This window comes from Penicillium cinerascens (assembly GCF_028974065.1).
Source record: "Penicillium cinerascens strain IBT 15544 chromosome Unknown contig_9_segment0_segment0, whole genome shotgun sequence".
Taxonomy (NCBI): domain Eukaryota; kingdom Fungi; phylum Ascomycota; class Eurotiomycetes; order Eurotiales; family Aspergillaceae; genus Penicillium; species Penicillium cinerascens.
Window position 1 is genome coordinate 1 of NW_026695296.1, and position 140,277 is coordinate 140,277.

The window sequence follows — 140,277 nt, forward strand, 5'->3', positions numbered from 1 at the left end:
AACCCTAACCCTAACCTAAACCCTAAACCCTAAACCCTAACCTAATAACCTAATAACCTAATAACCTAATAACCTACTAACCTACTAACCTACTAACCTACTAACCTACTAACCTACTAACCTACTAACCTACTAACCTACTAACCTACTAACCTACTAATACTACCCTACTACCCTACTACTCTACTTACTACCCACTACTCTACTCCTCTACTTACTACTTACTACTCTACTCCTCTACTCTACTACTTTATTCTACTACTTTATTCTACTATCCTACCCTACTATCCTACCCTACTATCCTACTCTATACTACCCTACTTTATTATCTATAGCGGTTTAGCGGTTTACCCTACTATCTTACTACCCTACCTTACCTTCCTTAGCTACTAAGCTTATATATAATTAAATACTACTAGCAGCCACTATGCCTTCTATTATTCTATCTACCTATGTCTCTCTTATAGACCCCTTTACGCTATACCTATAGTAGAAATAATATATATATCCTACTAGTATTGAGAAGATATCACTTTATCAATTCCTCTTATATATTAGTACGATATATCATTCGGATCTATATTTATAACTACTAAGCGTAATCGATTTCAACGCTTAATAACTTCGTGGATACTAGCCTAATCAGGATACTACTAATATTAATCTAACCGCCAAGACTCCCTCTATTAAACGAGCCTACCTAGGATTAGTCATCTAGTAAAAACTTTCAAACTCCCTTTCCCTACTAATTATCCTAGTATAAGGCTTGCTTACGTAATATAAATCCTCTAGCCTAGTAGCGAGAGGGCTATAGTATCTAGAACTTCTTCCCTTATTCTAATAGCTTACCTCGTTCGCGAGATATTAAAGGATTACTATTAGCCCTGATACTAGCCTTAAGGACTTTCTAGGGTCTAGAAGTTAGCCTAATAGCTAAGCCTAGTACTTACATAAGGGATGTCTAGCTTAAATAGGGATAGGCTACCCGCGCGAAAAGGTCTTGGCATCCCCCATCAAAAATAATTCACGAAAACCAGACCCCCTTAGCCCTCACTATTCTAGGTCGAAATCTAAAAATGTAAATAAGCCAAAAGATTGGAAAGGCTTTAATATTAAAAGATTTAAAAGACCCGATCGAAAAATACTAAGATTTGACCTACTTAGGGGGGGGGGTACCGTGTTGACTCGGTACCCCCCCCCTTGCCAAGACTTTTTAACTATGGGTACCCCCCCCTACCGGGCGATTCTATGTTTAGGAAAAGACCTGAAACCCTAATTTGACAGGCGGCAGAAACGAGGGAAGGCGGTGTCATTAAATACCAAATCGGGAAGGGCGGTGTCTTTAAATACCACATTGGGCGGGCGGTGGCTTTGGCCGGCCACCATTCTGCCCACCGCTATACCATGAAGACACCCAACTTCAACGGTCGGTATCTGAACCAAACGAAGGTCAATTGCAATAATTAATATATCGTCGTGTAGCCTGCATTTTGCTCTATTAGATGAAGGTAATTTTGCCTGCTATTAGCCACGGATAGGGCTGATCCGTTCTCCGACATTTGCCTTCTAGACACTTTTTCCCAATTAGGAAAGTTGTGTGCCTTAATACCCTCTCTTGAAAATTGTTACTGTAAGATTGGCATGTCTGTAATTTAGCTGCCCAATTCATCATCCTACATACATCACTATTGTCGGGATTGGTAGTATATGAAAATAAGAGAGATAAATAAATGCCTAAGGGTCCCTATGCGGCAGGGCAGTCCTTAGGACAAATATTTGTAGAGAGAAATACTACCTCCCGTAGAGGTCGGCTACTACTGCGGCGTAGTAGCTTACCCCAGGAAGATGGATGAAGATAAAGATAAAGGGTCTCTTTAGTCTGCCTTTATGAGAGAAAGGTAGTAAGAGAATAATTGAGATGAAAGCTCTTTTTTTATTTAGTTTGGTTTCTAGGCTATATTTATAGACAAATATTCAGTTCATCTGGCTAATTACCTAAGGTAATATTCGCCCGAGGTAATCTTGCCGTAAACGTGCTATTGCCCGAGGTAGGTAAACGTGCTGTTACCCGAGGTAGGTAAACGTACTGTTACCCGCGGCTATAGACAGGATAGGCCTAATAACCTCGGTCCGGTAGGCAAATGGAAAGAGAAAGCATAGTAAAGGCTGAAGTGAGAGCAAAGTGAGAGATAAATGAGAGATAACTGCAAGATCAGATAAAGGCGGTGAGAAATGGCAGAACGGGAATTTCAGCGGGAACTTCTATGTTGAATTGGAAGCTCTAGAAATCTGCAGTTATAAATGCAGACACCTAAAATCCTGACAACTATAAAATTTAACAAGCCTCACGTGGAGGATCAGATACCAGATCCCTGTCAATAGGGCACCAAGCCCTGGTCGATCAGATAAAGGAATTAAAAGGATCGCACACACGCTGTACCTGCTTTTCTTCAAGAATCAATTCTTGTGCCCATCCGGTATATTCCTCCTTTTACCTGATCAATAGAACTTCTAACGTTACTGGTAGATCCCGTTGTACCCGACTCTCTACACTTTCTGCACCCAAATCCAACCAGTCTCTATTGTCTATCTCTAAATGGATAGTTCATATCTACTTCTTCCCCCAGCGGCCCGGAGCTTCTTCAGCACTCGCGATAGTGCCATGTGGGACCTCAACGAGTACGCCCGCCACCAGGGCTACGCTATCACTATTAAGCGATCCAACGGCAAAGCCACGTACCTACACTGCGACCGGTCCGGCGATCCTGATGATCGTTGCTCAGGCGGTGAAAATGCCCGCCCAGCCGCCTCCTCGCGCTGTAACTGTCCTTTTTTAGCTGTTCTCCGAGTCCGGGAACATGGGCAACGCCTGGAATTCACCGTACAGCACGGCAATCATAATCACCTCGGCTCGCACCCAATTCTTCACCCGACGCATCGACAGTATGATATCGCACGGGTACGCCCACGCATTATTGGGTATTTCTCCCTTGGTATGACAGCTCTAGCAATCATCAATCTCCTGCGACAAGAAGCCCTCCGAGCTCGAATCCAGGCCCCTTGTATCACCCCTAGCGACCTCCGGAATCTCCATCAGTATACCAAACGCCTATTCCTCGGCCCAAAAACCTCCATTCAAGCGGTCCTGACAAATCTGAAGGATGATTGGGAGATATACTGGGAAATGGAGTTGGGTAGTGACATTATCAGCCAGGCGTACTTTGCATCCAAAGAAGGACTACGGCTTCTTCGCCGATACCCTTTTATGTTGTGGATTGATGCCACGTACAAGACGAACAGATATCATATGCCGTTGGTCAATATTGTCGGTATGGCAGCCACTAAAAAGACCTTCTTCGTTGCTTGTGTTTTCGTGAGCAACGAGCGCCAGGAATCCTACGATTGGGTACTCGATACCCTACGGGATATACTGGATTTACAGCAGATTCAAGTACCGGAGACGTTTTTCTGTGATAACTGTACTGCTTTGCTCACTGCCATTGATCAGGCCCTTCCTGGCACGAAGGGCCTGCTCTGTTATTGGCATATTATGAAGAACATCGAGGCCAAGGTCTGCCCAATTCTTCAGCGGCAAGTGCTGTTGTCACACCCAGATCGGGACATTCGCCAAGTACGAGAGGATACTATGGAGAAATGGAAGTCAGCTAAGTCACTCTTGAACACTGTTATCTTTGCTCTAACAGTGCCGGAGATGGAGCGAGCTTTGGAAAGCATTTGTTAAGACGTATCGGGGTGAGGTCTTCAAACCAGCAATCAAATATATACAGAAGACGTGGATGCGGGACGATATTCATCGTCGCTTTCTGCGCTGTTATACCAACGAAAGCAGGCACTTTGATCAGATCGCCTCATCGCGCGTGGAGGGAGCTCATTCCGCGATCAAGCGTGATCTCCGAGTATCAACCGGTGACATTCTCAAAACAATGCAGTCTATCGGAAGAACAGCGCATCATGCATTCTGTGAGGCACAGTATTCTCTCCAACGAGAGCAGTGTTTCCTACATCGCAACCTTCGGCAGCCGCTGTTCAAGGACGTCCTCGGGCATGTGGCGGCATTCGCACTGCAAACTGTCAAGCGGAGCTTGGAAAAATATCTTCAGGACAGACGTATCCCAGCGGAGTGCAGGAAGTATCTATCTCATAGTGTCGGGATCCCGTGTATCCATGAAATCAAACCACTACTTGATCATAATGAAGCTCTCCAGCGAGACCATTTTCACCCGCAATGGTGGCTCCGTACCACCGACGTTGATGATTATGCACCTTGCCTTCCTGTGCAGGAGCCTCGGGCGGCAAAACCAGCTGGACGCCCGAAAGGAGCAACCAACTTTGTGAAATGGGAAGCTTTGACGAAGCCGCCCACGCAGAGGAACCCCGATCGCTCGACTCGCCGCAACCCATCGAATTTTGAAGAACTCTTGGCACCATCAAACGCACCTCGAGGGCGGACAGGAGGGTTGAAAAGAGGCCGGGCAACCGGTGGAAAAGCAACTAGAAAAGCAGGGCGGGGACGACGTGGAAAGCTTGAAAATGAGCCTGTATCTTACTTCAGCAAGATCTAGTCGGAATATGAAGGAGGGTTTTCTTAGATTTGGCTGCAGAAATAGAAGAATCGGGGCGTAGAAGATGCAGAAAGACGGATGGAGGTGGGGGTTGGTTTGTGGGGACCTGGGGGTGCTTTGACTAGGGCTCGCATAAGTAGGCCCGGGGGGTACCTCACCCGGCGTTCGGGGGTCTTAACGGGGCAGCTAAATTACAGACATGCCAATCTTACAGTAACAATTTTCAAGAGAGGGTATTGAGGCACACAACTTTCCTAATTGGGAAAAAGTGGGCTGGGGGGTGTGCGAGAACATGGCAGGGGTGTGCGGTTAACATCTGCCTATATATTTATAAAATGAATTCGGCTGGAATGGTGCGAGGAATGTTTTTCTTGCGCAGATCGTAAGGGGCCTCCGTAATAGCTGATGCCGCGCGTTTCCGAGGCGTTTTGGCATCAGCGAATTGGAGCCCCTATTTAGCGACTATAAAATGCATCAAATAGTTGGATCCAGCCAAGACTGTGGGATGAGATGTGAAAACGCTATTGGAGTGAAATCTAAATCGAAATTGGAGAAGTGAATACCAGTGCCTTAAGTCAGTGCCCCACTGCTCCCGACGGTCGCAGCTGGTGCACCAGCCCACAACAATAACCAGTCCACAACAATAACCAGTCCACAACAATAACCAGTCCACAACAATAACCAGTCCACAACAATAACCAGTCCACAACAATAACCAGTCCACAACAATAACCAGTCCACAACAATAACCAGTCCACAACAATAACCAGTCCACAACAATAACCAGTCCACAACAATAACCAGTCCACAACAATAATTACTCAGATAGATACATCTTCATTTGTAGTAATCCACTCCATGCAACCGCTTATCTATTTCTCTGCGTTCCTCCTCGGATACTTGAGGCCTTGGAGATCCAATTTGACTCGTTGACCGAACCGGCGGAGGGTGTTCCAGGCCTAAAATAGGCTGAGACTGGCTAACCTCTCTCTGTCGACGAGCCGCTGCTCGTCTTTCTTCCCTAGTTTTTCTCTCTTTAATGCTAGATTTAGCGTCACAAGGTCCATGTGGGCCAAGACTCTTGCTAAGCTGCCGTTTGTTAGGCTTAGGACGCGCGGTGCCACTAAGTCTAGTACTGACAGTGTGTCGGTTTAGGCCGTTCTCGGTAGCTTGCTGCCAATAGCCTCGGTACATAAGATGAACACCTTCCAAGAAACTACTCTCTAGGAGAGTAATACTGCCCTTGGCCTCCTTCTTAGCTAATTTATTAATAAATCGGCTAACAGAGCGTTCACCCTTTGGAAGTGTAGCTGGGATTGGGCTGCCATTTGCCTTAGCTTTGGTGTGTTTGTCGAAGTGATTCTGAAGCGAATCCAGTGCTATTTCTCCATTGATATAGCCCGATTGAGAGATGTTGACTCGGTAATCATCTGGTGCGCCGTCACGATACCGGCTCTCCATAAAGACCACTCCCGGGAAGATGACGTAGGCTGGAAGGCCTTCTCCAGTTGCTGAGGCACATTCCACCACAGTTACAGTCTCGCCTTTATCTTTAGAGCCAAATCTCTCATCTTGAACATATTGAGAGGGCCCTCTTGTGGACGTGGCCACACCGAGCTGGAAACAAGTCTCATCCATATTGTAGATGTTCTCGGTAAGTATATGGCATGAATCGTGGGTAGTAAGATATGGTGCCAGCCTATCAAACCAGATTGATGGTAAACATATATCTTCGGATTCAATTCTACGCTTGCTGAAAGGGCGTTTGGTGGTAATCTTGGTGGTGCTAGCTGGTAGTCAGCGTTTTTCGAAGTCGTAAATCCACATCTTATTAACAGGGCACGTCTAGTAACCATACGGTTCGCTGCTGCTTCAATATCTCGATGTGTCGGGCGCCAACCGTAGCGATCCAAGAGCTGCTATCAGCGTACTATGACCTGCTCCTGGATTGGACCTAGGCGTTGTTGGTAGGTCTTGGGGGAGTGTTTAGAGGCGCGCCCGTAAACGCTGGTACGGAAAGTCGAAATCTCGGGCGATTTGGCCTAAGTTAGGCCGTTTTCCCATCGACTTGGCCTTCTCGACAGCCTTGAGTATACGTTCCCCGGTAGAATCAATGTTCGAAGGCATATTGGAGTGTGTGATGGAATTGCTTCAATATTTGATAGTAATTATTGTTGTGGACTGGTTATTATTGTAGGCTGGTGCACCAGCTCCGGCCGTAGGGAGCAGTGGGGCACTGACGAAGGCAATAGTAATGAACAAAGGGAAACAGTTCAAGGATAGAGCCACTGTGGAGGCTCTAACGGTACTAAGATTGTCTCCAAAAGGCCTTGGTGGTGGCGGAGGTACCAGTCAGATTTTGCGTCATAGGACAAGGCACTTTCATTGCAAATTGCTGTGGGCAGGTAATCCTTCATTTTATTAAAGGTTGAGAATAGCGCTCGATGCTATACGTGGGTTCCGCATGATGAGTCTTATACAATAAGGCTCTTCCACGTAAAGGTCAGACGAAACGAGACAAAAGAAGATTCTGAGAGTATGGGAAACGACGCAATCCAATTATAGACCACATGATTATTAGGTTTAGTTAGGAGATTGCAGAGGCTACACTTAAGATTTTCAAGCATGTGGCCCTGCCTTGCTCGCGAATCTTATGCAACTCCCGGCATTCCGCGCTTGACACCAGGTTCTCCAAAACCCGGAACAACAAGCGGCCGTCTCTTCTCAACAGGCGTACGGAATATAGGAAAGAACTTCACGATGGCGCTCTTACCAAAAGCCTCCTCAACAAGATAGACGGTGACACGCCACCAAGCAAGAATCGAGCTGATGATCCAAAAATAAGCAGCAGCTTTCATACCGGTGCCTACACCTGAGCCGTAAGCGAAGAGGCAGCAGGCGATAGTGGATCCTATCGCTAGGAATGTCAACACTGAACAGAGGATGAGGTCTCGGGCACTGGCTGCAACGGCCTAGATCATGTTAGATAAATGGAACCAATCCTGATACAGGAATGTCTCACCCCAGACCACGTAAAAAAGGATAGAACGATCATCCAAGACGCCAGCTCGGGAAAATGGACATTGATAGGATGTGGTGGAATGACACCGGTGGCCTGAGTGAGTCAGTACCTATGAGCATTGACGATTAAGGAGAGTCCTCATGTCCCAGGTGGGACTTACTGTCAACAAATACAGTAGGCCGATACTCATCCAGAAGCTTCCCCACAGGACATGAATAACTGTGACCAATGTATCTCTGGCTGCATAACCGAAGAGGCCGGCAATGAACTGGCCCAGCCCACCCCAGAAAGCCACGAATGGAAAGAATATGGTGGGTGATTGTTCATCACCCCACCATCGGGCAATATATGTGGAGGTAATCCAGGTCGAGCCCGCAAACCCTGCTAGACCCAACGCTGCAGGAGCCGCGATTGGCTTTAGGAAAATTGTGACATTTGGGTCACGCTCAAGTACACGGTCAAACTTCTCGCGATTATCGGCTTCCAGAGACATGTCGAAGATAAAGAATAGAGATATTGGGTGCTCATTCAAATATTTTGACGACAGTCGGGACGCTGTTGCATTATATACATTCAGGCTTTAAGTTGTTACGTCAGAGCTTCCCCAGTTCTTACTTGATTTTTCATATTTTGTATCTCCGTGGAGAAAGGCGAAATATTAGCAAAATCAAGTCAAATTTTTTTAAACAAGTCCAAGTTAGTACGAAAATTCAGTCACTTAGACGTCATAGAGTGAAAATGACGCGCGAAATACCCGCTTCTTCCGGTGCCGACATTGAGAGCACAAGGCTTCGGAAAATTGAAAAAGTCAATAATTGCGCGTGAAGCTCAAGATCGTGCATTGACGTTTTAGAATTATTACGCGATGCGACCCTCGTTTTTGACGTCGTGAGCTATACACCTTTAGGATTGCAGCGGCTGCATGTGAGTCATCCGCCGCCAAGGACGTGACTTCGACTTCCGTGGGAATTTCATTGCTGTCTGCTACGGGGATTAGTCCTGGCACTCACCCGCAGTTGACCCTCCGGACCCTCCATGTTGGTTGGAAAGTGATGCTTCGGTGTTCATACTATATTGAGGGGGGTTTATTGTGTGTTGTGTTGGATACAAAGTAGGCTGGTAGACAGGTATATCTAGGCCTCGCCAAAACCCGCCCAAAACTCAAACCCGCCCACGAAAACCCAACCCACGGGTTGTGTTGGTGTAATAAGTGATGCTTCAGTGTCCATATTGAGGGAGGTTGATTGTGTGTTGTATTGTCTGAGATACAAGTAAGCTGAGAGATTGGTATACATGTATGCACGTGATCCCGGCCTCATCATTATCTCAGCAACCGGGATAACGTATTCGGAAAGCGAGCTGCGCACCCCAAAACACCATAGTAAACACGATATTTTATAACCTTGTATCTCAACAACAAACGATTGTTATTACTTCATCTTTCTAATACTATCGTTTTACCGCATATGGAAAGTATTATATTCTAATTTTGAGTTAGTACAATGAATCTCTTATCATGTTACCGTAAAATACACTGTAATTTAGCTATTTGGGCTGCAAATATATATTTCTGATTACTTTTCCTTCTAAATCTCCCCTAGATTCTATAAACGGGTTAGATATGCTATAGCGAACATACCACTATAAGAAAACTTTATGTCAATCTATTATTGTTGAGATATAAAGCTATAAAATATCGCATTTACTATGATGTTTTGGGGTGCGCAGCTCGCTTACATGCGCAGCTCGCTTTCCGAATACGTTAATTCACAACCGAGCTGACCGCTTATCCACTTATTCGCGTCTCGCGTCCAGACGCGTCTTTCTGTCTTTAACCACCCACCATGCCACCTCGCTCTCGATTGAGCCGAAATTCATTCAAACAAAGGATCGTATCTTATTAGCTATAAAAGCTATAAACGACAGAGAAGTCAGCGGTGTTGCTGAAGCTACACGACGATTTAATGTCACCTGGTACACCCTACGCGACCGCGTCGACAACCACCGATTTCGCTTTGAAAAACGCGCCAATGGTCATACATTAATCGAAAGCGAAGAGCAGTCTTGGAATTGGAAAGTAAGAACCACAGCAGAGATAAAGACTCTTCCCGCATACTCGGATTTTGCGGTCGCCGTTTATTCTTAGGTGAGACATCTCCTTTGGAATATCTGTGCGCTGCAAGTGGCCGGTTTACGCATGCGTTCCGTATCGAGGGTAGGCAAGACGAGGTAGCTAACAGAGATGGGGAGACTAAGCCGAGAGGTAAGCTCACCTCCTAGTAGTTTCCGGAACCTTGAAGTAATTAGTAGGACCCGGGTCCACTCGAGGCGCCGGTTTTCCAACATGATTCAAAGGGGACCGAGTGGAAGGCTAGGCGATCGCTGATTTCGTCCTTCGCTTACGCGCCGCTTCTGGAGGGATCAGGTGCTTTTCTTTCGTACGTGTAATTTTTGTAATTTTTCGTTTCATACTGTATCTCTCTGTATCGTGGTATCGTGGTATCGAGGTTGTGTAAAGAGGAAAATGTCACTGTCCGCTCCTCATTCGTCCCACTGGTCAAGCTTTCCGCGAAAATTGAGCTTAGCAGACTTCGGATCCACACGGGCGCGTTGCCGATCTCAGCACAGACCACGCACTAGTTTGCCTCACAATCAATACTGGACGCCATTACGATCTCCGTACCGCTCCGGTTTGAGCGTTCCAGGCAGACATATTCCGGATATGGACAGCAGTCGTAAGCCTATGATCCCTTCTTAGGTTCCGCTCCCCCGGTGACATCGAGGGCTCATGATTATTAAGCCCTTCGTAGGAACCCCGGAGTGTACGCTGGAGTAGACTAGAGATGCTTCCTCGGGCTAAGCCTCAGGTCGGTTTGTTGGCCTTCCCCTTGATCCAAAAAATAAATCATCATGTCCTCTCGACGATGGACGTCAAGCGCTCAGGAGCTTTTAACGCCTGGAACAGGGCCTGAGAGGAAGCCGCCTGGTTTTGTTCCCACTAAAAATTGCAACCCCTGCCCATTTCTGAAACGAGCACTATATAGTCGCACAGCACAGCGCTTTTGCTGGGCTTTGTTGATTGTCTTGTAAGGATTGTTTCTTCTCTTCCTCTTTTCAGGCCGAACCCAACTGATCCATTCCGTTGAACCAGTGCCATCTTCAAGCTTCTTTCCTTGGCCCAGAAAGGCGACAAGCTTTACTTTCGCGAGCATGCTGCGTCTTACTTTCAAAGCCTTGATATCCTCGAAAATGAATATTCGGTAGTCTCACATTGGACGACACACGATATAATTCCTGTCACCTGTTATTCGCACAACGCACATGGACGCCATGTCTCATTACAATCCGCAATCTCTTCCGGCTGCATGAGCATTGAAATGAAGCTTTTCCCTTCCGGAAATGATCTATTGATTGGACCAATTCCCGATATGCTGTCACGAGAGCTAAACCTCCGGAACCTCTACATTGATCCTTTGCTGAGGATGCTTCGGGAGGTTAACACGAGCCTGGAAACTCCACATTCCGATGCAAACAGAAATGAGGATGAGATTCTAGGCTTGTTTACTAATGACCCTACGCAAACCCTTGTGCTGCTGATAGACTTTGATGCCGACCCGGACCGTGTGTGGTCTCAACTTCTTCCATACCTTGAGCCTCTTCGAGAGGCCGGCTTTCTATCCTATTTCAATGGGTCGGCGGTTGTACATGGTCCACTCACAATTGTTACCACCGGTAACGTGCCACTCTATCGCGTCTTGGAGAGAAGCACCTTCAGGGACGTGTTCTACGATGCTCCGCTCATGGAAATCTTGCCTGTATCCTCGCAAAACCCACCTCAAAACTCCGAATACAACTCTCGAAATAGCTACTATGCATCTGCCCATTTCCGCACAGCAGTTGGGAGTGTGGATTTCAATGGATTTTCAGAGAGCCAGCTCTCCAACGTTCGTCAGCAGGTGCAACTGGCCCACGCGCACGGCCTTAAAGTCCGATATTGGGGTACGCCAACTTGGCCCCACGAGTTGCGAAACTATGTGCGGCGTATACTCATCCGTGAAGGTGTGGATATCATCACCGTTGATGAAGCAAGTCAACCGCACCAAACGACTTTAGAATCAAGGAATGACTAGCTGGACGCTCTCTTGAACGCATACACGGCAAGAGCAAGCTTAGCACAAATTATGCAGGAGGTTTTTGATACCCAATAATAGTGAAGGTCACCTGAAAATCCACTACTGGCTGTTAAGCTGGCATTCGGCGTGTGCCGATCCAGCCAGCCTTTCATGATTTCGCGCCAACGACGCTGTCCCTCCAGGTCTTAAGTGTACTTTTCTACAAGATATAGCGTGAACAAACCAACAGTATGACGAGCAGTGCAAAATATTTCAACGCGAACTGGTTTCACAACTTTCAAGTTTGTAGAGGAAGCGCAGGGCTTTGAAAGGAAGATCACTTGGCTTATAAATGTCTCATCAAAAGGCAGGCGGGTAATTAGATGAATCTACTTATTCTAAGACTAAGACTGGACCGAAAGCTTCTCTTGATCGGATTGTCACTGGGAAAAGCCAAAAATGGAGAAAGAAGACCTGGCAGAGGAGCTCTAGCTGTGGAATCAATAATTTGAAGGTGCAACTCAGTCAAATTCGTGAGTTATTGTTGCTTATTAAAGAAATAACCCATTAATTTCTTACGGAGGCCTTCATAGGGCGAAACTAGTTCTAAGCTCCATAATACCGCTTGCTAAGAAGTTTGGGCCTGTACCTAATGAATCATCCTCACCATAAATCCTACAAACCGGGATTTTAATAGTCGCTAACAGACCTACCCGGGTATAACGGAGTTAAGCCCTGCAGAAAAGCGCAGAAAATCCTCAATACAGTGAACAGTTTTTCTTCATTGTAACAATTGGGCGGTTGGAACGATGGCACATAGGCAGGGCCTCTAGTCAAAATAATAGGTTCAAAAAAGTTGGCGTAGCCGTCTTATAGCGCCCCACTGTTACGCCAACCATACAATGAAGTAGAGGAAGTGCGTAGGAGGTGCCTATGTATCACCGGAATCGCCTGTTGATACATCACATCGCTTATCAGCTTGCACACGCACAGAGGCATCCCCTTTATAAGGGGAGGCTGGATCCTCTTAGGAGGACCAGCGATTAGTCTGATTTCTGAATATCACCATACTCATGTCAGGCACATCTCACATTCTTCACTCGTATCCTTATCGTATCAGGACACCCTCAGGGGATTGTCCTAACCCACTCCTCTTCTCTTCGGATTTTCGTGCGCCGGGCCCCAACGTAACTTTGGTTCCAAACGTAACTTGTAATACTATTCCATCGATCAAAAAAATGTAACCTACTGTATGTTGGGCCTCTGGACTTTCTGTTCGAGAAGTGATCAATGTTTACAAAGTGTCGATCTCAGGAGTTATAAAGATTATATTTGGCCGGCAAAATGACGCAGGAGTCATAAGACAGCGGTGGTGTTCGTGCTTCAGTCAACCCCTGTCTTCTTTATCTGCAGATCGGCTTAGGCGTATCTAGGTACGGAGTAAATAACGCATTCGGTACATCCAACAAATGCATGCTCTATGGCTTCGAAATCTTGATCTGCAAATAAGTGAGATCAGGTTGAATAGGTATGTACGAGATCATTGCAAGACAAACCTTCGAAGCAAAATACTCGGTTACCAATTATCGGAATAACTCCGGATCATGCATGGATGGAATAACACATTCCATGGATTACTTCCAAGGACTTCAAGGTCATTAAACCTTGCGACTCGCGGACGAGCCTCACAATATCTACAGCTGCGCACTGGAATAAAGACAAGCCCTAGGCTTAAACGAGGCAGATGAATGCAACCGTCACGGTGAGGATACAGCGCATACAGTCAGCTCTCGCTTATTGTACGCCCTCCCATCCAAGCGAAATCAGGTACAATAAGTGAATTGTACAATAGTGAGAGATGACGTAATATTTGGATAGCTAGTTAAGTTAACTAACCCAAAGCCCTCTTGCCTATTTAGGTTTCCATCCCATGTCATTCAAAGTCACCTGACGCTTCTCATCAATCAGAATCCTGCTAAACTCGCTGATCAAACCCTCAATCTGTCGAATATGGTGCTGAGTGCCCTTTTCTTTGTTCCCAACCCATAGTAGAATATCCTGCAGATACCGTAATACGTCAGAATTGGACGGAAGCTCTGGAGGGGGCAGATATGTATAGTATATTATCCCACACCCGCCCGCTCCCCACAGCCCCGCCCGAAAGCAACACCCGACGACCTGTGATCACCAACAAAATCGGCACGAAAATCAATTTTCCCAACGACCATATCCCAGAACAATCTATATTTTGCGAGCTGGCCATTTTCGCCAATATCCATTTTTCATGCTATCGGCGGTAGGCAATCTTAAGCAATTCCAGGTTTTCATTTGCAGCTCTCTAGTCGCATTGGCGAGCTTGTTTAAGCCTATATCCAATCCCTGGTAACCTGCTCCTCAAGAGTAGACTGCTGCAGACAACGCTCACGCTGCTTAACGCCATGGCTAGACTGGCCCAGACTGGGTCGAGTCTGATATGCCCTCCACTGGTTTTCACGGGATATAAAACTCCAGCAGCCACAGGTAAGGCGATGAGATTATAAACCAACGCCCATGCGAAGTTGAACTTGATCCTCTTAAAGACAATGCGACTGAGATCGATCAGTGTCAGCAATGAGTTTAGTCGAGACGAAACAAGAATGAAATCGGCGGAGGAGATGGCAATGTCGGAACCAGAACCGATCGCAACCCCCACATCTGCCATTGCCAAGGCAGGGGAGTCATTTATCCCATCGCCTACCATTGCGATCGTCGCCCTCCTATCTATATATTCATTTGCTCTTCCAAAAGCATTCCGAGAGACTTTCTTTAACGTCCTTTGGAGGTACTGAAATTTCTCGGCTTTCTGCCCGGGTAGCACATTCGCAATTATGTTTTCCCCGGGGATCCCAACCATCGTACCAACAGCAGTGGCAGTTGTCGGGTTATCTCCAGATATCATCCAGACCTCTATTCCCCTCTTTTTCAGTGCCTGGATAGTAGCAAATGCTTCTTGTCGGAGAGGATCAGAAACTGCAAGGGTCATCATCAAGTCCCACGATGTAGAGACAGGAAGGGGTGGCCCGGTTCCATCACCTGAGGCAATTTTAATGGCTACCAACGAGATCGATTTCCCTTGAGCTTTCCACATGTCAAGGGTTTCCGTGGTGGAGTTTGGGATATGGACATTGTGATCAGCCATGAGAGCCTCATTCCCTACTGTACTAGTCTCTTCAGAAGTGTCACCCAGTTCACACTTTTTGTCCGTGCACCCCATAGTAAAGACTTCGGTGGGCTGCAGCGACCTGTCCCGCCATTACAGCCCATATCTACTCCACCGTGCTTCCCGCTAAATGGACTCTCGCTAACTCATGTAGATTTTCATCATCATTAATTGAGCCTGCCTCCGGTATCCCTGGAAATTGAAGAGAATATCCCCAGCTCTACCTGTAATTCTTCGGATATACATATTATTAGCACTGGCGCCTAGGGTTCCGAAAGGAATAAAGGAATGCGAATATACGACATATTCATATTCGCGCGAATAAACGCATTATTCATATTCGCATTCATATTATTCATATTGTGAGATTTCTCCGCATTAATACTTTGTCCGGTACAGCGGTTATCGTATTACCGAAATGCGCTTAGTGGCCGACTTCACAATGCCAACTTCAACAGCAACGCTGGACTATGAATTTCCGTTGCGAACATATGCTGGAAGGTAAAACCTGCTTATGTAGGGTTGACCAGCTTGATGTACCGTAGTGGATCTTTTTGAGACATGATACTCATTCACATAGGGTTGTCCATGTTGAGAATTAGGGGGTAGATAATCAGACGAAAAGAAGATAGACAGGTAATTGATGGTAAATTCTGATTGTCTTTTCTACTCGTTCTCAGGGGGATATTTATATCCTACCCCTGAGAACTGTTTTCTAAGAGAAATGCATACAAAAATGTTCTCCTACACCGCTGCCCGGTGTCCATGGGGAAACCCCCTGAAAAGAAGCAAAGAAGGCGATATAGATGAGGAACCTGCATATACAGGCGCCCATTTCCAATAACCTCATGGGCCTAGCTGACCAATCAGCAGCCATCGGGGCAGAGAGATGCCGACCGATATTGGCGCCTTAGGATGAGGGCTCCAATTTCCAACAGTCCATAGAAACTTGACATCGCCCACGAAGATCCGTGAAGATTATATATATCTGTCAACCCAATTGCGAGTCATCTTAGGCAATTAATTGATTAGATCTTCTCAACTCCCTGATTCCACTCCAAAACATTTCAAGCTTGGTGCACAAAGTAGCCTTGGGAAATGGCACGTAAAAACGCGTTTGCCTCACGACCCAGAGCCTCCAATGATCCTGGCTGCATTTGTTTACGTTCAGGATCGTCAATATCGCGTTGCAGAAAACAGAAAAGAGATCTATCAACTTTTCCCTTCAAGAAAGGCATATAAAGCGCGAACATGACTGGGCCTGTCAACCATCATCCTTTCCTCAGGTCTCCTATCAATTTCTAACCCCAGCCTAGGTAGCTCTAGGTATATTATGCATCACCGTCGATCCCTTTTTAATATACTAATACCAGGAAACAGTAGCATAGCGTCTACACCTAATCCGTCCATACGGAGGACGCGTGGTCTTCCACGTCGAGACTATAATGGCCTGGTTTCGTCACCTTCAGAGCAGTCTGAGGAATCTATCTGTGAAATAGGGCGCCCTTCCTCTCCTGAGCCCTCCCCATCTAGGAACATCGAAGACACGCCTCAGACGAAGCAGTCTTATTCTTTGCCTAGCTCTTCACCCTACCCGCTTGACCTTGCGTTTTCGGAAAGCAGAAGCAATACGAGTAGTCCGCACCCATATAAAAGGCGAACAACCAAGTCGTATTCTAGTTGGACCCTTGAGCACTTTTGGACCATAGATCTAGAAAGCACTTAGTGTCGGCAGGGTGGCCCACTAAAAAAAGACCGACTGCTGATTTGCAAATATTGCAGTTGGTCCTCCAGAGATTCGGCGCGCTATAGTTCCACTTCGAATTTGTTGGTGTATCTCTAGACTAAGCATCGTATCAAGTCTGGAGCCGACTTTATCTTCTTACCCACGGCCGCAGGAAGCCTCGACCGTTTCTTGGAGTCGCCGAGAAAGAAGGCTAGCGTTGAAGAAATGCTAGTCCGATGGGTCATTTAGACTAGACAGCCTTTTATAGTGGTGGAGCATCCGGCTTTCAAGGCACTCATTGAAGTAACGGGGGCCACTTTACCTATCAAGACTACCGATACTCTCTTCAACCGAATCAAGGAGGAGTTCCATTTAAGTAGGACTTCCTTGAAAGAGGAGCTTGCGAGGAGCAGCTGGACACTCGCTTTGTCCCTTGACGTTTGGACGTCGGAAAATCAGATTGCGATAATGGGCATCATTGGTCATTGGATCACCCCCGAGTTTGAAAAGCGAGATGAACTTCTCGAATTCACCGAGATTAATGGACCGCATTCTAGAGAGAATCTAGCGGAGGTTGTGTTGAAGATGCTCGCCGAACTGGACATCGCGCTAAAGCTCCTAACCATCACAGGGGACAATGCGGGCAATAACGGGACGCTCTGCGATAGCCTATATGACCAGCCCCTCAAGAAGTATGATAATGACGATGACCGCTTTCGCATTAGGCCTCTAATGCGTTTCCGCGGACGATAGAGCTTCATTCCTTACCTTGCCTATATCCTCAACCTGATTTGCAAAGATGTGTTAGCTTCTTTAAGAGCTAGTTCAGCTCGAGAAGCAAAGGTGATACTGGACGACATGGCCATTTATACTAGCCTAGCATTTAACTCCCTCTATAGCACGAAAGGAGCAATCATAAAAGTACGACTTCTAACGCTGTGGATCGCCCGTAGCCCACAGCGCCGCAAAGATTGGAAAGAAGTATCACCTAAAAAACAAGTCAGTTATGATGTTGACACCCGATGGAACTCGACGTATATCATGATTCAAGATGCGCTTCGGTTACAAACTGAGCTGGGGCAGTTTGTGCGGATACATCTAGAAGTTCAGGCCCTCCAGCTCACCGATGACGAATGGTCGATACTTCAGTAAGTAGCCAAGATCCTGAAGCCGTTCTGGGACCACACAAACTCCGTTTCAAAGGTATGCCCAACAATTGTGGAAAGTCTCCCGATTTACTAGAGTTTGGACGATTTGTTAAGTGACGTTCGAAATGCGGAGGGAGATTTTGAAGACGTGAACATTTGAATTTCGCGATGCGTTGGAAAGAGGCATTCGGAAGATGAACAAGTTTGCTAGAAAAATAGACGACAACCTTCTTTACTATGTGGCTTCCGTGTTGGATCCGCGCATCAAATCATCTTTGATTGTGTCTCAAATGAGCGAGCAAGATTCGGGGCTTATCGTCTCGCAAGTGCGGGAATTTCTAAAGAAAGAATACCCTCTAGAGCCATTCATGTCGTGTGAAGTTGACCATCCACGTCCAGCAGGGATGTCGGAAACAATGTGGAGAACTCTGCGCAAAGTCCAGCCATGCAAAGAGGCCTCTTTGTCGGATATTGATAAGTACTTGGATTCCCCGCCGGTCAACTGGTCTCACCACATGATCGGCGATGCGGACGCAGAATGGGTCCTAAAGTGGTGGAAGGCTAACGCGTTTAATTTTCCACTCATGGCAAAAGCCGCTCGCGATTACCTACCCATCCCTTCGGCAGAGGTCGGGATTGAACGCGAGTTCAGCAATGCTCGAGATGTCTTGGGCCTCCGAAGGCACCGTCTGAACGCGGAGACTATGCGATGGCTGATGCTATTAAGAGGAAAGTCTCAGACATGTATTTCCAGTGGTGCATGCATGTAATTTTCAGTGCTTCGAAATTAAAGACAGGCACATAATTCGCTGTGGAACAAAGTGTCTGAGCCTGAATGGTGTATTCGGATGTAATGAAACGAATGGTAATGTATGGTATCTTATTATATGAATAAATATGAATTAATCATATATTCATGAATATTGGAATATGAATAAAGGGTTTATTCATATTCATATTATTCAATTCATATTATTCATATTCTCAAATATTCATGAATATTCATGAATAATCATATTCCTTTCGGATCCCTAGTCTCATCCCCCAAACCCACATCGCCTCTTTTCTCTAACGGTCGGCGACATCAACTGATAGCTCAGGACTGCCTCTACATACTTTATCGCGCTATATCGCGAGGAAGCGACCAGTAGGTTCTACGAGGACGGTCTTACAATCCCAACGATGGTCCTACATGTCATCGAAGGCATCGAAAGCTCTTTGACCTCCCACCTAGCAACCCTTGCTGTCTAGAAATGACTCTGGAACGATTGTCGAGGTTTTAAGACCTCCACAGGATTTTGACGGGTATGTGTTCATGGTCTATGGCGGACCAGTGGACTTCCAAACAGCGAACAGTCACAATGTCGGCCACCGAAGCTGAATTCCTCAAGCAATGCCATCCACCTGCTCGGAATGAAAGACATAGGTGGCCTTATATGCCAACAAGAAGCATAAAGCTTTGAAGGTCTCCAGTGGATGTTGCTCAACCAGCAACGCTGAGGGCGTATGTCGTGGACCGGCACCGCTTTATTGTAAATTTGTTAATCTAACGGTACCATTGGTGCTACAATCTTGCAGTACTCATTGTACCAGCATTTTGCCACTTTGGAACGGTAAATTTCGACGATGACTGCGGCAAGATTACCCGTCCGACCTGCTGACTTGAGGTTTTGCAAGACGAACTTAGCTCCTTGCCGCTGTCTCGAAACTACTTGAGAGCCAAGGAAAGCCCAGAATCCCGAAGCGTCCACCGAGAAAATAAACACTTGACTCGTTTCACGGAGGCGTGTGCCCAGGCAGACATCTGCGTCGCACAACTTGCTATATTCGTATGCCTATTTCATGAATTTGATTTACGACAACATTGTTTCTGGCGCTTTGTTTTCCTGCTCGAAACAAATCGACTCGGTCGGGTGTGTGGCGTGGTAGCCATCTTCAGTAGCCACTTCAACGGATAAAGAGATGTTTCAAGCGTCACTACTGGACGACAAGTGAAAGCGAGAAAACAAGTCAAGGATGCCAACCAGTTAAATAGTCTCAATTGGTGAAAAATGTATTGGCAGATTCTATAGTTGCACCTCAGTCACGATTTTTTGGCGCCGCTAACCATGGTCAAAGGCCACAGCAGAATATTGCGGCGTTGAAAAGAGGATCCTTTGGAATCAAAATTGAATGCACACGGAAGCCTTTTTCAGCCAGCAGCTTTTCGCCCGAGTTTGCATACGCTTAGGAAGTCGTTTTATGAAGAGATACACCCAGTACAGTGACACAGCAAAAATCACGTTAGTTGGGTGGGCGACTCGCTTACGTGCGTCACTCGCTTTCCGATTACGTTATGACATTATACAGTGGTGTAACGTAAGTATTTGACCTCGAGTACTTCGGCCTAGGACCCACTTTTCTAATACTGCCAGGCAGAAACCTCTAAAATTCAATTCAGTCTAATAGCTAGTATGCCACCCCTCATACTTAATAACATTAGCTACCCTGTGAGGCATAGTTTCTGATAGATGCTTGAATAATTCAATATCTAGGCCTTCCCAGGCTTCCTGTGCAGCTTTTAGCAATAGATCTAACGTAGATTCGTTGTTCGGTAGGCGCATTAGCTCAGGATAACGCTTAAGAATTTCGGCTTTTAGCAGCGCCCAGAGGTTCTCGATCGGGTTTAAATCAGGTGAATAAGGAGGCCATTCCATAATCTCGCAGTTAAGCTCATTAAGAGCTTCCCGTACAATATATGCAGTATGAACGGGCGCGTTATCTTGCTGAAAAATAGCATTATTATCAATACTATTAAGTAGCGTAGGTAAGATACGCCGATAGAGCTCTTCAATCGTACGTGAAGAAACACCACCTCTTCTAGACGTAGGATCTCCGAATAATGGAATTAGGCCTAATCGACGCGGTAAGCCAGAGAAAGTAGCCCAAAACATCTGCTTAATTTGCTTCCCTCGCGCTAGAACTATCTAAACCTAAGAGCCTTCTTTTGAATGCTAAAAAAGCTAGTCTTTTAGACGTATAAACGTCCATTCTTACCGCTAGCCTATTCCACGTTCAACTGTATATTCGTCTAACCAGTAGACGCGGGCCCAGTCTTCAGGAGTGAAGTGTTAGTATTCGAGTGCCCATTAAAGCCGTTTCGTAGCATATTTAGGCGTAAGTGCCGGACGCTATATTTTCCTCCATTTTCGAAGACCTATTTCGTGGGTTAGACGCTAAATTGACTAGCGATGGACCTTAAAATCGACCTCTCTAAGTAGATCTTTAATCAATATCGATGGCTTTTCTTGTATAGTGTCGTAGATATAGTCACGATCCTCTTCAGTAAGCTTCCTTGGAGCGCCTAAGCGTGGAAGGCTTTCTTGTTTTTGACGCTTTGCCTCTTGGGTAAGGGTATATTGAATTGTTGAGCGTGGAATATCGGGAAAGCGCATCTTCTTAATGGTTGTTGCACCCCAGCCATTTGTAGCGTGTAATTCGCAGATCTTGGCCCTAGTAAGGCAGTCAAGCTCTGGGCCTCTCTTCCCACGTATAGGAGGCATAATAAGGTAAGAAAGACTGCTATAACGCGTTAACTGTAGCGTATATGTTAGCAAGCGCGTTGAAACGCGAGGTGTGGTGTACTAATAAAGTAGGCGGTATAATAAAGCGGTCAGGCTAAAAGTGGATCCTAAAGTACTCGAGGTCAAATACTTATGTTACACCACTGTATTGTTCTTAGTAATCTCATACGTCATGTTTGAAACAGGCTGCATGAGGCGCAACCGTCGCGCTTTCTGTCTATCTACTTTACGCTGGAATAGACAGCCAAAAAGTCTAAACTGTAAACTGATATATAATGGTATCTTGGCTTTTTGGGAGTTTCAAGCAGCCGTTCTCGCCTTGACTTGGGTTAAAGGCGGGCTATGACGAGGTCTAGTGAAGAGTAAGGTCATGTTCAAGACCGAGGTCAAATTACGTTACACTCGCAAATTTTTACGCTTCCACACCCTTCTAAAAAGACCTATCTTCCGACTTGATCGCTAGCTTCCGTTTGCTCTCACTGTTAGACTTGGCGCTGATAGCTTGCAAGAGCGCCTTCAAAACCACCAGGATGGAGCCGTTGCAAGTAGCAGACGTCTCCCACGTATTGGAAGACGATTATGAACTCAAGAAGCAGTTTGCAGAAATGGTACGAATCCTCCAGGTTCTCGGTTTGGCGTTCAATTGACTTCCTAGACTTCAATAAGGGACTGCGAAATCAAAGGCTGGTTTACGAGCAAACCAGTAGCTATCTTAGGGATGCCACGCCCAGCACCAAGGGTTATTGGACCAGACAAAGACATGACCGCAGTCGTCATTCATCGTAACAAAGGCACCGGCCTTGTGAAGCTTGTTCAACAGGGGGAAGAGATCGGGGTCTTTCACACTAGCTCAAGTGGGGAAGATAAAGGGGAAATGGTCGTCCTAGAGCCTGGAAGTTTTTGTGTTCTTGTGGCCGACACCAATGCAAAGTACATAAGAAAGAGCAGTGCGGGACCTTCTAAGACGGTGATAATGGGGGACCGAAAGATCATCCATATCCGGCCGGAAAATGTGGTGCTCATTGATACTAAGGGGGCGTCATCTTCGAGCCCGAGGTGGTAGACAAATTTTGATTCATGATGTTGAGGGATTTGTCCAATTTGGGAAAGAGTCCTCTTCGTATACCACAACCGATACAGAGCTTCCAGAAATCCGTGTTACCGACGGCACTTTTCGATTGTGTTGTGATACGAGGCTGGTGCAGATCAGGAACAAAGCCGGACCATCGGAAATAATTCCCGAGATATCTATACGAAGCACCAAGTCTATTTTCAATCAACTTGGGTCTTCTCGTTGTATATATAGACTCACGAATTCCCTCTGAAATAAACAGAAGTCTTCCTTTGAATAGCAACAGTATTGAACGGCGACCAGTCGTGCCTACACAGATACCACCAGGAAAACAGGCCCAACGTCTCACACGCCCAATTCTTCGCTTTTCTTAAGGTGACGAAACATTTTGGGTTGCCCGTCCAGCCCGTCGAGGGTTTGATTTATTGACAGACAGCAATGCATTCCAGCATTTCCTGTGATGCCGCAAAGGCAAGCGGATTTTGAGACCGTGACTGTCAAAATCAAGCTGGTGACCCACCAGGGATTAGACAGGCTGGAAATTAACTGAGAGTATTCTGGGGCTCTGGGCATCCTGGACATTCTCCCAGAAACATTGTGATTTCCTCTTGGGAACAAGATATTGATCAGAATGAGTCCTAAAGCCGTCTCCCAGGACCCGCCCGTCTACGTCTGATTGACTGAAGTCTTTTCCGAATATACAATAAGTACTGTAACAGATTAAATTGTTCGCGAGAAACAGAGCAGTGGAAGACAGCGACAGAAATCAAAGACCGTTTACCGTGATAATGGCTTCTAGACCTGAGATTTAGCCGGATGACGTGCTAAGCTCTTTCTAAATTCATTACTCTCCCTCAATTCATCACTCTCCCTCAATTCATCACTCTCCCTCAATTCATCACTCTCCCTCAATTCATCACTCTCCCTCAATTCATCACTCTCCCTCAATTCATCACTCTCCCTCAATTCATCACTCTCCCTCAATTCATCACTCTCCCTCAATTCACCGCTCTTCCTCAATTCACCGCTCTTCCAACCCCGTTTGATACCTGTAGTTCTTTGATTGATGTTATCACAGAACCTAACTCATAAGCATAGGTAGCACTGATAACCTGCCTAGTGGCAAAATAGAAGCATTCCTGATTACACACGATGACATCCAGAAATAATACGTCACTCTGATGCGTTGGGGTAAATGCAGGTGATAACTTATGTTGAGTTTAGAGACATCTGATAACATGCAGACCTCATCCGTTTCAATACTAGCGATATTAGGCTGAACCTACATCTTAAACAACATGGATCGCGACAATGTCTCCGACAAGAATGGTGAACCCATTCACGAAGGAGATTACGTTTACACCAGAATTCGCGGCGGAACACATGAAGGCAAGGTGTGTTGAGAGCGCCATACAATGGCGCACCCGCTCTGGAGCAGTCAATCCTAGAATGTATGCTTAGTTGATTGTTTGCTTGAATCTAGGTCGAAGAAATCGTCACAGATGGAGAGCGGGCTGAAGAAACATCCGTGAAGCACCCTCCCAAGGTAAGCATGGCGAATAATGTAGTATGAAAAGCTATGAGCAAATAATAATAGAGGTCTTTAGGTCTTGCTGCACAACAAGGATGGGAAAACAAGGGCGCACAACCCAGGCACCCTGGAAATATGCAATGAGGATGCATGAACGCACTATAATGAGCCAATATTGTGAAGCGGGCCTAGAAGGCCAGTTACTGCTCAAAATGGCAATAAGATGATCTTCATATTCGTGCATGTACAGCTGCTGTTGATGAAAGATAACCCTCCATCAACATTTCCGCATTGCTTCTCTTCGCATTTGGGACCATTTGGCCTTTACTTGATAAAGATGCAGATAATCTCCCGTGAAAATCTTTTTCTTCTAGTCGACATCAGCAACCCTTTGATTGAGACTCGTGAACATCTAACGAAGCGTGAGAAGATATGGCTCGCCGTGATAATTTAGATATCCATTTCTGCGCACTCTAATCATGATTAGATCTATCTCTGGGATTGTACCCTAGTACTCAAGGACGCCACACCATCTCACTCAGACAGTAGATACCAACGCCGCTGCTAGCCGAAGCATACCTTCTCAGATCGATATCGCAGTGTGTTGTGTCTGCGAATCCCAGCTTGCTGAAGAATCCATATGCTGGAGCTTGGGCACAGGCAACAAGTGGGATATTTTCAGCATGGGCAAGACGAAGCCCAGCTGAACTAGCTTGGAACCGATCCCTTTCCGCTGGTAGGACGGTTTCACATATATGTAGACAACTTCTGCGCGGCATATTAGCAAATCTGAAAACAATAAGGTACAACTAACTAAACTGATCGGTTGCCTCCGTCTATTTGGCGATTTGGGTGATCGCTTTCATCACCTCTCTAAGGAGACCACTATTGAAGCCATCTAGAATGGCTTGCTGGGAATCTTCGTTATCACTGTCGATTAGACTCTCTTTGGCTGGTTGTTGCCGCGAAAGGACAAAGTAGCCAATTATTTCGTTAGAGTGGAGACCGATTGCCTTAAAACATTCTATCGAAAGTTCTGAGTACAGTATCCGTGCTAGACAGCGTTACTGTATATCTCTTTCTGGAGCGCCTCATTTGGACAGCTTTCAAAGACGAGAGGGTTGACGCTCAAAGATAGCTTAGCGGCATAGATGGAATTGGCCAAAAAGGGGATGTTAGTTTCCAAAACAGGGACGGTAGAGTATTCTGGACTGGCCATTTGTTTCGCAAGAGAAGATTCAGGGGAGGAATTTGTGCTTTCAAGCGCCGAAGATTGGTATTCGGCGTTCAATAAAACAAGACTTAAGTTTGCATGCAGAGATAGGCATCTGTATGTCTCCTTTTTGGCGACGCGCACACCTTAGGCCATTGGGTATACAACAAACCGTAGAAGAATTATAGGTAGCAAAACTCGTAAATCGTTGGCAAAAGGCAGCAGAATAATCTTTTGCGATAGTGGGGCTTAAGATGTCAGCGCATGGAGCTGCAAGTGGTAAGCCACACGGGAGACCATATTTCCTATGTTTCGTATTTAATCCTGGATTACTCATGGACTCGAGCGTTGTCACCGCCGCCAAGTATCGTCCGTATGGGCTGCGAAGCATCTCTCAACAGCTTTCCGCTGGATTTTCCTTTTTTCCTAACCAATTATTAATCCAACTCATATCGTTAGATGCCGCTTGGCCTCATTGGCTCTAAATGCATACCATGCCGTACGGGAATGGTTGGTTTTGACTTACATATAACGAAAGACGGGGCAAGCTTGCTTTTAGTGGCGCGGTAGACCAGCATCTAAACGGAGGCTGTCAATATACGACCATTTTTGTCTCACTCTTTTCCGACAAAAGACATGCTAAAGATCGGTTACTTGAAAGGTACCCGCGCTTCCGAAGCAGAAATGGTACCCTTATTGATATGACAGCACTATAAGACTAGGTGCTACGTTTTTGGTACTATAGACCTTGTCAACGCTTTCTCTTTGATCTCGGACGTGGGCGCGCCTAGCATTACTAGGGAATACCTTGTCATCTATTGTATTTCCCTTTTTTCTTATCGCTATTACAAGGAGTGAGGATATCCGTAATACCCAACTAGGTAAGAGTAGACATTGACATGCCCGTGGGTATACCCGTACGGGTAGGCCCAAACCCGCCCGTGGGCGGGCGACGGGTAGGACCCTCAAACCCGTGGGCGGGTAGGGGTAGGCAGGCCCGCCCATGGGTATACCCACGGGCCGCGAAGAAACCCGTGATACAGAGAGGCATAAGTAATGCATCTTATGTAGTAACTTTTAGTATTCAAATTGTAAAATTACAGACCAAAAGGTAACTAAATGAGAGAGAGAAGTGAGGGTTAAATAAAAGAATAACACCTATATTAATCTATAGAATTTCAAAGCCCTCAAGCCCCCGAGGACGTCTTTTCACCCGCCTAGAGGCCCGAATCTGGCTTTCTAGTATTATAGGCAAAGAGACTAAATCATCATCACTCTCATCAGACAAAACACTCTTTCGTCTCTTACCAGCCCGGATAGAAGATAGCCTAGAAACATCCAGCTTATCTAGCTCATCCACCTTATCCACCTTATCCTCAGTATCACTAATTAGCTCAAAACCTTCTATTTGCTTAGAAGGTTCCTCTGTTTCGCCGTCCTCGTGGATAGATAGAGATTAGATATAAGCTAGCTGCTTATCTTCTATCTCAAACCTAGTTATATAGGTAAACATTATTAGATCTTGGATAGTTAAAGTATTTAGACGACCCCTCCGATAATGATAGATATCACAGGCTAAATTAAATAGCCTTTCTACACCAGCACTAATAGCAGGGATAGAGAAGATATCCTATACTATACGTGTAAGGGTAGGAAACTTATGCGTATGATCTTTCCAGAATAGACGAGGGCTAATTAGGACCAAACCTAAGTGAAACCAAAAAAATTAGACGAGAGGTAAAACAAAAGGTAAAACGAGAGGTGAAACGAGAGGTAAGCTTACCCCCTAAGAGAAATTAGGTCAATTCATCTTGGTCCTAGGTGGACGGAGGTTTTCGCCTAAGCATTTGATTAAACTTAGTTTAGACGGAAGCCTAGGGTTTTAAGATTAAATCGGTCTCTATTTGATATGCTTTTATACGGTCGTGAAAGCTTTTTAAATATAAAGAAGAATAGTCTTTATCCTGCCAATCTAGGCTAGAAAAGAACTATAATTTATACTTAGAGGCGAGGATTATACTATACGCATAGATATCACTAAGTTCTGGATTATCTGTTTTTGCATAGTACTCTTAAAGCTTATTTTTAGCTAATTCAAGAGCTTTAAGTATCTATCGTTTCCACCTAGCCTAGAAGTAAAGGAAAAGTAAGTAAGTGAGACTTAAATAAATCCCCTTTCCGCTAATCTTAACTCTGATTTTTAGCTCTTTAACCCTTATTATATACGTTAAAGTGCTAAAAGCAAGAGTCAAGATTATCGGAAAAGGGAGAGAATAGAGGAGACGAACCTTTTTCCGCCTCAACTACCGGATTGAAGCTTCAAGGTGCTCAAAAAGCAAATTGTAAACACCAAAGACACTATGGATAGTAATATCTTTGGTTTTGGCCATAATCAAAGTAAAATCGAAGAAAGGCTTAGTAAGATAAAGAAGGTAATCAATCTAACGCCATTCCTCTAGATTAATCATTAAATAATCAACCTAGAAGGCCCTGTAGTACTGATCAAGATTAGGTTGAAGCCATTTAGCCCGTTAAAGCATTAGATAGGTCGAATTCCAACGCGTATAGACGTCTTGGATTAGGACTAATATAGGCTACTTAGCCTAAGACTTTAGGAATTTATCCCGTCTCTATAGGCTTACATTAATATTAGACATTGACACTCCCATGGGTATTCCCATTTGGGGCAGTCCCGTCCCGCCCATGGGTGGGATATGGGACCGACCCTTAGTCCCATGGGTGGGACGGCCTTTTCCCTACCCACCTATGGGACTCCCATACTCCCATGAGTACCCATAATATAAGGAGGTATAATTAATGCATATTATGTAGGAATCTTTGGTATTTAGGTGGTAAAATTACAGTCGAAAGGTAATAAAATAAGAAAAATAAAGTGAGGTTTGAATGAGAGAATAGTATCTATATTATTCTATAGAATTTCAAAGCCCTTAGGCCCCCGAGGACGTCTTTTTACCCGACTAGAGGCCCGAATCTGGCTTTCTGGAATTATAGGTAAAGAGACTAAATCATCATCACTCTTATTAGATAAAACACTCTTTCTTCTCTTACTAGCCCGAACAGAAGATAGCCTAGAAATATCTATCCTATCTAGCTCATCTAGCTTATCTAGCTCATCCACCCTATCCGCCTTAGTATCACTAATTAGCTCAAAACCTTCTATTTGCTGAGAAGGTTTATCTGTTTCACCGTCCTCGTGGATAGATAGAGATCGGATAAAAGCTAGCTACTAATCTTCCATCTCGAACCTAGTCGTATATATAAACATCATTAGGTCTTGGATAGTTGAAGAATTTAGACGACCCCTCCGATAATGATAGATATCCTAGGCTAAATTAAATAACCTTTCTACACTAGCACTAGTAGTAGGGATAGAGAAAATATCCTATACTATATATGCTAGTGTAGGGAACTGATGCGTATGATCTTTCTAGAATAGACGAGGGCTAATTGGGACTAAACCTAAGTAAAACTAAAGAAATTAGACGAGAGGTAAAATAAGAGGTAAGACTAGAAGTGAGAGAAAAGTAAGAGGAAAGTGAGAGGAAAGTGAGAGGAAAGTGAGAGGAAAAAGTAAGCTTACCTCCTTGGAGATATTAGGTTAATTTATCCTGATCCTTAGTGGATTTAGGCTTAGAAGTAAGTAATTGATCAAGCTTAGAAGCTTGGATAGAAGCCTAAGGTTTTGGGATTGAATCACTCTCTATTTGATATACTTTTATTCGCTCTTGAAAGCTCGCTCGATATAAAGAAGTATAGTCTTTATCTATCTAGTTGGGGCCAGAAAAGAACTGCAACTTATGCTAAGGGGCGAGGATTGTGCTATACGTATAGATATCACTAAGTTCTAGATTATCTATTTTTGCATAGTACTCTCGAAGCTTATTTTTAGCTGATTTAAGAGCTTTAAGTATCTACCGTTTCCACCTAGCCTAGAAGTGAAGGAAAAGTAAGTAAGTGAGACTTAAATAAATCCCTTTTTCGCTAATTATGACTCTGATTTTTCGCACTTTAACCCTTGTTATATAGGTTGAAGTGCGAAAAATCAGAGTTATAATTAGCGGAAAAGGGAGAGAATATAGGAGACTAACCTTTTTCCGCCTTAACTACCGAATCGAAGCTTTAAGGTGGTCAAAAAGCTTATTATAGATACTAAAAACACTGTAGATAGTAATATCCTTGGTCTTAGATAGGGTAGTGGTAAATTAGAAGAAAGGCTTAGTTAAATAAAGAAGATAATCAATCTAACGCTATTCCTCTAAATTAATTATTAACTATTTAACCCAGTAGGTGATATAGTACTGATTTAAATTAGATTGAAGCCTTTTAGCCCAGTAAAGCATTAGATATGTCGAATTCCAACGCGTATAGACGTCCTGGATTGGGACTAATGTAGGCTAATTAGTCTAAAGCTTTAGGAAGTTATCCCGTCTCTGTGGGCTTGCATTAATATAGATAGCAAGACTGCGAGCCTTACGAAGGGTATTCGTAATATCTAGCTTTCTAGACCTTTGCTAAGCCCGAGTAGCAGCCCGACTATACTCTTCTGTCTAAACCATTTCCACTATATTATTCTAGGGGTTTGCCTTTATCTAACCAAGAAGCTATTTTAGACTAAGCTAAATCATATACGCAAGGCAAGGAATGCGGATCAAAGGTAGACTAGGATGACTAGCTTAGATACTTATGATCATCGTCTAGTTATTTGACGAATTATCCGTAGTAATAGCTATAATCCGGTCTAGAATCTAATACTTTTGAAGGGTATTAGTTAGGACTAACCTAAGATTCGTCCTAGTGTATATTCCTTCTAGGGGTTCAAATCCTAGAAGCATCTCTCGGTAATCCTAATTCTAGTCTAGGAAATAACTAGTAATAGCTATAAATGCTTACTGAAAGGGTGATGTCCAACAATCTAGACTAATTGAGAGCTTTGAATAGGGTGGAAGCATCTAAAGGGTGTCTTTCTGTCGGTCTTCGACTATATTTCGTAGTCGGCGCTATATCGTGCGACTAATAGGAAAGGTTGGGATTGAAGGGGCTAACTAAGTTAGGCGTAGAAGCTTCTAGAAGTGCTCGCTCTCGATGATTTAGAAGGGTAGGCGTAGGCTAGTGATAGTGGTTAAAAGCTGTTGCTGCTAGAGCTCTTTAGACCAAGGTTGGGATAGATTGGAGTTGACTGCCTAGTAAGAGAATAATAGGTTAGTTTTCTCTTATTTTGCTCTCACTTTTCTCTTACTTTTTAGTAAACATACCACTTTCTGTATTAAGTGCTTAATACTTGTTTGCTTGCTTTTTATCTAACAGGCACCATTTTTTAGATGTCGTCGCATCCTAGATGTCCTATCTTTTACTAGATACTTTATTATTATACCACACCTTTTGCAAGCAACCATTAGTTTTCCTATATTAATATATACAACTTAGTCAAAATGCGTCTATATATTAGATTGATGGCCCTTTCTATCCCAATGGATATATTTTGCTTCGGGTTTTATCCTATATAGAGTGGTAAGCCACTATTCAATAAATTCAGTCTTAGTCATTTCCGTCTAAAGTGCCCACTGTTTCGTCCGGTCTCTAACACGTTGAATAGAGGGTGGTAGTAGTGGTGGTGGTGTAAGCTTAGTTGTTTAGCTTTTAGTTAGTTCGTTTGGTTCAAAAGAGAAAGAATCAGATAGAAGGATAGGATCAATACTATCGCTATATATAGATTGGCTTATAGGGTCCGAGAGGTGTGCCATACTAGCGAAAGTGAAGAGAAACTAAGACCAAGGTAAAGAGAAAAAGCTTAGATAGAAGGTAAGGTATATTAAGGGCTTTAAGCACGTAGCCTAATATTATTAGTTCTTTATAAGCCAATCAGTACTGGGTGGGTCTACCTAGCCTATCCTATTGGCCTAACTCTCTATATTTATGTGGGTAGTCCTATGGGAGTCCTATAGTCCCATAGAATTCAGTAAGAGCTATGCCCCCTAGAAATTTCTTAACTTTTGCTCTTAACTCTGACCTTTTTCTCTCAACCACACACCCTACACTAGTAATTAGGTGTTTGCAAGATAAATATATATAAAAGAAGCTATAGTAATTAAATTAACTAGTAAAATAAGCCATAATAACCTAGTATTATAATATAATAAAATCAAAGGAAATAATAGCAGAGTGGTTGGTTGTATATAATAAATATATATCTTAGAGGACAAACCATAATTTCTACCACCGCTTTTTTACCTTTACTTCGATAGGCCTAAAACATTAATGCGACCGATGAAACGGACCCTTTTATATATATAAACAACTTTATTTCTTATAATTACCTAGTAGGTAGGTTAAAAAGTAGTGATATTACTTGTTCCAACCGAAACAGACGTAAATAACAAAGATTAGTCAGTGATCTTATGCACAAAATTCAGGCGAATTCAGGCGAATTCAGGCATAATCAGGTGTCTATGGGTACCCATGGGACCCATGGGTATTCCCATGGGTGGGTATTCCCTTAGCATACCCAAATGGGTATTCCCATGGGTGGGACTTGGGACGGACCTTAGTCCCATGGGAGTCCCATGTCAATGTCTAATAACTAGCGACTAGCCGTTTTACCTATATTGGATATTTATATATAGTTGCGAGTTTGGAAATGGTATAAAGTCTTATAAGCACTTAAAGTACAAAAGTCAAATGTAGATCTTAGCTTCCTCGAAACGGTCGTTTGAGTACTAGTCTCTAGCACCACGAAGAGGTGTCTAACTTTTCGCTAGAGGGAGCTAACGTTACAAAGCCACGCGGGGGCACTACAACACCCAGGTTTCTTACGCCCGAGTAGGGGAGATCTAACGTTACAAGGCCACGCGGAGGCACTACAACACCTAGGTTTCTTATATCCGAGCAGGGGAGATCTAACGTTACAAGGCCACGCGGGGGCACTACAACACCCAGGTTTCTCACGCCCAAGCAGGGGAGATCTAACGTTACAAGGCCACGCGGAGGCACTATAACACCCAGGTTTCTTATATCCGAGTAGGGGAGATCTAACGTTACAAGGCCACGCGGGGGCACTACAACACCTAGGTTTCTTATGTCCGAGCAGGGGAGATCTAACGTTACAAGGCCACGCGGGGGCACTATAACACCCGGGTTTCTTATATCCGAGCAGGGGAGATCTAACGTTACAAGGCCACGCGGAGGCACTATAACACCCGGGTTTCTCATATCCGAGTAGGGGAGATCTAACGTTACAAGGCCACGCGGGGGCACTACAACACCTAGGTTTCTTATGTCCGAGCAGGGGAGATCTAACGTTACAAGGCCACGCGGGGGCACTATAACACCCGGGTTTCTTATATCCGAGCAGGGGAGATCTAACGTTACAAGGCCACGCGGAGGCACTATAACACCCGGGTTTCTCATGTCCGAGCAGGGGAGGACAGAAAGTGTTCTGAATCCTAGCCTATAAACCACCGCGAAAGGCTGGGCTTTTATAGGAAAAACTAGGGCGGCCGAGAGAGACCATTTACACGGACCCCAACTTCATATTTCCCATTCCAATTCGCCCTATGCTCACTATTCCCTTCAATTCGACCTCGTACAAGTCGGCTTCATGACAATAGAAGGCAGCCGGAATGAGCAGTTCACGTCGACAAGAATTCAGTTGAAGCCAATAGGAACCTGCGGCCCGAAGCCATGAATTCCCTACTGGTTCTCGATAGCAATAGCTGCCCACGAGCAAAACACCAAGAAAGTGTATGCTTGTTGCATACAGTCATTCTCGAAATCGCCTTGACCAACATACACTGAGAAACTCTTTCCTGGCCCCACCGTCAAGGCATTAGTGCAGATTATCTATTGAGCAGACCGCATTAAATTGAGGGATACCGTAAGACACTCTCTGTATTTTAACGTCGCCATGTAATATTACATAATAGGTACAAGATTTCCGTAGAATTGCTTGGAACCTTTAGCGAATCCCAGGAGGTCAAGTGAGGAGGGAATCTAGTACTGTAACTTCTTGATCCACTGCGTCACTTCGATTCACCTTATCCTGGTTGGCGCGTGCTGGTCATCACTTGTGATGCTGTCTCTTTTAGCTTAGAGGAACTCACAATTAATGAAGCCATCAGCAAACGAACCCTTCGACCAGTTTTCGGTTGTTTGCAGACGGACAACACCCTCTACGTCTGTTAATGGTGCAAACCTCACCAATACTCGCCCTGCCCAAGTCTGTCACTACTGTAGGCCAAGAATCATGAGGGCCAATTCTCTCGTTAACTACGACAGTCACGACGTTGAATAAAGCATAACGATGGCAATATGCACCAAACCCTGGCAATTTCCGTCGTTCCTACGCCTCCCTGTCCAACATAGACTGCACAAACGTCGACCCAACAGCCGTTATCGATTACGCCTTCCCACAACAAACTGCCTCACAAAGAATAGTCTTCCATTGTTCCAGCTCAGTGATTGGCAAGAAAGTCGGACATATGACGAAGACACATCGGCTTGTATCCACTCCTTGATGAGGGGAAGGTGACCCTTCACAACAGGTGGTGAAAGACAGAACGAGATCTGGTTCTAGTTTGACGATACAGTCGATTTCGAAAACAGTTTCCCCCTGGGGACACACACTGTTGCTCGGCCCATACCCGGAACAGGTCTAAACCTAAAATAGCTAAGGTGTAGTTAATAATAATCTATCAGTGGATGATAGTTTACTACCTAACCTAATAAGGGTTAAGCGCGTGTCGGATACGGGCCGAGAAACAGACAGTGTGTGTCCAGAGGGGAAACTGTTTTCGAAATCGACCCCAGAGCTCCTCGCATTCGGGCGGCCCGACAGCGCAGTACAGTGCTCTTGAATTAGCTGGACCTTCCCTAAATAAAGTAGCCAATATTGCAAATCATATGAAGTAATTAAAACAACATGCCCGCTTTAGTGCGACTTTCCAAACTGCAAACTGCTGAGAAATACACTCCAAAAGAGAGAAAGCATGGAAACCATTATGGAAATTGGGATCGATGGGTTTTGCAAATCCGTACCATGCCCCTGAAGTATAATCCATGCCACGAAAAAGGCTAGCAAAGGTAAAACACAGACAAAATTGTAAAAGATAATCCAACGTAGACTGATGATTTCGCGAGCATAGATTCCCCAGAAGTCTTCTCGCTTGTCGCCCGCTTCTTCAAATTCGGTCCTTTTCTTTGGAAGGAACTTCAAAATGTCATCCGAGTGAGCCCCCAACCTTTTACACTTGTGGTGCAAGTGAAGTAATGGACGTGGGTTGTGACAAGCATAGAAACGTTTCGTGAATTCATGCTCGGAGACTGGGGGGATGTTTTCCATCGGCCTTGGCTGATACTCGTAATCAGCGTTGGCATCGTCAGGGAATGCATCTCTTTTTTTGGGCGCGAACTCGTGGTCATCGAACTTCTCAAACTGTGATTTGTATTGTCAACCAAAATCATTGGAGTAGTATACAGGGGCATTCACCTTGTAAAAGTCACAATGTGAGAACCTCCAAACACTGAACCGGGCCCGCAGTACACCTCTCAGGCGAAAATACTCTTCTTTCAGTGTGTTGAAAAAGTCATGTGAATTCATATTACTCACGCAGATCTGTGCGAGTCCGTAATCTTCACCCTGTTTCGCGAGGAAGAGGACACGGTGTTTGTTCACTTCAAAGGTATTGGCTTTGAGTCCAGAGTGTTGATAATGAAGTGAAGGATCAGGGGATGAGTCGTCTGGTTGCTGGCTTCCATGATGCGGATGTGAAGGCTGCGTGGGAATCTGACTATTGTTCGGGGCGCTGCGAGAGGTTGAGCTGGAGGTATTGTATGTCCCTGGAGGAGGCCGAGTATTTTGGTTTGCCGTGGTGTCTATGGGAAGACTTTTGATTATGGACTGGAGGCGTTTGACAAAGGCGTTTGGTACTTCTGCCCATCGCTCTTCACCACATACCTGTATCACCAATCAGGGCCTGGATATAGTGTAGGGCTGGAAGTAAATGAATACTCACACATCTCCACCGTAACCTTGTCTCTGATCCTCCTAGTGGTCTCAGACAATGAGGCAATGGCCACCAATCCCAACACTCTCCGGTCCAGCGCTCAAGCATATGTTGGTAGTGGCTGATGAACTTAACAAATGGAGAACTATCGTGATCACAATCAAATCGAATCTCGTGGGGATCCACGTGCTGCAAATCTGTGACAAGGTTCCGCAGCTTATACCGAGCAACATCGTCATGGTTCTTACTTTCTGGAAAGGACCACCTTGTCACCAGATCTCGAAGCCGAGAGTACAGCGAGGGCTGAACAAATTCTTCAAGACGACAAAGAAGAATTCGGTAGGCGGCGCTTTCCAAAACGAAGTGCTTCATCTGATCCAAATGTTGCAAAGATCCCTCATAGGGCTCATCTTCGCCAGCTTCCTCGGCCACAGAGCCTTGGTCACTTTCCTCATCGAGATCGAATGCTTCCATTCCTTCGTGTGATTCCTTCACATCAGAAAGGACGTCAAACTCTTCTGACCTGGAAGCATGGAGACCACTATGTAGTTTTTCAAGATAATCTTCCACTTTTCTTTCATGGAATGGACGTTTTTTAATTGATGCGAGACTATGTTTGATGTTCGGCTTTTCGGCGATGGGCGACATGGCAAAGAGCTTGCGTGTGATCAGGTCTGAATAGGAGCTTACAAAGCTCCTGAGTTCTCGATGCAGTTCGCTGTGAATCTCTGCTTTAAGATTATTCGCAAAGTCTTTGAGCAATCTCCGAAAGTTGTTTCGCATCCTTTCAAACCCAATTTGCTGTTTTGATATGCCAACTGAAATGAACGAGGGGAGAATGGAATTTTCAAGTAGCAGAGTTGCAAACTCCTGGATGAGCAACGAATTTATTTCCCCTCTGCCAGATTCCAACGACCTGGTGCTGGGAAGGGAAATAGGCGCAGAAAAGACTGAGTCATTCTCAAGGGATACATCGGAATCCCCCAAATCCTCAAAATCTCTGAAGCCGGGTGGATATAGCTTATTGTGCAAGACCAGTGCTCGCTGGTACATCTCTTCTGCCTCTTGCAGCTTCCCCTGGTCCTTGTAGAGACTTCCAAGGATGTTGATTGTCATGAGAGTGGACGTATAATCTGGACCGAGGGCCTTCTCGTACCCTGCCAGCGCTCGCCGATACATCTGCTCCGCCACTTGCAGATTCCCCTGGTCCTTGTAGAGAAGACCAAGGTTGTTGACTGTTATGAGAGTGGACGTATGATCTGGACCGAGGGCCTTCTCGTACCCTGCCAGTGCTCGCCGATACATCTCCTCCGCCTCCTTTGGCTTCCCCTGATCTTTGTAGAGAAGACCAAGGTTGTTGACTGTCATAAGAGTGGACGTATGATCTGGACCGAGGGCCTTCTCGTACCCTGCCAGTGCTCGCCGATACATCTGCTCTGCCTCCTTCAGCTTCCCCTGATCTTGGTAGAGAAGACCAAGGTTGTTGACTGTTATGAGAGTGGACGTATGATCTGGACCGAGGGCCTTCTCGTACCCTGCCAGTGCTCGCCGATACATCTCCTCCGCCTCCTTTGGCTTCCCCTGATCTTTGTAGAGAAGACCAAGGTTGTTGACTGTCATAAGAGTGGACGTATGATCTGGACCGAGGGCCTTCTCGTACCCTGCCAGTGCTCGCCGATACATCTCCTCCGCCTCCTTTGGCTTCCCCTGATCTTGGTAGAGAAGACCAAGGTTGTTGACGGTGTCGAGAGTGGACGTATGATCTGGACCGAGAGCCTTCTCACTGCCTGCCAGTGCTCGCCGGTACATCTCCTCCGCCTCCTTTGGCTTCCCCTGATCAGAGTAAAGATTCCCCAAACCATCGAATGCTCTCCATACCGCAGTATCAATGTTGTCATCCGGCCAATCCCTATAACGTACATAATTCGCGTGCGGAATAAGCCGTTGCTGAAGCCTAGAATAATTTCTGTCACTTGAACTCGGGACAGTGTATCCAACAGATATCAGTGCCAGTTGGTCGAGCTGGATTAAATCCGCACTTCTGTCTGTATTGGCAAGGTGGATGCACCAGTCTTGTACCACTGGGTGCATAGCGTATCCTCCGTCTTGTTCCTTAGTCTCAAGAAGAGAGAACCCGATGAGAGTCCGGACAACGGATTTGAACGCCAGACCGCTTGATATAGTCTTTTCAAGCCAAACAGGAACACTTGAGCTGTGGTGGCTGCTTTTTATCAATTCATACCAGATATCTCGATTGTCGAAGTGAGCAAGAAAAAGCAGCAAGTCCGCTGCCTGTGGGTCCCGCTTCCTGATCTCACGATATGAGATCATCCACGTTTGTAGCATGTTACGTTGATACTGGCGCTCAGGATTTGATTGTAGCTGTAGGTCGAACCAAGATTCTTGGTAGTACTGCAAGAACTCAGTGGTGCTAGCTCCAGTTTCGCGCATGAAGGCCCCAGCGATTACTATTGCCAATGGAAGACCATCTAGTCGACTAGCAAGAGCCAGGGTATCTACTTGCGTTAGTATCATGAATAAGATCTACGTATTTAGGGGTGAAGTACCTGGATTGCTCTCAGACCTACTGATGGTATTCTTTGCTGATACACGGCTACTTTGCAAGAGTAGTTTAATTGCATCATCAGATTCGAGTCTGTTGACTGGAAAAGATTTCCCTAGTTCAGTCAACCTTTGGAGCCGAGAGGTAATGAGAATGGAACCATGATCGGCCGCGGGGAAGAATTCTCCAATATCATATGCATCACCAGCAGCACTATTGACGAAAGAGTATTGTTCGATGTTGTCAAAAATGATTAGCCAGCGTGAGTTTCCCTCTATTGCGAGCCATCGTAGCACATGCCTAGCTCGTTGCTCCACTTCCTCGTCATTGATTGCCTCATTCTGAGACTGTCTTGGTAATCGGGGTAAGATAGAACTCAAAGATTGCAAGAGCGTGCCTCGATCGTTGCCACTCAGCCAAAAGATGGCAGTGAAATCGTGCTTGTGGTCTCGTGCGAAGCGAATCGCTAGCTGCGTCTTTCCTATCCCTCCAAGACCATGAAGGATCGCAACTTTTCGTGACTGGGAATTTGTGGGCTGCAAATACTGCCATAGATTGTCTAGTTCGTCTTGCCGTCCAAAGAAATTTTCAATCACTGGCACAGCGGTAAGGTCGAATGGCACAGCAAAGCGTTGAACTATATATAAAGACCATTTAGCGATGAATTCGAGGAATTAGCAACAGCATGACCAGCTCACGGTCTTCGTACCTGACTGCCATCGAATGGTATATTCCTGTACATTTTAGTATGGAACAGGCTGGCCGGCAGTAATGCACATACCTGTATAACAGTGGCAAAATCTGGTCCGGTCTTGTCTGAAAACATCAGTTTAATGTTTTTATTCGCCATGCAAAGTCCTCGAGATACACACTCTCTTTGAGACTCATCTTCTGAATGCAGTCCCGCACCCGGAACTTCTGTGCGGTATGCATGAGGTAGCCCTCCGTCGCCGCCTCCATCGCTCCCTTCTTCTTGTATTCCTCAAGCCCAATCTCTTGTAGCCCCTGCTCGACATTAAACCGGAAGTACCGCTTCTCGCCGAAATGCCTTGCCCATCTCGCGATGAATTTCCTCTCCGTGTTCTCCGTCTCGGTTGCAATCTGCACCACGGTCTGCCCAAGGGACTTCAGCATACGGTCGTCGAACGGCTTCTTGCCTGGATTCCCTGTTCCAATCGAGATGAAGCACTTGACCAGCGGCTTTAGGTCTCCTGTCTCAGAGCACCATATATTCGACGCCTCGCCCTCCACTTCGTCCACTGGATTGTTCGCGCCTAGTCCGCCATCGGCAAACGAGCGGTCTCCGATGCTGACGGGTTCGAAGAAGGTTGTGGTGGCAGATGTTGCGAGGGCAGCTTGGCATATCGTCGCGTAGATATTTGGCTCGTGACGGAGGCTATAGCTTCGGAGGCGGACAATGTCCTTGGTGTGGCGGTCGGCGGTGCAAACGAAGCTGGCTGTGTTAGACATATCAACCCGATAAGAAATGCACTTACGTTCTGCATCCACGTTCGGTGCCGTCATTAAACAGGTCCTGCTTGGATGCACCGCTATTCTCGACCACCTTTGCGATAGCTCCCTCTAGCTTCGCTGAGTCGAACCGGGCTGTGATATCACCCTTAAAGTTGACAGGGATTGACCTCAGCCTCTCGCCGAACACTGCGGTTGCAAGATCGCTGTATGCGCCAATGCATTCATCGACATCCATCTCGAGCCGGCCGAGCATGATCGCCATAAGGCTTGCTGGCAGTTAGCGCGTCGCATCAAAGATGACAAGTCCACTCACCCACCAGTGCTCGTGCCCCCGATAAGGTCGAACACTTCGCACGGCTTCACCTGAGGGAGCTTGTTCTGCCCCCGCACATGGTTTAGCCGGTCCATGATGCTCTTCAGTATGTAGAGTGATGAGAGGCCTCGCACGCCGCCGCCATCCAGGGACAGCAGGCATAGGCCAGCAGAGTCGACTGGGTTCGGCTCGCCGCCGTGCTTGATCGTGCTTTCTTGCTCCATGATGGTTGCAGCATTCGACGTTGCTCTTACACTCAACTTTGTTTCTTTCATTCGCAAAGCAATACTGCATTGAACAGTCGCAGCGTTCAGAACACAGGCCACCCTGAGTGGACTCAGCTTCGCTCCAGCGATCTACGCTTTTGCCAACACTAAAAATAGTACCTCAGCTCAGGAGATCCCGCTACTCACTATTGGCTGCGTCAACAGTGGGCCCTGGTCATTTCAGGCTGCAATGAGGGGCAATTAGGCATTAATCACATGACAAAGAATGTTACGGAACCGTGCTGAGATGTCATTGGGTCTATGGTCGGCCCGCGATGATCTCCCGATCTCGTTCCAAGAATCCACGTAGCAACAGTAGATGATGATTCGCCTACGTTGCAACAAGCAAGATGGCACCGAACTTAAAGCCGCCACTACTCGAGCTCATCCACCATATGATCCAGAGTAACTCGCTAACGACATCTCAGATGGCCATTGCTGCGGGCTGTAGCAAACAATCGATACTCCATATTCGCTCGAACTTGCAAGTATTCGGCAACGTTAGAGCCCCGCGGAATGGCGTTGGACGACCACGGAGTATCACGCCGCCTATGCTGGAGGCTCTTTGTGAACATTTGATGGAAAAACCGACTTTATACCAAGATGAGATGGCCCTCTTTCTCTGGGACGAATTTGGAAAGCGTGTCACGATTCAAAGCATCAGCAGAGCGCTGGCTTCAGTGGGTTGGTCTAAGAAAGCAGCTCGACAAATTGCGAATGAACGAAACGCAGATTTACGGAACTTCTACCTCCACAACCTATCTACCTTTCGGTCATTCCATCTGGTCTTCGTGGATGAGTTAGGTTGTGATAAACGGGCTGGGTTTCGACGAACAGGCTGGTCCCCTCTCGGTGTAACACCGGTCCAGATCTCCAAGTTTCACCGAGATAAACGCTATCAGATACTACCTGCGTATGCTTAGGATGGAATTGTCCTACGACGGGTATTTCAAGGCTCTACCGATGCCGATGTTTTCGAGAATTTCATCGAGCAACTTCTTCAACACTGCAATCGATGGCCATCGCCAAAGTCTGTTCTCGTAATGGATAACGCTTCTTTTCATCGAACGGTGAAAATTGAGCAGATGTGCTTAGATGCCGGTGTCGAACTTATATATCTCCCGCCTTATTCTCCGGATTTGAACCCTATCGAGGAGTTCTTCTCCGAGCTAAAGCAGTTCATTAAGCGAAAATGGAATGAGTATAAAGCGAACCCAGCACAAGGTTTCGATGCCTTTCTTGAGTGGTGTGTGGACGTGATTGGGTCCAGGGCATCGAGTGCGGAGGGTCATTTTCGAAATGCAGGTCTAATGATCGAAGAAATCTGATTCGCTCGTCTAGTTGCGTGGATGTGTCTCAAATTGTAAAGATGCTTGAAACAGATTAATGCAGTATAACAAAAACCTCGCTTTAAAAGATCCCTCTCTCAGTCTCAACCATTATATTTTCAGCCCAGAACCTAATGTCCTTGACAAAACGCCGGGCAATACCCCATTTAACACCTCGCGCTGTGAAGTAATTCGGGTCTTTGTCCTCATCAATCTGCGCTAGGTCTAGTCCATCATCGAGGGCTACCTCGCATGCCGTTCTGACCTCGGCTTTCAATACCTCGTCACTTAGGCGTGACTGTTGCCACGTATTGTATTCTCTCACAGCAACGTCAAGAAGGCCTGAAATATAAAGGGTAGGAACGTCGGTTGAAGAAGCTGTGGCATTCTCTGGAAATGGGGGTGTTGATGACCCGGCTGCTTGTGGGGCTTGTGTTGGAAGCACATTTGTGATAGTAATGGGAGGGTAGCTTGTCTCGCTGGTAGACCGATTATTAGACCGCGGTCTATCAAGCCGTTGTCGCTCTGCTCTATAGATTTGCTCGCGAATCCTACCAGGCACATCTTTATGTGACTGTAAAATCCCACCGCTCTGCACGTATTTAACCAAACTCTCCAGCTGGTCGCGATAGAGCTTGTAGTGCTTCTTTCCATAGGGATCCTGCCAGCAGTGCGGACCTAGTTCACAGGACCCAGGACAACGCATTAAAGCATATACCTCTTTCTAGGCAGGCGGCTCTCCGGAAGCTGCTTCCTTAGCATAGATCTGTCGATCTCGCTCCTGAAGCATCCGCTGGATAGCAGACGAAGTGCCTCGTTTATCAGTCGTCCTGCCACTTCCGTTTGAGCTCGAAGAGTTCTCCATGTAATTGAATGAGATGACTAGTCTCAGTTGGTTGCTAGCAAGAAAGAGGTCTCCCCAGTCCGAAAGCTGTTTTTCTATAGAGGTCCAATCAATGTCTATTCCATCAAACCTTAGAGTGAGGCCCTTCTGCCGAGTGGCGGATACGACAACAGACGTGTTATCCGATTCAAGTTTTTGGTGTGGATATTTTCGTATAAGTAGCTCCTTTAGCTTTGGTTGCAAAAAGAGTCTCCAGTGAAATCGAGGGGCTAGAACCAGATCTTGTTCTGTATCTTTCGCCACTGTCCTGTTATTGAGAGTGACTTTCCACTCGATCAAGTAGTGGATACAAGCCAGTGGATCCTCGTCATATGTTCGACCTTCCTCCTAATCACCGAACTGGAGTAACGGAAGACTATTCTTTTGCGAAGCAGTTTGTTGTTGAGAGGCGTAATCGATCGCGGGCATAGGATCTACGTTGGCGCAGCTTTTATCGGAAGGGGAGGCGGGTGACCAACAGAAGTTGCTAGGTGTTGGTGCATATTGTGATGTATTGTCCCAAGGGTCAAGCGCCATGCTTTGTTGAACGTCGTAATCATCATGGCTAACGAGTGAACTAGGCCTCATTTTCCTGGGCTTGCTGTAACGATAGACTAGGGGTGAGTGATTATTAGTTAAGGCTTACGGCATCACCGGCCGTTGAGGTAGTGTTCGCCTGCAAACAATCGACAACTGGCCGGAACGGTCGTTTGCCGATGGTATCGCTCGTGAGGTTCTCTAAGCCAAAGAGACTCCCTCATAGGTGATTACAGGCACACGCTGCACAGGAGGAAGAAGAAAGGAGCATTCCCCCTGGAGATCAAGTTACTTGGCGCCAGGTGACGTCTCCCCACATGATTTGCACTGATCCACCATAGGTTTCCATGGAATTCCATGAGCTTCTTTTCGTACGCATAGTGTAATCTTCCGTCATGTGGTAATGTAACATACGCAGTGCATTTTACTACGCCCTCAATTTCATGTGAGCCGCTCAATAAATGATCTGCGCTAAGGCCTTGGCGGTGGGGCTAAGAAAGAGTTTCTCAGTGAATGTTGGTCAAGGCGATTTCGAGAATCACTGTAGCTGCGGAGAGGGACATTAATGAACAAATTGACTCTTTCGCAAACTCGGTGTAACTATCGCGTCGTCTAGATGAATCCAAACTATGTGTTCTTGCGTTTTTGGGGAGCAACTCCAATTGCTCATATTGAATTGCCTATATTGAATTTGTTTAGATCCAATTACTCAAATCCAATTGCTTAGATCTAATTGCTCAGATCCAATTGCTCAGATCCAATTGCTTAGATCTAATTGCTTAGATCTAATTGCTTAGATCCAATTGCTTAAATCCAATTGCTCAAATCTAATTACTTAAATCCAATTGCTCCGATTCAACTGATTCGTTTCAGAGCTTGCAGATTCTATTATCCGCCTAATATTGATTTTTTTGAAGTGTTAGAGTGTGTTTATTTAGCCAGAAACTGCGCCTTGGCGTGGAAAAGACGGACTTGCCCTTGGAACGACTTGTCAGTGGGTAGGCCGGACCTATAAGTATATAGAAGATGTATTTTCCACTATGGAGTCGACCTAGATCCTACTAGTTGTCTAAGCTACGATCTACTTAGGGAAGTGCGGATTCTCTGGCCCCCTAAGAACTAAGCAGTCTTGTTCGTTTAGAAAAATGATATATATCTTTACCTCTAGTATATAGTATAGACTGTGTAAATTCAGCGGACTTAGGCCCCTACTTAGAGTATGAGCCTCTAGGCTAGAACTCGGTCGATTCCAATGGTCATAAAAAGCTAACGGCTAATTAGTACCGTCTATTTGACCTAGTATAGCTTGACTGTTCGAGGAAGGCTTAGTGGGTAAGTCCGAAAATTTCTAGGATTAGGTAGGATCATCAATATCTATTTAATTTAGTCCCTAAATTCATGCCCTCACGGACTAGACCCCACTATTGCGCGGATTAATAGACTGGTCGCTTCTTTTCACTATAAAGATTAGTTTAGTCCCTAGATTTTCTATGCCCGAAAGCATTTTCGAATAGTAGCTTCCTTAATATCGTTTACTAGCTGCTACATCTTACTTGAACTTAATTGTATCTTTTTATGCCCAAAAGATATACCGAGGGACGCCACGCTCTCTCGAACCTAGGCTAGAGCCCCTCCCCTCTAAGCGGCCCTAAGAATATAGGCTAGAGTATCTATTGCCTAAGTAGGTTAGCCTTATCCCACGAGCGCTAGTAATTCACTTCGTCCCTCTAACTAGGGCATTTGGTGGCAACCACTAATATGCTATTGTCACGATATAGAGATTATCTAAGAGCCTCGCTAATCTTTAGATCTATTATTAGTAGGCACTACTGAAGGGTATCCTAGAAAATAAAGCGTAGGAAAGCGCTAGAGACGATCCCAATTATGCTAATTGCAGAGTTATCTTTAAGAGGGCCAATAGAGATCGCGCGTAACTAGTCGCGTAGCTTAATAGGTAACGTTAGGTAGCCGCTGAGACTATATGGTAGTTTGGCGTCGAGAGAACTAGGCTCAATGGATAATCACGAAAGCTCAATTTAGACCTATAGGTAGCTAAGGAAGAGGTCCGCTAGCTAAAATAGGAGAATCTAGATCTATAGAAGCGCTTTAACGAGTTAACACTAGACTAGGCGATCTATATGCGACGGGACGAATACGAAAATACTTTAGATAAGTTAAGTAAGCTCTCTTCATCCGTGACAAGGGTAATTAGATCGAAAAAGGGTAAGTCTATAAGCGAGGTCGAGAATATTTATATAACTAAAGATATGCCCCCTTCTAATGTTCTATAGAGCCCTTAGGTATAGCCCGAGTAGTTTAATATACTCGACAATAACGTCGTTGCGGATGATATAGCATCGATACTGTCTATATCCGAAGCTCTAGCGCTACTAGACTTTAATACGTACGAAGAAATATCCTAAGGGGTGATATCGTCGAAGCTAGATAGTATTTTGCGAGATCTATATTAATCTAATCTTCTTTTCTTTTATATTATACGCTTAGCGGCTATCGGTCTAGTATCGGCAATAGTATGTCTCTTAATATAACTAACGACTACTACTAGATAGAATTAGAGTATATCCCCTCCGACTAGTGAATTGAGATTACCTTGAGCCTTGGCTTCTAGCGAAGACGCTCGGGGAAAAAAAAACTTAATTTCCGTAGATAGATCACCGTTGTGTAAACTTCCTAGTCTAGATTGGCTAGCTTAGTCGTTAAAGCTGCCTACATCGGAATGAACATAGCGTTAATGACTTATATATCTTAGAACTGGGGTAAAGAAATGATCTCTATGGATGATCGTCGATTGACGGAATAAGCTAGTTATAAAAGCTATTAATGATAGAGTTTGACTAGTTATGTCTCTACTACCGTATGCCCCACTTCGTGCAGCGTGTAGCGTCCTATATATGATTCACCCCTCCTATATATTAGCCATAATCTTAAATAGACTGCACGCTTATTTACGTTTATACTAAGGCCAAGAAACTACGCTTAGGAGATAACGACGAGATAATTGTCCCTAGGGATGTGATATAGTATACTATAGCTCTAACGGGGGCTAGGGAGACCTAGATTTATGTAGGTTAGCCGAGATTCGAGCCGGCCCGACGAGAGGAACGGATCGATACGCTATAGGATAAAGAAAAATAAGTTATATCTGTTTCGAGAACGGCGTAGGGGCAGGACGATTAGATTTCGTTAGGCGGTGTTTTTCTATGGCTATAATCTTATGCGTAATGGTGTCTTGGCCATAATATAAACTATAGATTGATCGTCTGAAAGGGGACAAAGCCTTCAATCCAGTGGATCGCAAGGTCAGTCTATGCCTAATGCGGTAGGAGTCTCTTGCGCACGGTGCTCGTCTAGGACGACTAAGCCAAACCGTCCGAGGCGGATAGTGAGACATTTGAGAGGATCACCCTATCGTGATCTTTGCCCACCTAAAAACACCAGTACCAAATAAACGAGAAGAGCTATAGATCGAGGCTAGTAGGTCAAAGCCTTGCGGTAGAGGGTGGTCTCCTAATATTGATTATAGTCTATTATTATTGGCGCTCTATATAGGTAATAAGGCCTAAGCTCTAGGCGATGACGGAATGGTTATCGAAAGGATCGTCGAAGCTTGGCGGGTGTTCGAGACTTTCCCTAGGCGGGGCTATAGGGCTAGCATAATTAGGTTACTTAATGGATCTTCGTATAAGTCCAAACTATAGAGCTTACGGGAATAACGGCTGCTTATAGAAAATAGTAGCGATCCGCCCGATCGACGTTAGTGGGTCGCTTATATATAGGACACCGTTAGTGATCTATTAGCTTGGGGATTAGCGGCGCTAATTTGAGATTCCTATATATAACGAACCTTCTTAAAGGCAATTTGGTCGAACTTAGGCCAAAGCAGCGATCGGTGATACGTATATAGAGCAATAGTGGCGCGTAAGTCTTTCCCATCGTAAACCTAAGTTATCCACTTCCCGCGGTCACCTTCCCCCGAATTGGAAACAGGAATTTACCGTCCTAAAAGGCCAATTACCTATATATCTCTCGGCATTAAGCAGGATAGGTAGTCGCTTAAATAGGCTTAGAGATAAACGGGGGACGCTGTAAGCTCTAAGGATACCTTGTCATTACTATGCTTATAGTGCCTCCTTGCCGGGGAATATAAGTATAGCGACGCTCTAGTTATCCTTATTTGACTGCTATAATTCCAAGGAAATGCGTAGTCGAGGATTGGGATATAGTGAAGCTATACTTTATCTAGCGTGACTAGATATATGCGCGAAATGGCTAGATCTAAATTAAGAAGACGGCTTTTAGGTGGACCCTTATCTTGGATATAGGCGCTAGATATCCGCCCGAGCTCAGACAAGAGCGAGGGCTACTCCGGATAATTTGCTACGGACCTAGGGGATATAGCCCACTCTAGATCTCCATCATAAAACGAGCTCGCGTAAGGAGATGCTTAGAGAGAGATATAGACCTCGGCAAGGACCGCAAGGGACCGGACCAGACCGCGGACCGGACCGCACTATGCAGGGCCCGGTCCTAACTTTTCAAGGACCGGCACGGTCCCAACTTTTTAAGGACCGCACCAATGCGGTCCGGTGCGGTCCTGCGGTCCTGTAAACAGGACAAACATAGAAAACCCCGTGATATGCATATTTTATGTAGAATCTGTAGGTATTTTTCAGTATTTTACTTTCATTCTTTATAAGGAATAGTCATAGCTGATGCCTACTGAAAAAATTGAAGAGGATTTTTGCAGAAATCACTTGTGTAGATGATTTATGATTTATGTAATAAACAAGATTTTAACCTCTAATGACCCTTTGTCTCTACTAATTATATACAAAATCCTCATCATATCTCAATCTCTTTGGAATCCGCCCTGATGAACGCCTCTGGATATCAAAATCAGGTAAAGGGATCTCATCATCATCTGGCTCAGTAAGCTGATCATCAACAGCCCTTCTTTTCCCTAGCGCGCGTAAACTAGGTCGCTCAATAGATACTTCAACGGAAGCGTCTATTATAGGATCTTCCTCATCATCGCTGATAGGATCATACTCCTTAGTCTCTTGCTCAGCATCATCCTGCTCCTTCTTTGTATGCCTCTCTTGGGTGGAGAGAAACTCATCCACTAGCGCAAGCTGCTCCGACTGGATATCAAATCTTGTTGTACACATAAACATCATTAGATCTTGAATAGTCTGTGGTCTTAACGATCCCCGGCGATAGTGGCATATATCGCGAGCAGAGTTGAAAAGCCTCTCTACCCCAGAGCCACTAGCTGGAGTTGTAAGGATATCTCGGGCAAGGCTTGCGAGGATAGGATACTCTGCCTCATGAGCCTTCCAGAATACTAGTGGTGTTGATTGGACAGTACCTAGAAAAGTATTAGATTAATAAAAGTAATCATATAGGAGGGAGAGATATTAAACTTACTACTTCCAAGATACCTTGTGAGTTCATCTGAAGTGGTCGGTCTTGACTGGAGAGATGTAGTAGGTCTCAGAAGGATATCAATGTCAGAAATATCGTTGCTCATTGACTGGATAGTTGATATTGACTGTGCCTCTATATGACGCTGCTGGTAAGGCTGGACATAAGTCTCAAGGGACTGCTTATACCGCGGTGCCCAGTGTGTCTCCCATTCTAGTGTTAAGAAGAATTCAAGCTTATTGCGGGGACCTAAGATAGTTCCAATTGCATAGAGATCATTTGGAATATCATCAGTCCTGCCGTAATATTCCGTAAGCTTATCGCGCCCATGCTCTAGCGCCAGCTTCATTACCTTCTTCCACCCGACTTTCTTTCGTGCTAGCTGCGCCTTTGCCTTGTCAACGTGGGTAAATAAGGCATTGTAGATCCCAAACACATTATGGATAGTCACATCAGTTGTAGCTGATAAAGATGAAGTGAATTTAAAGAAGGGATAGGTAATTGACAGTAGATAGTCAACCTGTCGCCATTCATCTTTATCCATCTTCATATCCGTCAGATTGAACTGTGCACAAAATCCATTAAATGTAGTCTGTAGCCGACGTGCGCGCCGAAGCATAAGAAATGTGGAATTCCAGCGTGTTCGGACATCTTGGATTGGCATAAGTTTCGGTTCTTTTGTCTGCAGTCCGATAAAGCTCTCGCGGCGCTGGGGGCTTTTATTGATATAGACTGCAATCTTCCGAACCTAGAGGAGAATGAATAGTTAGTATTAGATAGAAAGATAATAGTGGAAAGAGGGAGGTAATATACTTTATTCAGGGTTTGCACAATCTGTCTGTTCTCTTGCCGGGCGCTATATCTCTGATCGGCCCATTCCATCTCTTCCCTATCATTCAATGGGTTCGCATCCATCTGACCAAGGAGCTCCTTGAGACTGAGCTGTATAACATGTGCAATACATGGTATACGAATAATCGGTATATGACTAGGCAGCTCAAGAGACGAAACTGCCTCTTCGAGAGTAGTCAGTAATGTATCGTTATTCGATGCATTATCAGTAGTGATCGTAAGCACGCGGTTGGTAATTTGGTGCTTCTCAAGTAACTCAAGTAGTACACTACTTAGATAAGCGCCTGTATGGGAGCCACGTAGAGGTTCAAAGCCGAGTAAGATCTCACGGTAGTTCCACTCAAGGTCAATAAAGTAGCCTGTGACTGCCATAAAAGCCTGGCGAAAAGGGGAGGTCCAGCAATCTAATGCTATAGAAAGCTTGGCGCCCTCTGGGAATGTTTGCAGTAGAGAATCCTGACGTTCCCTGACTGTCTCCTGAAGATGCCGACGGATAGTCCTAGCACCAGGAATTTCAGGGATAGTTGGGGCAGACGAAGCTATTTCGATAAGGGCGCGAAATTCAGGGTGCTCAACGAGCTGAAATGGTAGGCGTAAAGCAACAATAAAGGTAGTTAACCTATCCATCCAAGCTCCTGGTGAAAAGACCTTTTTGCGAGACGGAAGGTTTGCCTAGAAATAATCATCTTAGTTAGTATAAAATGAGCTATATAGATAATATTCATACCCCATTCGAGATCATCTTTCTGATATCATGTGTTTTAGTCTTTCGCTTTTGACAGGTAGCGGCCTGTAAGAAATGCCTATTCATAGTAGACGTTCCCCGGTGCCGGTCGGCAGGATGAGCAAGGATATGATCACACTGCTTACACATCACCTTAGGGGATCCATCAGAGATCGTAGCAACCTGGTGGAAGTGCTCCCAAGAGCCTGCCTGTCGTTTACCCTCAAAGATATTTCGTTTTGTTGCACTTCCGTACTCAGTTTTTAACCACCAGGCGACAAAATCTTCGTTAAACATCTCTGTCCAAAGGATATACTTCTTCCCGCCACATGGCCCAACACGCTCAAGGGTTTCTGGAATCAGGATAGGTACTACTGGCCGTGTGAAAGTCACACTTGGAGTAGAGGTTGGTGTTTCGTGTCCGTCTAGGTTAAACGGCCCATCAGATGTAAGGAAGGAGAGTGCATCCACAGGGTTATCTTCAAAGATGGATGAGGGATAGTTATCGGAGAATTGGGATGCGTGGCTCTGTGACATATTGATAAATAATATGAAAGAGAAGGTAGGTAGTAGGGCTTGAGAGTTATAGGAAAGACATACAATTCTCTTTTTATCTAGACAAAGAAATAATAGGGGGTACCAATACTGAAGAAAGTGATAGGTAAATAATTTGAGATAGAACGAACTAAATTATAGACCGTGATTGGCTGATAAAACCTACCCCGCTATGATCCCTGCGGTCTAAGACCGCAGGGACCGCCAGGAGACCGCAAAGACCGCATAAGGACCGCATAAGGACCGCAAAGACCGTCAGAACTTATTAGAACCCACAAGCAACCCAATCCGCACTGACTAGTTTCTTTTCTGACAGCCGTCAGAAATCTAGTAGGAGTATCAACAGTTTCTAGGCCGTAGCTTCTAACGGCCGTCAGAAAAACTAGTAGGGATATCACCAGTTTCTATGCCGTAGATAGCCTTAATTCTGACGGCCGTCAGAAATATAGTGGGGATAGTAGTAGACACGACACTTGTAAACGTATGTGTCCTCCTACCATAAAATATATATCTTCGCATTCTCACAAGTATATTCTAAAATACTTACCACAACGATCCGAAATTCAAACTTCATTAGTAATTAACTTAATACGAAGCTTCAAGAAAATAAATACGAGGTGATTTCACCTATTTTGTTAATTGGTAGACCTGATTTATTATTAGTATTCGCGTATATACCAAAACAGTGTTTAATAACAGTAAAAAACGCAGCTGAATAATCGGTTTATACGGCCAGAAAAGGAAGGTCTTGGCATAATTATGAATTTGCGGGGGACCGCACGGGGGACCGCAAAGGACCGCGGGGGACCGTGGTGCGGTCCTGACTACTTTGAAAAAAGACCAAAGACCGCATGGTCCGGTCCCGGTCCTAACTTTTAGGACCGGACCCGGTCCTTGCCGAGGTCTAGAGAGATACCTTATATACTACGACGCTATCTAAGAATATACGAAATATAGGCCTATCTAGAGAGGGAGATCGAGTCTGGCTAGAGTAAGAGCGGCCTTCTTGATTAGTGTATCAATTAAATATTAAAATACATTTTATGTCTCTTGGCTGGCAAGCCCCTACCCCCAAGGTGATAACGAGACGTTCGTTGAAGGATCGTCGAGGCCACTAATATGTTAGAGGTATGCCTCCCACGGACGGGGCCAATTAGACGGTATGATTAGCTATAATATACTTAAATACTAATATAGTGGGCCTACAAGGATAGAGCTCGCCCCTGCTAAGACTGACTACACTATTCCTAAAGGCGTGGGTATGATCTAGCTATATATAATACAAAAATAGTAGCTAAGAAATCATTTTATTAAAGTAGAGGGTCTGGATCTCCCTCTTCTCTACGTCGAGTCTCTCCTTGATTTATTTAACTCCTGACCTTATCCTTTTTGGCCTACTGCGGCTAACGCTTAGGCCTACCTAGTTTAGCTTTATATAGATCGTTGATCTTTGCCTCTAATATAGCCACGGTTTTTTAGAGGGCAGAGATCTCATTATATTACTAGGCCACTATCTCTATCCCTTACTACGTATTTTGGTTCTAGTCGTGTTATCGTAGGAACTGTTGCTCTAGACCACTGTCCTATCGAGTTAGTATAACTAATTCAAATTAAGTTGTAGCGATTTATAAAAATCAAACTAGCTAAGGCTATACTCACTCTATATAGTTATATAGGCTAGAAGAAGTGTTAGCTAGGGCTAGGCTGGGGCTATTTAGAGGGTCAACTAGAGATATACTAGGTGCAAAGGTTAAGGATATTGTTTCTAGGAGGCTTGAAAGCTCTATCCTAAGCCAATCCGTCGCCGTAGTGGGCTCCCGAGGCGCAATATCTATTCTATACTAGCTTATGGCTGGCACCGTCTAGCGGTGGCTGATTCTCGTATATATAAGATTGTTCCTCCTCGTAATCATAATCTGGATTCTCCGAAACAGCACGAGATTCGGGAACACTCTAAAGGTCGGAGGCTCGGGATAATCTAGTGTCACGCCTTGTAAACCATTGATTCTCGTAACCCAAGTGCTAGTTAAGAGTATCGTTCGATATAGTCACTCAAATCGTTTAGCAGATCACGTCATAAGCTAGGAACTAGGCAAGGGTTTAGTACGTAGAGGAACCGAGATAGAATATATACCCTAAGAAATTGGGGGCCATACCAGGACCCACTGAACACTCGGAGTGCTATTAGTCTAGCCCTTTTTGCACGCCCTCTGGTTTTCCGAGCGGCCTACGCCGAACAATAAACGTAGGGCATAGGGGTCTTGGGTCTTCGATTTATATGCCTGTAAGCCGTGACCTTAGTTGGAACGTAGAGATACCGCGCAATAGTAAGCCTAATTATATCGCTGTTAGTGTCGAGCACCTTTGAGACCGCGAGGGGATATAGGTGACTACTGTAGGAGTATGATTAATACCCCTCTCTAATCTACGGGAGATATATATACGCTTGATTATCTGCTATTGCTAATTAGGAATGAGACGGGGGCCGGTGTGGATATATAATTTGAGCTAAAATCACGGGCATCTTTTCCACAATCGCGTAAAACAGCGTCTTGAACCACCTAGCGACCTAACGTGGGCATTTTCTGGTGTTCCTTAGCTAATTAACTAATCCGCTAATAATAGAAAAGAGGCAGCAAATCTATTTAATTGCTCGTTGTTACAATAATACTATTTACTACCATTGTAGCTAGACTATATAACATAATACTATACGAAATCCCCACTTAACTACCTTAATTAACTAGGAGCGGGCTATTAGTGGGTAACTGTCGTGGGCCTATAACACTCCCGAGATGCCCTACTTTAATCTAGTTCGTAGGCATCGGCTAATATATTGATGGAAGGCAATTTTTGCGTGGATTAAATTCACGATTTGCCCACTTCTTCTAAAAACATCTTTACGCACTAGGTGCAGTTGAATCTCCCACCGATCTATCTTAAGGGTCTATTGTGCACTCCGATTGATTACTGCTTAGGCGAATATAATGTCCCAAGGTCGGTTGAAGAATGCGGCGTGTGCTAACTAGCCATATATGCATTAGGTAAGAAAGCCTGTAAACCATCAACGGAACAAACATAAGGTCTAGGCTGCGGCACAATCGAGGATAATCAATTATCATATCCGCAAGTCGCAGATAACGATATAGATTTAGGCAAACGCTAGTTATTTAACTAATCCGAACCCATCCTGCCTGATAAACCTGGCTTATATTTAGACTGCGCCATAACCCGCAATGCGGGTCGAGACCTTCAACCCGTACCCGAACCCAACCCAGCGGGTTATAAATTCAGATTTAAAGACTCGCAAATAACCCATCTTGACCCGAATTTACATAAAATCTTGGTCTTGGCGTACATAATTCGGCTGATTCATCTAATTTAAATACTGTTATTTACATACAGTCAACTTCCGCTTTCTGCACACCCTACCATCCCACCAGATTGGGTTGCACACACCGGATGTGTGCACATTATGATCGGATGACATAATCTAATCAGGACGGTTTATATACATTATTTCCTCTTTGGGAGGAAGCCCATCTTATCCAACGTTTTCTGTTTCTCCTATCCACCTATAACCTTGTAAAGTCACCAATTAGGCTCTCCATATGTCGAATATTCTCGTCCGTAGCACCGTCTTTATGCTGAACACATTCTATAACCTCATGCATATAACTAATAAGGCTGCCTTTGCATCAGATAACAGCTCGGGTGGTGGCTATATATATAATCTTCATCCTGGTCATCATTGGCACTAGTGAGACCGTCGTCAGATAAATCAGCGATTATATCGGACAAATCAGGGTCGCTGACGTCGATGTTTCCATCTGACGGGTCCAATGGCTGGTAAACCGAGGTCGCGTTTGCAGGGAAAAAGACTACCTTGATGTTGGACGGCGGCGGCGCTTCATCAACAGCGAGGAGGTGGGCGGAAAAATTATCCAGCAATAGCAGGACTCGTCTTTGCTTGCCAATATACCTATAAAACGAGCGTAGCCATTCTCCTATAATTCCACGGCGCATCTATGCCTTGTTATTCTAGCGCTAGATACATCCGATCGAACGGAGATTTACACCCCGTAGGGCGCGAGGCGTCTTTACAGTCCCAATTAACTAAAGAGGCATCGGGTCTGAACCAGTGGTATTAGTTGCCACAGCAATAGTAATCCTGGTTTTATCTCTTTTTTGACTAGTATAACCATCCATCGATAGACCACCGTTTAGCACTAAACGCTAGAAAAGCCCTTTTTCGTCTATATTATAGATATCATCGGGCTGATATTGGTCGTAGATCGCCTTGAGAGGTTTTATCTCCCCGTGTATTAAGGCTAGGACCGATGTAGCTTCGCCGTGAAAGGTATAATATCGGATCGAATGGCGTTTTTTAAACTGGGTGAGCCAACCATCAGAGAAAAGGGGGACTAGAAGCTCAGCATATACGGGTATTTTCTTCCAGTATTCGACAGCTTTCATCCGAATAAGTGGCCCTAATATCGGAAACCCAGCATTTATATGTCGTCGCTACCATTTAAAGAGGGCCTAGTCCAATTTAGGCCACTACGCAGTCGATTTCCGGGTTTTAATCCCTACTTCACCAGTATCAAGATAGTCGTATTGAGATAAAAGGACCCTCGAGACGGTAGTCCAATTAATAGGGCGGCCGAATTTAGATAGAAACCACTCGGCACATACTTTCTGAGAGGGCTTAGGGCGCGTTTCGGATGCAAAGATACGTAGAGCTTTCTTATGCGCGTCAGAAATGCCCTTGTTCGCTCTCTTTTCGGAGGGCATCCTGGCCGAGAGGGTCACAGATAACGGGGTGGAAGGGATGGAATTCTGCATTATGATTAATCGGGGATTTATATGACTAAGGTAGATAGGTGCAAAAAAATTCCTGCACACTCAGCTCAGGGTGTGCAGGAAATGGGCAGATTATATGGAGAAATACGTAAAAAGTGAGTCCACCCACCAAATTATGGCGAAGAATGCGGATTTGTGACCGCGCCGGGCGTGAAAAACGTTGGATGTTGCACCTTTGCCTTTAAACGAGTACTGGATCTATACCGGCTATCTAGTTAGTAACCAGTTAATAACTAGTTTAAAGGCGACCCCTACCGATTTAAGTGTGTCTTTCGCCTGGTGGGGCTTAATATTTTCGAGGTTCACCACGTATGCGTACCCAGCGTTATGCGTTTGTGGATACTCAGGTAGCAAGGCCACATGCTCAATAAATGCTGCTGATATAGCATGTGTTGATCGATCTGTTAAGGGCATTGGAAGAGGGTCAGGGTGCTAGAGAAATAGTTAGAAACTAGTTGGTGAAGAGTTGTATGTTGTCAATGCAGATATATATTTACGTCGTTTGGGTCTGGAATCGATGCGTGACGATCTTGGAGATCACCCTGCTCCCCGAATTCAAAGGCGTCGTCGGTCGGTTCAGGTGTAGGGTCAAAACGTATAAGATCATGGATCATCCGATGCTCATAGTCCTTCCAGATAGGTTGATTACTATTCGCCATAGTGATAGTAGTGATAGTGAGGAATAGAAAACAAGCCAAAACAAATACAGTATGTAGGTAAAATACCTTGTTACCATGGCATACAATGATTAGTAAGTAGGAATGCGAGATGGGTGCAGTGAGCTCAGAAAAGAAAAGTGGGGCTAGGTGTAGCGAGCTTTCGGCCTAGGTGTAGTGACCTGTAATCTGTTCGTTTGCCAAAAAAGCCACGTGACCCTTGCAGCGACCTAAGTGCCCACTTGCGATCACCTGGTTCCTCTTCGGACGTTTCCGAAATGGGAAGATGCCTGAGGCCGGATGCCCACAAAAGGCCCAACTCGCATTCTCGTAGTTTTCCTTCTTCTTCTTCTCTCCTTAGACTTGATTCCTTCGTTGGTAGCACCGAATGCGGACGGTTGTCCTCATCTCGATTGGCACGTTACAAAAAGAGTCGAAGTGATTACGTATCTAATAGTGAGCGACTCCATCGTATCGGACCATTGTCCTTGAAAGGAATGCCGCTCTCAAAATGCTCCTGATCTTGGCATGCTTGATTCTCCTTGAAATGCTAGAATCCTCCTAGAAATGCAAGAAGTCAACACGCAGATCTTGGAGGGTCTTGAGAATCTGGCGTGTAGCGACTAAACTCTCACCCTACGTCGCAAGGCATCCGTTGAGAGGCAAAGATCGGAACATCACGCAGATTTGAAGAGGCCTTTCTTCACCTTCCGCCAGTATTTCACGCGCCTAATGCGTCTCATCACGACTGCGTCCTCGAATTCACAGTCTGCACCGCAATCAAGTAGAAGGTTGATGACCTCACCTCTCACATTATTACTAGCGGCCACAAACAGGGGTGAGTGATTCTGCATATCTTCCTGGCTGACACTAGCTCCAGCTTTTATGAGCCGCCCCACGAATTCGGCGCTCACTTTGTCTGATGCGACGGCGAGATGTAAAGGTGTTCGGCCCTTGAAGTCGACGGTATCTGGCCTGGATCCACTCTCTAAGAGCAAAGTCGCCATCTTCCCGAGTCTAAACGTTATTGCATAGCTGAGTGGGGTATGTCCCCCTAGGTTCTTGTGCTCTGTAGAGACTCCCCGCTTCATCAAGTTCCCAACATGCCAACGAATCAAGTCCAAGGCGTACGGCTCCGTCTTATGACAGGCTGCAGCGCGAACCATCTCATGCAATAGAGTGCGTCCGACAACATTGGGGAGATCCGGGTCAGCTCCTTGGTCGAGAAAAAACTTGACCATCTTTGACCCTAATAAGTAATACCCCTGGCACATCTCCGAGGCGGCTAAATGAAGGACAGAACTCTCGTGCTTCTCAGTGCGTATCTTCATATCTGCACCATACTGGAGCAGGATCGTCACCCACTCAATATAGCCGTTCATTGTGGCGAGATGAAGCGCGGTGTAGCCATTGTGAAGTATGTTTGGGTTCGCCCCTTCGTCAAGGAGTGCTCGAAGTCGATCTGTGCTTGGTCTGGGTAATTTGTTGATTTCTATCAGGTATTCAGCGTGTTCTTTTACTGCCTTTTCTGCAGCAGCTTCAGCGACACTTTTCAAAGCTCCCACATAGACTCTGGGAATTCCAGCACTGGCTTCGAGTGTCTCGGTCAGAGATTGGGTATTCCCGATCAAATTCCATAGCTCAAATGAAAAATAATCCTGTATCTATATTGTCAACACTGTCTTTGTCGGTTGACCATACAATATACAAACATACCATTTCCAGCCCAGGTGGAGAAGGGAGAGATGTAGGACCCATCTCATATTTGGTTGAACTGTTCTTGTTGGAAAGCGGTTGGAATGCGGACATGCCTACGAGGTCGTCTGGGTCTAGTGCTGAGGGTGGATCTGGTTTGGCGTTGGCATCCATGATCCAATTGGCAAGCAACTGCTTTGAGGCCCTGGGACGAGCTTCTGGTGATGGCAATAAAAGCCTTTGAATGAAAGCCCGACCACTAAAGCAGACACACTTTTCATACAAAGGTTGTTCAGGGAAAGCGGCTTCACCTTTAGCATAGGCTTGAAGCGACAAAAACGTAGAGAAAGGTGTACGCTTGGTCAAGGTGTAGTATAGCAAACATCCAAGTGACCAGATGTCAACTGCGCTTGTATAGCTTGAACTTTCTCTCGAGTCGTCCAGAAGTCCAAAAACCTCTGGTGCCATATACCCGTCCGTTCCAATCCTTGTCCGCAGTTCAGTTTCGTCTTCTTGCGTAAGCTTGCTGATTCCAAAATCTGCCAGTTTGACCCAGATCGGGGTCTTCTCCACAACGAGTACATTCTTATCACCCTCTTAGTAATGCCAATTGTCAATATAGGGAGGGAATTACCTGTGGTTTAACATCACGGTGAGTAATTCCAAGTTCATGTAATATAGACAGAGCCTCCAGCAACTGTTCGCAGATAGACCAGGTTACTGCTTCTGGTAGTGGATTAGGATAGCACACGGATATATCGTCCAAGCGACAGTATTCCATTACAAAGTAAACGTGGTCACTTAGGGTGGCCGTGAACCATCCTAGGAAGTCGACGAAGTGCTTTTTTTGTACACTGTAGCAGAGATTGATATATGGTTATTATAGCTACAACCCGGAAAGTCATGGAGGTCTCGGAAACAAACGTACCTTGCTGCTTTTGATAGCCTCCCCAGCACAACCAATTCAGAACGGTAGTTGGCGATCGTCTTGTCTCGCCAAGCGACTCGCTTAACTGCTCGTAGTTCCCCCTGATGCGACTCTTCCACATAGACTCGCTCAGTAAGATCGCGTTTGCGAGTCCAAATAATCACCTGTCTTTCCTGCTTCAAGTACTGGCCTGTAGGCGGTTTCAACACCACCTCCCTACTACGGTCATTAGACAGAAGAGTAATGTCGAGTTTGAGCAACTCTGCAAGTTCCTGATCCCACATGGTTGCACGATCCGTTCAATTGGAGACTCAGAGACGTGATGTGGGACTTTCAAAATGAGGCCCTGAGAGCCTGCGAGGCTGTCAAGCCCCCTCTGAAGTGGATCACCTGACTTGGGGTGGGGGCCACGTGCCTATCTGTAAATCTCGGAAACACAGAGGAGTGGATCATACGGATGCACCAATGGGATCAATGACAGATGTACAATACCAGGCTTGTAGGATACTAATATCTTCTCTCTCTCCGCTGGCTTCTGCTTCACCCAATATAGACCATCTGATAGGCGTTTAATAAAGTTATATACCCACATTTCGCTCACGGGATCTGGTGGTTCTTCGTCCGGTTCGGTAGCTCTCCGAAGCATCGCGTTCGCACTCGCTTCCACCATACTAGCTGTAGGCGGAACGTGTAGAGAATCAAGGGTATTAATCCACTGAACTAACGCCGCTTCCTGCGATTCATCCAGGCGTTTGGAGAGGGTAGGGCGACTTGATCGAGATTGGCGGCCGTTCAAACGCGCCCGCAGCCGTTGTGCGGGGACGTCGAATTCACGCGCCAACGGGGCGATTTTTGTGTTTTTTTCGCACTCTGGCGGTCTGGCAAGCCGCTTTAATACGCTGCTCAATAGCTGAATACGAACATTTCATGGTGGAGGTTGATATATTGAAGGGGAATAGTACTAAATAGATTGTTGGGCTTTGAAAACTCGTTGAGCTTTGGGGGACCAACACCCGAAGCGGTGTGGGTACGCCACGGGACTATTTGAGCTAAAGACCTTGACGCAGCCTGCCCCACTGTATGCGATTTTTTCCTGTTTCTGGCTTGAAGTGGATGGTTCTGCTCGCCTTGTTCTGGCGGCTTTCGGGGTCCGCCGTTCTGTGGCTGAGAAAGGCTCGGGGATTGTCAGACGGTGATTTACGGTGTAATAGTTCCCTCGATTTAAGCGAAGTAACGAACTACCAAGTTGCTCTACTTGGTCAAACCCGACGTTTCCAGGCAAATCCGAGCTGGATGGCGAATCTGTAATGCTACCCGGACAAGCATCCACAGTCTTGCGCTGGGACCACCGGTATACACGGGCCGGTACCCGCCAAGTCTTCTGTTACTAGTGCGTCATCCAAGCACATGATGGGGGTACCAATACTAAGTTCGGGCGATCTCAGCTAGGGGGGAAGGTGGGTCTAAATACCATACCCCTTCCCGGAATACAAGTAACACTTCCTGAAAGAGAGTCCTTCCTATTCTAGAAAGTCTCCAAGGAGTTGCTCCACAGTCCGCCTTCCGGTCTATAACTAACTAGTTTGGAACCTATACAAAACTGGTTTCAACCACAATTCACCGCTGGAAGCTCCCTGGATTAAGCAGAGTACCCGGGAAGCGGCACTATAATTACGCTACCTGAAAAGCAACCATCCTGCGATTGACGCTAAGGTTTTCTTATCTGAAGAGATTCATGTCCACTCTCTTGAAGCCCAAAATACCCTGTAATTAACGCCTCCGACCAACAATATGGACCTGAGATTGCCGAAGAACGGATTCAGAGAAGGATTCGATCTAAAGTACCCCGATGGCCGCGTGGCGCAACAACATGACGTGAGTCTCGCGTATGATGAAATGAAGAAATCGTTCACTTACAGGCCATGGTTTAGTTGATCTCTTATAACCAAAGCACGAATTTTGATTTTCTATACTCGCGCTATGCAGAGATCTATTATGATCAGAATTGCAATCCTGAGGTGGACATTTCGCCCTCAATTGCCGGTGGCGGCGGAGCCATCTTCACGTCGGATGTGGTAGGCCGATTCATGGAAATGGCGCCAAATGCTCGGACAGACCCGCTGTTCAATCCCAGTGAGTAACTGGCCCGGTATGATTATCTTGACTGCGACTCATTGTCAACCTTGGTAGCAGGCCTGTCCCAGACTACTCCGTCCCTAGCGAGCATGCAGCCGAACACTGGATGGATACACACCGACCAGACTAGGCCAGGTGGGTTAATACCTTGCGTGTGGCCTCCCAAGCGACGAGATCTAAAGCGAACGCGGATTTCCCATCCTCGGCCAAAGCCTACAACACGACCTCCGTCCCCACCGCAGAGAACGCGTCTTCGGGTCGGTAATAGTGTACTTTTGCGACGATATTATGAAAAGGCTTTTGAAAATCTACAGCAACTAAATTGCCGGGTCATTGCTAAGTCATACGTCAAACTGGTCGAGCCGCGAAAGCAGGTACAATACCCTTACAACGGGCGCAAAACAATCTCCGGCATACCACAACGCATCAATCCCGAACTCACCAAGCCCAGATGGTGGCCTGCTGGTGTGATACACAGAGAACCGGATCATCTACCGAAGCGCGGTAAGTCATTGATGCGAAGCGTTTGGTTCCAATAATAATCAAAGGGGGATAAAGACCGACTTGAACTCCTTATCCATATACTGTGTGAGCTCAAAGACACCCACGGAGTCACAGCAGACAAGCTCCGGAGAGCTGGTCAAAACGTGCGCTGCCAGATCATGCCGGCAGACCGTCTACAAATCCTAGATGAGATTTATTACGTGCGACAGATGGAAGAGCGATTTATGGACGGAAAGATTGGTAGGTGATACTGCGTGATTGCAGGAGGACATGACGCTGATTGGAAACAGAACCTAATACCCTGCTCGTGGTGACGCAAACTCACCCCCCTGGGGCTATCTACCAAGAGCACGGGCCGTCCGTTCGGGAACATGCTGGCCCCAATTTAGCGTCAGATACCGAGTGTGAAGGGCGTTTCCCAGGTGGAGATCGTAGCCCGTCGTCCAATTACAGTGGCCCGCCGACGATACAATGTCACCAAACATTACCGCCGTCGTCCGCTTTAGACCATTCGATGATGACAGGTTCGAAGGCGGATTCTTTCAGCATACCTCCGCCCGCAATATCTCAGGAGACCCTAAGCACCTCGAAAGACATGCACAAAGACCCGAACTATAGATCGGACTATTGCTCTCAGCCATTTGCTCCAGAGCATCCCTGGTATTGGCCAGCTGTGGCTCCTTTATCGCAACATCCAACAAATTCAGGATACGGCTTCTGATTCTTGGGGTAGCAATTTGGTCTATGTCATATGGAACACTGGAATGGTAACGAGCAATGAAACAACATGGAAAACGATAGAGACGTTGTCCAACTTTAAAGGATTTACCATTCGCGTACGCTCTTTATCTCGGTCGGGATCAACGATATCGATGAGCATATTGACGGATGACGCCTGTTGAGGTAATAGGAGATCACCATCAAGCGCAGTTTCTCCTCTCATACGTATTCTGTCTTATTTTGTCCCGCTTGTAGCACTTCTGGCGTCTCCTGGTGCTAATATGTCAAGCTGGGCCAGCCCCAATAGAGGATCAGAGTATTGTCTCCACGTTGTGCCAGTATCTCATGATTTATCGACCATTGCCCACAGAATGGCACGTGCTCCCCGGCGACGCGCAAAAGTAAAAGCAACGCTATGGATACTATGCTCTTGCTAGAATCGGTCTATGAGGAACGCTCGTTGTAACAAAACAAGCAGGAGCCAGTGGTTGGAACGGGACCTATCGGGCCGCTCTTCGACCAGACATAAACCGTTCTTCCACTGCGGCTGCTGCAAGATTACGGTGGCTCAGAGGCATGGTGAACGCTATTGATGGCACTTCTTCACGAGAACAAGGGTCAAAAGAGCACAACAAGCACCGAGAGAAATCTACTATGGGTGAGGACCAATAGGAATGGACGCGACGGCTGCGCCCCCAAGCCCCGTCGACAATGTGCCCTGGCAGACCGAATTGGAAGGTAGAAAAGCGGGGCTTTGCCGCGTGCGCATACACTGTCTATGAAGGAGGTTCATAGTTGTAGTTTTCCGATGTAGATCAACTACATTTTCATACGCAGGTCGAAAAGATATCCAAAGAAAACATCCTTCTGCGTTCTAGGGGAAGATCAGCCAACCAGAAACGAACACGAGTCACCATAGACTGCGAGAATGGCTAACTGCATATACAGTGGCACCGCAAAAGTCTCCGACCCCCCCCTGAAGACCGCCCATGAATTTGCCTACCCTTATACTAGTATTTAGTATACCAGCCATTTGACTTGATGATAGCCTCCACACGATGGGACATTGTCTCTGATAGGTGCTCTAGAATAGAGAGATCAAGCTCTTGCCATGCCCGCTGCGCTGTAGCCATCATAAGCTCTAAAGTAGCGTCGTTATTGCGCATATGCAATAGCTCTGGCTGAAGCTGATATATCTTTTGCTTAAGCAGCATCCAGAGGTTCTCAATAGGGTTAAGGTCAGGCGAGATAGGTGGCCAGTCCAAAACCTCATATCCTAGCTCAGTAAGATAGTCACGAACGAGATGTGTAGGGATCCGAAAGGAATATGATTATTCATGAATATTCATGAATGTTTGAGAATATGAATAATATGAATTGAATAATATGAATATGAATAAGCCCTTTATTCATATTCGCATTATTCATGAATATATGATTAATTCATATTCTATTCATATAATAAGATACCATACATTACCATTCGTTTCATTACATCCGAATACACCATTCAGGCTCAGACACTTTGTTCCACAGCGAATTACAGTGACGCAGCAAAAGTTTCGACACCCCCCCCTACACCTACATCCTACACCGCCCCCTCACCGCCTACCTAGAAACACGCTAGTAGTAGCTCAATAATCTCGCGTTTTTGCGCGTTAAACCCTCTACACCTCCTGAATCTCCTTTTTTTGGTATCTACGATGGCACCGCGGTCTGAATTTACACCTGCGTTACGTGAGCGTATATGTGAGCTCTCACAGGCTGCTAGATGGGGCTATAAACGCATTCATAAGCGCTATCCTTGGGTAGACTTCGCCAAAGCCCACGATTGGGCCCAGAGTCCGGGCCCACGGCCCAACCCGCGTGGGCTTTGGGCTCAACCCTCCGGGCCCGAGCCCAACCCATAGCCCACTGCGGGCCCCTAATGGGCCCCCTCGAAAGCCCAACTTTTCATAAAATCAAGGTCTTGGCGGTCATAAAGCTGCTGATTCACCTAAATAAAATACTGTACCTTACGCCTGTTTTAGTCACTACTATAACTTCTTCAATATTTAATGTATTAACACCCTGAAATTAAGAGAAATTTACTGGTATTCTAATATAATAGATTCAGTAATAGTTTAATTACTAGATATAAGAGTAAAAGAATCATAGCCTTACGCTGTTAGTAGGATATTTAAGGAAAGGTGGGGGGTGGTTGCAGGAATATATATTTAACACAACGTGGTTTAAATATATCTTTATGGATGATCTCAAGAAATCTTTATTACTTTACTTTCTAACGTACGCTTAATAAGTTCTGGAAGCTTTGGCACTAGTATTCTGACGACTGTTAGAAAATAGAGTGCAATTCGATATAGTGTCGAATCGTATAAGGTATACTATAGTTTCTGCTTCGATCCTTTGCGGTTCGGGTTCTGCGCGGTTCGATATTAAGATTAATTAGGCTCTAGATAGGCTTTTGCGGGCTTTTATGGGCTTCTGTGGGCTTTTATGGGCTTCTGCGGGCTTTCTGTGGGCTTTTATGGGCTTTTGTGGGTTTTTTGTGGGCTTTTGTGGGCTTTCTATAGGCTTTTGCTGGCTTTTTAGGCTTAACCCTCTAAAATAAGCAAGCATTAACTAATTATATAGTATTAACTAGGCTTAGCGGGCCTAGTTTCTAATATATTAATATCCTTGATTAATTATTGTTTTGTAGGTCTATAGACGACTGGCGTCCTAAAGATTTTAAGTATGTTCTACTTACACTGTCCTTACTTTCCCCTTACCGTTTTTTTGCCTTATAGCTATATCTTAGAGTCAGAATTCTGAGGTTTTCTCTTTATCTATCTATAAGAGTGATATTAATAATATTACTTACCTTATTCCTAAGAACGCGTAGTTATTTACACCTAATCCTTTAAGTAGTTAGTAGATATTTGATTCCTTTGATACTAAGTTTCTTCGACTACCTCCTCTTCCTCCTACGATACCTCCCTCTCTCACCCTTATTAGTCCTAGTCGAAAGAAAGGCTTTACTCTCTATAACATAGAAATATATTCTAAGTGGGTGAACTAGTAGCTCGAGACTAGCTATAGGAAGTCAAGCAAGATATAATAGGACTTAGTCCACCTCTTAGATATCTAGAAGCAATTTCATTAAGTAGCTAATACCTAAAATAGTGCACTAAAGGTTATATATAAACGCTATAGTTAGATTCTTAAGTATCCCTATTCTTTTAAGCTAGGGGGAATAGCTCGGCATAGAACCTCTATAATGCTAAGGTATATTAAAAGCGCTAGCTATCTAAGATCTTCTAATAATAGCGTATAGAAATCTAGCCTAATAAAGTTTATATAATTAAAGGTAAGTGATTATCTCCTGATTTTGATTTTATCTTACTCTCCCCTAGGGTTTAATAATAGCGAATAAGAAAAGCTTTATCTAAGAGGCTTAGGAAGAAAAGCTTCTTATCTTTCTTACTATTGCTCGTCTTCTATTTTAGCTTATTAAATATCCTAAGTTCTTTAGCCTTATTTAACTCGCCTAATCCGCTCTATTAATGCTAGATATTCCCTCCGTAAAGACTATTCGTCGTTAGCTATAAAGCTTTATTTAGCTAAGATAGCAGGATATCCTCCGAAAGCTTCCTGATAATATAAAGCTTTTAATTGCACTTAACTACTAGACCTCCCTATTCTCTTAGGTATTTATAGCTATAAGTGGCTACTTTATTACTAAGGATTGGCAGTGTTGTGAGGTCCTTCTTAGGTTTGAACTAATTTATGGAAAGCACTTTAGTGCTAACCTAAGCGTAGTTCTCTTAGGTATTCTATAGAAGCATTAAATCTAGAACTAAGTACTTATAGTGACTACTAATAATACTTTAAATAATAATACTTTAATAGCTAAATTATAGAAGTCACTCCTAGAGGATACTACGCTAATTAGGGTTCTATGTCTTGCTTATGTTATTTAATTAAGTTTAAATGATTTACTTAGATATATAAAAGCGATTCCGATTAATAATACCACTAATACTTAGTGGATAGAGCAGCGATCTTAGTTTGCCTAGGCAAATATAAAGAAAGGAGATATTGCTACTACTCTAAGTAAGGTAAGATGCTTTCACCTAACTTTCCCTTCACTATAATATAGTACTAATATTTTAAATAGGTTCGCAACCTTGCTATATTTATTAATGTAAGCCCTTAGCGCTAGAAGACCTTCTTCACACTCTAGCTAGATGCTATAAAGCTTATTCTAATCTAGGATATAAAAACCCACTAGAACTCTATATACCTAATGCTTCGACGTGTAAGAAGACTTTAGTTAATCTTTATACCCTTCTGTAATGAATGGGATCGAAGTGATCTTTAACTAAATAATAAAGAGTGGCGCTAGGTTAACTATCTTCTTTGGATTACGTAACCTTTCTACGAGTTTACTATTAAGCTCTTAAAGACTAAGGATGTGACTTCCTATTATATCTTTAGGATATATAACCTCCTCTTTAAGCATCTTAAGTAGTCGATCTCTTAGCTAGCAAGAAAAAAGGCGCGATAGAAGAAAACTATACTTTAAGCGCTATATACTAGTTAGGTAAAGCTAGACTACTATTACTCTATAATAGATACTATCTATAGTGATCTTTATACAGTATATACTATTCTAGCGCTAGAAAATAAGTTTAAATTCTTCTAAACTAAGGACTAGGACGATGAGTGGCGTATAAGATATAGAAAAAGCTTCAAGGACTTCCTAGCACCCTACTAAGAATATATTACTGGGTAATAGTCCTTACCTATCTCTTAGGGTTCTCTTAGAAAAGGCTTACGCCTCGGACTCTTGCTTAATAAGCGTAAGCCTTAGTTAACTAAACTAAAGGATAAAGTTATAGGATATCTTGATATTAGTATATTACTTACCTTATTTTATCTATAGGAGTACTAATATATTCTAGAGCCTATAGACTCCTTACCTCTTAACTTTTGGAAAGCTCACTAGCAAAAATACCTAGCAATTGCTACCCTTATAAGAGATATGCTTTTAGTCCCTACGACTAGTGCTAGGGTTGAACGGCTATTTAATACTGCCCGAGATATCTGTTACTATCGCCGAGGTAGATTATATATAGTAACTATCTAAGAGCTAATGATATTTCTCTATATATTAAAGTTTAATATAGATAAGGAGTAGGCATTATTTCTAGCTAACTCATTCTCTTAAGATGATATTAAAGTAGCAAAAGAGGAAAAGGAAGAGATGCCAGATCAATTTGAACTTAATCCAATCAGTGATAGTGAGGAGCGCGCCTAGGAAGAGAGAGAGGGAGACACTAGTGACTCTTCTAAAGATGTAGTTCTCGCTCTACTAGTCCCTAAGGAGGGAAGCACTTAAATACGTTAGTTAGTTCGATCGCGGAAGCGTCCTCGGCAGGAGGACGATTAATAGTTATATCATTAATAATTGACACTATAGCGAAATCAAGCCTATTTTCTAACGGCCGTCAAAAAAAGCTAGTGTTAGAGCTCTTAGTCCCTAACCCCTTTTCCAAGTAAATTCTAACGGCCGTTAGAATTCTAGTGCTATAGCTTTAAGAATTTATTGAACGTATAAGCAAATGATTTTGCACTAATTAGATTAGTCCCTTTAGAACTAGTAAGCTTCTAAATATATACCTTTAAACTAAGGCTTCTATTAAAGAAAATTAAGAGTAAAGTAAAGGAAATACTCAAAAAAACAGGCGAAAACTGCATAAATTATGCAGTCACGAGTCTCTGCGTTATTTACATTGTTTAGGGCCCATTGGGGGCCCGCAATGGGCCCGCGGGCCCATAGGCAAAGCCCACGGCCCATCGTGGGCTCAAAAACTGGGCCCAAAGCCCAACCCATTTGCGGGTTGGGTTGGGTTGGGGTCGGGTTGGCGTGGGCTTTGGCGAAGTCTATCCTTGGGTTTCTCTTTCTGGTATACGATATACTATTAAAAAGGACCGAGAACGACTTAATGGTGTATCTAAATCGCGCTCTAGACGCCTACGAAAGCTTGATGATACTGATCGGGAGCGTCTGCTAAACGCTATTGAGGAAAATCCTAAGATTACTCGCGTTGATTTACTTGCGAATGTCTCGAACAAGGTTTGCTATTTTCCCCTAGGTTTTTAATATTTACTAACCTAAATTTCTGGGTTAAATATAACTCGATTCGACGCCTATTAAACGCTAAGAATATAAGAAAGTGGCGCTGTAGCTGGCGACCCTATTTAACTAAGCAAAACGCTCTAAAGCGGCTTCGATGGGCGCATCGCTATCGACATTTTATTCCTGAAGATTGGGCTTGTGTCTATTGGTCTGACGAATGTACAGTTAAGCGCGGTATTAGCGTCCGTCGTGAGTGGACATTTACTCGCCCTCGAGATCAACCTAAGGAGAAATAATGCTAAGGTCTTCCTATAAAGGGAAAGCAAGTTAAACAGATGTTCTGGGGTGCTTTTTCTGGCGGCATATGACGTACTGGCCTTATCCCACTATTCGGAAACCCTGAGTAGACTGCGCCAAAGCCCATACATGGGCCCAGAGGTCGGGCCCAAGGCCCAACCCGCATGGGCCGTGGGCCCTGAACTAAAAGCCCAACCCAACCCACGGCCCACGATGGGCCGAAGGTTTCAGCCCATTTAGGCCCATTTAGGCCCATTTTTGCATAAAATCTAGGTCTTAATGTACATTAATACGCTTATAAATAATGCATTTGTATTCTCTAATACACTGTATTCTAGCTTTTTTTATATATACTTTATAGATTTATATTAATATATAGTATATTTATATATAAGATCTATAGATATAGTTTAGTATTATATAAAATATAAATATATTTAGTATCCTAGTGTCGGGATTGGTAGTATATGAAAATAAGAGAGATAAATAAATGCCTAAGGGTCCCTATGCGGCAGGGCAGTCCTTAGGACAAATATTTGTAGAGAGAAATACTACCTCCCGTAGAGGTCGGCTACTACTGCGGCGTAGTAGCTTACCCCAGGAAGATGGATGTAGATAAAGATAAAGGGTCTCTTTAGTCTCCCTTTATGAGAGAAAGGTAGTAAGAGAATAATTGAGATGAAAGCTCTTGTTTTATTTAGTCTGGTTTCTAGGCTATATTTATAGACAGAAATATTCAGTTCATCTGGCTAATTACCTAAGGTAATATTCGCCCGAGGTAATCTTGCCGTAAACGTGCTATTGCCCGAGGTAGGTAAACGTGCTGTTACCCGAGGTAGGTAAACGTACTGTTACCCGCGGCTATAGACAGGATAGGCCTAATAACCTCGGTCCGGTAGGCAAATGGAAAGAGAAAGCATAGTAAAGGCTGAAGTGAGAGCAAAGTGAGAGATAAATGAGAGATAACTGCAAGATCAGATAAAGGCGGTGAGAAATGGCAGAACGGGAATTTCAGCGGGAACTTCCATGTTGAATTGGAAGCTCTAGAAATCTGCAGTTATAAATGCAGACACCTAAAATCCTGACACCTAGGGTAATATATATATATATATATATCCTACGATGGACCTATATTTTCTAAAGAATAATGTATTTTATTTAATATTACTAAATCTAATAAATTCCTTTCTTTTATTAGTATTATAAATATATATATCTATTTAAAATACAATTATCTAACTAGATACAAAAATTACCTTAATAAATAGGCTATTTACATATCTAAAACATAGTATTATAAATCACGTGATATATAGGGTATTAATCTTAAAAATTGTAAATACCTTAGAAATTTAGTTATATAATAGTTCCTATAAAGGAAAATTACATTTCTTAGTTAGAATAGCTTAGTGGTTATCCTTAGAGTTGAATTTTTAGTGGCATAAGTTCGATTCTCTTAGCGATCCTTTTTTTTAGTAGTAAAATTACCACCCTAAAACATCACTTTTTTTGCATAAGCTATGTTTGTAATGTTTGTAGCCCACTTAGGCCCATTGGGCCCCCAATGGGCTCTCTATCCCAGCCCATAGCCCATCAATGGGCCCAAGAACCAGGCCCAAGGCCCAACCCATAGGGGGTTGGGTTGGGCCCGGCCCATGGGCCCAGTGGGCTTTGGCGCAGTCTAACCCTGAGGCACCTCGCGGAGGCGTTGATCGCTTTGTTATTCGAGATTTATATCTCCGAATGCTCCCTACATTAATAAATCATGAGGGTGGTATCTTTCAACACGATAATGCGCCTATATACACTGTATATATCGTCCGCGATGCTTTACGCGAACTAGGGATTGAGGTAATGGAGTGGCCGCCTCACTCGCCTGATTTAAACCCTATTGAGAACCTATGGGCACTGCTAAAGGCTAAAATCTATGAGCTAAGGCCTGATCTTATTGATATGCGTAATAACGACGAATCCTACGCTATTTTAGTGGAAACCGCGCAGATAGCATGGGGAGAACTAGAGCTACGGCATTTAACGCATCTATCTGAGACGATGCCGCACCGGGTGGAAGCTATTATTGAGAGCCAGGGCTGGTATACGCCTTACTAGGTAGATTGGGTAGAAATTTACGGAGTTTTAGGCCGGCAGAATATTACGTAATAATAGGGGTGTGGGGCGGGGGTGTCGAAACTTTTGCTGCGTCACTGTATAATCTTGGTAACGTAATTCACGGCCGAGCGGCCCGCCACCCCAAAACACCATAGTAAATATCATGTTTTACAATCCGATATTTCTAACACCAAAGGATTTCTAGGGGGTTATAAGGTATTCTGGTATCAAATATGTCATACCAAGCATATTTATCATTCCGAGAACTATTTAAAGGCGTTACACTACAGAGATTTGTATACATATCACCCGCGCGGCGTGTATTCTTGGTAATACATGTAAATAATCATCTACGCTATATCTGAATGAAGTTATACTATTCCTTAAGCTAAGAAACACTATCCTACAAAACATCAAGCAGGGTCAACTTCTCATTGTTGATATACAGTGACCTAAAAAACCGCATTTACTATGGTATTTTGGTGTGGCGGGCCGCTGGTGTTGGCGGCTCGGCTGTGAATTACTTAGTTAGTTGGGTGGGCGACTCGCTTACGTGCGTCACTCGCTTTCCGATTACGTTATGACATTAACGTAACCGGTAACGTAATTCCCAGCCGAGTGACGCACCCAACCGAGTGACGCACCCCCAAACACCATAATAAGAGCGATATTTCAGCTCCTTATATCTCAGCAACGAAAAATCGTTTCTCTTTGATACTTGGCAAACTATCATTCTTAGGTATAAAAATCAGAATATATCAACTTGAAGGTAATTCAAAGGTTATTTTCTTGCGTTACTATAAAATACACCGTATTTTTGATGTTCAGGACATAAATATATATATCTAGATCGTTATAGCGTGAATTATATCACGGTCCTAAAAATACGCAAGATATATTATAAAGAACATAGAAATATAAGATGACTTTATAATACTCTATCGTTGCTAAGATATGATGTTGTAATTTATCGCATTTACTATGGTTTGATTGATTGATTGATTTGTTCCTTAGGCTTTTCACGACCTTGGGTCGTATGCAGCCCCCTAGCTAGTGTGCCCTGCGCCGTTGGATATGTACATTAAATCGATTTATCACCTTACGTCTTTGCCTACCTGGCATCTTTCACTAGTACCCTTCGTACGCCAGCCTTTTAGTCTCAACCGCAAACGCGACAACTGCTTTAACGACCTTGATGTCGGGTTTCTACGTTCTTCCGTTCTGCTTATCCGTACCGTCCACACTCTCTGGTTTACCACCTAGTATGTATGATAGGCTACTGTATTTGGAGCCAGCCGCGTTAATGAGGGCGCGACGTTGTTCGTTCCATTGCACGCACTGGAGCAGGAAGTGCTGTACTGTTTCGCGTTCGACACCACACGCGTATATGTCGCTTTCGCTCTGACTAATCCGATGAAGATACCCATTAAGCCTAGTATATCTTGTGCGAAGCTGAGCTAGAACGGATGCCTTCTCCCGGTCGAAGCAATCATAAATTATCTTTGTATGGGGACCTAGGAGGGCTGAATCCAGCTGGTGGGTGTATTGGCTAGCTACTGACTGTTGGAAAACGCATTGTCGGTGTTCTACTATGCTTAAACGCGCCTACCGTAGCGCTGACGCTCGGGGCCGGATCTTCGCCTATGGTGGAGGATCAATTTTATTGGTCTCCGTTGTGGCGTCGCGTGCAAGGCTGTGTGCTCTTTCCGCGCCTTCTCTAGGATCCTCCATTGCTAGTCGTAAGTTAATCTTAGAGCCTATTTCAGATAGCTGAGTAATTGCGTCGGTGACTTGGGTGATAAGGGTCTGGCCACCTTGGAGATGTGGCTTCGCAAGCGATTGCAAAACCGTACGGTTGCTTAGAACAATTATCGTATGTATTTTCCACGGCGACATCTGGATATGGGGAAGCATTCTCTAGATATATAGGCTTGCCTCCAGTACTGCCCCAAGCTAGGCGTAGTGGGCATTAAGCACGTCGTCGCTGCCAACAGTCTAGGTCGATGTAGCAATGTCGACTTGATTAACGCGGACGACTAGGCCCGTTCCGACTAATCTATTGCGGACGCTTACACTGGTGAATAGCTAAAGGTGGGTATAGCTGGTCTTATGTAGATCGTCTAGAGCAGATCTAGACGATGTAATCAACTCACAGAGAGACTGTTGCTATGGGTCTAGTGGAAAAGGCCGAATCACCTCTATATCTGATAAGTAGTGTGGGCTATGGACCGCTAATATCTTGAACGGTGACGGGTAGCTGCTATCCTATGCGACTGCCGCCGCTCGACACGGCTAGAATGGGTGGTCCTTCGGCAATGTGTGGCAGTTAATCTAGTGCTTTATGATCCGGGCACGTAATCGTGTGTAGGTCGACTCAATCCTAGCTTTGGCTTTGGTAACCGTGAGAGCCGTAGTTCGGATCACGCCAATTATTGCCTGAGCCGCGATCCGCTGAATAGGTTCGAATAGTCGCCCGATTCCGGGGGGAATAATGGTATCCTTTTGGGCAGGGCACTATATGGACGCTGCGTAGTCGATCTTGGACGTAACCGTAGAGATAAATAACTGGCGAGCAACTAGTGGTGGCAAGCCGCGGAGGCGTCTTAGTGCTAAAACGGCCTTCATTCCTTTGCTCGCCGCTCTTCTAATATGTGACTTGAATCGAAGTTCCTAATCGAGTAGTACGCCGAGGATCTTCACTTTAGGCGCCGGAGTGACTGCCGCGCCGTCCATATATAATGGAATAGTAGGGAGTTGCCGTAGCCGCTGGTTCCTCGTAAAGTGGATGAAAGATGTCTTTTCGGCCTTAAAGGCTGCGCTGGATCGTGCCGCCTATTTAAACGCCCGCGGGATGACCTTTTGTTGAAGCGTTGTCGTGTTCGCTTCTGCAGACGGGCCCACTGTCCATCGTGTGTAATCGTCGACGAATGCGATAGCACCTTTCCTCCTAGTGATGGGAATATCCACTAGGTTCGCGTTGAGGAAAAGAAAGAGGATCGGGGAGAGCGGAGAGCCTTGCGGAAGCCCTACGTGCCGGATGTCCACTTCCTCGGACTAGTGCGTATTTACTATGATCGAAGCGCGCCGCGCGAAGCAGAAGCTATCGACCCACCGAACCAGGACGTTTGGAATCCGTCGCTTACGCAGTCTCCGTAATAGCACCCGCCTATCTACTCTATTATAGGCACCTTTCACGTCGAAGCTCACTAGGCTAAGAACCTTGCCCTCACGCTATATATTATATATCTTTTCCACTAGGACGTTAAGCGCTTGTTTGTATGACCGCCTCCGTCGAGCACCGAAGTGATTCGAAGGCAGCAATTGGTGTTTTTCAACTAGCGTTGAGATCCTGTTGGCGACTACTGCTTCTAGCACTTTTCTAAGTGTCGCTAATAGCGAGATAGGACGGTACGACTTCGGTAGTGATGGGTCCCGTCCTCTCTTTGGCAGTACTATAATCTTGGCCACTCTCTAGGCTTTAGGGAAGTAGCTAAGTTGGAGGGAAGCTTGAAAGATCTCGATGACCTAGTGCTTTATGGTTGGCTAGATTTGTTGCTACACCACTGCCGGGAGTCTATTGGGCCCTAGGGCTTTCCACGGAGCTATTTTCATAAGGGTGGCTTCGACTTCGTGTGGCACGATTGTTCCTATTGGGAGAGGGTCCGGCCGTTGCCTTTCTTCCTGCGGCTTATCTAGGATATTAGGTAGCGGAGGGAAAAAGGCTTATAGGAGCGCATGGGCCTTTTCCTGATCGTCGTTATATATCTGATCCGTTGAGCGTAATGTAGGGATAACCCCTATGGATCGTTCTCTAGGCTCTAGATATCGCGCCGCTTTCTAGATGTTGTTAGTATTGTTTAAGAACTCTTGCTAGTGGCGCCGCTTTGCGTCTTGGATTGCACGATGGTACTCTCTCCTTAGGTTGGATGCGGTGTCCTCTAGCTTAGTCAGGGTCACTCTATATCGCCGAGATTGAGTGCACCGATTCTGGCTCCTTGTATATGTGTCTCGTAGCGTGGTTAACTTAGGCGTCCACTATCTCTTGCTATATAGAGATGGACGTGCGATCGGAACTAATCGCCGAACGGTTTAGCTAACTCTGTTTGTTAAGCGTTCCACCGTAGAGTTTAGCTCTGATTGGCTCGTGATGTCTAGCACCTCTATCTCTAGGTCTTTCAATTCCCTGTTAATATCGGCCTATGGGGCCTCGCGGAATAAGGGACGGGGCGATCCGGAGAGTGTTGGTCGCGCGTTGCTTAGGAAGGTCGTTTCAATTGCGCGGTGGTCTGACCTATATTCAACTGGGTGAATGCGACACCTTGTCGCCTGTCTATATAGACCCCTCGACGCAAGGACAAGATTAATGGTCGACCGCTAACGCCCTTCCTCGAAGGTGATGGTCCCACGTGGTAGTAAGCTTATTAGGTTCCAGTCCGCCATTAGAAGTAGAATTGGCTCTGCTTCTCCTTGGCGAATGTGCGTGGCTACTTGGTCGCCCCCCTAGATCTGGTTGTGGCGGTTAAAGTCCCCCGCAATCAAGATATCGACGTCCTCCGTGTGGTCGTGTCGGACCCGTTGATAGGTATAACGGATTGCCTCGAGCACTTAGATTAAGGACTGTATACTATTTGGGCCTCCCTCTGGGGGAACGTATATGGATACTATGAGTGTTGGCGACGGTGTAAATATGAGCACGGCTGCAATGTTGGGTGATGGGATATCGATTTGTCTGTGTGGAAATGTCGTTTTGTTCACCTAGATCATGCTGCGGTACGGCCTTATTCTCCTGGATGGTTGGTGCCGCTGAGAGGGCCAAAGTGGTGTCCAGTGGGCGTGTATATGGGAGCATATAGTGCCGTTCGTCACGAAAATATATGGTTCTGTAATTAATAGTAAATCACACGATCGTAGTGATTGGTCGTTCAGCAAGCTAAGTTGCGTTTCCGGTCCCCTCCTTAGGTTGGCCTGTACGACACGCAATGTCCTACTGACTACTATGGGGCGGAAGATCTGTTCGTCTGGCTGCTATTTCTTGTTCCCGGCGACGGATCAATTTCCACGCTTCGTCCTATTTTGGGTAGTGGCGATCGTTAGCGGCGTGGTTCCCTTGACAGGCCGCGCACTTAAGGACATCGGATATGCAGTCGTCTATACGGTGGTTGCCCGCGTACTTAGCGCAGGCTTCCGAGTTTGGGCATCGGTCTACTTTGTGGTTGTATTGTTGATATTTGCGGCATCGTAGTGGACGCTGACGTTTATAGAAGCAATCAGTAAAAACTACTTCCCCGTGTATATAGGTAATGCGGCGGCTAAGTAGTGCTTCTGCGTCCGCTTGTTTAGAGAGGTAGACGGCTATAGATCCGTATCGTTTCTTTCCGCTTAGCTAAATGATCTTCCTGATCTCCGCATCGCCGTTCTTATCTTGAAAATTTCTTGCAAAACCCTCACGTTGCATCCCCGACACTCCGAAAACACTTTCTTTCTTGACGTCGTTCAATTTGATAGGAAACCATTGTTCGCCCTGTAGCTAGGCTCTAGGCAGGGCGTTTAACTAATGCGTGTCCCGGCGGAGGTTCGTGACGCTTTCCTCTGAGTTGACAAAAACCTTAAGAGTAGTCCGCGAGGTGGGTTTCACCCCCACGATATCTACGTTTGCAGTCGCGGTTTCGCGCTGGAGTGCTGTATGGATCTTCTCTCGCGTCTATGTGGGGTCGTCTACTAGAGTCTTGGTCGCCTCTCTAGCGGAACATAGGTCAATAATCACAGCAGGAAGGCTAAGCCCGGTCCTCGCCGCGCGGGTATTAGAGGACGCTAATGACGATCGCGAGATAATAGATGCCTAGCTTCTCCCTGGGCTACTGACCTGCGTGCTAGGTGGTGTTGTGAGTGCGTTCACCGCTAGAGACTGGACGAGCTCTTTTAGACTAGCGATTTCCTTTTGCAATTCCTGGACCTCTCTTCGAGATTCTATCAATTCCTTGCGGTACAATGCGTTCTCGGTAGTGACCACCGTCAGTGTCTTCGCGTATGCCTCTGACATGCGATCGACTCGAATCATGAGTTCGTTATTCGCCCGTAGGAGCATCTGGAACTCGGTTTGTGGCTGTTCTGGTCCCTGATTGTCCACCTCGGGAGCCTCCATTCGGTTTTCGCAATTATTGTTTTCGTCTTCAACCGCCATGAACACTGGGGACTGGCGAACCAGCCCAGATCTTGTGGTGGGTGGATCGGGGGTGAGGTCTGGAGCGGAACGGGGGGACGCGTTGTTGGACGCGTGCCCGTCGCGCTCGTTGCGCCTCGTAGGCATTTTGCCCGGCAGAGGAACTCGAGCAAGATAGGTTTGTTAGCGGAAAGGATGTACTTACTTTACTATGATCGCGTTTTTTTTCGCCTTCGCCGCTCTTATTATGGTGTTTGGGGGTGCGTCACTCGGTTGGGTGCGTCACTCGGCTCGCATTTACTATGGTGTTTGGGGGTGCGTCACTCGGTTGGGTGCGTCACTCGGCTGGGAATTACGTTAAGCGAGCTGCGCACCCCAACCATTTTTTCGCGTCTACACCGCGTCCTTCTATTTCTACCAACCACCATGCCTCCAAAACGTGTTCAATCAAACCGAAATCCCGTCGAGCAAGAAGGCCGCATTTTATTAGCTATGCAAGCTATTAAAAACAAAGAAATTAGCTCTATACGCGAGACCGCGCGCCGTTTTAATGTGCCCGAATCTACGCTACGTACACGACTCCGCGGCACTACAAATCGCGTTGAATCTCGCGCCAATAGCCATAAATTGACCCAAATTGAAGAGGAATCGCTTAAGAGGTGGATATTATCAATGGATGCGCGTGGAGCAGCCCCCAGGCCCTCTATAGTGCGAGAAATGGCGAATCTTTTGCTTGCAAAGCGCGGTTCAACCCCAATCCAAACAGTCGGCGAAAAATGGGTCTATAACTATACCCAACGCACTCCAGAGCTTCAGGCACGCTTTTCACGTCGATATAACTATTAGCGAGCAAAACAAGAGGATCCAAAGGTTATTCAAGAGTGGTTTGATCGCGTACAAGCTACGGTTCAGCAATACGGTATCCTACCAGAGGATATCTATAATTTTGACGAGACGGGCTTCGCGATGGGCCTCACAGCGACCGCAAAGGTTATTACCCGAGCAGAATACTACGGTCGGAGAGCGGTTTTACAGCAAGGAAATCGCGAGTGGGTGACTATAATCGAGTCAATAAGCGCTTCTGGGTGGGCGCTTCCGCCAACGATTATCTTTAAAGGCAAACTATATAATCAGGCTTGGTTCGGCGACCTCCCGGGTGATTGGCGCTTCGAAGTTAGTCAAAACGGGTGGACGACCGACGATATAGGCCTTCGATGGCTTCAAAAGCTATTTATACCGTCAACGAATAGCCGTACGCAAGGCCGATATCGTTTATTAGTCCTCGACGGGCACGGTAGCCATCTAACGCCTCTATTCGACTAAATTTGCTCGGAAAACGAGATAATTCCTATTTGTATGCCAGCGTATAGCTCGCATCTTTTACAGCCGCTTGATATTGGTTGTTTTGCGGTTTTAAAGCGCTCTTACGGAGGCTTAGTTGATCAAAAAATAAGGCTTGGCATCAACCATATTGATAAGCTTGATTTCCTTATAGCCTACCCAACTGCTCGCGATAGCGCTTTTCAAGCGCTTATAATAAAAAATAGCTTCGCAGCAGGGGATTTAGTGCCATTCGACCCAGAACGAGTGCTTTCAAAGCTCAATATCCGGCTTCGGACGCCCACACCCTTAGGAAGCCGCCCATCTAGCCGATCTAGCGTTTTTACACCAAAAACACCCTCAACCGTCGCCGAATTGCTAAAACAAGGCGCGTCAATCCAGGCCTTCCTAAAACGACTCTCACACAGCCCTCCATCGCCCTCACAGACGGCGTTAAACCAGCTTATCAAGGGCTGCCAGCTCGCTATGCAGAACGGCATATTACTTGAGCAAGAAAGCAAGGAATTACGGGCTGCCAACGCGGTGCAAAGGCAAAAACGCGCACGGGTTAGTAGGCAGATAGCCTATGATGCTGGGACCTCAGTGCTAGAAGCTCAGGGGCATAGGGTTACCCGTGAGGCTAGTTTACAGCCTATTATACCGTCTCTAGCAAACCCTGGGCAGCCTATTCAACCAGCAGCAGCGCCAGCGCAAAGGCGTCAATTTGCGTGTTCTATATGCGGTGAGAAAGGGCATAAGGCCCCTAGATGCCCAGTTAGGTAGAATAATTAATATAAAGGCGTTTTGGTTGAAAAAAATAGATGTAAATTAAAAAGCGGATGGTTGGGTGGCTGGCTCGCTTACCGGTTACGTTAGTATTTAGCTGAATCCCGACCCTCGTCGGGAAGGACAATCAATTATTCCGTTTCATTCTCTCAGAGAGTTGGATCCCAGGTCACGTGATGCATATAGATCTGTAGGAGTGGCTGCCTGTTAGGCAGGCACTCCGCTAGGCAGCAGAGAGATGAGCTGCTGCAACTACAAATAGCTGGATCTTTTCATATAGATCAATTATCACATTTGTACCTCAATCCAGGGTTCAACTAAGTCAGAGATATGCCGGCTACCGCAATTATACAGACCCATGTACGCACATGTGAAATGGGCCACTTCTTGAAACGAATTTAGAGCCTCGCCAGGGTCTTCCCTGGCCTAAGTTCCGTTTGCATTGCCAAATCACGGGCGACTTCGGATTCGTTATGACGCCTCCGCAAAAATCAGTACAGCATCCGGCGTCTCGGCTCGCGAGGCGTGGTCTAGCTAGCCCCCTATCCCCTCTCGAGAAACTCCAGCAAACTTGACGCGCTATCAAAAGTGTCGCCAAATTTCTCCACAATTCCCGCCATAGACTCCTCAGACCGAGGCAGTCCGTGTCTCAGGGTTACCCGGTCGCCACAGACGCACCGGTCGCTGCCTTTGAAGCGAAATGCCTTCGTATATAGGACAGCAAACAGTTCGCAGTTCGCAGTTGTGCGAGAAGGTAAGCTCGACTCCTCGGTGGAAGACCGTAGATCCATCTTGTGTACTTAACAGATAATGTGTTGCTTATCGTAAGTGGGTTCCTTCTCCAGGCTCTTTCCATTTTTTCTCCCACTGGACGTAGATATTCTCGTGGATGAAAGCTTTATTTCGTGGCAGCAGGGACCAAAATGCGTAGTTTTTGCCCTCTATGGCTGCTTTTTGACCAAACGGTCCACTAATTCATTCCGGGGAGCTTCGCAATGCCCTCGTATCCGTTCTAGACGGACCTTGACGCAGTGGGTCTTGGTGTTTGTGCCTACTCGTATAAGGGCATAGTCTCACTGCTGTTTACGTCCGTTCCCCGGATTCTGGATGGCTTGCAGTGCTGACATGCTGTCGTCGAGGTTGGTGGCGGATCTCTCACGCTCGTCGGCTGGTCTTCGCTATTGGAGGTCGACCTTGTTTATGATGTTGATGACATGCAGATCCCAAATCAGTTCCGCGGAATGCACCGACCATCATCGGTTCGGCCTGAATCTGCAAGGATTCGGCAACTTCCAGTTGTCGTCGAGCGTTACGGCTGCGACACCCAGATGATCTTGGCGCCACGACGCAACCGGGTAGACGACAATGTCTTATGTGGGTGAAAAATGGATTTTCGACGTGCCTGTACATGCCCATCAAACCATGACTGCTGTTTCAGGCTCGAAGATAGGCTTTTGGCTGACCCGATACTCCAAACGATCGGTCCAAAAGTGGGAGAAAATAGCATGTAGAGTTGGAACAGCGCCAAAAATGGTGCCTGCGATAGGGAAGGCCACCCGCTCTAGGAGATACTTTGGCATGTACCACTTGCGATGAGAGAAGCCAGTACCCGAGAGATTGGCAGCATGCATGGCCTGTATTCGAGCTTCAACACAAAGCTTATGCCAGCGGTCGTATAATACAATAGCGACATTCATACCCATAAAGGAAAGCGTGCGTAGCATATTAGTCAAGGAAAACGCCCATACCAACATTGGGTGCAGCCGGTCACTGGGCGTCCAAACGGTGTAGAGAGCGGAAAAGACTAGTAGTAATGTCACATGACACGGTAAAAAATGTGCCTCCCACAGCAGGTGGAAGAGTATAAAATGTCGTGGCCGCAGAAGAAAGTCCCGACGGTTGAAACGCATGCAGCTAATCATCTGTCGCACAGCAAATCCCGAGTCAAGTGCGCCCCACATATGCCGTAGGGCTTGTCGATATCTAGCAATAGTTGTATTCAGAACACGCTGGCAAGCCCGGCCTTTATCACTCGATACATTGCACTGACTAGCAGGTACATAGATTGTTCGAGTGATCAAATTTCCGGCGGTCTGGAAATAGCATTTGAGTAACATATGCATATCTTCTCCAATAGCTGTTGGGTCGCTGTCCCACCCGCCAACCTTTTCAACTAAAGACAACGGCAAGGAGTACACGGACGTTGGCATTGCGATCGAGGAGCCTGGATACATTGTAGATATACCGGCAAATCCCCAAAGGAGATCCGCACAACGAACTAGGGTCGGTGTCTCATGAGAGTTGCGGTCGAAAATGATCGGACAGCAATAGAGCGACCGCTCAGCGTCAGCAAAATATAAAGCACGAAGTCGCTGGATCTCAGTGAAATATTCCCTGGGCAAATGTGTATCGGCTAGTCGTTGGTCAAAATTCTGTACTTCCAACGAATGTGACTATAGGAACGATACTTACCGTCTATGACTGTCACAACCACATTACAAAGTTCCGAGTGCAAAAATTCCCGGTAGGTCTTGATGATATAACGAGCCGCGAAGGCCACGTTCGAGCCCTTGCCTGCTATTTCCGCATCAATTCCAGATGGATGAAAGGTAGTTTCAATCCTGAGAAACGAATGTTCGAAGGTAGCCGCTAGGTTTGCTGCTTTTTCCACAGCCATTCCTTCCTTTTCTTCCATTGCCAAATAAATCTGTCCACGGCAAATGAATTTTCGGTTTATCAAGTGGTATTTCAAAGACAGGACTGACCTCATAATGGGACTTTGCATTCGGATGGCTTGCCAGGACTCTCAGGGTCGTCCGTAGTGTGTCTTCATTTTCGCGGTAGTTAGGAAGAATGATGGCGTGTATGATCTCCTTGCCCCTCGTTTCCGATCTGATTTTACCCTTGGTCTTTCTGCAGTACTCGTCCGTGGAAGCGTGGGCATGGCTCCAGGTATTCGACTCACAGAGAAATTGTCGATCACAATTGCATGGAAACGAGGTGATCCTTGGACAAGAATGTCTCTGTAACGCTAGCCGAGTTTTCTCGGTAACCCAGACCAGCGCCCAAGCCAGACGGAGGGTGAATGCAAACATATTAATGTGAATCAACACAGTATAAACGACAAATGCTTTCTGTGCCAAATTCAAGGGAACCTGCACTTTCTCTTCGGGTCTTCCAACCTGGTAGGACAAAAATTTCCTCAAGATGCCGGAAAAGGCAAGAAAAAGAAGCAAAACCAGAGTCAGGATACTGAATCCAGGAAGGCAGCGCGTGCTCCATCGTAACATATCGACAATAAGTGTTCGAAATTCACGAGATGTTTTTTGGAGAAAACAAGTTAACCGTCTGGTTTCAGTGAATAAATCAGTGACAGAAGAAGACCGGTGCAGCTGCAGATAAATATGCCGCTTTTCGCCGTCAATGCCGTTTGTCGTAATGCTTCCGCTTTCGGCGGGCGGGTCAAGTTTGAAATCGGCATTTCAGCAACCGAGAAACTCGAGTCTTAAGCAACTATAGTGCTAAACACCCTGAAGTAAGAATTAAACTTAGCCTATCGAAGTTAAAAAGCCCTCATCGGCCTGATTTCTAGATTCCAACACCTGTCAAGATTGGAAACTACCGGGTTTGGAAAGATGACGATACGACACGGGTCATTCGGATATGGAACTTTGTTGCCTGAACAGTTTTTGCCGCACATTCCTCATCCGGTTGCGGGCAAGTCAAGACGCAGCAGCATTTTCAAGAGTTGGACTGACAGTGCCCATAACCGGGATTGGAAAGAAAATCGTCATAGAATTCCAGAATGGGTCGTCCATCCAGAGCTAGGAAAAGCTTGTATTGAGAAAAAGATCGAGGTCAGAATTTATCCGGTCATTTGGTCGACCTGCCCCGCAATAATAGTATGATGCGCAACATCGATTTCGTCCACTCAGCTTCTCCCACCCTGCGAAGCGGACACGGACCCCATCCCGCTGATAAATGGTGCGGTGACACCGTGGCCCGCCCTCGCAGTAAACCCCTGATTCGATGAGCATTCACGAGAAAGTTCTCGAGACTCAGCTGTGTGATGGTTAATTTCCCTTAATTTCCTCCGAGGTCAGTGCAAATTTTCAAAACGAGTAGAACCGCCATCTCTACCGACGGTTGCTCCGCTACTTTTTTCCCCACGCAGCTACGCAAAATAAAACATGTAGTAATAAGAGCTAAAAAGTTGGACAAAGTCCCCCAACAGCCTCACTTTCCTTTTGCGCCTCAAGACAAGCTAAGAATTGACGGGCTTCTTCTCCATACCTAGCCTTGCTGACCCTAAATTTCCGTTTCTCCTATTTTCAGCGCTGAATCAAAAGCATAGTGTATTAAGTATATTATAAGTAATGTGGGTTACCCTTATCGTGGACGCATCCAGCTCAGATGTATATTCGTAATAAAATGACGCTCCAGGCGTACAGGCTGCTTCTTCTGAAGACTTCACTCTCCGACGCCGACTGAGTCCCACCGTGGAGTCCGTTTGTCTTCTTCAATCCAATCTTTGATTACGCAAGGGGCACGGTCTGGACCCTGGCACACCTGGCGCCGGTTGAGATGCTTGAACCGGGGTCCGAGGGGTCCATTTACATAGTGGTATTGACCGGCGAATCGATACTGTCGCGAGTCACTCAGCCGATAGAACTTGTCGCCCCAATGGCCGCGGAAGTGGAACCACTCTGTGGGCGAGGCGGGGCTGAATGTGGATGCGCGCAGGGCGTCGTTGTCAAAGTCATATGTATATGCATGGGTGTTGAGTAAGGGATCCCACAGTGGGCCCCGATCGGTCACATCATGCAGAAGTCCCCATGGCAGGATGTACTCATGCACTCCGGTAGTGGCGTACATGGCATGACTTCCCTCGGCAGAGTAAATTACCGGCTGGGACAAGTTAGTACTTGGGACTCTATTTGGGTGGAGTCTTGACTCACCCGCTGTCCGATCTTTTCAACGGCTTCATATCGATACGCTTCACCAGCTGCGTGGGCACTGAAGAAGAGAACCTTTGGCTGACCGTCGTAGAAGCGCACGAGACAATGCTCCCAATCTCCAACATGGTTGCCAAACCGCATATTGACGACGGTGTTGCCTAGATTGAATCCGTAAAAGAAGAACCAAAAAGCATCCACCACCCCGTTACCCTTATCCATCAGGAGCAAGATCGCAGGTGCATCGCTGCGACCACCCGCTTCCTCGGTACGCGTATCTTGGAGAGGGTCTTGAATCTTTTTACCGCCATAGCGTTTGTGCAGCTCTTGTTTCAGCAATCGGTGCGCTTGGGCTGAAACCTTGTCTGTATCTTCGCCTTTCCGGTGTCTCAGATCAAACCACTTGGCACGATCCAGTTCGGTATCATCCGGGATCTCCCCATCCACTCGACCGTCCCAGTCAGGCCATGATTCTTTAGTCTTCTCGTCTGATTCGGGGATATTCTTCTCACCCTCCAGCCAAGGGGGCTGGGTCTGTACGTCGTCGTCACTAGTCAAGAATACATGGCGTCCCCCTTCCCATTGGTTTAGGTCATCAAGGTCCTCCAGTGTCGGATGGTCCCATTGGGCCTGGACTGGAGTGTAATTGAGCATAGGAGTGGTGTGGTAGAGATGCTCTGCGATATCACCGGGCCAAAACAGCTCTCCAGAGTAAAGATGGACGAGCGGGGCATAGTCAAAAACATAGTCGGGGATCTCCCGCCTAGCCCACTCCTCGGCATCCCACTTGGACCGATTACTAGACCCGCAGAACCAGAACGACCGCCACGGCTCCGGTTCGGTATCTTTTGACTCTGAAAGTCTTGCCGAGCTGTGCTGTCCAAACTGTGCGTCAGCCGTTTGGAAATGCGCCACGCCGCAGACACCGAGCCAGCGGCAGCTCTTGCGGTCGAGCCAGGACCGCGAGCTCGCGGTCCAGCTCGGCTCATCTTCGTCCTCCTCATACCACACAAAGGCCGTTGGTTTGAGGGCGTGGAAGAGGCTGTTGATGAGTAGATATACGATCAGAGTCAAGAGGGAAACAATGGTAGCCCTGGCCTTGCGAGTCATCTGCTGAAACGGGTCGGCATGGACTATCAGTGGTGGCAGCTGAGAGTCGTGATGTTCATGAACTGAAAATACTGTTCGTCAAAACCTCGTTCGAGGCCGAATGGGCAATGCAATGGGACACAGTTGCCAAGGCAGTGATTGGGTATGCCGGGAAATTTATAGTGGGACGAGAAACAACAATTGGAACAACCAGAGCACACGACGTGGATGAGAGGCGTATAAAGTAATTTGATCAGTGACCGGGCGTTCCGTTTCCAGCAAGTGTTCCTCGCGGAAAAAAAAAAAGAAGACGGTTTTCGAGCAGGTTAGTGCGATCGGCCGAGAGTTTGCGGAAACGGATGACAACCGCCAGGCCGAAATATCATCATCATAGAGTCCCGGTGGTCACACGTGGGAGTTCCGTGCAGAGACTAAGGGTAAGGTCTACTTGGTTCGAGCCAGAACATTACCCGGATCGAGGTCAAGGTGGTAGATATCGATCCGGTGATTACGCCCGCAAGAGCCAAGAAAAGCTTAGCTTGCACAAATTATAGTTTAAGACTTGGGCCATGTGCCCCACTTTTCTCAGCTGTCGGCGCGCCTAGTCGCAATTCTCGCCATGACGCAAAGTACTTGCTAGTTCATACAGTGATGCAGCAAAAGTTTCAACACCCCTGGACCTAACCCGGCGATTGTAGAAACACTGTCTAGGCATAATCCCCCCACGTTGCTGGACAGATGTCTAACTAGGACGAATGCTTTCAATTCCAAGACAAGAGGTGGGCCTGTAAATGCAATAAGTACAAATAGTCTAAATAAGGGGCGGAAAATGTAGCGCTCTAAACCATACAGGACAATTGATCGCAACAGACGGGAGTCAAGAGGGTAACGGTAGGCTCCCACAGGTCTGATCGTCTCCATCATATCGGTTCGCCCACTGAATGCCCACCTGACTGTCATTCCCACTTGATCGGATGAAACAGCATGCTCCGTAAACAAAGCCGGGATTGTCCTTCTGTGTCAGCATGCTTTTCGTCCTCTACATCGCCCTCCTTCCTTTCACTCAACCACCGGCGCCATAGTCGCCCAGCGAACTCTGCATGATAGTACCACGTCGTGCCCTTGAAATTGTGCTCATTAGCAAAGGCAAAAGGACTCCCTGGCCCACCGGCCGTGTGGTCTTTGCCGCCATTGAACACCTTGTCGACGGTTTCTAGAGGCCAGGATCGCTCCAGGTAAACAGGGTGTGGGGCAAAGACTGCCTTGAGGCCATAATGTAGCGCTACTGTTTGCGGAAACATCTCAGTGAACATGCTATGGTGCATCTTCCACGTTTCTTGATGCATGGTATTAAGTAGGCGCCAACTAAGCCTGCTTGCTGTCACAAGGGTCGACCGCCGGGGAGGCAGTGAATGTCTGACGTCATATCCGGTGATGTCTTTGCTGAAAACCCAGCCACTGTCCTCAACATCAAATAGAGGGTTGAGCGTGATCAAGTCGGCTGGCTCATCGACACCGCACAATGAAACGTTTGCATCACCCTTGCGTGATTCGCCCAGGTAGTCCTCCATGACGCAATTGACCTGCTCTTCTCTGTCAAACTCAATGGGGCCCATAATGGGTTGGCGTCCGCTCGTCCGCAGATTGCGTTGAATGTTTTCGGTGAAAGCTTCCCAAGAACCATGAAGCGCGGGGATATAGTACCGTGCTGATCGCTCCCAGGCCCCGGTGCGCGGCTGCCTTGCCGCCCAGTCTCCAAGCCTGGAAAAAAGTTCATAATATGAACCAATATAGCGTATGTCGAGCTCCCAGTTCCAGAAATGCGCATATTCAGGATGATGGACGGCGAAATGTTGAAGTGGCATATGTGCTGAGCGATGTACACTGTGGATGTCTCCGCCCGATGGGTTTTCGACAGAGACTCCAAAGTTCCCTGGGTAATACAGCCTCATTTGCGCCTCTGACCACAATGTGCAGATCGAGTGGAACTCCTTTGGGACATGCTCATCCAGCACACTTTGCCGTGTCACTGCATCTGCCCAGATGGGAATATCATCATCCTTCACGTGCAAAAGGAGATGTACCGCATACTCACCGCCAGACTTCAGAGCCGTTTCGCTGATCAAGGCGCGAATTTTCAACTTTGCATATTGCGTCCACAAGAAGCCGGTGTAAGTCCGGATGACGACGGCTTGTCTCTTCTTCTTTCCCGATTCAATTGTGCCATCACCGGCAACGAAATGTTGTTGGTTTGACTCGTAACACCGGTGTTGCGCCTCGCCCCAGTCGATATCTCTGTAGTCAATAAGGCCGGTCTTCTTCCAAACGTCCGCGACCCTTGGGTCTAGCCGGTGCGACATTCCTTCACCAGTTCCGCCTTCTTCAATGCTGTAACCCAATCCGTACGGGCCGTATCTACCGTACCGGTCGAAACAAATATCGTCTCTGAGATGGAGAAGATTGTGGGACCCCATGGCTGGGAGTGGCTGGAACTGGGGAACCCCACTGTAGGCGTAAAGGTCAGGAGCTTCTATCTTCGCGGCGGAGTCGAGATAGCAGTGTTCTATCAATTCGTGTTTACTACCTGTTTCTTCTGTCTGGTCAAGATAAGGTTGGAATTGGAACAACTGCGGCGGGCTCAAGCGATCAGACGCTGTCGGTGGAGCAGAATTCGTTAAAATTGCATTTTTGGCGTTGGGATACTCCGGAGAATAGTTTGAACATGTCACGATTGACTCGAGACCATGCGAATATCCGTCCAGTCTGTATATTCTATGTCAGTGGCACTCCCACTCGCAGCGAGATGCAGTTACTTACATTGGATACTTCAACCAATGCGGAGAGAGAGTTTCCACGGCCCCTACCATTCGGCGAGTCCCATGTATGACCCAGAACAATAGTATGACTGCGATGATGATACCTGTCACTAACTTCCGACACACACGTCGCCCGGCCGGGAAGTTAACGAAAAGCTGATTCTCGCCGGAGTCGGGTAGTAGCGTATAAGGGCTCCTACGGGTCAGCGCGGGAAAGTGCTTCAAGAAAAAGCTGCGCAAAGCGAGCAGAATAAACGCCATGAATTGTGGTAAACAATGATGGGCTGCTTGTATTATGGGTAATCTCTGTAGATTAGTAAAAGCAACGGCCACAACTTTCCACGGGCTTAGACACCGACAACGGCGCTCCGCGTCATATCAACGCAAGCAAACCAGTACCCTTCCAAGCATTTGCCGAACTTCTGGTGGTGTTGGGGTTTGGGCCTGGCCAGAAGTGCCGTACACCCGAACACTTCAGTCACAGTAGACATCGCCGGTTTTGGGTAAAACTAGCCACCAGCAGGATCAATGCTCAACAACCCGGGCGCAACAGTCTGCGGGAAAATTAAAATGCAACCCTCCTTTTGCGCTGGTATTACCCACTGCCTTCAAATCCGCTTATGCCCATACGCTCATGGAAGCTTTTAATATGATTTCCGCCACCCAGGGTCCACACGTCATTTTTCTTGCGGATGAAATGCTGCCGAAGGGGGCGCTGGCTCGACAGGATCGAGTATTTGGTTGGAAGGTTAGGGGCGGCAAGGGGGGTTTAATAGTATCAATTCCGTATATTTATATTCGTGAGATATCCAAGTCGTGGGTGAAGCGGACGAAACGCGCAGTTCGACTTTCACGGCTTTCTCAGTTGGTGACTATCAGACCGGCCGACAGCTGCGTCAATTCATGACGGCTTCGATCATAGGCACTGTATGTTCCCTTCTTATATTTTCCTTTTCTCCCTTTCATAACCTCTATCAACAGCATCGCTTCCGTCGATACATCCATCAACGAACGGCGGTTGCAGCGAAGAGAAACCCAAAGGAGGGGCACACGATGGGCGATCGCTTGCAACGAATTAAGCTTTCTATATGTGCCCTATATTCGACGTATTGAGGCTATGTCGCGGGCATGCCTGTTTCGTGTCCGCATGACAGGTTTCATGATACGAGTTTTGTATGTCCGGAACCATGCGGACGAACCAACCGAATGCGGCCGTATAGACCGTGTGCGGCATCAACTGGAACCACATTCCATCCTCTCGTACTCCCAAAGAGATTATGGATAGAAGCGGTGAATCCATTGAGCAGGAATTTCGGGTAGGGGTAGGGTTGCGAGAGGTCTCGGGTGCCAGATTTAAACTGGCTCTAGGTCTTAAAACTGGAAGATGACTCGTGTCACTAGGCCTCGCCAAAACCCGCCCAAACCCGCCCACGAGAACCGGAGGGTAGTTAACTAAGCTATCCAAATATTACGTCATCTCTCACTATTGTACAATTCACTTATTGTACCTGATTTCGCTTGGATGGGAGGGCGTACAATAAGCGAGAGCTGACTGTATTTGGTCACCTGCTTCAATGAATCTGAACACAAATAGCGGACTTTCACGAACTCGATGAATTATACATCTTCTGTACCAAACCTCCAGCATGCCTTCTCTTCAAACCAAAGCGATCTAAATCCGTGTCTATTCATTCAGTAAACGAACATGTCTTACCCATTTATCCACTCGAGGCGTCCATAACAGTGAAAGGCTATTCAGTGCGCCGGAGACAGATTCCCATTTGTCCGGCCTTTTGTCTCACCGACTACAAAATTCAAGGCGCGACCCTTGAATCCGCCATTTTGGATCTCAAGGATGATCGGAATGGTCGACGCCAAGTCTCGCACCGGAAATATTGCTCTACTTACGTTCAACTGTCTCGCCTGCGCTCACTGACTGGTCTTCACCTTCTACAACCGATTGATATGAGTGACCTCCAGCACAGGCCGGATCCTCATTGCTCGGTGAGATGCAAAGATTGCAAGCCCACGAGCTCGAGACTCTTGCTGCATGGCAAACCAATAACTCCAGATAACCCACCGCATGCCCAATCATTCTCCTCCGCGTCTTGCGCACATGCGCTATTAAATTAATAAAGACAGACCTCATGCTCTCTATTCTCTATTCAACGTCTTCTTGAGAGGAGCAGTGAGAGGGCTTTTGGACTGATCATAATCACATTCGTATCTACACATATAGTTATGCACCGTTACAGGTTTCGACCAGGCCATCCCTGCGAGACCACGCCGCATGGCGTTCTAGCCTAAAATAAACTATTTTCCACATCCTCCCACCTTCCTCGTCTTTATAGCCACAAACCCGTATATGCACTACCTTTCTATGTTTCCTAGAATATCAAGCCCCATACCTAACTACATTCATTTCCGTCATGCCATCAAATAAAGATTTCCCGGCAATTCTTCACATCCGCGATTTCATCGAGCATGTCGAACCGGATCCAACGCGCCCCGGTAAAGGATTTTCCATGCAGTTGCGTGTTTCACTCAATATCCCAGACAAAGATATACGATCAGACGATGTTGAACAGGATGACATCCCCACCCTGATTCGATTTTTTAATAAGGGCAACCGACCTGAGCTATACCAACCAAACGCTTTTATCTATGCATGGGGCACTTTCCTCACCAACTCCTCTGACAGTGAGGACTTCCATATTCTTCTTTATGCTAGCAGCGTTGATCGATGAAAACAGACTTAGAACGAATATGTCTGGTCAGAATGGATTTTATGTTTGAACAAGCATACTGAGCTTGAAAAACAGGCCGAAATCGCCTCCTTATACTTGATAGCACGAAAATCACTACTCGATAGACCTTAGGCCGTAAATTGAACGGAACTATCACACTACGTCTGCCTCCTCATTTCTCATACTAAATAGTAATGATCGTCTTAACCCCGTTAAGCGAGCGTAAGTCGGCGAGCCGAGGACCTAATGCGTGCTAGTATAACCCACACTACTTCCCTATACGTTGCTTCTTTGCTTTCGTTAAGTTGAAAAACGCAATATTCATTTATAGTCTAGTTAGGTCCTCGTCTGTCAAGACACTATAGCCGACGCCTATATTATTATCTCCTTGTAGAGCTCTACTCTAATGGGAGTAAACTGTAAGACAATATATATACGTTCTACGAAAGAGCTGCCTTGTGCGCGACCGTCACTAGATACTCGGAAATTCGATAGAGCCGAAGCTTAGAAATGGTTCGCACAAAATGGAGAATAGCGTAGACGATACGGGGCACTGCTGAAGACTGAGTCTAATGACTAGTTTTAGTACTTAGAGGTTGCCGATACCCTTCCTTATTGTTTAACATCGGTAGCTACTGGGGACTTAGATTTAGTACGTTTGACATTAATGGTTCTGGTTTTTTTAGCTAGTGTCCTACTAAATATGTTAAAGGAAAATGTTCTACGCGTCTTAGATATGTTCGATCCTGGCATAGGCTATCTCGTTGATGGCCCTATAATCGCTAGCCCCTTAAGTGGAATATCTTGTGGGTTTACGACTTGGTTAATGGCTGAATACTATATCTATACACTGATTGCGCCTTGTCTCAGTACTTATTGGGGGTTGTGTTTGGACGAAATCTATCTTAGATCTTGGGGTTAGTAGGCTACAATATAAATTGCGGCCGCGTATTAACCTATCGATAGTAAACTTGCCTTGACTATAAAAAGGTTAAGCAATCTCTATATTAGAACCTCTTATAGTGTTTAGGCGGTATTAGGAGAATCTCACGTTCTAAAATAGGCGTCTTCTTACCTAACGCTAGCCAATATTCCTTCACAAGTTTATATAGTGCTTTCGGAACTTTATTGTCGCGAGTAACCTATACTAAGGTATACTATTTAGAAGAACAATTGGTATATTCTGCCGTTCGATACATTTCGATATATATATTAAAGGCTATAAGAGTACCTACTATATATACCTCGAATGTGCCGTCGTAGGATTGCTACTATTCTAAGGACGGGCGTTGTGGGCCATCGCTTTTCTATCGATGCGGCTGTAGCCTATATTCTGCTAATGCTAGCGTATGCCGGAAGAGGTTCGGCTTAGCCATTATCACTAAGTTACGAACTTCTCCGCGATTAAAGGAGCCAAACGAATAAGTACGATAGGAAAGCGACGAATTATTGACGGAAATTGTTCTCTAGGAGTCTATAGAGAAGCGAGGATCTCCGAAGTGCCGAAATTCTTAAAATATAAGTAGTGTGTCGCTAATCCGTCCTCTGCCCTCTTTAATAGGGCGGCTTTGTTTTCTGGATTAAGTAATCCGTTAGTAGCATAGGAGGCTAAACATTGATATATAACGAGTATTTACCACAGCACCTGACGCACTACTAAGAATGGCACTAAAGCTCTATTTAGAGATAATTCCCTATAGTGCTCTTATTCATTATAGAGCGATATTAGTCGTGATATTATAGTATTATAGCGTTATCGCTAGCTAGCTATAGCAGTTGACTTTCGATGGGATTGGATATTATTGGAAACTTATAAGAGCTACGGAAATAAGATATACGTACTATATATAATGTATTTTAAGCGTCCGTGCCTAGCACGAAAATAATTCTATCTTGAACGTAACTACCAGTAATGACTCTCCTTATTAGGTCTTTATTCTCTTATATGTTTTATGGCCGAATGATCTCCTACGCGTGACTAGAGGATCTCTCCTCTCGGGTATTTAGGGCCTCGTGCTAAACTTTCTGGGACGGGCACTTTAACACGGAACCCCCAATAGGTACAGAGGGATAAAGTTAGTAGAAGATAGTCAAAATCATCTATCACTTTAGGGTTAGTAACGGAGTACTATATATAGTGCTAACGGGATATTAGACGGTCACGTCCTTAGTAGATATACCAGTCCCCCATCTAGAGATATAGTTATAGGAATCGTAGTACTAATATCCGAAGAACTACGTATATATATAGATGCCTTCCTAGTGATACGCTTAGCGTCGGAAAGAACTATATCGCCTCGGAGTGGTTTAGTTTTCTACTTTATTCCATAAGCATTCTTAGTCGCTTATCGTAGGCTCTCGCTGCCAAAAAAACGGTCCAAAGACCTGCTATTCTTGGATAGGATAAATAACAGGCACTTTAGACAATTCTTGCCTAAATGGCGCGAGATTACTTTCCGCCTATGTCTATTATCCCTCCTGTTGACTGTCAACAGAAAGGCTTTATGCTATTGCGCCTACCAAGGAGGGAGAGAGTCAGTGAGCTACCAATACCTAGGATGGATAAAATATATTAAACGTATTAGACAAGAATGCCGCAAAAGCACATCGAGGGTTAGGCGGACAGGGCCATCCAACTATATATATTACTATTTACACTGACAATGTCCAGCGCGCGCGATATGACGATGTAAAGCGGTGCAACAAAAAACTCATGGTGATAACGCGACCAAAGAGAATAAGCCTAAGGTATAACTAATACCGCCCAAGCCAGATGAGCAGTACAGATGGGCCACCGGTAAATCACTGTATACCACCCGAGATCTGGTGTTTATGCCAGCCACAGGAGCAGAACGACTTTTCAATAGTGCGTGGGATATTTGCCACTACCGCCGAGGTTCTCTCAACGACTCAACTACCGGAGACTTGATGATGTACATGTGCTCAGAAAAGTTTAACTTGGGTAGCCAGCAGCTAAGCAATCTAGTGAGATTGCCGACAGAAAGAGGTACCGTGGGGACGCTTGAAGAAGAAGAGGAACACTTTGACCTCATCAGCGATGGGAGAAGAAAGCAATCAAAATTCATTTACGAACAATGAAGTTGCGGCTGAAGAAGTAGTACAAACATAGAAGCATCAGGTTCGGTGTACCAGAACGACGAGCAGAATGTCGAGGAGGGAACAGACGAGGATGGATCATAGATCTCTCAAGAGATCTGGCAGAGTGACAGTGCCATCTAGGAATAAGCGAAGAATATGATTTGTACTTTCCTTTCTACAAAATATCCGCAGAAGTCAAGCGTGGCAGACGGTGCACTCCAGGCTATCAAACCAGGTAGATACACAGAAGATAGGGAAATACAGCACAATACAATATTTAATGTAAGCTGATAGGTCAACTTTTTTGCTTTTGCGGGTCGTTGGTCTGCTGACTACCCGACCCAACTGGTATGCGGTTTTTCGCGGGCGGTTTGAATCTTGGGCGGGTTTTGGCGAGGCTTACTCTGTAGTAAAGGTCTTGTAATTGGAAAGCCCGCAGCTTCGTGCCGCTGCTGCCACCTACAGAGATATAGGCCACTGAGATGCCGGTGGGCGCGTTGGCTTGGAAGAAGACCGGGTAAGCTCTCCTTCAAATCTCGCAGGATCAAGACCTACACTATTGTATGAAATGCGCATGAATGCTTCTTGTCTACCTTCCACACATTCACAAACCTCCTCGCGCTTTCCGCTTGCCCATGACCTTTTCACATCTCAGCAGCTGTGACACGTAACGGACTGGGATTTAGCACTTGGCTCTCTCGCTCTTCTGAAAACTGCCGTAAGAGGGTCCACAATGTTTGCGAGCGATACCGACCCAAGGAATTTCAAGTAATATGAAGACGACCATCCCTCCTATTTCGGCTCTGTCAGCCAGCTCTTGCTCGCGTTGTCAAGTAGACAATTCTATCCGCTTCATATGTGAGCGCAGATAAAATACAACCGAAGGGGTGAGTTCCTTTCCAGTCTCTACGTATCATCCATAATTGCAACGCTTACGGCCCATAGAGACGTGTAAATGCTCGAGCGGCATCAGCACTGGCTTGTCGGAGGGTTTCACAAGCAATACCGACGTGCTATCGAAGGTCAGGGTCGCCCGGCGATCTGTTAGAGCCCGAAACAAATGGGCACCTTCTCACGCACGATCTTCTCGCACAGTTAGATTTCTTAGATCGAGCTGAGGTCTCTCGCTTTAAGGCATCTATAGCTCTGATGCCACCTTCGATGGTCTGGCCCACTATCAGGTCGCAGTTATTTTGCCGCCGTGCACCGACTACCGGCCCGTCGGCCCGACCTGAACCTGCAGGAATTCGGTAACCTCCAGACTGCCACCGAGCGCTACGACTACAGCACCCTGATGGCCCTTGAGTCCCGACCGAGTACACAACAAGAACCGAAGTAGACCGTGTGGCCTCGGATCGTCCCGTTGCCATCTCTCTGTCCGATCCAACATCGGGCTCTGGCAATGGGGTCTCCAGGGTGGTAGCGGGTCGGGGTTGATCATTCCCCATCCAGCAGCCTCTCCAGGCTCATATTCTTCAATGTCTTTGCGAGACCCTGATGACGATGTTGTCCCTTCGTATTAAGGAATGTAGTAAGACCCTCCGCATGGGATACATGCCATGTGAGAGACTTAACTACATCAGCGCAGTAAGCAGGCAGCACAACAGTTGTTCCTAGTTATTTAACGCTTTTCTAAGTTTTAAATATGCCTAGGGAAAGCAATCAAAAGACATTGGCGCATCTGCACTGAGCCATGCGTTGATGCTGAAAGGCTTATTATATTGATCCTTGCTTCACTGCGAATCTTGCGACGGGCACCTTCCATAACACCCAGGTCCAAATATTAAATACATCCGTCGGATACCTAGACATATACCTTTGCAGCATTGAGACTCGAATTCACGGAGGTTTCTCACTTCGAAACACCCGGCTTGTTTTCTGATGTGTCAAGCTCTCCTCTGCGTTGTGCCTCAAGGGCATCCGAATCTTGCTTTGGATCAAGTTTGTTCAAAACCTTGCTAGAATGCGCCTTTGGTTTCTCAGGTGCAGAAGCGGAAGCCCCGGGACCATGGATACCAGGTTCTCGAGAAGGTTTGCCAGCATCGCCCCAGCTTTTCTTCGGATCATCCCGCTGCTTATCTGGGATAGCGGATGGCAGGGCTTCGGACATTTCGATTGTAGTATGTCGGAAAGAAAACGAGGTCGAGGTTTGACTTTTTTCTCCGTATGGAGCAAGCAGACTTGAAGGGTCGGTATGGTTATTCCAAATTCTGTTGACCTAGAATTTCACACACGCAACGGTACAGTGACCGGTATATATGCTAATTTATTTTCACCTGACGGTCTAGTGACGTCAAGGTACCTCAAGCTTCTTACAAGATGTTCCATAATGCCGTCTAGTGCAATCTACGATATATCTGCACAATCTATGCCATAGTTATTATGCCTAGGGCATTTCCGGCAATTATATATTCGTGGGTATGTACGGGAAGCCGGGGCGTAACTGATCCGGGGTAGGAAGCGTGCCGCCGGGTTTTACTTTATCGATCACGCTGTAATAGATTCGCCACAAGTTGGGCTCACGCTTTTCTTGTCGGCTTCAAAGGAGCGGAGCGTCCTGACTAATTAATCGTCCGGCCGCATTGACCCCATTGTACGATTACCCTGTCATGATTAATAAATTGGCTTGGGAAACCCTAAGCGCGAACCTCGAGTCGACCAATACATTACGAATGGGTGGATAGATGGATGACGTCATCTAACCTCACCCCTCGTGGAAGCGATACGCAGGCTACCATAGGTATATAAACCCGCACCGGATTCTATAGAATGGCCCGTAAACTTGCCTTCGATACTAAAGCGCGAAAGGCCGGAAATAGGGGAATATTGACCGCTACTGTTGAAAAGCCACCTAATTCTGATGAGACTGGTGATTACGGAAGGAGCCAGACATGCGGTCATACCTGTGATTGAGGCCATATTCACAAGCCACAACCATGCACGCTCCGATTCATGAACGGTCAGGGGGGGGGTTACACACTGGATACCTAACCAGAACAATGCGGGCGTTGCATGGGATGTAACACAGACATACCCAAAGTATGTCCTATAGCTGGCACGAATAGCCTCAAGGAATGGAATATGAAGGTCAGCTCTCACAAGCCCATGGAGAAGCCTTGGGATAACATTGCACAGTGCCATAATGCCGTATCTTGGCGGACAGACCAGATGCATATACCGAGCTCGCCGCGGACCACGTTGAAACGGTCACTAGGTCCCCCAGCCGGTACTAGGTGAAGGTTACCCAGTTCATGTCCATTTCTCCGTAGGATCTAGGTCCTGACCCGCGTTGCTCCACACATGTGGTAGGGTGATACTGTCTTGCTTGGGATATTCACGGAGGATGTTTGGCCGAAAGGTCTCCGTAGTGCGCTGCATATTTACCCAAGAGCATCTTACGGAAGATTCAACGTTTTTGCTCTTCCGATTGGCCCTAGCAACAACAAGCCTTCTAAGATTTTGGATAAGATTCCCTAATTAGACAAGCGCGTTCTGTATAGATTTAAAGTTAGTGGATATTTCGAAGTGCGATGAGTATCTGAAATATACATTTGTACCTAGAGGTGGTAATAATATTAGGTAATGGTAATATTCATTTATTTGCTACCAACTAACTACACGCTAATAGGAATACAATCAACTTTCGGTTATAGCATAGCCATCCATGCAAGGGAAACCGCGTGTTATGAGTGAATTAGTTAGGTAAAATTGAATGATGATAAAATACAAATTCAAATAGCCCTGAGCCCTTATGCCGCTTTAGAAAACCATGTAATGTCTTCTTTTCCTCAACTATCTGCGCATTTTGAATAAACCTGATTAATGCTTCAACACAACGAACATGGTCTGTACCGTTCTCTGTGTGCTGAACCCATAATTGTAAGCCATCAAGGGCAGCAAAGATACTAGCATCTGATGTAACTTTTGGCGGTGGGCCATATATATTCATCATCCTCATCATCATAATCAGGCACTCAGTTCCACCTGGTATATGAAGGGTAATATCAGATTGGTCGGACTTATCTGCGTCGTTTTCACCTAAAGATTTTCAAAGATTTTGGGAATTCATCAAATGGTATGACCTGCGCGTCCTCTGCATGATCTGCGAGCTTAATAGTCACCTCATTATACGAGGGCCTTAGATGAAGATCCTCGTAATACACTGACCCTGATCCTTCAGTCTGAATTTAAGGCTGTTTAACGATAGTGCTCTTAATAAACAATTCTGCATAGTCTCATTAGTAACACTGTTCATCTAAACCTGGATCATCCAATATAAGGTATAAATCAGGCTCATTTTCACGCGAGGATTGAAGCCACAGTCAATGATATTAATCATCCGAAGCATTCATTTAGGAGATTCCCCAATTCCTATTCTGCCGGTCTACCTCATACTGGAAGTAGAGATATGATAACGCAACCCAGATAAAAATCCATCCAAAGAGGGTACCGAGCGATAAGCCAAAAGCAAGGTGGAAATCAAGTGTCCATATTATAGCCGATACACTTCCCAGATAAATGCAAATTCCAAAAAGCCACCATAGCGTCAAACGAAGCATCAGACGCCTGAAAGATCTCGAGGCTTCGTATCGACAATTGAACCGTGCACGAAATTCCCGATCTTGTAAGCCATCGACTGCAATGAAGTCTTCACACGCGTAGTATATGAATGGCCGCAACTGTGTTCCTCTTGCGTTGGAGTCGATGCCAATAGGGATTTTGAAAGGTATTGTTGTGACGAGCGTTAAAATCGCAAGGAAAATCATAAGAGCTCCTGGAGAGTAGAGATAAAGTTTGGGAATCTCTTTGCTACTTCCCACCACAAAAGGGATGAGCGCGCAGATCATGGCAACACCATACACCCAGGAAGTAGCACCTAGTTCCCATCGGGACCGAGAGAGAAGAGGAGAACAAACTTCGGGGTGTCGAAGGAGACGCAAAACACGGACTATGAGTATGTAGAGCTCTTCAAGTCCAAATTATGCGATTGCGGCGCCCAAAATGTATCGATCAAGCTCGGGCGGCGGAAGTGGACATTTCGCGGAGACATTTCTATAGGGGAGACATTCCCTTTTCCATTGGTCCTCATGACGCTCATACCACACGTAGTAGATAATGCACGGTACGACTAGGTCAAATATTATAATCATAGGCAGTCCGAGAAAGATGGCTGGATGATCTGCGAATCTGGGACTCTTCAGCGCAAGATTTTCATGCAATGGCCGTACTACTGCAAGCACCTAGTCAGCATTCCTTCCACTGTAAGTTTACAATGCACTTGGTGAGGATACTGTCCGCAGCATGATCGGGATGCTCGATGGTTGAAAAACTCCCATGAGCGGTCATGAATTGCGTCACATCATTATGGCGAGCCATTCTCTCTGCAAAACATAACTCGTAAGGATTTCTGGGGTTTAAAACCTGCCAACGGACAATGACAACAGCTGAGTTGGTAACTGTATGAACCAGTAACTCGAGATGATTCAGCTCCTTCCCTACTCTCCGTGGCTTCCGGCTTCGCGTTCCGGTTTTTGATTGCATTCCCACATTGAGCGTTTTGAAAATCAGTTGCTCCTCTCTCCTAAGGGTGCACATGAACGAGGATTTTGTGTACTCGTATTCATAATTTTCTTCGAGCCATAATGATCCCTATTCGATCAGCTGCTTGGCTGGCTTGATTCGTTTTAGATTCGTATTCGGTTCGTAACTATTCGCAAATATCGCCAAGACCTATCTTTAGGTGTATAGTCGACCCAATGGGACTCCGGCACGTCGCGTCATTTGTCTAGTACAGTGCCCTCCAAATATGATTTCCTTGGACGCGACTATTGAAGAGCAAGTTTCTCGCCGTCGGGTCGCGGATAATTCAGAGTTCTTTCACAAACGGCCACATCGAGCCCAGCGAATCAACTACAGTGCTCTCAATGACAGGAAGACGACAAGAAAGTATGATCGCCTCAGGAAGAATAGCCAGGAAAGCATGACCGACCATTCCACCGGGGTTCGTGGTCATGACCCCACATCGACGGGTCATTATGACGCTCCATCCCTAGTTGGAAGAGACGGCATGGTCACTATCGAACCGTTTTATGTGAAGCTATTACGTCACCATCGCGTGCCGTTCGTTTCCGGTGGACCCACCGGCAGACCTTCGGAATGTGTACAGGCTAAGCTTTTCGGAGCCACGGACTCTCTCAGACCGTTATAAAACCGGACCATTGCCCAACCACTGGGGCAACAGCAGGCCGAGGGTTTGTCTAAACAGGGCGACAAGAGAGCAACTCTAATCGGCAGTTTAGGAAGACAACGTGCCCTGAAAAACAGAGTGTCGGCAATGCCTTCAGCAGACAATGAATTCAAAGGCCACGAAAGGTCAGTCGTCCCTCTCCGTCCTTTATTTCTTGTTCGGTGGCCCGTACTCATATCTGCTCAGCGATGGGTTTCGGAAATATCAGTTCCAACGCCTGGGGCAGGCTCTTGTCCTCATGCTCCATACTTGGAGCGTGATGATCGCATGGGCCATCTTCGCCTCACTCTGGTTCCTACCGCAAGGCCCATTGCTGGCCCTGCTGTACCTGTTGCATATCTTCCTCTCCAGTGCGGGCACTTCCGGTCGCCTCGATCGCCGGTCCAATAGACTCCGCTGCTCATGGTTTAGCAAGGCATTCACTTCCTACTTTCCTTGCGAACTCCACCGGTCGGCGCCTCTTCCCAACTCGAGAAAGTACGTGCTGGGCTACCACCCGCATGGCATTATATGCCACGGGGCGTTCGCATCGTTTGCCACAGATGTCACGGGCTTTTCTACCCTTTTTCCCGGTATCACGAACGTACTTTTGACCCTAGACTCCAACTTCAAGATTCCAATCTATCGCGAATATATCCTCTCAATGGGCTTGGGCGGGGTTTCGCGCAGTTCATGCCACGAGATCCTCTCCCAGGGAGGCAGTGACGGCCGTGGGGCTGGTCGTGCAATAACGATAGCAGTTGGAGGAGCTCGCGAATCACTCTTAGCTAAGCCGGGTAGTATGAAGCTTTTCATTCGGGGGCGTATAGGCTTCATTCGAATTGCTATCCGACAGGGTGCTGACGTCGTTCCGGTGCTTGGATTCGGAGAGAACCAGCTATATGATCGGATAGACTCCGATATGCCACCTTTCGTTTTGAAACTGCAGATGCTCTTGAAGGACTATTTGGGGTGGACTTTGCCCCTTTTCTACGGTCGCAGCTTTTTCGGGGGTGGCTGGGGTTTTATGCCACATCGGGAGCCTCTTCATGTTGTAGTTGGGAGGCCGGTTGAAGTGACACAACAGGATAACCCTGATGCGTCATATATTGAGCAAATCCACCAGGCATATGTGAACGAGATCTGGCGCACCTGGAACGAATGGAAACATAAGCTACCTCTCAATTCTGTCAGCGAATTGGAGCTTCTATGATAGACGGATGGCGGACTGTTGGGCGTGACCGTCTAGCATTGCCCGGAGATAGTAACCCCAGCCTGACAAACGTCTCTTGTGTTAACTGGTAAAGAAGTCGGGTGGTATATAGTGATTTACCGGTGGCCCCATCTGTACTGCTCACCTGGCTTGGGCGGTATTAATTATACCTTGGGCTTATTCTCATTGGTCGCGTTATCACCATGAGTTTTTTGTTGCACCGCTTTACATCGTCATGTCGCGCGCGCTGGACATTGTCAGTGTAAATGGTAATGTACATAGTTGGATGGCCCTGTCCGCCTAACCCTCGATGTGCTTTTGCGGCATTCTTGTCTAATACGTTTAATATGTTTTATCCATCCTAGGTATTGGTAGCTCACTGACTCTCTCCCTCCTTGGCAGGCGCAATAGCATAAAGCCTTTCTGTTGATAGTCAACAGGAGGGATAATAGATATAGGCGGAAAGTAATCTCGCGCTATTTAGGCAAGAATTGTCTAAAGTGCCTATTATTTATCCTGTCCAAGAATGGTAGGTCTTTAGACCGTTTTTTTGGCAGCGAGAGCTAGACTGCGCCAAAGCCCACTGGGCCCATGGGCCGGGCCCAACCCAACCCCTTATGGGTTGGGCCTTGGGCCTGGTTCTTGGGCCCATTGATGGGCTATGGGCTGGGATAGAGAGCCCATTGGGGGCCCAATGGGCCTAAGTGGGCTACAAACATTACAAACATAGCTTATGCAAAAAAACGTGATGTTTTAGGGTGGTAATTTTACTACTAAAAAAAAGGATCGCTAAGAGAATCGAACTTATGCCACTAAAAATTCAACTCTAAGGATAACCACTAAGCTATTCTAACTAAGAAAGGTAATTTTCCTTTATAGGAGCTATTATATAACTAAATTTCTAAGGTATTTACAATTTTTAAGATTAATACCCTATATATCACGTGATTTATAATACTATGTTTTAGATATGTAAATAGCCTATTTATTAAGGTAATTTTTGTATCTAGTTAGATAATTGTATTTTAAATAACGTAATTCCCGGCCGACCTGGCCACCCGGCCGTCCTGGCCACCCCATCCAAAACCGCGTCTTCCTACCTACCTACCTACTTCAACCACCTATTATGCCACCAAAACGCTCTGAATCTTCGCAGAAATTAGCCAATCAGGAGGGCAAGATCTTATTAGCCCTTAATGATATTAAAAATGGCCGCATCAAATCTCTCCGCGCAGTAGCGAAGCTATACGCAATACCACGTTCAACACTACAAACGCGCGCCTATGGCTAAACCTCACGCGCTGAGAAACGCCTATCTAGTCATAAATTGACCCAATACGAAGAGGATTCGCTTACTAGGTGGATTATCTCTATGGATACGCGTGGAGCAGCGCCTAGGCCATCTACTGTGCGAGATATGGCTAATATCCTACTTACTGCGCGCGGCGAGACCCCTCCGCCTAGTGTAGGCAAAAATTGGCCATCAACCTTTATTCAACGACGCGATGAGCTTCGCACATGCTTCTCAAGAAGATATAACTACCAGCGCGCCCTAAACGAAGACCCGAAATCGCTACGACAGTGGTTTGCGACTGTACAACGCGTTATCGATGAGAACGGTATACAATCGGAGGATATCTACAACTTTGATGAGACAGGATTTGCAATAGGTCTTATTTTAGCGCAGAAGGTGGTTACGCGGGCAGAATACTACGGTCGGCGATCTATTCTGTAGCCAGGAAATCGCGAATAGGTTACTGCTATCGAAGCAATCTGCGCGGATGGTTATTCGCTACCGCTATGCGTGATCTTTAAGGGCTAAGTTGCTATTGCGGGTTGGTTTGATAACCTACCAAGAGACTGGCGAATCGAGGTCTCAAATAACGGCTGGACTATCGATAAGATTGGCCTACGGTGGCTACAAAAACTCTTTATTCCAGCGACTACTACCCGTACGCGAGGCAAATATCGTCTATTGATTCTTAATGGCCACGGAAGCTATCTTACACCCTAATTCGACCGAATCTACGCAGAAAACGATATTATATCGCTTTGTATGCCTGCGCATTCTTCGTATCTTCTACAACCGCTTGATGTTGGGTGTTTTGCTATACTTAAACGCGCGTACGGTCGCTTCGTAAGCGATCTTGCGCGTGTAGGCTATAACCATATCGATAAGTTTGATTTCTTGGACGATTACTAACGCGCGCGGCTAGAAGCCTTTTAACTAAATACTATTCGAAATAGCTTCGTGGCTACTAGTCTAGTGCCAATCGATCCAGAAAGGGTGCTTTCAAAGCTTAATATCTCACTCCGAACGCCTACACCACTGGGTAGTCGACTAAGCAGCAGATCGAGCCAATTCACCCCAAAAACGCCAAAAACTGTTATTTAGCTCCAAAAGCAAGCTTCGATGCTTAAGGATCTACTAAAGCAACGGTCAACTAGCCCTCCGAGCCCATCAAAAACTATACTAGATTAGATTATCAAAGGCCACTATATATCGCTACACAACACTACGCTACTAGCGCAAGAAAATGCGAATCTACGCGCAGCGAACGAGAAGAAACGACAAAAACGCAATCGGTCAACTAGGCAGATACCCTATGAAGATGGCCTATAGGTCGAAGAGGGCCTACAGCTAGCTCAGCAGCTAAACCAACCAGTTGAAGGTATTAGGTTAGCATCGTATGCGCAGGGCGATCTGCCTAATCAGCCAGATCAGCCAGCCAAAAGGGCTCCGCCAAGGTGTAGCGGGTGCGGGGTGATTGGGCATAAGATCAATCGTTGTAATAATCACTAGTTTTATATCAATTAATCCGTTTTGGTTGAGATATGCCGATTTAAAATCTTCTAATGGGGGTGGGTGGCCGGGACGGGCGGGTGGCCAGGTCGGCCGGGAATTACGTTAGATATATATATTTATAATACTAATAAAGAAAAGGAATTTATTAGATTTAGTAATATTAAATAAAATACATTATTCTTTAGAAAATATAGGTCCATCGTAGGATATATATATATATATATATTACCCTAGGTGTCGGGATTGGTAGTATATGAAAATAAGAGAGGTAAATAAATGCCTAAGGGTCCCTATGCGGCAGGGCAGTCCTTAGGACAAATATTTGTAGAGAGAAATACTACCTCCCGTAGAGGTCGGCTACTACTGCGGCGTAGTAGCTTACCCCAGGAAGATGGATGTAGATAAAGATAAAGGGTCTCTTTAGTCTCCCTTTATGAGAGAAAGGTAGTAAGAGAATAATTGAGATGAAAGCTCTTGTTTTATTTAGTCTGGTTTCTAGGCTATATTTATAGACAGAAATATTCAGTTCATCTGGCTAATTACCTAAGGTAATATTCGCCCGAGGTAATCTTGCCGTAAACGTGCTATTGCCCGAGGTAGGTAAACGTGCTGTTACCCGCGGCTATAGACAGGATAGGCCTAATAACCTCGGTCCGGTAGGCAAATGGAAAGAGAAAGCATAGTAAAGGCTGAAGTGAGAGCAAAGTGAGAGATAAATAAGAGATAACTGCAAGATCAGATAAAGGCGGTGAGAAATGGCAGAACGGGAATTTCAGCGGGAACTTCTATATTGAATTGGAAGCTCTAGAAATCTGCAGTTATAAATGCAGATACCTAAAATCCTGATACCTACCACTAATGCTTTTTATTATAGTGTTACTATATTCGATCGCTACTAGTCGAACGAAAGTCGCAATTTTCGAGGTGGTAGAGGAAGCTAAGTACGGTCGGCAACCTATAAATCTCGTTTATACTATCCACTAGCTACACTATATAGGCGCTAGAGACGGCGACTAAGTCTAACTAATTAGATAATTCGATTTTCTGTCGCCGTCGACCTTTAAGGCGATACTTTTCTAGTAGATGACGAGAGAGATTCTATCGTGTGTAGCAACAATTATGTATAGTGCAAAGGACAACATTAAAATCCAGCAGGACTTAGAGGCATAATAGAAGTATATCACTTTCTACGTCCACCACAGAAGTTGTTACGCTCTAACTGCGCTTAGACATAATTTAATAGCGAGAGTTTCACCTCGGATGGTAATCAAGAAATAATTTGAGGTAATTAGGGGGGTAGAAGCATTCTGAACAACAGCGGGGTTTCCCCTAAACTTCACCGGGGTCTAGTCCATTTATGGTTTAGCGCCGGGAAGCTTTTGTTAGTAAAGTCGGAGAATCACGCTATAGTTCAACGTAGACTAATTATAGGGGGATCTAGGTTTAAATTTAACGGACCTTCGATAGGGATCTAACTAAAAAAAGCCTACTAGGATCTAGATAGGCGTTTCTACTGGGATAAATAAACTGGCTCCTATAGTTAACGAAACCCTACTCTACTAGGATGAACTGTATCCCACTTACCCCTATAGGATAGGTTTAAATTTAACGGACCTTCGATAGGGATCCGACCAAAAAAAGCCTACTAGGATCTAGATAGGCGTTTCTACTGGGATAAATAAACCGGCTCCTATAGTTAACGAAACCCTACTCTACTGGGATGAACTGCATCCTACTTACCCCTATAGGATAGGTTTAAATTTAACGGACCTTCGATAGGGATCCGACCAAAAAAAGCCTACTAGGATCTAGATGGGCGTTTCTACTGGGATGAACAAACCGGCTCCCATAGTTAACAAAACCCTACTCTACTAGGATGAACTGCATCCCACTTACCCCTATGGGATAGGTTTAAATTTAACGGACCTTCGATAGGGATCCGACCAAAAAAAGCCTACTAGGATCTGGATGGGCGTTTCTACTGGGATGAACAAACCGGCTCCCATAGTTAACGAAACCCTACTCTACTGGGATGAACTGCATCCCACTTACCCCCATGGGATAGAAAATGCGGGTGGAGATCTGGTCAGGTACAAGGCTATTTTGAAATCGGTTTCCAATGTTAGCATGCAGTTTAGAGCCCACAGCCTGTGCGGGTTGGGCCCTGGGGCCGACTTCCGGGCCCATGTGTGGGCTTTGGTGCAGTCTGCTACGAGATAATATAAAGTCGAACGGAGTCATGCCTAGATAAGATAATCACTGTGGGCAAAATTCACAGGATACAGTACCTAATATAACGGCTAGGTGCGTCCAGGCTTGAGTATTATGAAACTTTCCATATTCTTTATCCTTTAGGCATGGCTGGCGTAATTGGGCAAGAGAAATCTGGACTCGGCTTGCTTCAGGGCTGTTCATTTAGAATGCCTTGCTGAAACCTTCAGATCTTACTTTCCATCCATGAATGGGAAATCCAGGCGTGCTCCGATTAGGACATCCATCCCAGCCACCGGCCATAAACGCGACGGCGAAAAGAAAAGCCCCCAGGGAAGGCAAATACGGGAACGGAACCTTGGATCCTCCAGGTGCCAGGCCCACGTCGTCAAAGGGCATATTTTCGTCCAGGAGGAAGTCGATTGCTCGATCGCACTCCTTGAGCCGGGCCGCATTCACCGACAAGAGGCCAAAGTCCCATCCCCAACAGTTGTCGAAGCGCCACGTGTTCCAGATCTTGTCACTGGTCGCTCGCATCATAGCCAGATCCAACTTTTTGCTGCCGGGCAACCACCCATACATCCCAGCTAATGCCGGATGCTCCCAATTGTACTTGGTCCACATTTCCTGGACACCTGGCCACAGTACATAGACACCGTCTTGCGTTGGTAAAGGTGCGAGATGGTTCAGCACTGTGAACCAGGATTTTTCGGGTTCCAGTCCCAATCGATCCCACCATTTCATTGCAACGGCCAGACCAAACCGCCAGTATTCTAGCTCAAAGCTAGAATTGTACGTCACCCGAGGATCGGTGTTTTCTGACACAACGTGTAATGGTGGTCCAAGATCATAGACACGTGTCTCTTTGTTCCATGCCGCATAACTTGCCATGAAGTCAGCCGTAGCTCGGACAACTGGCTGCCATTTCTTCAATGTTTGCCTGGTTGGATGGGCACGATAATCTAGCTCCGCAAAAGCTAAGGGGTGCGGCTGCTGCCAGATCAGGAGGGCATTGATTTCACCTGGCGCCATTTTCCCTTCGGGGTCCGTCATCTTTGGCCAGCGTGCACCTTTGTATCCCTGCGAAGATGCCCGTTGGACGGCTTTGGGAAGAAACCGATGGTATATGTTGAGGCTGCGACTCAGCAGTGACCAGCGGTTGAACAAAGCGAGATATCCAGAGTGCCACCAATTCATCTCCATATGAAATTTCCCGTACCATCCTAGATTGACCAGCCCGCTCTCTTGCGGAGGGCAATCACCCGCTGCATTCACAGCCATGATGTATTGTGCTAAGACTATTCGACGCTCTAATTCAAACCACCTAGGGTCAGAGCTCTCCGAGAGATCTATGGCCCCTCCACTCCGCCAGAATGTTGGCCAAGAGGCTGCCGAGGCCTTCGCAATAACTGAAGCATCGAGTATCTCTATTTCTGGCTCAAAGGTGGCAGAGAGCTTCAAAAAGGACGATGACAATTCGGAGAGCTCGAGGACGTACCGATGGTCCGTTAAATGCTTCACATGACCTTTCTGACTCCAACGGAGGACGACATCGTAGCTTGTGTCATCCACAACGTGCCTCAAACGCGCTCGCGTACTCTGCGATTCCTCAACGGTCGTGCTATGTGACTCCGGTTGGTCCCAAATGCCTGCGTAGGGAGCAGAGAATTTCGATTCTCCGTTACTGAACGGGAAATCGATAAAGACGCTCAATTGCCCGCGGGCAACAAGAAGGGATTCAATTTGGATCGCAATAGCGTCTTGTTCTGGATGGACGCATGTCTCAATCGAAATGTCATGTCCGTCCCACCGCAAAGAACTATGTATCGTCCCTGTCCAAAGATCCAGATGTTGAGTGGCGGAATCGAGGTCGGATTCTAACACCACTCTATCACCAAACCGCAGACCAATCCTACCAAGGTTCATCCGGTTCGGATTGGAGATAAGCCATTGGGACACTGGTGTTCGCGGAGCTGGTATATCATAATTCACTTTTCGACCATGTGTCTCCAAATCCTGTCCATGATAATCTACCAGTGATGACCCTGCCGGGAGTTGGTCGTTTTTCCAGCCCCATTCCGACATTGTGGCAAAAGGCACGAATGTTTGCAGTCCTGAAATATCTGCCCCAAAAGCAAAGCGGCCATTTCCAACCTGCATCGGGGACTGCAGGTTGCTCACAGTCCGAGCAGGATTGTGTCGCCGCACAAGACGCTCTCGATCGATATTGGGCTCCCCATCAGCCAACATGTTAGCCTGGATCAACTGAATGTGAAATGGAGCTATCTGGGATGGATAGGTGGCCCAGGATGGGAAAAAACCAGGAAGTATCCAGGGTGCGCCGTATCATACGTCTGGTAAAGCTGCCAGTATTGATCGGAAAGGCAAAGGTTGAACATCTGCCGAGTAGCGCACGACAAATCATAACAAATGAACATCGCCGTTCTCGAAAGAGCTTCGGGTCATCGTATCCCGAAAGCCGCATTTTATCCAGAATAACCGCGACGGCCCAAAAAAGTCCGTCAATCGCGGCCACTGATCATCGCGAGTGTCAAACCTTGTGAAATCTTTTCGTATTAGCGCCCTCGTAGAGGTGAAGCTTCTCCACTTCCCCACCCTCCTAGTCTGTTCATGGCCGAGCCCCTCATGCCGAGAGAGGCATTTCCTGTCCACAAAGCTTAACATCGCCCTTGGCCAGATAAAAGTAGCTGGTGAGTATCCTAAAATCATCATCCCGGCCCATACTGGAATGTAGTATCTTCTTCAACTTGAGGAATTCCCCTGAATAGCGATTCCACAATGAAGAACATCAGCATCGGCGGACGGGTGTTCCCAACGGTTGTCTGGTACCGTCATGCCTGTCTCCGCAAACTCTATTTTCTAATCGCCGTGATCTGGCTTTCTTCAGCGACTGGGGGTTTTGATGGGACGATGATGAATGGTCTACAAACGCTTTCGTACTGGAATGACTATTTCGACAATCCTAGACCATCCACATTGGGCTTGATGAATGCTATTGTTCCAGCTGGAAATTTGGTGATCAACTTCTTCATGCCCTATATGGCCGACCACTGGGGGAGAAAGAGAACACTTATAATTGGGGATCTAATTCTTTTCGTTGGTATTGCCATTCAAACGGGCTCGGTGAATATGGGTATGTTTATCGCTTCCCGTTTCATCGGCGGCGTCGGCGCCTCCTTTGGCACCGGGCCGTATCTTATCACGGAGCTGGCTCATCCCCAGCACCGAGCCATCGTCACGACGATTTACAACACCTTCTACTACATCGGTGCAATCATTGCCGCATGGGCAACATACGGCACCTTGACCATCCAGAGCCAGTGGGCGTGGCGGCTGCCGTCGATTCTGCAGTTTGTCACACCGATCATTCAGTTTTCCCTCATCTGGTTTGTTCCGGAATCACCCCGGTTTTTGATCAACCGTGATCGGCCTGATGAGGCGCGGGCCATCCTGGAAAAGTATCACGGAACGGCCAGTGGCCCAGAGTTTGTTCAAGCCGAGTTTGACGAGATTTGCCAAACCATCCAACTAGAGAAACAGTTTGCCAAACGTGGTTGGATGGAGTTCTTCTCCACTAAAGGAAACCGTCACCGGTTCGCCATCTGCCTGAGCCTGGGAATCTTCGCTAACACGGCCGGAAACACAATTCTCTCGTATTATCTGCATCAAGTGCTTGACAGCGTGGGAGTGACATCGGCTCGCGAGCAACTCCAGATCAACGGTGCGGTCCAGGTCTACAATTGGGTTTTTGCCCTCGGGATCACATTTTTCGTGGACAAAATTGGACGCCGGCGTCTCTTTCTCATCTCAGTAGGGGGAATGCTTTGTATTTTCATTGCCTGGACTGTCTGCTCCGCCTTCTACTCGGAGAACCAGCAGCCTGGCACAGCCAAGGGCGTCTTGGCGTGCATCTTTCTATACTACACCTTCTACGACCTGGCCTGGAGTGGTCTTTACCAGGCCTACGCTTGCGAGATTCTGCCATATCATCTGCGAGCCAAGGGATTGGCTATCGTCGTTATCGGAGCGTACGCCGCTGCATTTTTCGGCAACTATGTCAACCCCGTCGGTCTCGCCAATGCCGGATGGAAATACTACCTTCTCTATGACTGCTGGCTTGTTGTGATCTTCGTCACGATCTATTTCCTCTTTGTTGAATCCAGGAACACCACTCTGGAAGAGATCTCTGTGATCTTTGACGGCGATGATGCCTTGGTTGGCGGCGGGGTTGAAATGAGCAGACGCGAGAGAGAGTTGGACGAATTGAAGCCCAGCGCGGTGCATTTTGAACAAGCTGACCCGTGAAGCGAAATCAGAATGTCTTTCTAGCCAGTGATCTCCCGCCTCGAGCGAAGTGTCTTGATGGCTTGCTTTTGCGGCAACTCGCTTTGAAGACTGAATGGTGCTGGTCAGCAGGAGACGAACCCTGGTGTTTCTCAGGTCTGTGGGGCTAGTCTGGTGGCGTATCTTAGTGACACTCCATGGAGCTATTTCCTACGGGGGTCTGTTTGGACAAAATCACAAATCCCCGTTTTTTATGTTAATTTTGACTTTCTACCGGTCAGTAGCTCATGCCCAATTTATAGCCATATAATTTTGTTCTTTCAAATGAAATAGGGGCTGATAAATATGGGATAATAGTTAAAAACCTACATGTAGCCCTCACTTTTCCTGCTGAGGTCCTCGGGGCGAAGTCTACCCTACGGGCCCCCGTGGTTGAGCCTTTGCTAAGGGCTACTAGAGGATTACTCTCGGGACTATAACTAAACTCAAACATACATTTACTAATAATCGGCTATGCGGCCTTATAATTACAGAATATACGTAAGTTATCTTTGTATTCCCAATAAGAAAGCAATCGGCGGAGAACTAGGTGGGAAGTAATAGGAACCAAAATCTAAGAAACTGGGAGTGGAAAATATGCTATTGTGATTTTGCCCAGATAGGCCGCCGTAGTTCTGTTGATGGTTCAAGAATCGTCCCGTTGAGCCTTTGAACAGCTGCTACAAGGACACGGAAAACTCCTTAAGAGTTAAACACACCCTTTAAAATACTCGAGTAACGTATAATATTGATCAATGTAGTACGTATATGTTTCGATTTCTAGGACTGTATCTGTAGCTCAGGAACATGAAGTCATGCTCGGTCAGTGAGACGTAGAATGTTCTGACTTGAGCTCTCTTATTCTTATTCAAATTCTCAAAACTGGAGAAGATCCTTGATGTGAACTGCCTGGCCGGTACGAATGGATTTGTTTGCCGCAATACCAGTGAGAATGGACATGGCTCCATCCACATGGGATGCGGCACGATTGAAGCGATCCGGGGCAGGTTGGCCAAACAGGTCATTGAGAAGTATCGGATCCCCACCACCATGACCTCCTTGACCCTCATCGATATGGACCGGGTAGGGCTCGGCAAACATGGGGTGGACAGTAATGTTGATCCCCTTCACCGCTCCCTCCATCTGCCGATCCCCACCTGCGCTCACATAGGATTGCTCCACTACATTTACCTCGAGTCGTCCTTTACTGCCGTTAAAGCAGACTCGGAAATCTTCCCATGGGGCATATGCGACCAGGCTATATGTCAATATAGACGCCGAGCTATACTGAACCATCACGCCCATTGTGTCTTCAATGCTAATGCCATCACTAAAAACACTTTGATCACGATAGTAACCGTCTTCCTCTTCAGCATCCAGGTACATCGCCTTTAAATCCGCATGGTCTTCTAGATGTAAGGCAAAGGGGTCCTTCGTCGTATACTGACTGCCTCGGGCACGAGAGTAGAATTTTGTCTCTCCACGCTTCTCGGCATTCTCTTGACCGTAGAGCTTAAGGTCTCCCATGGCAAATACCGTCTGGGGCTGAGTTCCCAGCCAGAAGTTGACCAGGTCGAAATGATGGGTCGCCTTATGCACCAGTAGGCCTCCACTATTACGTTTATCTCGATGCCATCGACGGAAATAATCTGCTCCATGTTGGGTGTTCAGAAGCCATTCGAAATGGACCGAGAAGACCTGGCCGATCGTGCCGTCGGCGATTAATTCGCGAATCTTGGTGTTATGTGGCGCGTAGCGATAATTAAAAGTGACCCGCAATTTGCGCCCGGTCCGTTTGCAGGCATTCAAGATGGCCTGACACTTTTCCTCGTCCACGGTCATCGGCTTCTCACTGATCACGTCGCACCCGAGTTCCATTGCACGGATGATGTAGATGTGATGAGTGCGGTCGATCGTCGTGACAATAACACAATCGGGCCCAGTTTCCTCAATCATACGATCAAAGTTACGGGCCGTGTAGGTGGGCAGAGGTTGGTGACCCAGCTTCTGGAGCTTGTCGTTGGCCACATTCATGCGCGTCTGGTTCGTGTCGCAAAGAGCGACCAGCTGTGCCGAATCGCTAAAATCCCGCGCAACGGCCGTGTAAAAGAAGCCGGCACGGCTACCGGTGCCAATCAGGGCGTATTTCTTCGATGCCATAGCTTTGGGAGAGCTCAAAAGACAACGCAACACTCAATGAAGTACTCTCAGGATTGATGTTCACTATATTTAAATGCAATATCCCATCTGTCTCAACGTTTATGGATGGCAAAATTTGCTCCAGCTCTCTGTTTGGTGCAAAATAAATACCCCGCTCGTCGAAAAGATATGCCGACATATATAGCACATGTCGTCATTTTACCTCTTAAACCCCCCACCCCGCCACAATCCCCCAAGGCACGGAGGGGATCCTCTAATCCACTGCATATATTTAGGCTAAATATGAGATCCAAAGCCCAGAGAAGCATTTATCGACAGAAGATCCCATACCCGGGAATGATATAGCCGTCATTCCTAGGTTCTCATTCTCCAAATTTGATGAGGACCATTCTAGCTGACTGTTCACAACCACTTCCACCCAGCACCATGGTGATGGGAATCTTGCGTGTTACCGGAGACAAGGTGGTCGATGATACCGGTCAACCGGTGTTTCTGCGAGGAACCGCGATTGGAGGGTGGATGAAGTGAGTTTGTATCCGGGAATAAAAATGTCCTGATTTCGCTAATAGGTCGTCTATAGTATGGAAAACTTCATTACTGGTTACCCGGGCCATGAGTCGCAGCATCGGGAGTCAATGCTTAAAGTCCTTGGTAGGGAGAAATCCGAGTTCTTCTTCGATCGCTGGCTGTATCACTTCTTTACTGAAGCCGACGCCAAATTCTCCAAAAGCCTCGGCCTGAACTGTATTCGAATCCCATTCAATTACCGCCACTTCGAGGATGATATGAACCCGAGGGTTCTGAAGATGTCCGGGTTTCTGTACTTGGATCGTGTGATTGATCTGGTATGTGAGACGACCACGTAATCTGCTCAAGTGCTTAAGTGCTCATGGAACCTTCATTCTAGTGTGCCAAACATGAGATCTACACTATATTGGACATGCATGCTGTTCCCGGAGGACAGAATGCCGACTGGCATTCAGATAATCCGTCCCCTTACGCTACGTTTTGGGAGCACAGGGATCATCAAGATCGGACTATTTGGCTGTGGGAGCAGATCGCTGCCCGCTATAAAGATCAGCCGTGGGTGGCCGGTTACAACCCTCTGAACGAACCATGTGACCCTAAGCATTACCGTCTCCCAGCATTCTACGAAAGGCTGGAGAAGGCGATCCGCGCAGTTGACCCAGATCACATCCTCTGGCTGGATGGCAATACATTTGCCATGGAATGGCGCTGCTTCGAGAAGGTGTTACCCAACTGCGTCTACGCCCTGCATGACTACAGCACGATGGGATTCCCCACCGGTGAACGGTACCGAGGCACCGCCGAGCAAAAAGCCAAGCTGGAGCAGCAGTTCCTTCGTAAAGCAGAATTTCAAAGTCAGCACGGGGTGCCAATTTGGAATGGCGAGTTTGGACCCGTCTATGCGGATCCCGCACTGGATGAGAATGCGGACGAGATCAATCAGGAACGGTATAATCTTCTCGGTGAGCAGTTGCGCATCTATGACAAATATCAGATCCACTGGACCATATGGCTCTACAAAGATATCGGCCTCCAGGGGATGGTTCACACTTCTCCCCAAAGTGCCTGGAACCGCGCCATTGCGACTTTCCTAGAAACGAAACGGGCTTCCCAGCTCGACGGCTGGGCTCCCTATCCATCCGCCGGGGTCGATGCCGTAATAGACCCCCTCGTGGAATGGATTGACCATGTCAGTCCCAAGGCAAAAAACACATATCCGGGACCCTGGAATACGAAGAGACACATTGTTCGAAGGGTTCTGCATGATTTTTTGAGTGCCAGTCTGTCGGATGACTTTGCCGAGCTGTTCGCGGACAAGAACGAGGCGCAGCTGGAGGAGTTGGCTAAGAGCTTTAGCTTTGACGAATGCGTGCAGCGTTGCAGTTTGAATGAGATTATGAGTGCTCATGCCGCAGTTTCGCGGGTCGACAACTAGATTTCTTCTTCCATACATTCCAGTGTCATGTTTATAGATTAGAGATCTCCTGTTGCTTTCTTCCTTCCTCAGCTTTAGTATTCTTGCACATCGTACTCTTTTCTCTTGATCTGACCTGACGTATCACACAAAGACTAAAACCCCAAGATTGACCTAACCGGGGGATAACCCTATAGACCATATTAGCTTTTTGAGGGTGGGCGGGGCGCTTCTTATTACCAATTCCAACCAATGAGAGCTCTCCAATATCCGCTACTATGATACTAGCGCGTTAAAAATACAGCTGCCGGGGCCGGCAAACTCGGAACTGGCGGAGTCTTCAGCGCGGTGACGTCTCGCCCGAGTTCGATTCTCTCTTTATTTTGAAATGATTATCTAAAGCCATCTTTAAACGCTGACCATCTATTGCCTCTCCACGAATCATAAGACTCTATATATTAGGTAAATTGCAGCAATAAAGTGTAGCCACAATCTATATTTATTGAAATAGATTAAATTGTATGCAAATCTTACGGTCTCTAGCATCGTGAGAATATAAATTAAAAATTATTTAATAAACGGGTTGTGGTGTAATAGCCTTCCTAAGTTGGCTTGTTTTAGCGCGGCATCAACCTACAGTAAAGGCAAAGCCCACGGCCCATTGTGGTCCCAAAGACCGGCCCCAAAGCCAAACCTATTTGCGGGTTGGTGTGGGCTTTGGCGCAGTCTCTGGTGGACCATTCCCAAGGGAATAGGACAGTATAATAGGTAGTTTTAGATGGATAAAGTAAAAATAATTATTTATTATTAAGATATAAAATTATAAAATATCGCGTTTGTTCTAGTGTTTTAGGGTGCACACCTCGTTTATATGCGTAGCTCGCTTGCCGAATACGTTGTAAAATCCTTATATGTGATCCTTATATATGATATACATTTTCTTCATTCCTGCAAAATTTTACGCTTCATCCAGTCTTCGCTACCAATTTCCGACAACCGTGACATGGCACGCATATAAGCAAAACGTTCCTCCTCTTTCCTAACGCTCGAGGTTGACCTTAGTTCCTCCATGGAGAGGCCCAAGAATAATTTGCTGGGCGGAACCGCCGTCGTTAGAACTAAAATAGCCTAAATCGGTCACGTCTTTGGTTAGATTGACATAGCATAGACGAACGAGCATAGCTTGCTTACCTTGCTTTCATAAATGGCATCAATGAAGGTTATGAATCTCTTTGTGGGGTCCTGATTACTCAAATCCATCTGCGGGACTTCAGTGACAATAAAAGAATCATAACTCTGGACGAGCTCTAGATAATCTGCCGTCCCCACGGCATCCCCGACCAAATCTTTAAAACTAAATCGGACAGCTTTGCCACTGGCCATAGGCACTTTAATCTCTCGACCCCATATCTCCTTCGTTGTTGGATTTGGAGGATCATTTATATCACCCAAGTAAGAGAACCATTTCTGTACATGTTGCTCTGCTTTAGGACCCAATGGATGGTAATAGGCTCCTGATTGGGGCCGAGCCACCTGACGGTAATCGGCATGAGAACTCAGTTTGGTCACTTTGAGAACATCTTTCAAGAGTTCAATGCACGGAATGAACGATTCACGTTGTATACCGTTGGTATACAGGTCATCAGGATGACTATTCGAAGTCATGACGAGCACAACCCCATGCGACACGAGGAGTCCAAGGAATCTTTAATAATTTGGTCAGGTCGAAAGAATAAGGATGGAGAAAAACAAATACATACGTCCTCAGAATCATCGCATCAGCAATATCTGCACACTGAAATTCATCGAAACACAACACACTCGACTCCTCCGCAATGTCGGCAGCCAACTTAGATAATGCATCACAGTCACTGCCAGACTCTATTTTCAACACATTTAGACGCTTATGTATTTCCTGCATGAAGTTGTGGAAATGGGTCCTCGACTTGCACGATATATGTGCGGGCAGTGTTTCATAGAACATATCCATCAGCATTGTTTTACCACATCCTACGCCTCCAAACATATATAAGCCTTTTGGAGAATCGCCAGGGGCGGGGACTTGTTCGTGAGTCTCGGCCCCGCGACCGAGGAAGCTCTCAAAATATGACGTCAGGCGATTGTGATCCAGATAGCCAACCGTTGGGTGGGTCACCTGAGGTGGGTCATAAGTCTTTAGTTCTTCATACAAATCTTGAAGTCGTTTAATGATTTCTATAATTTGTTCCACGCCAAGTCAGCTTCTTCTCTCTCTGTTTTGCCGCAGAGCTTGGGAAACATACGTCGCTGGTGCGGATCATCCTGCAGCCGACCCTGCCCAATTCGAGCATCATATTCCATCAAGGGACCACCAACACCATCATCATTGCTTCCACGCATGGCATTCACTGCAAAGCCTCGGGCCCGATTTTTAGTTTCAAGATAGGCGCGATGGTATTGAGCTGTCCTCAATAAAGTGCAATGGCATCCATATGAGCCTTCTTGGTGAATATAACTCGAAAGGTCTCTACTTGGCGGGTGATTAATCCTCCACGATGGATGCATAGAATGTAATTGCAAGCCCATTAGCTGCAGCGTGCTGGGCAGTTGAATCACATAGCTCTTAGCAGACCGTGGGAGCCTTAGCATCGTATTGTGTTTGAATTTATCTCTCTCAGTATTTTGCCATATGAGAAGGCCAACTGGTGACTGAGATAGAATTGACGTGTTAAGAGGCAGACGAATTGATGATATCAAAATGTCGCAATATAATAGCACATTCTCTTGAAGGTTTTAAGACCGAATGATCGGCTTTGCATTACCAAATTTTAGGTGGCCAACGATAAGTTAATGTGCAATGCGCTGAGTCAGTGAAAAACGACGTCATATTCATACGATTTAATAGGTTACACCGGAAAAGACGGGAAAACAATGCCGCTTGGCTCTGTTTCCGCAAAGGCAGCCGTTTCTGTTTCCAGCGCGTCATGATTCAAGATCCTCAGGGAACGCACCGGCTAAATGTAGTGCCTAGCTTGTAAATAGCCTTTAGTCAATGGGGAAAATAGCATCTGGATTCTACGGTTTATTGAAACAGGATAGCCACTGCGGCTATCACCTGGACCAAGTCGATCATTGGGCAGCATGCATTATCATGCACGGGTATGGATTCAGTCACACATCTATCAAGTTTCTCGGATGAAGTTTGACGCCAATCCTTTGCTTTTGTTTCTGGCCGCAGGCTTTCACTGGCTTGAAAGATCATCTTTTAAAATCCATCCGAATTACAGGGTGACCAAGAAACAAACGTCCTCTTTTTCACCGCCTTATCGCTTTCCTTACATACCGCCTTACAAAATTACTATACGTGTCGGATTCAGTATCTTCAATTCTTTAAACTTAGCTCGATATACGCGGTATTGATACAGACTAAATAATAGTACATTAATTATTTTCAAAATACTGGCAGAATTATTGTGGAGAAGGACGTTTGTTCCTTGGTTACCCTGTAGTTACTAGTGTATGACCTGTATACTAACGAAGCACTATTGCCTGCTGTTTACGCATTAGCTGTAGCCGGGCTCCTATTGTCTGTGAGGCATAGGCTGTCTTTGTTACGGCAAGGGATTATACAGTAGGACCGTAATACGGTATTTAACTAATTCCTGTTATTTCTAGGCTAGACCTGGCTACTTGACAAGATTGTTATAACATTTAACTAGCCGCCAGCGTCAGAACGTACAGTCTCAGTGTGTATAGCCCGCAACGGCGTTGAATCTTTGCTATGTTGCTTGATTTTAGCGTTGAGATAACCTGCGGCAGCGTAGATAGCTCCCGGCTAGGTACGGGAGCGGACGTCGTAGTAAAACTCTAGACGACCAGCTTGCCTCCTCCGTCAGACCGTTGTCAAGAGATAACATCCATTGATGAGCTGGCACATCTGACCGTTCGGGTACTGGTGGGCAGGGTTGCAGCTGTACCGGCCTTGGTTGTCGCTGGATCCCGGGGGAGGGCAGTCGGGGGCAGGGCCGGGGGCAGGGGAGGCAAACGGATTGCCTCCGTCAGCCGTTTCCAGGAAATAGCAACCGTTGATGGGTCGGCACATCTGACCGTTTGGGTACTGGTGGGCAGGGTTGCAGCTATACCGGCCTTGGTTGTCGCTAGATCCCGGGGGAGGGCAGGACTTGGCCGAAGCAACGACGGCGGTACTGAAGAAACTTAAAATAAACAAGAGGTTCATATTAACATAGACGTTTGATGGTATCTGAGGATTTTGAGTAGGTTAGAGGCTACTGTTGGGACTTAAATACTTTTTAATACAATACCCACTTGACCATGAAATTAAGTTCAATTAAGAGAGACTAGTGAGTACGTCGAATGCAGGCCACTGATACGCACTAGTTGAATCGGGAATCAAGATCTACAGTAACAAGTAGTGGACCCGTCCGACTAAATAGCCCCTTGCTTAGCAGACCAGACATATCATGTAGACTATAAAAAACTATTGATGTGGCTCTTCTCTCATTGGTTTCGCCACCAATCATAGTGGGAAGTCTCCATCCACTACTGGATTCTTCGAACGCAGCCTAGATTTGGATTGTGCTATCTTTCTTGAGTAAAATGCTAGTAAAGGTTCTCTGTTAAGAGTCGCAGGAAAATTCATGTATTATTCTATCTATCTTTATAAAATTATTTACATCCCTTCCTACCCAAACCCTTCTACGTCTTCTACAACCAATTTTCCTTTTGTCGGTTCCAGAGCAGACCAAGCCGTAGAGCCATATAAGCTGAGACATAAAAGGCGCGGAGCAGCGAAGGCTAAGCCCAGTGAGGGCCCCACAAGTCAGCAGATCGCCGAGGCAAAGCGTGAAAGTACACTAGTATTCGAAATCCGATTTATCTCTACACTCTTAGACTTTCATTCCCGAACCCTAGCCTGAAACACGTTAGTCTAATTTAATCAGTCTCGTCTCCAGTCATCCCTGTTCAGCGGTATTGTATTCTCTGGTAACGATGGATGGTCACTGTTATAATACCGTAATATGCCTTGGAACTTAATGGAATCTTTCATGCAAAGAGACCAAACCAAGTGGGCAATCTAACGATTTCGCGAGGGAACCCGCCCAAGTCTATTGCCTTGCGTCCTTATCTTTCCGTCACACGCAGCCTTCGCTTACACTCCGTTTACATCTAATAGAAGGCTGCATTTGCTCCATAGAGAACTAACCCTGGTAGGCAGAGATGCCGGGCGATCTAGCAAAGACCACCCCATGTTTTGCCTCGTTCTTCCCATATGCAGCGCAGCCCTCGTCTTCACCAGTCATAATTTAGGAGGATGTGCTTCTTGTTGAGAGCTAAACCTGGTAGGGAAAGATGTTTTGCCTCTCTCCATAGATCTTGCTACATACTGCGCTTCTCATTCGTTACCAGCCTGAAACCTACCCTAGTTCCCTTAAGCTAACTTGGCTTTACAAGGAAAGGGGCTAATATGAGAGATGAGCTCACAATGCCTCGACGGGTGCATTTCTATTTACGGAGAACGAACCATAGGAACAAACTTCGACTTACCGCCCAACACTTAGCTATTGTGGCAGCCCTACGCAGCGCTATCTATCCGGAGCTCCTCCCTGTCCAGTGTCATTGAGAGTAGCATCGAGTCTTATGTCTCTCTCCGAAAGAATGCATCGCACGCTTCGAATATAGGGTACACGCTGATTGTCGCTCTATTTGCCTAGGGGCACATTACAGTGGACCGTAGCTTTCTGTGGAGGGCCCAGTGAATGATCTGCGCTGAGAACTGGACAATAGGGCCAAGAAAGAGTCTCGTGCGTACTGGACAAGGCAATTTCGAGAGTCCTGTGTCTAGTAGACTATTGAACTCAAAAATCGATAATGCTCACAATTGTATCATGCTGTAACCAAGATAAGGGTCAACCCACCAAAGTAGGCATCTGCTAGTTGCATCGATGAAAGGTTTAAAATGTAGATCGGTATTGGCGTTGCGAATCTTGAGCTGGTTTGGTTTAGCCGGATGGCTTGTTGCAAGGGTCAAAATGATCTTCCCTTGTAGCACTAAACCTAATACAGTATGTGATCGCTAAAGCCGAAGGCCCTATGGCTTGTGTGATGAGCTGAACTACACCGCTGTTTCATATCGTAATGCGGTTTATCCCAGGATATTAGATTGACTAACTGCAGATGGACCACATCCCCTGTCCGAGGTTTTCCGGTGAGCTCTATTGCTAATGAAGGCTTTGTGAGCCTCGCAAAGCCACTTACCAAGCGGACTTACTCTAGCCCTACTCGTACTAGTCTAAGGGATCACTGGAATTGAAAAAGCATAATAAACCATCTTGATCGGGATTCAGAAGTGATTGGGATGTTAAAAGGTACAATACACGAGTTATGTCCACCTGCTAGTGATAGAATCATTTGGGTTCCCCAAATTCCTTTCCGTAGGGGCGTTTATCTGAATATGCTTCGGTGCTCTAAGCGCGGTCTCCATCCCGGTTCTCCAGCTAATGTTACCCGCACGTATATGCTCATCGAGCTTGGCTTTGGGAACATAATAGGCGTTTGGAAAGTCTCTTAGCTCCTGCAAAGGGATAGAGTATAAGTTAAGACTTACTTTATCAGTCTGCGATTCAGACCGCGTTACCCCTGGCCCTTGCTGGGCTTGGAGGTTTTTAATATGGGCATGAGTGGGGCTCATAATAAGACGAGACGTTGGATTCTTAGAAGTAAATGAGGGGTTGGTCTGCGAGATCTACTAGAATATTCAGACTATTGGTAGTATGGGAAAGCTAGCTATAAGCTGGAGTGTCTGTATTTTGCCCAATTCGTTAGTCACTTGAGGTGTTCGAACCGTCTCGATCATCGTGCTCTACCAAGGGTCTGCCACCTCTCTTATTACTGCAACCATTCGTGACCTCCGTTGCGAAACCTCAGGGCTAGTTACAAACTTGCAACATTATCTTTTGAGTCCAGCGGCATTGAATTTTCCTCCCAGAAGTACGCAGATGCCTCTATATATTACTATGGTAAACACTCCTCTAACGCTCTTTGATGATATGAGATAATGCTCCAGGAAGTAGTTGGAAATAGCCGTAATCCTCCAATGCGATGATTACAGTTAAAAGCTTACGAGATAGCTCGTGGGCGGTATATTATCTATAACATCGACTGATCTTCTTGCGGGTCCTGGTGCTGGCCTTGGTCCGCAGATAAATGTTTCATAGATACCACTAGACCTAAGAGCTATCCTTGTACCAATAAGCCAAAAACTTCACTCAAATGATTGCCAAGACATCTACCAGTCTGCACAAACATAGACGGCAACGAAGCAAATTAGGGAAACCGTTTCATGGTGGATGACTGACAGGTCGATATTCGCATTATTGTACGAGGCGCTGATTAAAAGCTCTGGACGTCGTAGAGATTATAACATTCAAGGTGCCAAATTCATCATAGAAACTTGATAGATGTGTGACTGAAACTTTGCCATGCGCGATAATGCATTGCTGCCCAACGATCAACTTGTTCCAGGTCATAGCCGCCATCAGTGTCCTGCTCCAACATACCATAGAATCCAGATCGTATTTTCCCATTGACAATAATCCTCAGACATCTGCGACAATCGTTTCCGGAATAGGTCTCCGTGCCAATGTGGCCGAGGTAAGGCGCAAGAATCGAAGCTCTCCATGATCGATTTTTGTCTATTGTTTCAAGATCCGGCTTCCAGTCCTTTTCATAACCGATACCCAGCAAACAACAGAGATAAAGTACTTCTTCACGATGGGTGAACGCTATTCGCAAGGGTAAATTGGAGTCACCAAGTCTGGAGACCTTTAATGCTGCTAGAGAGGCTTTCAACCAAGGGATAGCGTAAAATCCTGGGTATTTTGTGCCGTAGCCTTCACTGAAGTGATACTTGGTATCTCTGAGGTACTCAAACCCTACCTAGTCATCCGACGTAAAACAAGTATCGAATGGCGATGGTCTTTCAGAGACAACATCATAACAGTGGAGTAATTGCATTGCGTAAATGTCTCTGGCTTGAAGCGGGATAGGACCAGTCCAATCGTTATTTAGCCGTTCGTACGCCGATCGGGTTGTAAATTCCATCAGCTCTTTGAATTGGTCAGACCCCGCATCCTGGTCAACAGAAAAGGCAATATGCCAACACAGGTTATCACAGGACCGGGAGCCTCTTTTAGTGCGTATAACTCGAACCTGGCTTTCGACTTGCTGAAGCTGGTCATCGTCTATTTGTTCCAAGTTACCGACTTATTCCCCTAACTTGGATCATTCGTTGACACCAAGGGATTGAAAGAAAGGAGAGGAGAGAGGTGGGGAAGTCGGGGGCGGTGGGACTGGACGTACCTCTGACACCAGCAAATGCATTGGCAAAGGTCACTGCGGAAAGGCGGCAGCGTGTTGCATCGTCCGTCCAAACGTGTAATGCAGGATTTTGATGATGATTTGTTGGGTTTAACCATCGAGAATATCTGCAACGGAATGCTCTACCTAAATTTGCGCATTCTTTGAACCCCTGGTGAGAAAGCATACCCACGTGCGCATCAGTTATCCAGCTTTGGTAAGAGGATAAAAAGGATAACCGGCCCGAAACAAACGGGCAGCCCACCGTCTGCAAGAAATGCAATTTCTGCAAAAATGGCATTATCCAGCTCGTGTAATCATGATGAGATACTTCAAGTACTCCGTGACGAAATAAGTAGACCGCCCCTTTAACCCCACCGGTCTTTGGAGTCGGTGGATGCCGGACAATATCGCTATAGGGAGAAATAGCAGCAAGGTGATGTCGGAGTGACGAGTAATACCTGACGGAGAGCATTGGCGGCTCAGGTCAAGTTTTGCACAGCGCTGCTTATAAAGTAGGTCGTAGTGATTTTCACAGAGCTGTGACCGGCTGATCACATACGTTCCCCAACTTTCTGTGCGGCCATTCAATTATCGAGCAGCTTCAATAAGGCCTCATCGTTCTTCCGGATGATCGTCTTCAAGAAAGAGCAGTGCTTGGCGGCTAAATCTTACTCGGAGGCCGAAGTAGTTTATTCGCCTTGTATCAAAATTGTAATTGGGTTTTGTCCCAAGTATTATCCGAGATCGGGGGCAACGCAGTGGTGAAGTAAGCTCTGGAAGAAACATCGGCGGGAATAGGCTGTGGAAAACTGAATACCAAGAGTGAAGAGTAGTCATCGGATATGCCGGACCGGGCGGAAAATTCAGTTCCAAGGAATGAGTCTGCCCAGTCTGAAATTTGACCTCATTATGTGTAATAATCCGGACCTCGGAGTTACGTAGGGGAAAATATCTTCAAAACTTAAGGGCCTTCCTTCTCTTTCTGGTACATTATCAGACCAATTAACGAACGAGGCGTGAAGCATGGCCGAACCTAGCTATCCTAGTCCCCAGTACTTTTGAAAGGATTTGCTCGTTAACTTCAAGACCGTCATCTTTGGCTTAGCGCAAAACGCAGCGACCTGCACAAAAGTCGCTAGTAATTAAAGCTTCCATTCAAAATGAAACTTTTAGTGATAAGGGACTAGCGCTTGAACCCTGGTGAACTCGGCAATAGTCCGGATTAAGCGGCCAATCAAAGCACATTCTGCGGGTCTCAATGCACCAAAAAATCAAAGGCAACCGGGTCGCGCAGTCCCTACAAGAGCCGAGCCGGCTTCTCTCCGCACCATTTGAAGCGGTGTAGTTTATCATGATTTATGTCGACATAATTGTTGCCGGTAAATTGCAGGATCATGTTACCGGAACCCAATACGGGGTCTAGTCTGCGTAGACCTCGCCAAACGTGGTTTGGGGGTTCGCTGTATCAATTCCCTTTTTTAAACAAGAAATTTCTCAGAGAAATAAACTTCGAGCAATAACGTTTTATACTATTTCTCTGAGCGCGGCGGGAAAGAAATCAGCGATCACGCTGTGGCCCCTTCTTCATTCTTAAAGGAGTGATCAGCCATTGAAGCTCGCCGTTTGTCATTCCCACCCTCGATCCGCCCAACGCCGACCATCTGGCCTATTTCCCTCCAAAATCCAACCGGGGGATCGGTGAAGCTTGCCTCATAGGCATCAATAAGAGGTCGCTCCCAGACCAGGTCAGCCTCATGGGGCTTCACCAGCTTTGTGCGCTTGATGATTTTCCAGATGAGAAAAAGAGGAGGTATGACGATTTGCATCGTATAATCCGACCAGAATGTTGACAATGACCATGGCTTATATGAAGGGTAGCCGTATAGAATTGCGACGAGAATCATCCAGACAAAGGCAATGTATGCGCAATAGGGTTGGAACCGACCGAAGTAGGAAAACGTTCTGCGGTCAATACCTTGTGCCTTGCAAGCACGATGGAAAAAGACGTAGGTCAACGAAATCGTGATGTAGTTGATCAGACCTGTTCAAAGTGGTGAGCAATGCGATTTGACTCAGCAATTCGAAAGACACATACCTCCAGCGGTCACGAGATTTGCAAACCAAGTGATGACAATAGAAGAACTATTCGATACCTGTAGGAAAGAGAGAAGAGGGAAAACCATCACAATGGCGAAGCAATAGATCGGTACACCCTGCCGCGTAGTGTACGTGAGGACTCTCGGAGCTCGTCCTTCAAGTGCGAGACCGTACAGAGTACGGATAGCACAGTAAGTGTAGGTATTGCCAGCGGAGAAGATCGAAGTCAACAGAAGACTATAGTCACAAGCAGAGTTAGTTTCATCCAAGGAAGTTTCTTGGCAAATTACTGACGCGTTCACAATTGAGGGGAAAATCGTAATGCCCATGTTCCGCATGCCAATGACATATGGGGATGCCGCAGCAGTGGAGCCAGAAGAATCGCCGTTAACAACTGCCACCAAAGCCGGGTCCCTGGCAGAGCAGACGATACCCACAGCCAGTGCGCCTCCGATGAAAAAGATGCCAAATCGGATGTAAACTGTCTTGAAAGCGCTTTTGATATAGATTCGTGGGCGCTTGGCCTCGGCTGCGACCATCGAGATATACTCCGGGCCAACGACCGCAAAGCAAGCGGACCACAGGGACCCTAAAAACCCTTCAAAGCGACCGAGGGCACCAGTATCAAGATACTCCATGAATGAGCCTGGGTTGTTCCAATGGCGAAATTCGTATGCATCGTGACTTGGGTTCCCACCAACCATGGTGACGAACGTGAAGAAGAACAGCGAAAATATCAACACGACTTTGCCACTAGATAGCCAGAATTCAGCTTCGCCGTATGCTTTCACGGCGAGTATGTTAAGAAACCTGGAGTACTGATCAGTATTGGATCGCAATACAGAAGACTTGACGTTGAAACTCTCACTCTACCTTGAGAGCTCAAGGAAAGGACGTATACTGAAGTCACACATGTCAAGATAGTTGTTATGGGGACACTCACGCGTAGCACAAAATAATTCCAGCACAAATACCAGCGACTGGGCCAGGTTCCGTGACGGTGGGGCTCCAGAATGACAGTACCAATGTAAATGCCGAAATTTCAAATGGAATCAACAGGGCCTCGTAAAAGCTGCATGCTGTTAGGACCGACAGGAATTTAATCTCGAGAAAAGTCAAGTACGAACAAAAAGTTCCAACCGACCATAAAGCCAAGAGCTTCATCTACCCATTTACCTGCGAGGCGAATGAATCCACCACTGACGGGAAATGCAGTACTCATCTCGGCAATGCAGTTATTCACCATTGCCAAGACTATACTTTGGATAGTGAAAGCAAGGAATAAACTGCCAGGTCCACCGTGATAAAGACCGGTGCCAATGCTCACGAATAAAGCGGTTCCAATAGAGCCTCCAATTGCAATGAGCTGGATTTGGCGATTTCCAAGGTGACGTTGAAGGTTATCCGCGTTATCAGCCATCACTCCCTCCTGGACATCATGAGGGCCTTCGGGCTTCAAGCCAAGTGTACTCAGGACACCTGAATTCATCCCTTTGTCCTTATTGGAGAAAGCCATTGTTTTTGATGATTCGAGGAACCAATAAAGTCTATAAATCCGATACTGTGGGGCGGGGTAAAGGCCAAAAGGGCGTCGACGGCAAATGGGAGATTCTCGTAGGGTAATATTCCGTATTTGGTCGCATGGGCTATACCGACATCAGATAAAGGGCCTAAAATCAGGGCAGTTCGGTGAAGTATGAGCTGATATCCTCAGCTGAGATCACGGGGTTGTGAGCTTGGGAGGTTGCTTTGTGGCAGTAGAATTGTTGCTTTGGACGATGAAAGGCTGCACTGGTTGCTTGGTAGTCGCACGGCTTTGAGTTTCTAGCGGGTAAGAGTCGTCTGGTCTCGTAAAACGAAATTGTCGAGTATTCGAGTTGAGAAAGTAGTGAGGTTCACTTTGCAAGTGCGCATCTAAGATGCTTCACTGGTTGATCACGCGTGATAAATCTTTGTAGGGGTAGACAAGAGGTGGTGGACCTTGGGCAATCAAGCATCATCGATGTAATAAAACGGAGCGGTAGTTGAGAGATCACATTCACAAGACACGATGTGGGTGAAAGCTGAGGAGAACTCTCCGACTTTGCGAACAAGATGGTGTGAAAACGTAAAAACGCGGGTTGGCCGGGGTATGGGATTCAAAAGGAAAGGGGAAAACTCCAGCAGGGCGAAAAGCCACCCTTCGGGATGGCTTTACAACCTTTTCAACCGCAATACGCAATTTGGGGTTCCATGGTAGGCGAAACATCAAATCGCGACACCTGTGGCCGTTAACTTACCGTAATGTTGCAGCCAAGAGCGGGGCCAAAAACATGGCGCACGAGATAACCGGCTGGCACACAGGCCTAAGCCACGTTTTCGGTCTCTTTATCTCCTTATGACCAATGCCAATACTTAAACAACAGCCCAAAGCCAAGAGGCGCTCAGGGCTGCTAGCCTGATCCGGAAAGGAGTTACCAGTGCGGCGCTCCTAACGTGACCGGTGGACGCATCGGTCCACGGAACGTCAAGGGCTGAAAAAAATGCCCAATCAGGAGCCGGGCGAAACTCTAACCTATAGAAGCCCGAGTCCATCCACGGCCATCCGGCAAATTGCCCTCAAGATGCGGGCGAGTCACTTGTACGGCAGGAAACGGCAGAAAAGCCCAGTTCTCCGCATTTGTCCTCGACTGTTCCGTCTAGTGTGGGGTTTTATCTTGGCATGGTCTGAGAACTCGGAGAACTATACCTCACCGCTCTCTCTGACAAATTCGCCCGTGGCATATTCTATGATAACCGGGGAAGGTGTCTCATGGGTTGTGGTTAGCCAAGTTACTCCTGAAGTCCGATCGATTGATTTATTGACTATTACTAGCTCGGTAAATGAATAGTTACGATACTTTTTGGTTGTTGCTGGTGCACAGTGGCACCGCCTGGCCTCAACTACTCTAAGTCAAGGGTCATGTGCCGTGCACCACAAGGCGTCATTTTCGGCATTATGTATTGACCAAGTACCTCCACATTACAATATTAAATACCGAGGGGCATGAACATTCCAAGATTATAATATGTATCTGCAGCCTACAAGTATCTTCACCCGGATATAAGATGTAACCTGATCAAGCTCAAACCCCGCATCAGACATCAAGATAGTATGGATTTCAAGTGCAAAATTGGGTATTGTTATATTCCTCGACATGCAATATTGAAATCTGTAGTCATGCCTTCTTTGATCAAGCTTCATGTTTGGTTCCCACGGATGAAGGCGGTTAGAGACGGCAGAATAAGAACATCAATGGGAGCTTCCATATTGAATTGGAAGCTCAGGATATATGCATATATAAATGCATACACCTAAAATCCTGACACTAAGTAATCAGGTTGGGGGCTTCTGATTGGCTATTAAGAGAGATAGACGCAGAAAACGAAAGAGCGATGGATGCAGTCAAAAACCTGTCTTTTTACTATGTAAACCAGAATGAAAATCTCTGCAGAAAAAGGACACCTTAGAATTCAGGCTATTATATTTTGTTCGGGCAGAAAGGGTGGATGCCTAGAAAAGCAGGCAGGGAGGGTTGGTAGGAGGAAGGGGGGTGGTAGTATCAATCTCCTAATCTATAACCCATAACCCGCGCCGGTTCGGGTTTGGTTTGAAGATCATAACTCGCCTGCGGGTTTTGGCACAGTCTAAGCTAAAGTACAGAGGAGAGATAGATAAGATAGAAAGATGTCTCCCTGGCCTGTGCTTATTAGACAAAGGAGTAGGGGGAGGTAAATTTAAGTGCAACCTCTTATTATATTCAGTCTGGTTCTGGAGCTAAGTTTATAGACAGAAAGATGAGCTTTTTTCCTTGACGTAGGTGTGTGTCATCCGGTCATATCCGACAAAGAGGGGTAAGCCACTAATACCCGAGGTAATTCAGGCTGATTGAGAGAAAAGCATAGTTAATATGACAGGTAAAGAGAGAGCTGTAGTAAGTTCAGATAAAAGGTGGTCAGAGATAGCAGAAAGGACGTTTCCATGTTGACTTGGTAGCATGGATAAATGCATAGATCATGCACCAAAATTCTGACAGGGCCCAATTGAATCGCTGTCCAATAGCCCTCACGAAACAGATAAAAAGTTTTTCAAGACGATATATCACCTGGGGAGTAAAGAGGAATCAATTTATGAACACGGCTATAATCACCGTCAAATGGAAGAGCTTTGTAGAGGAGGCAATCTCCTATCCTGCGTACATACGCTTCTTGGGCCTGAAACCATTCTATAAAACGGCAGGTTTCTTGTCCAGAAAGGAAAATTTGAGAATTGTTCAAGCGGAGGCGTCCAGCGGGGACGTGCAGCCGAAAGCATTCAGTTGTGGGACCGCATAGATCAGAATCATGTTCTCAATAGCAGCCCAACAGCCCAATCCGCACATGGCAAGGGCACCCATTCCGTAGAGCAGGTTGAAAACATTCAGATACCATCGCCGTCCGAAGAACCCACGAATCCACCGACTCAACCCTCGATCCTGAACTTCAACTTGACCGGTGGCCACATCAAATCCTGGCTCTGAGCTTGCAGCATTTCTCATCGTATTGAAGCCGACGTGGAGCAACGGGGGGATAGAGTAGGTAAATTGCAGGATACAGGAGGCAGCAACGATGCCCGTGAAACCGGCAAAATCGGGGATTGCGGCGCCAACAACGTAGGCGATAGACCAGTATACTGGATACCGGATTTGATTGACAGCGGAGGAGCCTTGAAAAACTCGACGAAAATATTGTTGTAGATGACTGTGATTTGGTACTGTCAGCAGGACTCATTTGTGGGCAAGTTCCGGGTATGTAGTCTTTTACCTTTGACGCCAATGTTCCCATATAAAGTTGCCGCAATCAGGGCACTCACAATGGCGAGCGAGTTGCCTGCCGTGCTGAGACCATACTGCGAAATACCCAGATATGCAGGGGTCTGGACATACTGCCCCTGATATCCATACATGAAGAGGCCATAAACCATATAGCAGACGTAGATGAAGAGCTGTGCCCCCCACATACCCTTCAAGAAGTCGCGAGGGCGCTTGATTTCTGCCATGAACTCCGGGAAAATCATGCATCCACCATAGGAATAGACAGCTTGCATCATCCCATTAACCGCGCCACCGAAGTTGCCCGCGTTTGGAATGCCACCGCTATGCTGCACAGGTGGGTAGACTCCATCAACCGGTGTGACCAGCTTAGGATCGATCGAATAGCCGGCGGAGGAAGCTGAGGCGGAGTATAGAGGGTCTGAGTGGGCGGCAGCACCCATAGTGATGAACATGATGACAAGATTGATAAATACTGCCAGGTTGGGCAGCCAGCCAAACTTCTGCAAAGTCCGGATCTGGCCTAAGAAGAAGCCAGCCAGGGCCCACACCAAACAGCAGATAGCGTAGCACAGCTTGAACTTGGCTGCCTGCGACAACGCCTCGCCGTTGGAAATGATGATGACAGCCACATTACACAGAAGCTGAACTGCCTGAAGGATATTGACGAAGTAATGGCACCATGGCCCGTAGATGCGAAATGCAAGATCGCCGTAAGCCTGAACTGGGAATTGGAAGGAGTCGAGTTCTGCAACGTAAAAAACGCCAGGTACTACGAGTAGGGGTTTTTTAAGGAACCGGCGACGAAATAATAAACGTACCCATGAAGCAGTCCCATAACAAATAGCCGGAGAAACCAGCCAGGGCACCAAAAACAGTATACAGTGCGATGCCGGGGCCCCAGCCAGTCGTTGCGAAGGCGTAAGGCAGACCGAATGGGCCCAGGATATCGGTGGTAATGAGATAGAAGATGGCACCAGCCGTAGCAGAACGAAGGGCACGAGATGCATTCACCTATTCCTCGTCGGAGATCTGCCTGCGTATCTCCCGATCGGATGTGTTGAGGTCAATCATCTCGACTTCCGGGGCAACGGATTTCTGGAGATTGGGAACAATATAGGCCAGGAGGCTTTTACCGGCCCTGGATGGTGGCAGCGCCTCCTGCTCCGCCCGAGTCAGGCGTGCATAGTACTGATACTCATGAAAGGTAACATCGCAATCGTGGAGAGCCCGCAGACGTGGGGGAACGGGGCCGGCGCCATCGACCTTGTAGGCAGTAGGCTGCACCTTATCCTCAGGCACGACCTCGGGCAGGAACTTCTCCCTGGTTTCCATGGTGTGTATTGACTAACCACAGTGATAGACTTTGTTCAAAGGGATAACAGGGAGTGCGCAGCCTAAGAGGGTTCTGGGATGGTTTTTATAGTCTGGAGGCCATTCGATAAATTATTTAATTTGCTCGAAAGAAATGTTTAATTTAGGGCAATCAGCCTGATCAAACCGAATCTAAGTGAAGCATCTAATGCGATAGCAGAAGTTGCTGCAGCAGTAACTGGAGGAGATAGACCATGCGCCACGTGGTAGCGGGGGCACTCTCGCCTTCACCAACTCCACGCCTGTAACTGGGCGATTCCCCGCATCCAACGAACATTAGGTTTGCAAGTTGCGGGTCAACGTCCCAGTCCGGGGTAAAGCAGTACCACATTAGGAAGGTACTAACGTGGACACGGATAAGTAGGCTGCGCCAAAACCCGCGCCAACCCGAATCCAACCCGAACCCGCATAACCCGAACCCGCATAACCCGAACCCAACCCATTTAGGTGGGTCCTCATATTAGTATTATTTTACAGTAAAGGCCTCTTTCCATGACTATAGTTTCTGTCGGAAGCGGTAGTATATAGATAAGAGATATAAATAAATGCCTTAGGTCCTATGCGGCAGGCTGTCCTAAGTGCAGATATTTAAGAGAACTACTACCTTTCCGTAGAGGTAGACCTCGGCAAGGACCGGGACCGGACCATCCGGTCTTTGGTCTTTTTTGAAAGTAGTTAGGACCGCACCACGGGTCCCCACGGTCCTTTGCGGTCCCCCGCAAATTCATTTTGACTACATAGATTATATAAATTCTTCTTGTAATTGTAGGTATTCTTATTATATCTTCTCCTTAATTTTCTATAATCTTAGTAAGATTAAGGAGTAAAAGCATTAAATTAGCTATCTAGTGATACTCGAAAGTATTATCCTCTCGCTATTTACGCTTTCGTCCTAATACTCGTAACTATATACTATTCTCTAGTAGCTGAGGTTTAGAAGCCTATGTTGAGAATTAGGGGGTAGATAATCAGACGAAAAGAAGATAGACAGGTAATTGATGGTAAATTCTGATTGTCTTTTCTACTCGTTCTCAGGGGGATATTTATATCCTACCCCTGAGAACTGTTTTCTAAGAGAAATGCATACAAAAATGTTCTCCTACACCGCTGCCCGGTGTCCATGGGGAAACCCCCTGAAAAGAAGCAAAGAAGGCGATATAGATGAGGAACCTGCATATACGGGTGCCCATTTCCAATAACCTCATGGGCCTAGCTGACCAATCAGCAGCCATCGGGGCAGAGAGATGCCGACCGATATTGGCGCCTTAGGATGAGGGCTCCAATTTCCAACACACCCCCTCGGCTTCTCTCGTTTCTGAAGGGAAAAAACGTAATGAAATGGCGTCTTCTGATTGGTCTAACCAGATCTCGCTTAGATGGGCACTAATCCTGAATAGGAAACAGATGCTGTTTTGTAGAAAGGTGTTGAATCGCCTTCTTTCGTCCTGGAGAGGTTGAGTCTCCAGGGTCTCTGGCCAACCAGCATAGTAGCTGGTTTCGTAGGATGCTTGCTGCACCCCCGGAGGTGCCATTAGCACGCCTTGGCCCGTGCTGCGCCGTCAGACCTCGTTGTCGGTGTTCTCTGAAGCTGTAGCTGTCTGACGAACTGTTCGAAAGCCGCCCGGGGTAGAGCTTTCGTAAGGCCGTCGGCGACCAGCTGTTTCCCTGGCACATAGTGTAGGGCGATCTTGGAGGTCTGGACCTGCTCTTTTATCCAATGGTAATGGACGTCGATGTGCTTTGACCGGCCGTGGGTCTTCCTGTTTTCTGACATGGCCATTGCGGATAGGCTATCGGTCGCGATGAGTGCTGGAGAGGGGCCTGTAATGCCAATCTCTCGCATCAGATTCTGTAGCCAGATAGCCTCGCTGCTAGCCTCAGAGATGCCCATATATTCGGCCTCTGCTGATGATTTGGCGATATAGCTTTGGCGGCGAGAGCTCCATGCGACCGGCCCTCCTGCAAGGAAGAAGGCATATCCCGTACGGCTTTTCCGGTCGACCGTAGATGCGAATGATGCATCTACGTATCCCCTCATTATTCCGTCCTCTCTACCAGTATTGCCATCGATGCTCGCCGTAGATGCGGCCGTGTCGCCCCCGGTGGGGTGTTTCGATGCGCGGTAGGTGATTCCGAGGTCGCTGGAGTGGTGGAGGTAGTCATTGACTCTCTGTAAGGCGTCAAAATGGTCATCATCGGGATTCAGGAGGTAGCTTGAGAGGGCAGATTCGTAGAAAGCGATGTCTGGTCTTGACACTATCATCGCATAAATATGCGATCCTACACCGCTTTGGTAGGTTTTGATGGCTGTCTGCGAGGCCTGATGACCTTCTTTTGGTGGATGGAGCTCTTTGGTCATTAGGGTCGTTGGTTTCCGGCGTTTCATGTTGCCCGTGGCTATCTTTGCAGTGATCCTATCAATGTAGGTCTTCTGCGAGATGTGTAGGATGCCTCTCTTTCTCTGGTGGTCGATCTTGAGGCCTAGGTAATGATACGCAGGGCCTAGGTCGGAGATGGACCATTTTGCTGAGACGTAGCGCTTGGTGCGCTGTATGAGGTCGTCTGTTGATGCCGCGATCAGCATGTCGTCGACGTAGACGAATATATAGACCACCCCCTGCTGTTCGCGGTCGTCCTGTTTAGCATCTTGCTGCTCATAGTCATGCACCCCCTGCTGGTTGGAGATGTAGAGGCAAGGGTCTGCAATTGAGCGGGTGAAACCCTTCGAGATTAGCAGTTCCCCGAGAGTCTCGGACCAGTTGTAGGCGCTCTGCTTGAGACCATACAAACTCTGCAATAGACGGCAGACTTTCCCGGGCGCTTCGCTCTCGAAGCTATGGGGATAGTCGACGAGAAGGTGTTCTTTGAGCTTCGCGTTTAGGTAAGCGAGGTTGATGTCCACGTGAGCTGTGAATAGCTTCTTCATGGCTATCGTGGCCAGTAGGACGCGTAGCGTTTCGTAGCGGCCAGTGCTAGCGAAGGTCTCGTCGTAATCGATTCCTTCTTTCTGCATGAAGCCTCGTGCGACCCAGCGAGCTTTGAACCTTATTGGGGCACCGTCTGCGTTCGTTTTCAGCTTGAATACCCATTTTCCTGAAAGAATGCGGGCATTCTTAGGTGGCTCAACGACTTCCCAGGTGTTTAGGATCTCCAGCTGTTTCTTTTCAGCTTGCATAGCTCGCTGCCACTAGGGCCAGAGTGGCGATCTCTGGGCGTCCTTGAGGCTCTGCGGTGAGTCTATCCATTTTGTATCGACGGTCGATAGATCTGGCAGTGCGGGTAGCTCTGGTAGTCCTTCAGTAGCTTTGCCAGCGGCCAGCTGGTCTGTCGAGAGGGATTTCGTGATGGTAGTGCTTAGGGCCAAGGTTTCGAGACGCTGGCGGATCGGTTTTGGTGCCAGCGATGCTGAGATAGCTAAAATAGCTGATGCGTCTGATGCTGGGGCATAGGGCGCTAGTCCCGAGTAGGGAACAGAGGCTATTTTCTTAGAGGCCTCGGATTCTGTCGATTCAGCCCCTGAATCGCTCGAATCTTTAGTGTTTTGGCCGGATTCCTGGCTGGAATCATCGCTCTTATCAAGAATGATAATAGCCTCATCCTCGATGGCCTCGCTGCTGTCCTTTTCGCCCATTTGTGCCTCCCCCTTGCCCTCGGTGGCTGTTCTCGCGCTCGTATCGGTGGTAGGAAGGTCGGGGTTGCTATAGATGGTAAAATCGCTGCCCTCGTCGATGATGATATCGCGGACGTTGTGTATTGTGCCCCGAGGGCGACCGTTTCGGTAGGGTCTGTAGACTCGGTAGCCGCTGCTATGTAGGCTGTTGTAGCCGACTAGCTTGCCCATCTATGCGCGGTCTGCGAGATGTCGGCCCACTGGGTTCCTGCGTATTTGCTCTTGCTGCAGGACGACATAGACGTCGCTGCCGATGATACTTAGGAAGCTGATGTCTGGTTTGCGGCCGTATCTGATCTCGTACGGGGATTTTACGCCCTCGATGCGTCTTCTATGGTATGGGAGAAGGTTGCGAGTGAATGCGACACTGCGCATAACCTCTGGCCATAGGAATAGGGGCAGTTTGCTGTCCTCGAGGACAGCTCTGGTTCTTTCGCCGAGGACACGCATTAGGCGCTCGATTTTGCCGTTTTGCTGGTGGATATATGGGGCGCTGAAGAACCATGCTATGTTCCTGTCTTTTGCCCATTGCTGTAGGCTCGCATTGATGAATTCGCCCCCGTGGTCGCTCTGGAAGCCCACGATGGTGTCTCTGCGCGGCGGATAGCGCTGTTGGTGGTCTGGGAGGCTGGCTATATCTGCCAGCGAGTGTAGGCGTTGGATGGTCGTCTCGTAGTCCCGTTCGTATTCCTTGACGAATTCCTGGACTGCATACTTCGCGTAACTCTTGTGCTTGATGAATTTGACCGTGGCCCATCCGTCGTAGTCGTCGATGAAGGCCACCCAGTATCTCTCGCTGTTGATGCCCTTCGATAGCCTGCCGCCTCCTCCGAGGTCGACGTGGATGAGCTCTCCTGGCTTGGTTGAGCGCGGGATGGTCGGCATCGCGCGTCTTATCCTCTGGTGCGCTTTTCCTACTGCGCAGGGCTGGCATGGTCGTTTCGGGACCGTCAGGCCTTTGATATCGATGCCCTCGCATGTTTGGGCCGCTTGGGCGATGGTGCTTATGCCTGGGTGGCAGAGACGGCGGTGCTATGTCTCCACGTTTGGTCTTGACCGATCTAGCTTGGAGGTTAGCGATTCTTGTCGCTCTGCCTCGCTGATTGTGCGTGCTATGACTGTATCTCTGGGGTCTTGCGCGGTTATGGCTTCGGCAGCTATCGTGGATTCCGTAAGCATTTCCGTAGACATTTCCGTAGACGTATTTAGGACGTCCGTAGCGTCCTGCATAATCTCTTTGACGTTTAGGAGCCAGTGACGTCCTCGCCTGGTGCCAGTGGCTAGCAGTGTGCCATCTTCTATCCGTAGGGCGAGGTTTCTGCGGTCGAACGTGGCTTTGATGCCTCTGTTAGCCAATTTTGGGCCACTTATGAGGTTATAGTAGATCCCTGGCACGTACAGCACGTTATGTAGGCGCACTCGCCGTCCTTCGCGGCTGGCGTCGTGTAATACCATCTTGATGTCGCCGATAATGCAGTCGACATTCTTAGTAGCTAGAGCCATCCGGACCGTCCTGGTCACCTTCCTGGTGCTTCCAGGGGTAAAGAAATCGCTTGAGGACACTATGTGTTCGTCACAGGCTGTGTCCATGATCCACCGTAGCATATCCGGGATCTCTGATTCCGTCGACAGCGCGTAGCTTGGGGGATTGATGACCTCTGTGGCCATGGCATGGAAGCTATCTTTGCTTTGATCGTCTTGATTCAAAGTCTTACTGCCTGTGCTCTCGCTGCTTTTGCTTCCGCGAGGGCGTAGTGGGCGCTGGTCTGGGTGTTTCTTCCAGCATTGGTCGACATTATGGCCGCTCTTTCCGTAGTGCTCGCAGGCGCTGCGGCCGTTAGGGGGCCTGCGAGAGCGTCCTTTTCCGCTCTTCGTGCTCGTCGAGAAGACTAGAGATGGCTGTTTCTCTTTGGTCTCTGCGAGTAATAATTTTCGTGCGATCTTACGGAAATTGAATAGATCTTTGGTCTGTCTCTTTTCCTCGGCTTTCTCGAGGAAGTTCTGCTTCCAGTCCTTCTATCTAGGCGTGTCTAGGTTGGTAAGGAGGTGCCAGCATCGGTTGATCTCCCAATCGGTGTTCCGGGGGCGTCCTGTCTGCGCATATTCGCATGCTTGCTCGATCTTATGGACGTAATCTGCTACTCCAGAGCAGCGGCTGATAACCGTACGTCTGAGTGCGTCGAAACCGTCGCGCGTCGTCTGGATGTCTGAGACGGAGTGCTGAGAATTGATCTGCTTCCAGATGAAGCGTGGCCGTAGATAGTACTGCGCGAGGTCCTTGTTTATCTCCTTTGAGACAGTGCTTAGTAGGACTCTTCCAGCGCGGATATTGATGGATTCCCATTCGAATCGAAGGTCGTGGTCCTGCGGGGGTTCCTTGATGGTGCCGTCGAGGATGCTCATCAGGCTATCCTGTTCGAGGGCTGCGGAGATGTTTTCTCGCCATTGACGATAGGTGGGCGCGCCGGTGAGTCTCTCTACCCGTGCGTAGTCTCTACTGCGCTTGATAGCACGGAATGCGTGCTTAATGCGCTTCTTGCTATCCTTGGGGATGTCGGTGCCCAGGATAGGCGACCGGCTCTTTAGACGGCGTGCTGAGGATGTGCTGCGGGCACTGGAGGCCCTTGGAGGATCGTCATCCTCAGAGCCGTCTCTTTCTTCAGCATCGCTGTCGTTGCCGTCGTCTTCATCATCCTCGGAGGACGGGTCATCGTCGTCGGAGGGTCCGTTAGGCTGCTGTTGAGCGCTGTCCGGTGCATGCGGCTGCTTATAAGCCGTTTCGCGCGATATCTGCGCGCTTGGTCCATCGTCTTCGGGTTCCACGAGCGTTCTCAACGACGTCTGTGGAACTAGGTGTTGCGGAAATGCTCCAGCGACAGCGGTTGTGGCTGCAGCATTAGCCGTCTTAGCACGGGTCGATGATGGCATAATGCTATGCTATCTATACGACCGGGGGGCCTCTCAGAGGTGAGGTAAACCAGGCGGGTATCCGGTGTCTATGGTTCAGACAACCGGGCTCATAACCTGTTGAGAATTAGGGGGTAGATAATCAGACGAAAAGAAGATAGACAGGTAATTGATGGTAAATTCTGATTGTCTTTTCTACTCGTTCTCAGGGGGATATTTATATCCTACCCCTGAGAACTGTTTTCTAAGAGAAATGCATACAAAAATGTTCTCCTACACCGCTGCCCGGTGTCCATGGGGAAACCCCCTGAAAAGAAGCAAAGAAGGCGATATAGATGAGGAACCTGCATATACGGGTGCCCATTTCCAATAACCTCATGGGCCTAGCTGACCAATCAGCAGCCATCGGGGCAGAGAGATGCCGACCGATATTGGCGCCTTAGGATGAGGGCTCCAATTTCCAACAGCCTAATCCTTGATATCACCTATTATCGTAATCTCCTTTTCTAATTTATTAGGCTCTTTAGTATTACTTATTAGTTCTATCTCAATCTTATTATATTTCTTATCTTTCTCCTCTCTTGCTACTGTAATTTCGTCGCGAGTGAAGAATTCTTCGAGGCGCTTTATATCCTGCTTATCGGAAGTGGTAGTATATAAGATAAGAGAGATGAATAAATGTCTAAAGGTCCCTATGCGGCAGGGCTGTCCTCAAGACAAATATTCATAGAGAGAAATACTACCCTTCCGTAGAGATAGGCTACTACTGCAGCGTAGTAACTCATCCCTGGAAGATGAATAAAGATGAAGATAATAAGAGAGAATCTCTCTGATCTGCCCTTTATGAGAGAAAGGGTAGTGAGAGCAGAATTGAGATGAAAGCTCTTGTTTTATTCAGTCTGGAATCTGAGCCATATTTAGAATAACGTCTTCTCGACAGGATCTGGATTTGTGCCATTGCCTGATAAATCTCTCGTATCCGAGACGTTCAGCTGCTTCGCCGGCCGTATGGCTCGAAAGGAAGTACAGCAGATACGACGGCCATGACAATGTATAGCGCCGCACAGATATAGATCGGAACGGGGGTGTTTGTCTGTTTGGGGCATTGGTAAATGAACAACAACACGATTCAGAGCAAAGGATGCTGGGACTCACATTTGCGGCATCCGCTACCACTGCACTGATAATGCCCATAATTCGATTAAGTCCAATGGCAACTCCATTGCCAGTCCCTCGGTGGGAAGAAGGGAAAACCTGGTTGAGGATCATAAGCTTCAAAGCACGAGAATAAAATAGGATTTGGAATGCTCATACCTCTGGCGTGTACGCGTACAGCGTGCCATAGTAGATATTGAGGCAAAACGAGATTGCGGCCGTAAAGCCCAGGTTTTGGCTTGCAGTGCGCACCTGAGTGTAGCAGAAAAAGAAAACCATGGTCACCAAAGCACCAATAATCATAGTTCCCCTGCGACCCCAAAACCAGCGTGAGCGACACATGAGCCCCGCTAAAATAGGACCGAAAATACTGCAAGTGTTGTTGATGGCGTAGTCTCGCCATGTAATGTACTGGCTTGATTCCCCGACCTTTGCACCACGCGATTCGAGATAGGTGGGCAAAAACACGTTGTATAGGGGATATGCCAACCCAATCAGAAGCCAAGAAAACCAGACCAAGGAAGTTGATAGCCCCATTTTACGAGTCGCGTAAAGCCCTTTAAGGTGGAAACCTACTTCCTTCGGGGAGATCAACCGTTGTGTCAGTCCGGCCGCATCCGTCTTATGAGTCCTGGAGGGTCCACAGGTTTCCAGCCGCTCAAGGGTAAGGCTGCAAGGGCGGTTGTATCGGCTAGCAATGGATTGAAGAACACGAACCGCATCTGCATCTTTCCCTTCAGCAATAAGGAACTTGGGCGTCTCCTGGAGCCGGATGATGGTGATGCGCAAAATCGAGAGAACAAAGACAAATGCACCCGAAGCGTACCACACGTAGCGCCAGCCTTGGTTGTTAGCTCGGGTACACGTAGCAGCATCGTCACAGGAGAAATTGGGAAGGAAGGCCCAGGCAAAGAGACCAGCAATTAGTTGACCAAGACCTATGTCAGGAGAGCATTAGCAAGGGAACCAAGGCAAATCTATCAAGATGCGGTGCCTTACCCCACCAAGCTGCCATAAGTGTAAGTAGCCATTGGTTTTGGCTCGGTAAATATTCCAAAAAGACGGTGGTGTCGAGCACCAGGTTTCCCCCGGCACCGAATGCACTCAGACAAACAAATAGACCCAGGGTAATCCAGGATGGTGCAGCACCCGCAACAACGGTGAAAACTGCAGAGACAAAAAGAGAGACGTTGAAGGCAAAACGTCGTCCGATAACATCGGCAGAGAATCCCCAAAAAATGGCACCGATGAGCATGCCGACGTAAACAGCGATTGTCAGGCCAGTGGCATAACTAGGTCTAAACTCCTTTCGAGCTTGAGTAGAGATGATGGACTGAATGAGCAAAATAAGAGAGTCGACGGCGTATCCAAACCCGTTGAGGCAGAAGAGCTTCCAGTGGTGAGGGGTGAATCCGATCTCATCGATGGCCTAAAGCATTCAAGGATCATTAGTCAAGCTCAGTCCACGATCTACCAGAAGGACAAGCTTGTCCGATATGGAAATCGGATTTGAAACTCACGTCATTAACGAGGCCCATCTTAGCTGCCAACACGGCGTCCACGTTTTCTCCGCCCAGAAGGTCATTCTCTCCATGTTCAATCGAGCGCTCCTCGTCCAGTGAAGGGTCAATCGGCTTCTTGTCTTTGTCGGCGATATCGGGAGAGGCCAATGTCCCTGCGGACTGCTCAACGTCCATATCTTTTGTAGGCCACGTGCGATCTGTTCCAAGATTGATGTAGGGTCGACCTGGACAAGTATTGTACGAAATCGAAGAAGCACGAGCGCTGAAGCGGGGGAAAGAGGGGACTCGCGTTTGATTTATTTATCGTTGGAACAGTTAGCGAGCGAGTCTG

The 140,277-nt window shown here is 46.5% G+C and overlaps 28 protein-coding genes across 28 annotated transcripts; 9 read left to right on the forward strand and 19 right to left on the reverse strand.

Annotated features, from left to right (window-relative positions):
- Window positions 1-2,596: 2,596 nt before the first annotated feature.
- On the forward strand, window positions 2,597-3,742 carry N7498_006825 (transposase; the record flags this gene model as incomplete). Its single annotated transcript, XM_058453887.1, has 1 exon — window positions 2,597-3,742. The coding sequence occupies one exon, from the start codon at window positions 2,597-2,599 to the stop codon at window positions 3,740-3,742; it is 1,146 nt and encodes a 381-aa protein (XP_058306136.1).
- Window positions 3,743-5,420: 1,678 nt separating this feature from the next.
- On the reverse strand, window positions 5,421-6,221 carry N7498_006826 (uncharacterized protein; the record flags this gene model as incomplete). The annotated part of the gene is made up of 1 exon (XM_058453888.1): window positions 5,421-6,221. The coding sequence occupies one exon, from the start codon at window positions 6,219-6,221 to the stop codon at window positions 5,421-5,423; it is 801 nt and encodes a 266-aa protein (XP_058306137.1).
- A 1,013-nt stretch (window positions 6,222-7,234) lies between these two features.
- Window positions 7,235-8,098, reverse strand: N7498_006827 (uncharacterized protein; the record flags this gene model as incomplete). Its single annotated transcript, XM_058453889.1, has 3 exons — window positions 7,235-7,555; window positions 7,606-7,698; window positions 7,766-8,098. The coding sequence occupies 3 exons, from the start codon at window positions 8,096-8,098 to the stop codon at window positions 7,235-7,237; spliced, it is 747 nt and encodes a 248-aa protein (XP_058306138.1).
- A 2,417-nt stretch (window positions 8,099-10,515) lies between these two features.
- Window positions 10,516-11,735, forward strand: N7498_006828 (uncharacterized protein; the record flags this gene model as incomplete). Its single annotated transcript, XM_058453890.1, has 2 exons — window positions 10,516-10,691; window positions 10,757-11,735. 2 exons carry the CDS (start codon window positions 10,516-10,518, stop codon window positions 11,733-11,735), a joined length of 1,155 nt encoding a protein of 384 aa, XP_058306139.1.
- Window positions 11,736-13,628: 1,893 nt separating this feature from the next.
- Window positions 13,629-14,970, reverse strand: N7498_006829 (uncharacterized protein; the record flags this gene model as incomplete). The annotated part of the gene is made up of 2 exons (XM_058453891.1): window positions 13,629-13,775; window positions 14,143-14,970. 2 exons carry the CDS (start codon window positions 14,968-14,970, stop codon window positions 13,629-13,631), a joined length of 975 nt encoding a protein of 324 aa, XP_058306140.1.
- A 2,140-nt stretch (window positions 14,971-17,110) lies between these two features.
- N7498_006830 (uncharacterized protein) lies at window positions 17,111-18,560 on the forward strand (the record flags this gene model as incomplete). Its single annotated transcript, XM_058453892.1, has 3 exons — window positions 17,111-17,334; window positions 17,542-17,790; window positions 18,002-18,560. 3 exons carry the CDS (start codon window positions 17,111-17,113, stop codon window positions 18,558-18,560), a joined length of 1,032 nt encoding a protein of 343 aa, XP_058306141.1.
- Window positions 18,561-23,723: 5,163 nt separating this feature from the next.
- N7498_006831 (hypervirulence associated TUDOR domain-containing protein) lies at window positions 23,724-24,110 on the forward strand (the record flags this gene model as incomplete). The annotated part of the gene is made up of 3 exons (XM_058453893.1): window positions 23,724-23,819; window positions 23,909-23,971; window positions 24,033-24,110. The coding sequence occupies 3 exons, from the start codon at window positions 23,724-23,726 to the stop codon at window positions 24,108-24,110; spliced, it is 237 nt and encodes a 78-aa protein (XP_058306142.1).
- Window positions 24,111-24,792: 682 nt separating this feature from the next.
- N7498_006832 (uncharacterized protein) lies at window positions 24,793-25,175 on the reverse strand (the record flags this gene model as incomplete). The annotated part of the gene is given in 2 exon segments (XM_058453894.1): window positions 24,793-25,010; window positions 25,025-25,175. 2 exon segments carry the CDS (start codon window positions 25,173-25,175, stop codon window positions 24,793-24,795), a joined length of 369 nt encoding a protein of 122 aa, XP_058306143.1.
- Window positions 25,176-34,113: 8,938 nt separating this feature from the next.
- Window positions 34,114-39,761, reverse strand: N7498_006833 (protein kinase subdomain-containing protein; the record flags this gene model as incomplete). The annotated part of the gene is made up of 9 exons (XM_058453895.1): window positions 34,114-34,617; window positions 34,792-35,139; window positions 35,198-37,704; window positions 37,777-38,388; window positions 38,461-38,485; window positions 38,533-38,567; window positions 38,624-39,204; window positions 39,248-39,490; window positions 39,538-39,761. The coding sequence occupies 9 exons, from the start codon at window positions 39,759-39,761 to the stop codon at window positions 34,114-34,116; spliced, it is 5,079 nt and encodes a 1,692-aa protein (XP_058306144.1).
- A 7,631-nt stretch (window positions 39,762-47,392) lies between these two features.
- Window positions 47,393-50,109, reverse strand: N7498_006834 (uncharacterized protein; the record flags this gene model as incomplete). The annotated part of the gene is made up of 4 exons (XM_058453896.1): window positions 47,393-47,940; window positions 48,000-48,744; window positions 48,810-49,520; window positions 49,576-50,109. The coding sequence occupies 4 exons, from the start codon at window positions 50,107-50,109 to the stop codon at window positions 47,393-47,395; spliced, it is 2,538 nt and encodes an 845-aa protein (XP_058306145.1).
- A 6,214-nt stretch (window positions 50,110-56,323) lies between these two features.
- On the reverse strand, window positions 56,324-58,553 carry N7498_006835 (uncharacterized protein; the record flags this gene model as incomplete). Its single annotated transcript, XM_058453897.1, has 4 exons — window positions 56,324-57,304; window positions 57,363-57,926; window positions 57,976-58,195; window positions 58,270-58,553. 4 exons carry the CDS (start codon window positions 58,551-58,553, stop codon window positions 56,324-56,326), a joined length of 2,049 nt encoding a protein of 682 aa, XP_058306146.1.
- Window positions 58,554-60,060: 1,507 nt separating this feature from the next.
- N7498_006836 (uncharacterized protein) lies at window positions 60,061-61,630 on the forward strand (the record flags this gene model as incomplete). The annotated part of the gene is made up of 7 exons (XM_058453898.1): window positions 60,061-60,144; window positions 60,201-60,402; window positions 60,460-60,540; window positions 60,588-60,662; window positions 60,884-60,909; window positions 60,954-61,149; window positions 61,200-61,630. 7 exons carry the CDS (start codon window positions 60,061-60,063, stop codon window positions 61,628-61,630), a joined length of 1,095 nt encoding a protein of 364 aa, XP_058306147.1.
- Window positions 61,631-75,998: 14,368 nt separating this feature from the next.
- Window positions 75,999-76,466, reverse strand: N7498_006837 (uncharacterized protein; the record flags this gene model as incomplete). The annotated part of the gene is made up of 1 exon (XM_058453899.1): window positions 75,999-76,466. One exon carries the CDS (start codon window positions 76,464-76,466, stop codon window positions 75,999-76,001), a length of 468 nt encoding a protein of 155 aa, XP_058306148.1.
- Window positions 76,467-82,895: 6,429 nt separating this feature from the next.
- On the reverse strand, window positions 82,896-84,490 carry N7498_006838 (Vacuolar protein sorting-associated protein 62; the record flags this gene model as incomplete). Its single annotated transcript, XM_058453900.1, has 2 exons — window positions 82,896-83,333; window positions 83,384-84,490. The coding sequence occupies 2 exons, from the start codon at window positions 84,488-84,490 to the stop codon at window positions 82,896-82,898; spliced, it is 1,545 nt and encodes a 514-aa protein (XP_058306149.1).
- A 935-nt stretch (window positions 84,491-85,425) lies between these two features.
- Window positions 85,426-86,943, reverse strand: N7498_006839 (DUF3405 domain-containing protein; the record flags this gene model as incomplete). The annotated part of the gene is made up of 1 exon (XM_058453901.1): window positions 85,426-86,943. One exon carries the CDS (start codon window positions 86,941-86,943, stop codon window positions 85,426-85,428), a length of 1,518 nt encoding a protein of 505 aa, XP_058306150.1.
- A 2,771-nt stretch (window positions 86,944-89,714) lies between these two features.
- Window positions 89,715-90,032, forward strand: N7498_006840 (uncharacterized protein; the record flags this gene model as incomplete). The annotated part of the gene is made up of 1 exon (XM_058453902.1): window positions 89,715-90,032. One exon carries the CDS (start codon window positions 89,715-89,717, stop codon window positions 90,030-90,032), a length of 318 nt encoding a protein of 105 aa, XP_058306151.1.
- A 4,951-nt stretch (window positions 90,033-94,983) lies between these two features.
- On the reverse strand, window positions 94,984-95,241 carry N7498_006841 (uncharacterized protein; the record flags this gene model as incomplete). The annotated part of the gene is made up of 1 exon (XM_058453903.1): window positions 94,984-95,241. One exon carries the CDS (start codon window positions 95,239-95,241, stop codon window positions 94,984-94,986), a length of 258 nt encoding a protein of 85 aa, XP_058306152.1.
- Window positions 95,242-99,465: 4,224 nt separating this feature from the next.
- Window positions 99,466-100,570, forward strand: N7498_006842 (diacylglycerol o-acyltransferase; the record flags this gene model as incomplete). The annotated part of the gene is made up of 2 exons (XM_058453904.1): window positions 99,466-99,503; window positions 99,565-100,570. The coding sequence occupies 2 exons, from the start codon at window positions 99,466-99,468 to the stop codon at window positions 100,568-100,570; spliced, it is 1,044 nt and encodes a 347-aa protein (XP_058306153.1).
- Window positions 100,571-105,791: 5,221 nt separating this feature from the next.
- On the reverse strand, window positions 105,792-107,837 carry N7498_006843 (uncharacterized protein; the record flags this gene model as incomplete). The annotated part of the gene is made up of 1 exon (XM_058453905.1): window positions 105,792-107,837. One exon carries the CDS (start codon window positions 107,835-107,837, stop codon window positions 105,792-105,794), a length of 2,046 nt encoding a protein of 681 aa, XP_058306154.1.
- A 549-nt stretch (window positions 107,838-108,386) lies between these two features.
- On the forward strand, window positions 108,387-109,913 carry N7498_006844 (uncharacterized protein; the record flags this gene model as incomplete). Its single annotated transcript, XM_058453906.1, has 1 exon — window positions 108,387-109,913. The coding sequence occupies one exon, from the start codon at window positions 108,387-108,389 to the stop codon at window positions 109,911-109,913; it is 1,527 nt and encodes a 508-aa protein (XP_058306155.1).
- An 894-nt stretch (window positions 109,914-110,807) lies between these two features.
- On the reverse strand, window positions 110,808-112,091 carry N7498_006845 (Gfo/Idh/MocA family protein; the record flags this gene model as incomplete). Its single annotated transcript, XM_058453907.1, has 1 exon — window positions 110,808-112,091. The coding sequence occupies one exon, from the start codon at window positions 112,089-112,091 to the stop codon at window positions 110,808-110,810; it is 1,284 nt and encodes a 427-aa protein (XP_058306156.1).
- A 426-nt stretch (window positions 112,092-112,517) lies between these two features.
- N7498_006846 (glycoside hydrolase family 5 protein) lies at window positions 112,518-114,054 on the forward strand (the record flags this gene model as incomplete). Its single annotated transcript, XM_058453908.1, has 3 exons — window positions 112,518-112,615; window positions 112,672-112,936; window positions 112,999-114,054. 3 exons carry the CDS (start codon window positions 112,518-112,520, stop codon window positions 114,052-114,054), a joined length of 1,419 nt encoding a protein of 472 aa, XP_058306157.1.
- A 921-nt stretch (window positions 114,055-114,975) lies between these two features.
- N7498_006847 (AFG1/ZapE family ATPase) lies at window positions 114,976-116,472 on the reverse strand (the record flags this gene model as incomplete). Its single annotated transcript, XM_058453909.1, has 4 exons — window positions 114,976-115,161; window positions 115,225-115,738; window positions 115,794-116,247; window positions 116,316-116,472. Coding segments are annotated over 4 exons (1,311 nt in total), but the record flags the coding sequence as incomplete, so codon positions are not given.
- A 1,432-nt stretch (window positions 116,473-117,904) lies between these two features.
- On the reverse strand, window positions 117,905-118,249 carry N7498_006848 (uncharacterized protein; the record flags this gene model as incomplete). The annotated part of the gene is made up of 1 exon (XM_058453910.1): window positions 117,905-118,249. The coding sequence occupies one exon, from the start codon at window positions 118,247-118,249 to the stop codon at window positions 117,905-117,907; it is 345 nt and encodes a 114-aa protein (XP_058306159.1).
- A 5,707-nt stretch (window positions 118,250-123,956) lies between these two features.
- N7498_006849 (uncharacterized protein) lies at window positions 123,957-126,004 on the reverse strand (the record flags this gene model as incomplete). Its single annotated transcript, XM_058453911.1, has 5 exons — window positions 123,957-124,432; window positions 124,487-124,725; window positions 124,783-125,298; window positions 125,432-125,560; window positions 125,616-126,004. The coding sequence occupies 5 exons, from the start codon at window positions 126,002-126,004 to the stop codon at window positions 123,957-123,959; spliced, it is 1,749 nt and encodes a 582-aa protein (XP_058306160.1).
- A 2,776-nt stretch (window positions 126,005-128,780) lies between these two features.
- On the reverse strand, window positions 128,781-130,652 carry N7498_006850 (amino acid transporter; the record flags this gene model as incomplete). The annotated part of the gene is made up of 4 exons (XM_058453912.1): window positions 128,781-129,259; window positions 129,310-130,065; window positions 130,139-130,331; window positions 130,398-130,652. 4 exons carry the CDS (start codon window positions 130,650-130,652, stop codon window positions 128,781-128,783), a joined length of 1,683 nt encoding a protein of 560 aa, XP_058306161.1.
- Window positions 130,653-136,377: 5,725 nt separating this feature from the next.
- N7498_006851 (uncharacterized protein) lies at window positions 136,378-137,289 on the reverse strand (the record flags this gene model as incomplete). Its single annotated transcript, XM_058453913.1, has 1 exon — window positions 136,378-137,289. One exon carries the CDS (start codon window positions 137,287-137,289, stop codon window positions 136,378-136,380), a length of 912 nt encoding a protein of 303 aa, XP_058306162.1.
- Window positions 137,290-138,256: 967 nt separating this feature from the next.
- On the reverse strand, window positions 138,257-140,120 carry N7498_006852 (MFS transporter; the record flags this gene model as incomplete). The annotated part of the gene is made up of 5 exons (XM_058453914.1): window positions 138,257-138,361; window positions 138,424-138,522; window positions 138,583-139,361; window positions 139,423-139,852; window positions 139,944-140,120. 5 exons carry the CDS (start codon window positions 140,118-140,120, stop codon window positions 138,257-138,259), a joined length of 1,590 nt encoding a protein of 529 aa, XP_058306163.1.
- Between the last annotated feature and the right edge of the window lie 157 nt (window positions 140,121-140,277).